Below are 109,321 nucleotides of genomic sequence, written 5' to 3' on the forward strand. Positions count from 1 at the left end.
CGGGGCACCGAGGGACTCCGGCTCAGCCTCCCGGATCGCGTTGTCCGGCAGCTCCTGGGGTTTGACTTTCAGTTTCCCTGTTTATATTTAAAGGGCTCCCTCTGAGCTGTTACAGACCAGATTGGACATTTCAGAGGTAAAGAGAGAGAGACTGGGGAGAAAAGAGATGAGAAACGAGCTGGTTCTGAGCGCCTGAGAACTCCCACAGGACATGTGGCTGTGTTTTAGCAGCTTGAAAATGGGTTTGTGTGGGACAGAGCCTCCTTCCCGGGCACCTGTTTGTGCAGGGCCGGTGCTGTCAGCAGCTGCCTCTCCTGTCTCATTCCACCTTTGGGGTGTGCGGGGACTGGGAGGCACAAACACCCCTGCTACAGGTCAGGCTGCATTTTTGCTGGGGAAGACAAACGTGTGGCTGGGCTGGGGTGGGCCCAGAGCAAACCACAACTATGCTGGAGCATCCAGATTGCAAGGCAGGGACACCCTAATTACCAGAGCTGCCAACAAAGCCATGGCTCATTCCTCACTCCCTCCCTCCCTGCTGGAGCAGCTCCTCCAGCTGCTGCTCTCCCTGTCTGGGACAGCAGCTCAGCCTGCCCAGCTCCTCCAGCACTGATCCCATCTGCACCTGCTCATCCTTCTGTAAAAATGCCAGGTGTAAAGGCTCTGTGTGAGCAGGAAAGGTTCCCCCTGCTCAGTGGCAGTGGCTGTGTGAGTGCTCACCTGTCCCTGAGCAGGAAAATGTTCCCCCTGTTTGGTGACAGTGTGACAGTGGCTGTGTGAGTGCTCACCTGTCCCTGTGCTGGGCGGTGACCTTGAGGTGTTGGTGGTGACAGTCTCTCTTACCTGGCTGTTCTTGAAGGTACAACTGGTTTAAAGCTGCTTCAGAGTCTTTCCTGTGAGTCCTGGAACGGACTCGGGCGTTCTGAAGGACAGCAGGATTGCTTAAACGGAAAAGAAGGAACATAAAGGCACACTCAGAGGTGTTAACGTGACCGAGCAGCGCGGGCTGACTCACGCTTGGGCAGCAGCTCTTGCTTAACCTCGGCCCCGTGGGGCGGCAGCCGCAATGAGCTGATGGGCGACGGTCCCGTCCGTGTGCTGGGTTTGTCCCTGCAGGGGACGGGGGCTCCGTGCCGTGCTGGCAGTGTCGCTGCCAGTGCCACCCGTGTGGCCGGGCTGTCCCTGCTCGCTGGGTGCCACCCTGCCCAAGCAGCTCCCCGAGCGTCCCAAGCCCGGCCCTTTCCCGGCCCAGGGCATTGCCATTGCGGGGCTCTGCGGGAGCTGCTCGGTGCCCGCGCTCCGGCGGGGCGCGGGTGGGTGCGCGCTGCCGCTGGATGTCACTGTCGCCGTGTGGCACCGGGAGCGGCGGGGGTGGCGCTGGGCAGGCTGGGCCGGGGAGCCGCGCATCCCTTGGGCAGCCCCTGGGGCTGAAGAACATTCCCGATGCCAGAGGTCACGCTGCTCGGATTTTTATTTTTTAACCAAACGCTTGCAGGGTCTCCGAGAGCGCAGCAGCCGGATTCCTTTCCCGGAGCGGGACGCGAGGCTGATTTCTGCAGCTTTCAGCCGCCCACAGGAGCCAGGAGAGGGCAGAGGATTCTCGGTTCTGGCTCGAAGTTGAGAATTGGAGCTGGGATTTCCACCGAGTGTAAAAACAGAGCTGGGACCAGAGCTTAAATTCAGATGTGTGTGGCTTTTGAGTTTATTAGTTTTATTACGAAATAATATTAATACCAATTTAAATTTTTAATTAAAAAAGCCTCGAATCCCAAATGTTGAGCAAAGGGGATGGAGATCCCTCATTTTAGTTGACTGATGAGCAAGGCTGGTGGATAGCTGCCCGCTGGCCTCTCTCCTTAACAAAACCCCCAAAATTATCAAATGACCGTGCTGACAACCTCAATCCCTTCAAATTAAATATTGATTCTGCATTTTTCTGTTGACTCATGCGAATCAGGAGGCGTTTCCAAGGCATCTCTTTCTGCTGCTCGGTGCCGGTGCCCCCCGGAGCCTGTTGTTTGTGCTCGAGCAGGGAGCCGAAAATGCTGATTTTTTCTCCCACTTGTCTTGCATAACAAAAGGCATTTGTCACCCGTTACATAACGGCGGGTTTGTCACTGCTCCCGCCCGGCCCAGCCTCGCTGGGGGCTCCTCAGCACCCCCGGGTCCCCACGGGCTGATCCTGGCCCAGCTCCTGGCCCAGCCTTTATTCCCTCTTGTATGGGAAGATGGGGAGCTGTGGGGTTTGCTGGTGGCTTTTTAGGCAGCAAAAGGATTGGGAAGGTGTTTGGAGGATTTTTTTTTTTGCTTTTTAATACTCATTTGAGGGGCAATGATGTTTGTCCTTAGCTGAGGGGCTGTCCCAGGCCTGTAGGAAGGGCTGTGCTGGAATGGAGCTGCATTTCCTCTCTGCAGCCCCCCCAGGTTTCAGGGAGCATCTGTCACCAGCTGCCTCCCCGGGCTGCCAGCTGCTCCTTTAGTGCCTCTCCTCTAATCTCTGCTACCAGCAGGAATTCGGGTTCGGGTTTTTCTTTACAGTAGGTTTGATTCCCTCCTGGATGGAATATCTTCTTGGAGCCTCAGGAAGAAATAAATGGTTTTGTTTCCCCAGGAACTAAAAGCAAAAGCTGGCTGGCTTCCCCTTTGTCTCTAGCTGGAGGAGAGAGCTGTTTACCTGTGGCCTCACACTTTTTTGTGGTCTTATCACTTCCAGCTATCAAATGACCACAGCTCCCTTCTAAACATGAAGCAGGCAAATGTCCCAGTAACCCAACAAAGTAGTCCTTGTTAGTCCCTGTTTTCAGGTTTCCTCAAAACAGTTTCTTGGTTGACACTTTTTTCTTTTTTTTTTTCCTGTGTCTATCTGATTCTAATTATTTTTTAATGAACTCCCTCAAGTCCATGTTTCTTGTGGACCTTTGAACTTCCTGGTGCAGCCAGCCTTTGCTCAGGAGATGTTTATGGTTGGCTCTGAGTTAACCCTTTGGAGTTTGTGTTCTCAGGGAGCTTGATGTCCTTTCCTGCCCTTGTACAGGTGATGCTCAGGCACAGAGACCACAGGCTGTGACTGATCTTGTGACCTGTTTCAAAGTTTAATTCCTATAGAATCAGATAAAGCTATGGATCAGATTGGATCTGTAAAGCTTGACTGGAAGCATGGGATGAGCAAACAGCTCTGAAGACTGTAAACATCACTCAGCCACCCAGAGCAGCAGGGAAAGTACTGCTGATAAACAGATTTCTCAGTAACAGGCTTCTCCTTAGACATGGATCAAGCCACAGATGCTGCAGGTATGGTCATCCCCTTAAATCAGCACAGCAGGAACACCTTTTGGGGATTAAATTTCCCATTTTCTCATCCATTTGCTTGTTCTTGATGTGCTTTTACAGACTGTGCAGTTGCTTTGTGTCCATCTTGAGAAGAGGGAGACAAATTCCCCCCCCAAGAGCAGAAGGCAGGATGTGGATTGTGCATGTGAGTACAAACTTCATCCTCCTCCTCCTCCTTCTGCTGCCCAGGTCTGGCTTGGGAGTGTGACCACTGACAGACCCTTTGCACAAAAATAAACTTTCATTCTGATGGGGAAAAAACCTTTTGTTCTGATGGGGAACAGGGACCTTGGGCTGCACCTTGGGTGTTCTTAGGGAGCTGGCTGGAGCTGAGACCTCAATTCCATCCCAATGTAATGGGAATTCAGGGTTATCTCCTTCACAGGTGATGGTGAAAGCCAACAGCAGTGAGATTTTTCTCCTGCATGACATCTCTCAGTAAACTGTCCTTGCCAGGGAGAAGCCTGGAAAGGCTTGGAGTTGAAGGGATTTTGTTTTGGAAGTTTACTTGCAGGCTTTCACAAAGAGAACTGCCCTGTGCTGCTGCCATGGGCTGACCAGTCAGACAAGTGCAATTGTTGTGTCCCTGGGACAATTGGTGCAATTGCTGCAGCTGTGACTCAGCTGTGCTCCTGTGCCAGGTCGCTTCTGGCACCCTCAGTCATCCCCAGCTGCACAAAGGCCTCTCTCTGTCTCTCTCTCTCTGAGGTCTCTCTGGCCTGGAGCTGCTCCTGGCAGAGTTGGGATGATTTTGCTCAGGAATTCCTCTGGTGGTGCTGAGCTCCAGCTGAGCCCCATGCCCACAGCAGGAATCACCTTGGGAAGGCACCTATGGGTGGGTTTGAAACAAAGGCAGGTTCTTGATCTCAGGCTGTCTTAGGGAAGTTTGGCTTTTACCCATGGCTGGATTCAATAATGACAAAAATCCATGAAGACAAGCCCTCCCCCTTAAGATGTCTGTGGCATTTTGCCTCCTGTGTTTTCTTCCTCCCCCTTGTCTGGATTTTGCTGTCAGCTCTGCATGTAGGAGCCTTTCACAGGCAGGTGCTGAGCAGATGCAAAGGGAATTTCTTGCTAACCTTGCAGTGAGGTTTGCTTGGCCCACCTGAGGAACATTACAATTGTTTGATTCAGATTAGGATTTTAGTGTTAGGTGCTGCTTTACACAAGATAAGCTCTGCAGAGGGAAGCAGAGGTGATAGCTGAGAGTGTAGCTGTGCTGCCTCAGCCTGGCTGTTGTGAGGACTCTGTTAGAAGTGGTTTGGGTGCAGGGGGTGTTGAAAATGCAGCTGGTTTCTCAATGCCTGTTCCCTACCACCCTCTCGCTGTGCCTGCTGCCTGCAGTTGTGTCACCTGTCCCCACTGTGACAGGCAGCTCCTCTCCTCCTCACCTGCAGAGACTGGAGCAAGGAGCAGCCAGCTGATGTCCTCACCTCTCCAGTCAAGGTGCCAAAGGGCAGCAGGCTCCTGGCTGGTCAGAGCCAGGAGAAATGCAGCCTCTCCAGCACAAGCTTTCCTCCTGCATTAGCAGCCAGATTAAAGCCCTTTAGGAGCTCCAGGGACAGGAGCTGGATGTTAGCACAGGCATAACCCATATTTGCATGGCCGTATCTGTGTCCTTGTGAGATTATAGCCCACATGGCATGTGACTGCAGCGTGGAATGGCTCTCCTGGCTTATCATGTGTACACTTGGCTCTGCAGAGGCCTGAGAGGGCCTTGAGTTCCCCTTGCAAACCCAAGGCTTTGTTCTCCCTTTCAGTGCTGGCTGCACTCGGAGCTCAGCCAAAGCCAGGGATGTGCAAGTGGGAGGCACAGATGGACTTCTCTGGCCAGCCTTCATCTGAGGAGCTTGCTGGATTTAGAAGTTGTCCATCACCCTAGTTCACTCCTGAGAGATCAGGCATGAGAGAAGCCTGTGGCTGTGTCCTTCCTCCTCCTCTGGGAGACAACACTGATTTCTCCTGGGAAGCCTCTCTGCTGGAAAGTGGAATAAGACAGACCACATCTCTGGAAATCTATCACATTATCCTGCCTACCTACAACAGGAATGCTTTGAAAGGATGTTCTAATTGGCTGGGGAAAATCAGAGTACAAACAGATTATGTCTCTCCTGTTTCTCCCCATGAAGGAAAGGAGCCCAAGTGCCAGTCAAACACACTGTACTGAAACAGTGCACCTCAGGGAAAACTCATCCCCTGACAGCTCTCCTGTGAATATTAATTTCTCTATTTGAGTGTCTTCATCTTCCAGGAGCTGTGCAAGTGCAAACATTAACCAACTCCTCTGGTGCAGCAGCTCTTGCAGTGCAGAGCAGGCATGGAGCCAAAAAGGAAGCAGTTGTGAAGATGTTGTGTGTCTGCTGCTGGCTGTTATTTGCTGCTTTGGGCAGATTTACCATGATTACCATGTGTGATGTGATGAATCTGGTGTATGTGATATATGCAGGCATTTGATATGGTATTTATGTACTGATAGGTCACAGGAAGGAGAGCTGATAACACAGATAAATGTACAGGTATTCTGCATTGTACTTAAACCAGCTGCCTGTACATGTGGTTTAGTTAAACATCAACCCCAAACACTGCTGCCAGATGCACTGCAGTGCAATGCTAAACAGGAATTGTAATGGGGAATGTTTTCCAGCAATCTGTCCTTACCAGGAGGGTGGTGAATGCTCCATTTGATGGAATGATTAATGATACTCAGCCACTGCTCCGACTGTAGGGGTGGAGGCTTTGCTAATTCCATCTGGAAATTCCTTTCCTGGAGCTGAAGGGTGATGAAGATGATCTTCTCCCTGCAGCTGGGTGCCTATTGGCTCCACTTACCAAATCTTGTGTCAGGGGAAGGGATCTGAAAGAGAATTTGGGCCAGTTTTTGTTTCTGTGTGGCATCATTAGAGGCATCTGAACCGCCAGAGAAGTTCCTTTCTGGTATCTGCAGGGAGTTGCTCATTTAACCACTTGTTTGCAATTAATGTGGTCTAAACACAAGTGGGATTGGTGACCAGTGGTGTGGGGAAACCAGAAACACATCTGCATCTCTTTTCTCCACCTCTGGCAGAATCAGGTGTGTTCCAAGTGTTCCCAGACTGGGAGACACAGGCAGCCCAAAGGGATAAGTGACCAACCTCTGGTGCTGGTACTCCTTCTCAAGAGTTGTATTTTCAGGTATTCCTGCACTATTTTAGTCCTCCAGATGTTTGTCTCCAACTTCTCAGCCAGCTGTTTGTGAGCTGATTGTTGGTGTTTGCCAATGTCCTATCACTTTTATAGCTGCCTGAAGTCCTCAGGAACTGAAAGAGCATTATCAGCTTCCTCCACACTTCTTCAACTTGCAGTCTGTGAGAAACAGGATAGTTAGAGGCTTTTGTTTTTATCATGCTTTGTAAGTTTTTAGGGGTTTATGCAAATTAAAATAGCACCTAAGGGATGGGCTCATTAACATCTCATCTCAAATTATTAATGAGATGTTAATGAGCCCATCCCTTAGGTGCTACTTATAAAATCAAATCTGTAACAAGTTAGGTATCTCTCTGAACTGAAAATAATTTGACTTCTTTTGTTAATCTTTTGGATGATGAAATATGAACTCTCTAGGTGATACTAGTCTTGGTCACTTCCTCTCCCCAGTGACTCAGAGAAGCCTGGAAAATGATGAGCCTGGTACACATCTCCCAGCTGGTGCTGCCTGGGGAATGGGGCAGGGGACAGCATGTCCCCTCTCTGAGCCATGGCACCCCCAGTTTCACAGCCCTTTTGGTGGCAGAGCTCTCAGTTCTGTATCTCCTTTGCAGGATTTTGGTGTCTGTCCCAGCCATGTTCTTTGTTTGTTTTTGGGTTTTGTGCCCTGGGGTTCCAAGGGCAGTGAAGCTCAGGCTGGTGGCAGCATTCAGCTCTTGTTCCTGTGCTGCCACTGCTGCCCTTTGCGTGCTCACCCTGCCTCTCCTCTCACTGCTGTGCTCCCCCCCAGTGCCCCGAGCCTGACCCTCATGCACAAAGGGTGCTCTGCTTGGAGTGCTGCTAAACTCCCACTGAACGCTGACTTCAGTTCATGGGTTTTCCAGAGGAAGTCAAGTTATGGTTTTCCTTGTATTTTGGCTTTATTCAAAGGAAAAAGCAAGGAAGTTCCCCTCCAGTCTGTCAGGAGAAGTGGCTTCATTTCTCTTTCTTAAAGCTTTGAGCAGCCTGTTATTCTTAAAATAAACCAAAAAAAGGGCAGTCTTCTTTATGGTCTCTTGTATGGTGGTGCAGGGGAGTAGCTGTAGTGAAACAGGCTGTGCTGAGATTGGCAGGAGGAAAAAAAAGCAGAGCATGGATTTTATTTCTGTGATGTTCTGATGCCCTCCTACCAGGCTGGAAATGCTGAACGTGAGCCTTTGTCTGGCATATGGGGATTTGGAGAACTGTTGCTAATTACAGCACTTGTGCTATCTTGCTTAAATGGCTTAAATAATATATTAAGTGCCTTTATGATCTCCCACAACATGCTGGAATGCACGGAAGTGCATATTCTGCTGTTTATAGCTTATGGCAGGAGTAACTTAGAGAATATTAATCTGCCCCAAAAATGGGGTTTGACAATTTATTGCTTGTGTAACTCCCCATGGGGTCTCTAGATGCTCAGATTCCGTTGTGCAGGGTGTTATTCATGAATTTCCATCTTGGAAGGTGAAGTTTAATCAAAAGGAAAGGCACTTGGATGGCTGTAGGGATGACAGGGAAGGGTCATGGCACACTGCTGGTCAAGCATTGTGGAGTTAGTTTCATGGCAAAGGTAAAAAGTGTGGAGGAGACCACAGGAAGTCTCATTCTAACTTATTTAAGGGATATTCTCATTATTTTCATTAATATCTAATTTGAAATTAGAAACATGTTACTAAGCATCATATCTAGAAGTGGGAGTGTTCCAGGGCCTAGATTAGCACTTACCCAGAAAAAGAAAGGTATTATGTCTGCTCAGGAATCTTTTTTTTACCCCTTTTCATGTTTTTATTTAGCAAAAATTCTGTTAGTCATCTGTTTCCACCCAGATTCCCGTGTCTCTTGCTTATAAATCTCCAATCTCTATTTCTGCTGTTGTACCTAATGTTTGGAGAAAATGTGAGAAGAGCGTGCTGTGAATGTCTGGTGTGAGGAATAACTGTGGAGCAGCTGAGCAGTGCTAGCCAAGGGCTCCAAGAACCTGGGAGGGCACATGCTGAGGGGGAACACAAATCACAAAGTGACAACAATGAAAAGATTGGCACATTCTGACCCTTAATCTGGTTTAGTTTGATATAGCTCTCTGTAAAATCACAAGTTCTGTTAGAATACGCTACTAATTAGCAATATTTCACCTATCTGAAATTAACAGGCTCTGCAGAATAGGAATAAAGAGGTATTTTTGTCTGGTTTATCTTGCTAGTAGCTTGAAAACAGGGAGGTGAGAAACTTGTGTCAAATCTTGAAGTATAATTTTGCAATTAAAAGACTGAGGAGAAAGTGTGATCTGAAGACCTTCAGTTTCCTCACCGTGCCATAAAATTAACAGCTCTCTTCATTCTCATTCTGTTTAATATTCCTGCAGAGAAGGAAGCAGAAAGAACTCCCTGGGCTGGCTGCAGGGGAATGGAGGAGCTGTTACTTAGGCAATAACAGGGCACAGCTGGGAGGGGTTTGGGCTGGCATTAACTGGGTAATGCCTGCACAATGCTCTGGATGTTAGAATGTGATTTATATCTAAAGCTAAAAACAGAGAGAGGCTCTCTGGGACACAGGAAACTGTTTGCAAGCACCTCCTGATTGGCTTCCCAGAAATTTTCAAGGTCATACATGCACCAGCTTGCAGGGATGCACAGCTGGCACCTCAGCACTAAAGCCAGAGAATCTCAACTCAAAGGCTGTTAGTGAAATGTGTGGGTAAAAAAGAAGGATAAATTGAAACTACCTGAAAGTGGAAGAAACAGCTGGGAAGTGATAAGAGAAAGCAAAATGAGTGAAGAAACTCTTGCCCATCCTTGTGGTGTCCAAGTGCTTTATAAAAACTTCAAATTGCTCCTTCCTTGAATATACCAATTTTCTTTTTCAAACTGTGACAATCTGGCAACCTTCATCTACCCTGAACTTGTCTTCTATTGCTAAGAATCTACTCAAGACTCTGCTCCATACTCCAGGCCTAAATTTTATTCCAATTGCTGGGTCAAAAGCTCTTCTGGGAGTACCTGGACTTTTACCCAGAGGCTGAGTGAGTACCAAAGGCTTTTATGGATCAATTAACCATACATTTTAGAAAATAAATATGCATGCAAATACTTAATAAGGTAGGCAAAATTCTGATTAACCCCTAATGCTTTACCTTGCTGCATGTGCACAATCAGTCCACAAGAGTGGCAAAGCAAAATGTTGTCAGAACTGCATGTCCAGAAGTGATCTCTCATGTTTGGGTTTGGGAATCCTCTGGAACACAGGGACAGGCACCGAGTGTTCAGCTGAAATGACAGGAAAACAACCTGGTTGTCAATGTCCTGCAGGGGCTCTCTGCTGGATTCAGGGGTGGGGTGGCTTGAGCAGATGGCAACTCCTCAGACTGTTTGAGTTGCCTTCTTGGCTTGATCAAACAGTGTTTCATTGGCTCTGATTACAGGCATGATGCCATCTTAGATAATGCCTCTTGATAAAGGACTTTAAGGTCCTTAATTACTATTATTAGCCATTTGACACCATAAAATAGAGGTCTGCTGTTTTAATGCCTGTTTCACCCCTGTCTGCAGGGTGTCTGGAGTCTTTACCAAAAACAGGGAGGTGGAACTTTTAGAACCTGATCAGAGGTAATGTGTGCATGCCAGCAGAAAAATGTGTGTGTGTGCACATTTGGATGTGCCATTGTCCAGAGCTCTTTCACTCTGTGTTGGGAGAGCACTGAACTGAGACATCAGCCTTTGGCAGGGGCACCAAGGCTGGCAGGTTGCTCTGTTTGGGGATGTCCTTTGTTCAATGTTTGAATCGTGTGAAACCTTAATTACCAAATAAGAAGCTTTGGCCTTCCCTTGCAAGTTCTGAAGCAGAATTAAGGCAAGTGCCAGGATGTGCCAAATGACACAACAGCTCTGGCTCCGTGGCTTTTGTTTCGCTCTGCTGCCCTGCTGTTTTGAGATGCGCTTCCCACTGGATCAGCTGCTGGCAAAATGTTCCCCAAGTTGGTCTGTGTTTGATGCTTTGGTGTTGCTTTCTCTGTACACAACAATCAAAGTGCTGCAGTGCTGGGGACGCTGTGAGCAGCAGCCTTTGAGCTGAGAAGAAAGCAGCCCTTTCTTTGCAGGGGAGAGGTGCCCTGTGGTGCATCCCTGACCGCTGTGTGCTGTGCTCTGAGGGCCACACAAACTCCTCCTTCCACCAGGCAATCTGGGCCTTCCCAGAGCAGAGTCAACATGAGTCACTTCTTGCAAAGCCACTCCTTTCATTTGATCTTCTGGTATTAATTATTTGCACTTCCTCCTGTCACAACGCTGGTGTTTTTTACTGCCCTGGATGGAACTGCAGAGAAATCCTTTACCTCCATTCCAACACCACAGTGGTTTCTGTCTACAAGGGAGCACAGAACTGCTTTTACCAAATACATTTCTTCTCCCATTGTTTCCTGATGACAGATACTACTCTTAATCTACACAGAGACAACACTTTGAAATGGGAGATCTCTATTTCCCTCAATTGTTGGTACGTTGATAAATCATAGCATGTCTCATTTTCTGAATGACACGTGTCTGGATTGCAGTCTGCCTCTTTTTTGTCACAGTTTTTCAGTGCTAACAACAGTCTTGCCAAAGCTCATCTGTTCCCTTAGTGTGCACTCCAGCAGGCTGATTAATTCTGTCACACTTTTCCTGTATAAGGCATAATCAAACAGGTTGATAGAAAAGCGGGAAGGACGTGATGTTTTTATCAATATCCAAGGCATTACACTTAACTCCTGACTGCCATTAGCTGTGGCACCCTGTTACTCCTGGGTTGGAGGAGCAGCAGCAAAGTCTGCCAGGAAGGAAGAGTTTGTCACTGTTCTTTGTGGGCCTCAAGTGTGATCGTGCCATCCTTCCACGCACAGGGAAGCCTTGCTTAGGAGAATATCAAGAGTGGAGGGTGCCTTATGGTGTTTTCTTCTCTGTCTCTCAAAGGCAACTGCAGGAAAAGTGGGGGACCACTTACCAACAAACCTTAAAATAGCTGTGAACGTGTGTGACGTGCCTCACTTTCCTGGGCTGTGGAGATCCTACTATTAATAACAGGAGTGAAATTATGGATTGAGCAGTGATGTGAGCAGCGCTTCTGAGCAGCTTTAAACCTGTCACGGGCTCCCTGAACACAAACAGCCAGGGCTCGGTGGCTCAGCAGAAACATTCATTAATTCTCTCCTAAAGGGGTGGCAGAACTAAACAGAGGTAGCCCACAGGTCAGATGAGGTCTGAGGGATGCTCCCACTTCCCTTGCTGCCCTTTCCAGAGCCTGGGCAGTGCCATCCAACCCCTGTTCCTGTACCTGCCACAACCTGATGTACAGGTCTGGCGTTTGGCATGTGTGGGTGTGCAGAGCAGGGCTGTCACTCCCGCCTGTGCAGCAGTGCCTGTCACCCCCACACTGAGCTGTCACCAGAGCTCAGCCCTCTGGGACAGAGGGACGCTGTTCTCTCCCCGTCCCCGCCCTGCTTGGAGCTCACCAGGAAAAAGGAGGGGATGAGATGGCTGAAGCGGAGCTCACCAAGAAAAAGGAGGGGATGAGGCGGCTGCTGCTGCTGCCGGGAACCAGCAGGGGATGATGCCAGGGCAAGGGCCTGGCTGCTGGGACAGGGGGGTGGAGATGGGCAGCTGCTCCAAAAAGTCATGGCAGTACTGGGAAGAGGGGATCTCTAGGGCAGGTGTGAAAAGAGAAGTGCCCTCAAACTGGAAATGAGAGAAAAAATCCCAATCATCTCACTCTGAGAGTCCCCTGGCTACACCACGCTGCAGCCCTGGTGAGCACTGCCCTCATTAGCATGTCCCTTCAACAAGGGGGGGTGGGTGACTTTAATTTCATTTTTAAATACTTTTAATAAATGACATTTTTCATTTTCCCCTGCAGTATTCCACTACAAAGCTCATACTGGCAATAGTGTGGGAGTACAGCCTACATGACAACAGTAGGAGGGACCTGGTAAGAATCTGCTCCTTTTATTTCCCCCTGAGTTCATATAAATCTGTCACCCTCTGCTACCACCCTAAGCCACTTGTTTCCTAGAAAATGTGGGATGTGATAGAAGTTTCACTTTGAATATTGTTCTGTTGTTCTCTGAGGAAGCCTTTTGTATTTCCTCTCTCTCTGATAACATCAGAATCAGGCTGGCAGATGATGATTCGGGGTATTTTTCTCATTCACCAGTTCACTGTAATTAGATATGAAGCCATTTAGCCCTGACCACGGCAGACCTGATTGAATCCTCATATTGCATCTTGATCTCTCTCCCACTTCCTACTCTTCTCAAATATTTGGGATGTGCCCTGCCACACTCCTGTCAGAGCTGTCTGAAGTAGGAAGGGGTAAAATTGTCCTGTGTTTGTCCAGTGCCAGGAAAAGTCCTTACAAAAATAACAATATCCAGGGTGGGGAGACAGGTACTGGGGCAAGAGGCACAGATTGAGAGCCCAGCAACAAAGTTGCATGTTTGGCTTCTGTTTTAGTGAATATGAATCAGGAAATCCTAAGGCCTTACAGTGCTATTCTCAGAAGTGTTTTTGAGCCCCTGCAGCAGTTCCTCTGCTGTTTGGCTCATCCCTTCTGAGTTCAGGCCTTCCCAGTGCAGCTCCAAGCCCCCTCTCCTTGCAGTGCCTGCTGTGGCCTGAGCTGGAGCCAGGGCTGTGGATTTTCCCTGTTCCTCAGCCCTGGACTGCAGCAGCCTGGCAGAGCCCCACAGCTGCTGTGCTGCCAGGCTCCTGCTGCTCCTGTGCAGCTGTAAATACCTGCTTTGCCTCAGATCCTTGACAGCGATGCAGAGACACTTAAAGATATTTGCTAAGTGCTCGTGAATTAGTTTTTGATTAGCGAATAATTAAATAAATTCCAGCAATCCAAAGGACACGTGCCCAGTTCCATTTGCATACGTAGCACTTCTCTGTGACAAGAGAGGAGCTCCATTCATCCAGTGCAAGTCTAAATTCGCTGTATCTTAATTTGATTTACCTTTGACACAGCATTTAAATAGCAGCAGCATTTAATCTTGTGCTCCCCAATACGGCTTCAGCAAAAACTTACTGCCAGATCCAACCCAGGGTTAGCACACACAGCCTTATCTCTGGGTTCTTGCTTCAGTGCCTTTGAGAACATGCTTAATTTAATCTGAACAAAGGCACTGCCATCGGGAGCTCCAGCCTGGCTCTCCAATCCAGGGGATCTTTGTGATTAAATTTGGTGCAGGCCACCGTGTGTACAATGGATCCAGTAAATGATTTTGAAGTGCTCTTCAAACAGAATTCTGCTGGTTCTTGGACACTGTCTGTACCTCTGGGACATGAGGGATGCTGCTGTAGTTGGGTTTTTCCTCAAGTGTCACACCTTTTCTTTGGAAAGGGGTCTGGGTTTTTTGGTCAATAGGAAGTGTTAGCCATTATTAAGAACCATCACTCCATCCCTTTTCCTTCCCACAGTGGAAGGAACCTCTCCCAGAGGGTTCTGCTTCCTCATTGCACCAAATGCCCAGTCAGCTGTTTGTGACTGTAACCTGGTGGCAGGATCTGATTTGTAATTATAATTTCAGTCATTCATTTTTTTCATGATTTAGCTGTCATTAAACCCCCCATACTGCCTGAGAGGGGGGTTTGTGTGAACTGTAAGTAGAGGTTCTGTCTTGACATCACAGATAAAAATGGAATAATTCTGCAAACTGTGGCTGCAGAGGCATTGGGTCAGAGTTGTCCTGGCAGGGTCCCTCAGTGCTCGGTGTAGACAAAACAGGCCTGGCAGTGTCCTGTGATCTCTGGTGAGCCCTGGTGCTCAGGGGCTGGCTGTTGCTCTCTAGTAAGAGCCTGAGGATAAACAGCCATGGAGAAATTGGCCTGAAAAGCAGCAGGAATTGGTGTGGAGCTGCCCTACCCCAGCACTGGAGCTGCTTCCTGCTCTAATTGCTTTCTCTAACTGCTCTGCCAGCTCGGGGCTGGCTGGGTCCCAGTGCTGCTCCTTCCAGGCAAAATGGGACTTGGTCATTATCTTTGTAATTCAGAGGAGAAACCAAAACATTAAAATATTATTACTGGACCTAAGGTCACACAGGAACACGACAGAGAAGTCAGCAATTAAACCCCATCTCCTCAGCTGAGAGTTAATGCTTTAAGAAAGGGATCCATCACAACCAGAGCATGGCTGTAGGGATGCCATGGAATATTTCTTTTAAGCACAAGATAAAACAGATTTCTTCAGCTGTTTCTGGTATTGCCAACTTAGGCTTTTGATTGACATGTTGCCATGTTTGTTGAATTCACTCTCAGATGTTTTAAAGATGTATTTTGTATCTAAACTGAAAGCTGCTCGGTGAGGAACTATGTTGAGAAGAGATATGTAAAGGTAGGGTAGGAATAAGAGGATGTATATATGTATCAAGGCAGCTTATATCCTCTCATTCCTCTGCTGCCTTTACATTTACCTTTGCTCTTTAAAGGATAAATACATAATCAGTGGCTGATGAGTGAAGCATATTTCCACCAATTAAATTTATATTTTTAAAAATCACCTAAGTTCTCTCCCTCATCCTCATGAGAGAGGTAAAAGGTCCCTTTATGGCAGATTTTATGCTTGAAAATGATAAGGTTTTTTTGATATGCCACAAATCTAAGATAAAAAAAGAATTCAGAAAAGATACAAGGAGCCTTTATGGAGCTTATTTCATTTGTAGTGTGTTTGCACTTGGATTACATGAGGAGAAATTTGGCCTTGGAGCCTGTGTCTCTGTAAGCAGCATTCCTGGCTTTGCATATCAGATATGAAATTTGTTTGGAATGTTTGCTATAAAAATACCTACGCATGAACTTACATCAGCGAGAAAGCAACTCCGGCTTGACCTTTCTGCAGCTCGATGTGGCAAGATCACTCCGTGCAGAAACAGTAACTGAGGGAATGACTTGCAACTGGTGTTTTCACAGGCTTTGTTTCAGGGCAGGAACAATCCTTGGAACAAGCTGCCCTTAGAAATCAGTGTTTTCTTTCAAACTCCTTATTTTCTGCTCGGGAGTGACCCAGGGTAGGTTACCAGGCTTAATGTTGTAACAAAGCCATTTGGGAAATCCTCCCATTCTGTGTCAGTCCTGGGCTGAATACTAAAAGCAAACATGCTGGAGAACAGCAAAGGGCAGGGGTGGTTTTGATCCTTTTACAATTCAGCCCGTGTTTCTGTTTCAGACAGTGAAAAGACATTTTAATGGAACAGGAACCTCCTACTGTCACCCCATGCCTGCAGCCCTGCGACTTAGAGGACTTTTTGAGGAGAACCACCGTGCCCTGAGAGGTTTGAGGGGGCTGAGGGGCTGCTCCCCCTGAGAGCTTTGAGGGGCTGATCCCCTATTATTTTTGGGGGGGTTGAGGAGCTGATTCCCTGTGTGGTTTGAGGGCAGTGAGGGGATGATTCCTGTGAGGTTTTGGGGTGCTGAGGGGCTGATCCCCTGTGAGGATCCGAGGGGATTGAGGGGCCGTTCCCTGGCGGTTTGAGAGGGCTGAGGGCTGATCACCTGTGAGGTTTGAGGGGGCTGAGGGCTGATCCCCTGTGAAGCTCCGAGGGGACTGAGGGGGCTGTTCCCTGCGCACTTTGAGGGTGCTGCGACTCTCACCCTCCCACTAGGGCTGTTCCGCCGGCGGCCCCATCGCACCGCAGCCTTTCTCCTCTCGCCGCTTGCACGCTACGGGAAGCGCTGACAGCTTTCGCAAGCGACACCTTCCGAAGCGCCTGTGCCGGGCCACAGCCAAGTCGTTCCTCGTCACACCTCCTTCCTCTGCGGCCGCGGAGCCAACCCGGAGCCGAGGAGGCACCGGCGCGGCCGCAGCGCTGCAGAGCCCCGACCATCGCAGCCGCCGCTGCTGCGGCTCCCCCTCAGCCGCCCCTGAGGGGACGCGCGACGGCGCCGCCGGGCGGGCGGGCGGGAGTGGGGGGCTCGGCGTTGGCCAATCACAGCCCCGCCCCGGCCTCCGCGCGCCCCACGTGACGCGGCGCGCGCGCCCCACGTGACCCGCGATGGAGGCTGCGGCGGCGGCGGCGGGGCGGGCGCGCGGCCGCCACCTCCTCCTCCCCCCGCCCCCCCCGGGCGGCCCCGCCCCCCCTCCCCGTCGGTAGCGGCTCCGGCGGGCGCCGCCGCGGCCATGGACTGAGCGGCACCATGGGCGCCAAGGAGTCCCGCATCGGCTTCCTCGGCTACGACGAGGCCCTGCGGAGGGGTGAGGGAGGCGGCGGCGGGGACGGGAGGCTGGGTGGAGGTTGGCGGGGAGGGGTGCGGGGGCCCCGCGCTGCCCCCCGCCAGCGGGCGGTGAGGCGGCACCTCCATGACGGACCCCGCGCGGAGGCACTCGCGCCGTTCGGGGGCTCTTTCCCCGCTGCCTTCGCCCCTCCGCCCCGCCGTTTATTTATTTATCTCATCTATTTATTTATTTATCTCTCTCCCCTTCTTTAAGGCGGCCCCGGCAGGGCCCGGTGCCGTGCCCTCCCCGCCGCCCCTCGGCCCGGCCTCCGCCTGTGGCCGGCCGGCGTGAGGCGGGCAGCGCCGGGCTCCCGGTGTGGCGGGGCTGTCACCCGGCTCCCGGCCCTCCCGCTCCTCGTGTTTACCTCCCCGTGCTCGGGGATCACGCAGCTGCGGCTCCGCATGGCAAGATGGATGTGGCGTGCGTGGCCCGGGCTCGGTGTCGCCGCTTTAGCCCGGTTTAGGGTCCTCCCGGAGGATTTAAAGAGCAACTAGCGAAGGGAAAACATAAACAAGCTGAACGGGGAACGCTCGCAGCTGCGGGGCTCCAAGGCGACGGCAAGCTACACCCTGGGAGCTCCCTGGCTCTGGAAGCGATAGCCAAGTCCAAGGACAAAGAGGGACAGGAATTGTCAGCAGTAAATGCTGTGCAGGCAGGACAGGTGTCGGTAATTGTTGCCCTGTTGTGCGTTCCCGTGATGCAGCGCAGGTAAAGCAGCTCACCTGTTTGATATTTAAAGCCCTGATAAAATTCATAAGCTCGAGCCAGTCTATGGCTGCCCTTTTTATTCCTGCTCGCATGTGAGAGGCATGTCAGGAGTGATAAGGGAGAACTGGGAGGAACCGCTGGGTGTTAACTGAAAAAGAAACAAATTGACGTGAAATGGGGTTTTTGTTAAATATTTTCTTTTTTTTTTTTTTTTTTTTTTTTTTTCTGGTGGAGCCTCTGAGGGATGCCATGTCAGATAGGAAATGGAGCAACGTAGTGTCAAGCAGGAGAAACAAACGTATGATTCAAAGTCACTTGTTACAGATTTTAAACATAACAGCCCTGAAGGATTTTCACTGCTAGTGAAAGTATGGGAAGTCTTTGAGAGCTCTGGTGCACGTATTTTTGGAAGAGCTGGAGTTATAAATGCAGCTTGGTAGAGGTGTGAAGTTAAATATATCAGGGAGCGTTTGAAATAAGCTGTTTGGTGGAGAATACAGTCATTTGGTCACAATGTATATTCCAGGGTTCCTAAATAAGAAAAAACAAGTGTTTTGAGTTTTAAAGTTAGATTTAAACTCTTACATTGCTTCAAAATCAAGGCAGTTGTTCTTGATGCTTCATAATTAATAAGATTGATTTCTTCTTAATAAGAACTTATTTCTGTGCAGTGAATATAATACTTTTCTTTGTTACTTTTTGGATGTTTTTCTTCTCTATATGAGACCTTCAATACTGTTTTTCTGTAGGAAACCAGGAAGGTTGTTTTAGGCACTCTGTTATAAATTGATGTTTTGCTAAATAACTATGTTGTTTACTTAACCAGTGAATCACTGTATGTATAAAACAGGCCAGTTATCAAAACATTATTTGTTAGACCATTCCTACTTCCACAGAACCTTGCTGGTACTTGTGGCATTTCTGTGGACACAAGCAGAGATAATGGATGAACGTAAATGTTAAAAAAAGAAAATCAAATATATTTATCTCCAGTTAGATCCACCTTCTCTACCACTGTTTCCTGGTTCTTAAATGGTGAGAAAGTTTTGGATTAGGTGGTATTTGTACAGATTTTTCTGCTGGGAATTCGTTATGAGCAATCAGTACTGGTTACCTGTACTTGTGCTAATCATTCAGAATGCTATGATGGTATTTTTGAGTCACCAGTTTGAATTTCAGTTGTTCAGAATATCTGGGAAAAATGCTGCTTCTGTCAGCTTCAGAAAATAAGGCTGACTTTTCAGCAGCTTAATTTATTGCAATTCCATTTTGGTAGTAAGCAAAGGTTGTGAAGGTGAGGGGAGTTGTGGTTAAAGGCTCACAATATAAATAACTGTAGCTAAAATGTAACCTCTGCTCAAGGAGATGAAAGTGCCTGAGCTGCCTGGTGCTGATGGCCTGTTCCACCCTTGAACAGGAGACAGTCCTGCTGTTTTATTTTCCCCTTTTTCCTTGGCACAGGCAGCTGACAGTGCTGTGGTGACGTGGCCCTGAGGATGGGCACGCTGGAGTTGTCCTGTGTCCACCAGTGCAGGTCACAGGAGTGTCACCAGCCTCCCTGAGATCTGTCTGCCTTAGCTGCCTGCAGTGGAAAGCAGGATGCTATTTTAGACGTCTCTTTTTATGAATTTTGCCAATTGTGGTCATCTTATTTATAGTAGCCAGAGGCACAGAGTGGTGTTGCTGTGGAAAAGGTATGAGATGAGAAGTGAGGAGAGCTATTCCTGACCCCTCAGACCTCCTTCTGAGGATGGATTCTTTGTGAGGAGATGAAATCCTTGGGCAGGTCATTAGAGGTGAAGTCAGAAGTGCTTTGTTCCAAACTGAGCATAAAATTGTCAGTTATTTTATCAAACTGAATTTGTGGTGGCATGAACTGTTACTGTGGCTCTTGAGCTTGTTGTTTTTTTCTTAGCCAACAGCAATTTTCTGCTAAGGGCAGTGCTGCAAGTCAGCCAGTTCTTGTTTTGGTGGATTTTCCAATGTTTGTCCCTGATTTCCCACTCCTGTCCTATCGCTGTGTCCATCAGGCTGGCTGGGTGCTGTGGCCTTGCCAGGGAGATGGTGCTCAAAGTCTGCCTTGTCTTTTAGTTCTCCTGCTGCCAGTCTTGATATCCAATTCCTCAAACAGCTGTCTTTATAAAAACTTTATAAAATAAAGAATTTTATCACTCTTGTATTAGCTCCTGTATCAGCACAGCAGCTCCTGCACTGTCCTGTGTTGTACATGCAATATTTTAATAAGAGTTCTAGGAAAGAGATTCCTGTGTGATATTGGTGGCCAGTTTAACTCAGATCCCTATGGACTGTATTTTTCAGTGGCTGTTAATGTGTTTTGCTTCAGTAACTTTGAGAAGATAATTGTAGTCTGAGCATAAATTTATGGAGGTACTTGTGAATTAGGAAAATGTAGAATCTGCAGTCAAAGTTTGTGTGAATGCTGCTTAGAGCAGGTGTAATTCAGGCCATTTCCAGCTAAATTATCTATGCTAAATATTGAGTCAGGGAACCACTTAAAAGAAATGTTGGTGAATAATCATGGATCTGTCAAATTTGGGGCAGAGAGGAAGGCGGAGTTTTCCTTCTGCTCAGAGCAAGGTAAAATTTTTGTTTCATGAATGCACCACATCAGCATGGTCAGTGAGCATAGAATTTGGAGAAATGAGTGACTGCTGATAAATCCATTTAATTGTGTTTGGTCGTGTGCTCAGTGATCTCTGAGAAAAAGAGCAGAACGAAAGCACAGAAGCAGTGCTGGTGTTGGAAAATGTACATGCAGCTGAAATGCCAGCTAACAGCGAGGCAGAACTTGCAGGTGTATCAATTGCACAGGTTTTGCCTCTGGAGAGTTCATGGCATGGTGCTTTTTAGGGCAGTTTTCTTCCCTGGTTGTGTCTCTGAGATGGCATCAACTGGAGAACACCAAAGTAACAAAAACCCCCATAACCCACGAGGAGCTCGGTGAGTGTGTGCAGTAATGAGTAATGTGTGATGGGCAGGGGATAAATCTTGCTAATGACCTTTTGTGTCTTGATTGAATGTGAAAAATAGCTGCATTTGTTTTATTTAAATCAAGGCAAATATATCTGGTGTCTGATCATTAACATCCTCCAGCGTTCAGATGTCATAAATGTGACAGGAGGATGATGGAAAACTTGTGCAAATATATCATCATCTAGTTGAGGCTGTCGGTCTCAGCCTGGTGACAAATCCATGGACTCAGCCCTTCAGCCCATGGAAAACTGCTTTTTATTACTCCAGATGATGAAATTAACTTTTTAAATCCCAGCCATCTTTTAGGAAAAACACTCAGGGAACCATTTTGGTAGTTTATTCTCTTCTTTCTGTATTCCATGAAGGAGAGTGTTCTGCTTTATTTTCTCTCATAGCTGAAAACCAGAGCTTGACCATGATAGGGAGGTGAAGGTTCTTTGGGATATGTTATTTTCTAAGGGTACAAACCCGTGCTTTTCTGAGCCTTCAGTTCCAGAGGCATGTGCTGAAAATGCCTAGAAGTCTCTGAGCCTTTTTTTTTTAGCTATCAGAATGAATAGAATCCACTGTGGAGACAGTCTGGATTCTACAGCAAGGCTTGTTCTGTCAGCCAGTATTTGATGGCTTCAGGGCTCTGTCGTATGATGAAAGCAGGTATGAATGCAGAGCTTCACACTTCCTGTTTATAGAGCTGCAGAGCTGCAAGTGGCTGCTCAAATTCACAGAGCAGTAATTATTTCACAACTCTGGCATTCAGTTGTGGTGCTTGTTTTGGGAGGGCACCTCAGCAGGCTCTGCTGAACATGTATTTCAAAGGCAGGAGTGACTGGGGGAATTCTGCTGAAACTTCCATGAACTGGTGAGAAGATGCTCCTTAGAATCACAGACTGGTTTGGGTTGGAAGGAACCTCAGAGAGCATCTTGTTCCACCCTCCTGCCATGGATGCCTTCCATGAGACCAGGTTGCTCCAACTGGCCTTGGACACTTCTCTGAGGAGCCTGTGCCAGGGCCTCACCACCTCACAGGGAGGAATTTTCCAAATATCCAATCTAACCCACTGTCTGTCAGTGTGAAGCCATTCCCCTTGTCCTGGCACTCCCTTGTGAAAAGTCTCTCCCTGTGTTTCCTGTCAGCTCCTTCAGGTACTGGGGGGCTGCAATTAGGTCACCCCAAATCTCTTCTCCAGGCTGAAGCATCCCAGTTCCCTCACCCTTTCCTCCCAGCAGAGCTGCTCCATCCCTCTGATCATCTGCACTGGCTCCAGCAGCTCCTTCTGGATTGCCCCTCAGGGCTGGGGGCAGCTGTGCAGGTGGGATCCCACCTGAGGGATCAGCATCCCCCATTCCTGCTGCCCACGCTGTGGGGTCAGCCCAGGGCCCAGGGCATGTGCAGCCTCTCACCCACAGCACTCCCAAATCCCTCTCCCTGCAGCTGATCTGTTGGACCAGAGTTGGGTTTTCATCTGTAATTCTGCAGCTGCTGAATTGCAGCCACCACTTTCTCCTTTAGCTCAGGTTCCAAGTTTGGGGAAGTGAGCTCAGGGGGTTTCAGCCTCTTGCTCAGGACTCCCCATGTTATTTCCTACTGGAAATGAGGAACAGTGCTGGAGTGAGCTTCAGTCAGCTAACGGTAAATTTCCTTTCCTGAGGTACCTCTGTGGTCTTTAGAGGCTCTATGAAATACCAGTTGAAAATTTACAAATTAGGGGCAAATATTGCCTCCTGCTTAGGCTGCTGCAAGTGCTGTGGTGCTGTGGGAGCTGATTGCATCCTTTTAGGAGGTTTTCAGTAATTCTTAGATGGTTCCCAAGCACAGCAGAAACTTGGTGATTGCACAAGTGTTGAGTGTGCAGGGAGTGATGCAAGTCTGAGAAAAGAGGATTTAAGAACATAGGTGTTTCATAAATAAGAAAAGGTTGATCATCTTAAAGGAAAAAACCTTCAAAAAGTTGAATTATGATTCAGTAAATGTTGGGAATCCTATGGTTCCTCACTTCTCAGGTGAATCATGTCCCTAAATAGGAGCAGGCTGACAATATTAGCTGCAGTTTTGTCCTGTCAGCGTGTTACTGGAGACTCCAATCAGGGCAGGCAGGAAAGCTGCCAGGGGAGTTTAAATAGATGTCATTCCAGCCACGGGGCTGGAGGTCACAGGATAAGCTGGACAAATCCTCATTTTGGGTGTTAAATATCTTGATATAAGTGAAAAGACCACTATCAGGCTATTCTGTATGTAATACATTTTCTTATCTTGATGTAGACTGAAACTGAGTCCTCAAAACATTTATTTGGATTATAGATTATATGCCTGTGTATCTCCCAGGTCATAAACCTGAGCTTTATTTCTTGGATTTTAATCAATGACATCAGTGGTTTTATAGTTTCTAATCAGTTTCTGGTTTTTTTTTCATGTATATTTAAAAAAACCTCCTGTAACATCAGAGGTTTTTTTAAATATACATGCCCAGAGAAAGTTGTTGAACTTTCATCCTTAGAGATTTCCCAGCCCTGCCTGGACAAAACCCTCTGGAAGCTGGTTTAAGTTCAGCCTTGACCCAGTTTCAAGCACAAGGGTGAACCAAGTGACCTCCTGAGATACTTTCCAACCTGATAGATTCTATAAAATATTTCTGTTCAGCTTGAATTTTGTGAAGTCTTGTTTTGATGAAGTCCTAAATCTACCTGACAGTGTCCTACAGAGGAAAAAAAAACCCAAAAGGACAAAAATAGAAACTAGGAAGTTGTTCAGTGTGAGATGAAGCATCTCTAATGAAATGTGAAAGAAAAAAAAATAAGAGGGGACTACTTTGAATCCTGTTTACTTGACTTGTAACAGTTTCAGGCTTTCTGGCTGCTGGCACTGTGGCAGGAATGAGTGAAACAGCCCTCACCCCTTTGCTCTGCTCAAGGGAACTCAGCCCACTGTCTCCTTTCATAAAATAAGGAAGGCATTCAGTTCTTTAGTACTCAAGAAAATGAAATCAGATTCAAAAATGGGCCTCAGAAGGGATGACAAGGCTGAGAATGAAAAAGAACACAGTAATGTGATGAGGTGAGGCATGAAGTGTCTATTGAATTCTCTAAATTAGGATTATTGTACAACTCCTGCTTTGAGGTAGGACTGAGTAGGGTTTTTCTGTATTTAAAAACCCAGGTGTTACTAATGTCTGTCATTCAAAAAGTGTCACTATCTCCTGAAAAGTGAGTGTGTCCTTGGTTAGCTTGTGAAGTCATACATTGCTATAAATCATTTGCTCTATGGGAGGTCTGATGAGTGCAGAGCTCTCATGACATCTCCATCACTTAGTTATTAATTATTATTACCATAATCCTGCTCTGTTCTGGTCCAGGAAGAAGTTCTGAATACTGTGAGCACACAGAAAGCTGGTGGAGCAGGGGTAGGACAGGTGTGGCGTTTTCAGACAGCAGAGCTGTTTCTGCCCACTGACCTTGGTTATTTCCAGCCTGATGTAAGGCAGACCTGCCCAGCTGGGGTTTTTAGGGCCTCCTTCAGGCTCCTCTTTGCCTGATGCTTTCCTAGTTTGAGTTTCTGTATAGAAAAGAAAGTTCTGTGGGTTAATTCTAATTAAGACTTTCAATTCTTAGTCATTTAAAACCAAGTTATTTCTTAATTTGTTCCATTCCTTGAAGCAGGTGCTTTTTCTATAAGTTGTACTTAGTCTGAATTATTGTGAATGTCCATGTGATATTTGCAGTATTGAAGAACTACAAAAAGCATCTTTAACATTTAATTTTCATATGAAAAGGTCATTTACATAATGAGACAATGAAGCCTTTGGGCAAAGATGAATGTAGAAGAAAAATCCATTAAGGTAGATTCTGCCTAAGAGTTTGAAAGGGCCTAATTCACCAAACTTTGAATGCTGGATTATTGCTAGCACTTACTGGAATAAAATTCCCTGCTTGCCTAAAAAGAGTGGCAAAATCCTAATGCACATTTTCTTTTGTGATTTCTTCAGGGACACCTTACCTTTGTTAGTGATGGCTCCATATCTCATAGGCTGTGTAGCTTTAATGTTTGCAGCAGAGCTGTCTAATAGTAATTTTCATTTCTTTTTTTATATAATGAATTTGAACACCTCTGAGAAATGGGGATTTTTATGGGGTTGTATTTACAGCTGAGCAGGGCTGCCATGGTCCCTGCAGGTGGGGCTTGTGTGGCAAGTGCATCACTTTGAAATGCTGCTTTATTAAACTGATGTGGAATCTCTTCTGCATTTCTGATTTTCAATGGCTGTAAACTGAGTTCAGGTCTTGGTTTGACACTAAATGTGCCTGCATGTGGGTTTTTTGTAGGGGCAGCTCTGCAGGTGGGATCCCTCCTGAGAGATCAGAGTCCCCCTGATTCTGATGTGAGTTATAATCAATCAGAATTTTTCTATGTAGTCTATTAATTGATTCATTAGAATTAAAGGAAATTCCTTAGTTATTTTAGTGTATTCTTGGCACGTGCCTAAGTCCTAGAGATGTGAGACTCTTGGTTTAATAAACTAAAATTTAACAAAACCATTTTTCTTATAAAAATAAGGTAACATTTGCAGCAGGGCCTTTATTTGGTGTTGAATAAAAGGAGCTGGCTGAGAAAGGTTGGGACAAGGGCTAAGCAGGCAGTGTGTAGTGCCCAGGGTTCATTTCCCATATAAATGTTATTTAATGTGGGGTTGGTACAAGCCCTGGGATGGTTCCTCAGTGAGTCATTGCCTCCCCTGTGCTCAGCTCTCACAGCTGGGGTGACCTGGCAGAGGCAGTGACAGCCCTGATCCCCAGGGTGCTTAAATCCTCCTTTAACCTGTCCCAACCCAGGACAGGCCTCTCCCATCCCATGGAAATGTGGTTGTGAGGAGGAGCCAGGCGTTAATGGTGGTGTTAATGGGGTGCCCGGGTTCCTGTGCCCAGCCCCAGCATTCTGTGCCCAGCCCCAGCATTCTGTGCCCGGCCCCAGCAGTTGTGTGCCCAGCCCCAGCATTCTGTGCCCAGCCCCAGCAGTTGTGTGCCCAGCCCCAACAGTTCTGTGCCCAGCCCCAGCATTCTGTGCCCGGCCCCAGCAGTTGTGTGCCCAGCCCCAGCATTCTGTGCCCAGCCCCAGCAGTTGTGTGCCCAGCCCCAACAGTTCTGTGCCCAGCCCCAGCATTCTGTGCCCGGCCCCAGCAGTTGTGTGCCCAGCCCCAGCAGTTGTGTGCCCGGCCCCAGCAGTTGTGTGCCCAGCCCCAGCAGTTGTGTGCCCGGCCCCAGCAGTTGTGTGCCCGGCCCCAGCAGTTGTGTGCCCAGCCCCAGCAGTTGTGTGCCCAGCCCCAGCATTCTGTGCCCAGCCCCAGCATTCTGTGCCCAGCCCCAGCATTCTGTGCCCAGCAGAGTTCCTAGGGCAGGGATGCTCCTGGAAAGCAGCAGGACCAGCCCTCCCTGGTGCTGGAGCACTGGGCAGGCTGAGCTGGGCAGAAAGGACTCTGGCTGTGTCAGACTCTGTGCTTCTGACTTTGGAATGGTTTTAAACAGTCCCTGAGCCAGTGTGTACCTTACAGAGAGCTCTGACTTCCTCTGCTCAGGGCTCCAGGGCAGCTGCTCTGAGCCAGCCACCAGCAGCAGCTACAAAGGCAAAAGGAACCTCTACCATTTATTTTGGTGATTTTTTAAAATGTCCAAACCCTTTGAAGCTGTTTCACTCAGTTTAGAGTCTGAATTGGGCCCACAAGCTATGAGAGGCAATGTCATTAGGCCAAAATAAGAGAGAATTATATTCTGTATAAAAATGTAGGCTTCATCCTTTGCAAATAAAACCTACTACAAGCCCTTTGGAATTCTTCCTCCAAACCAGTGATTTTATTCACATGGTGTCTCTCTTTTTGTCAGCTGGTCTTTCACTTGTCATCCACTCAGTTTAATTTCATGTTAAGTGTTTAATATAGAATGGATGCTTATGTTTCTTTTGTGTTTGAATGGATGTTCCTTATCTCAGATCTGGTGACAATGGCAGTGCTCAGGGTTTGTGACAGATTCCTGAGCTGAAATATTTTAACAGGAATTCCTATCTGATTTAAGCTTGCCTCTTCCAGTTGGAACTCATTGCTACCACCACAGTTCCTGGTGGAGAGTCCTTCCTTCTCCAGCTTCCCTGTGAGCTCCCTTCACATGCTGGAATGGTTTCAGATGATTGATTTTACTCCATTAGTTTGCAAAATTTGTTCTTTTAAAATTCTGAGACCTTGAATGAAATAAAAAAGTGGAAGAAACACAGAGAGCCCTAAACAGAACAGGAAGTACCAGATTGAATAAGTCTGTGGATGTGGGGGAAAAAGAACTGAAAGTATTGGGATAGTAATTATGAGAACTTGAGTTTTGCAGATTGAATTTGTTCTAAAAATGAACTTGAATGTGGCATCATGAATGTATTTTGGGCTGAAGAAGCACTTCTTTTCAATCCCTGTTTCTGGCTGTTAGGTGTTATCCAGAAGCAAAATCTTACCCTGGAAATTTCCTAGTCTTGTCAAGATTTCTAGCACGTTTTCCCTCGTGATGTGGTACAGTTAAATCCCAGATTTCAGTTTAAAAATTGAAAAAGTGGATTTGCACTTTGTACAGCTGAAGCAGGAGTGCTTTGGGATGAATGAGCAGCAGTTGGTGCAGTCAGGGCAGCCTGGTCTGTGTTGTGCCAGGATTTAGGGAGGGTTGTTTTCATTGGAACAGTAATGGCAGAACTTTTTGGTCCCTGTTTTCCGACATGATTTGTCTTTGCCCAAAGAATTATGATTGATCTTTTTGCCATTAACCAATTCCCCCCTTTTTTGTTGCCTGCAATTCAGCGTTGTCTTCTGATCACCTTGGTTAGAGAACTGTGGTGTAAATGTGTTGTGAGAACCGATGTTATTTTTAAAATAGTGAGTAGATTGCAACATTGATAGGGCAGAGCAGGAAGAAACCACACCATGCACTAATTCCAGTGCAGAACACAGGATAAATATCTGCAGAGGCCACAGTGTTACAGGGATGGAGGTTAAAAAGCCGAATAGAAAATATTTGATAAATATAGAATCGTAAAATGTTCATCATTTATTATGCAAACGTACTGCTGCTAACAGAGCCTGTGCTGTCCTTGAGGATATCTTGTGAGTGTCTCCAGGGATGCAGGGAGAGATCCCAGCTGCTGCCTCTCTTCAGGGCTCTTTGGTGGGAACTCATTGTGCCATTTTCTGTTGGTGTGGGACGACGGGCAGGGTGTTCACAGCAATCCCTGCAACTGCAGCCATCCCACCCATGTCGCAGACATTTTTTCACAGAAATCTTTTCTTTCAGATTTCTGCATTTTCTGGGAAGCAGAGGCCCAGAAGAGAATGTAAACAATTGTTATTAGCTGTTGTAGAATACAATAAGATGCACCTGTGATTAGTTCATGTTCTCATGTTTATAATTAAGGGCTAATCACAGGAGCAAGCTGGAGACAGAGTCTCTAGACACAACTTTGTTATAGATTCTTTTCTATTCTTAAGTTAGCTAGCATCTGCAACTTCTTTCTTTATTCTATTTAGTATAGTTATAATGTATTATATATCATATATCAATAAATCCAACCTTCTGATCAAGAAACAAGATTCTCGTCCTTCTCTCACCACCCCAGCGACCCACTCAAGTTGCTGTGATGCACCCATGCAGGTGCTCCCATGCAGCTGTTCCAGGGTGGCTCTGAATGTGCTGTTCCATCCTTCCCACTGGAGAGCAGTGCACAGTGATGCTGAGTGTCTGCACTGTGAAAAATGCCGTGCACTTGGTTTGAAAATGTTAAATGTTTAATAGTAATAAAATGGTCATGCAAATAGTAATGCAATTAGAGTAATAATAATTTGGACAATTTGAATTAGGACAATATGAGACAATAGAAACAAAGAGTTACAGTCTGGGTACCTTTTCTGGGCAAAATAAGCCTGAAAAAGAACCCGCTTTAACAGAGAATTAACCCTTAAAAACAACAGCCTGTTCATATTCATATACCTCATCCATGATGCATAAATTCCATTCAAACACAGGATTCTGTCTGGTCATCCTCAACTTCTTCCTCTCAATCCCAACAGTGCCTTTGAGGCAGGGAGAAGTTCATTTCTTCTGATAATGGGGCAATAAATTCTCTTTCTCTGAAAGATTCAGGTGTCCTGTGGCTGCTATCTCACTGCCAGTCCTTTCTTTAAAAAAAAAAATATCCTACATAGCACAGTTTCTATTTTAACATTTTTATGTTGAACATTTTTAACATTTTAACATTTTTATATTGAACACACTACTTAAGAGAAGTAATACAGCATTACTTTCCAGCACAACACATATAATATTCATTTGAATATTTGTGAAAAGCCAATCATAAAATACACATTTTTCACATGCACTGAGGAATTCTGCATTTTCTTTCTACATTTTCTCTAATGTAAAACTAGCATGGCACCTTCCAGGATAATCCTAAATATGAATCCTGGGATGTTAATTGAGGATTCTCTTAACAGGAGGTGCAGCAGTGGGGATGGAGTTTGGAAATAGTAATGCTAATTGTTTGCTATTGTCTGTTAAAAAATAAAACTCTGATTCAGTTCTTGGTGTTCTACCAACCATGTAATGGGGTCCCAGAACTAAGCACGTGCTCGTTTTTATTTTATTTCTTCACTGCCTAGTGCTGTGGCTGTGTTTGTGGTTGTGCTGGTGTTTTTCACCCTTTCACAGGTTGGATATCAAGCTTGTCATTGTGTGTTTGTAACAGTGGGACAGGAGACAGAAATTTGGGACCTGACACTGAAATATTCCCTTTGCAGCTGAGTTTGAGGTGATATTTTGGACAGATGTGTCCCCAGGAGCTGGGATAGGAAGGCTGGAGGCAGAGAGCCTTTCCTTGGCCATATGAACCCACACGTGTGGGGGGTTTGTGCCAGAGCACCTGACTTGCAAGTGAGTCATATTTTCTCTCTGACTTCAGAAATTAAGATGTAGCAATGTATAAATATTATCTGAATCTTTTATTATTGGTGTCACAGTGTGTAAGTGCTGAGCTTTACCAGAGTTGGCTCTTTCAGGTGCCAGAGGCCAACACTGGAGTGAATATTTGATCAAAACTTTGCCAGCAATCCCAAACTGGAGCTCCTGCCTTGCCCCTCATCCTCCCTGAAGGTGCTGGGGAGCTCTGCCTTCCTGTGCAGAAGTTGTACTTCTGTTTAACTTTCAGGCTTAGACTATAATATTTTATTTAAAAAACAATTCGTATTACAGCTGCATTTAGTATCTTTGGCACTGTTGGGAGACAGGATATGAAATATTTGTTATATTTCATTTTATTTTGTAGCACGGTCCTTATGTGGTGTTTGCATTTACATAGTTGGCACTTGCTTTTCATTTGAGCAGGGTGTTTATTTCTTGGAAATGAGTTTTATATTGTAATTTTGTGAATCTTAACAAGCATAAATGTCTCGATGATTTTCATGGTGGCAATAAAACAGAAGCAGCTTTTTTGAATTGTGACAGAAGCTGCTCTGCTCACCTATAACAACACAAACTTCAGTGTGTTTGCCAGGAAAACTGATGAAGGGACAGCTGAGAAAAGCAGAATTAAATTTCTAATCTAAACATTAATTCAAAATGCTGGAAAGATTGAGAGCTGAAACATTCACCTGGGAAATCATGGACAAACCAGAACTCTGAGGGTGCATCAGAGGAAAACAGCAGAGGAAAGGGAGAGCAAATATTGGGAACTCAGGGGAAGGTGAGCATCCCAGACTCCTGATTCATTTTTAGTCCGTGTTATCTCAGGGTTCTCAGTGCTCTGAGATGATGTGTGCTCTGTTAAAACCATTTTAAACCATTTCAAACTTGTCCCCCTTTTCCCCTTTTCCCAGCCAGCAGAGGACAGGAGCCTGTGGGTGGGGAAGGACATCCTGGGATGATCCAGGGCTGGGAATTGCTCCTGGAGAATGAATTCACCAATTCTTTACTTGATAAAAGGAATCCCTATTTGTCCCTAATATATAATATTGCAATTGATTGTGCCTAAATTTGAGGGTGTAAAAATGCTAAAATAGATTTTTGCTGATCTGGCAAGTTTTGTGAATTTTCAGGTTCTTTCAGGCTTATCCCATGGCTCATATGGATGGACCAGGGAGCTCCTTTAATTCCTGAGGATCTAAAAGATGGCCAATAAGATTTCCATGCTCAGATAGTGGCAGGATTATTTAGTTACTATTATTATTATTATTATTATTTATTATTATTATTATTATTATTATTATTATTATTATTATTATTATTATTATTTCTTCACTGGCTATTATGCCCAGTTGCTCTCCACCCTGGGCTTCCTGGGAGAGTTAATCCAAGCAGCAACGTGCCCTGATGGAGATAGGGAGGGATAAACCAGGCTGGGAATGCTGGCATTCTTTTGGGAATGGGAACTGTGAGGAGGAAGCTCTTTGAAGATTAAAAGCGTCACATAAATGCTCAGTATTCCTGTTACAGAAAATTGGCAAATCCCATTGTAATGACTGAATTCGCCTGCACAGGAGATGTTAAACCTTTGATATGCATCAGGGAAGGTCTGATAGAGCCAGGGAAAGCTTTATCCACAGGGTGAGCCACTGCTACCCAAAACAAAGAGTAGGTGGGAGGAAAAATTACAGCTGGACTGAATAATTCCATTTTTTAAATATCCCCAAACTGTGGTGTTGTTTTCCTTAAATTCCTGTTCCTGGTAGATGTGTGAAGCCTTTGTGGAGGTGCCCTGTGTGCACTGAGCGGTTCCATTTCTGATGTTCCACTCATGAAAGATTCCTCAGGAGTGGGTTCATTTTGCCATTAGGGAAGGCAGGAATTTTTAGTCTGTGTTTTCTCCCAAAATATTCCCAAATGGATTTCTTTTTAGCAAGAGTGTGGGGGTGTGGGGTTGACTTTTTAGTCATAGCTGGTTCATTTATCTCAATTGCGTTTTGCAGTTGGTTCCTCCAATTTGGGGTTGTTCCCAAACACACTTTACTTTCACTTGCACATTTTACCTCTTTGAAGCTTTTTAGTAATTGCTTTGGTTCTTGACAACTTCATAACCACAGCCATTAAGTCACAATAAAGACTAATGAAAAAAGTAATAAAATTTCCATGTATAACTAGGATGAAGATTCCTAAGGGAAATATTGAGTGAGTGATTACAGGGAAGATAATTGTCTGGTTAGAGAATTATATGCCCTGTGAGTTTGATATTGAACCTCAAAAATTGTCACTTAGAAATCAAAACATTGGAATGATGAAAAAACCTGAGCTGGAAGTGAGGAAGAACTTGAGACAGGAGATTTTTTTCTTGCTTTCTGAAGGATGAGCAAGTTGTCAGTTTTATTAGAATTCAGGTTTGGTTATTTTTAGTGAAGAATAAATGCAATGTTATGCTGATGGTTGCAAATTATTGCTTGCTTTGTGTACTTGTGATGTGCAGGGCTGGTGGGATTTTGTTTCTTAAGGCACTGACTTATCAAGCTGCTTTTCACTCAGTAGTGACATTGGAAATTCTGATTTTGGGGTGTGTTTGGAGAGTATTTGGGGCATTTTGATGCTTCCATTTCTGGGGGAAATCACCAGTGCTCCAGTCAGAAGAGCTGGGAAGGTTCCTGACCCTTCCCCTTGCCTGACCTCCTTATCCTGTGTTTTCTCTTGCTGCTTATGCAATGTTTTGTTTCCTGTTGTGACTTTCAGCACTGTCAATACATCGTGGTTTTCTCCCTTGGCTGGGCTGGTTTGGGTTTTGTGCTGGCAGCCTGTGAACCAGAATAAATCCTTTATTTTCCTGTAGTCCAATGAAGTATTTCAGGCTCCTGGGACAAAGATCAGCTTTTGCTGTGGTTACTGCTTTCCTCCTAATGGCACTGATGGTTTGCAGGGAGCTTTTGTCATTCTGGAGCTGTTTCTGTGTCCAATTAGTTCTACCTGATGTTAATTGGTCAGTTTATAGTAGCCAGGACAGATTAATTCCACTTTCCCCTCAGTTAAACACTTGGAGTTCTGCCCTTTTCACTGATTAAATTCAGCTTTTTAGTAGTAGCTTGTGGTGCCTTTACACAATATCTTAGCTCATTTATCACACGTGTGTCTGATGCAGGCTGGAATTTGGATCCATTTCAGAGCTGAGACAAGGCATGGAGAGGTGAAGTGTCTCTTGCCTGCATGGCTCAGGCAGTGCTGGGAGTTCAAATGCTTTTATTGTCACCTTTGCTCCATAGACAAGTGGCTGCTGTGCAAAGCTGTGCTTTGCTCTCAGCCTCTGTTTCTCAGCATTTTAATTTTGCTTTCATTTTGAAAGATATATGGAAAAGTGTTGTAAGGGAAGGTGTTTCTATGGCTGATCTGACTTTGCAAATAAATACTAAATAGGAATTTTAAATACATTTATTGTGCTTGCTCTTGATGCATGTATCACAGGTAAGGTGTATAATATCTTTTTCTAAGCTGTAATAACTCCACTAGGCCTGACCAACCACTCCTTTTAACTTTTAAGCAGGGTGTGTAGCAGTTCTTATATTCCTTATGTTCAATAGTTTCATCATCAAAAATATGTATAATTAAGGAAGATTCCAAGTTCCTTCTCACAGTATTTGAATAAAACACTTTATTGAGGTAATTTTTGCAAAGCTTAGCTCAGATTCAGAGGCCTCTGAGGAAGTATCACAGAATGTGCAGTGTAGGTGCTTTGAGTAGTGAGGAATTGGCTTTGATGGAACCATTTTCTCCTCTCTCTTTTTCCAAAACAGGACGTGAAAAAGCAAAAATATCAATATTACTTGTATTTAGCCATGCAGTTATATTTTTATGATGACTCTTAATAGTTTTCACCAGCAGCCTGATAACAGCAGAGCAGCTTTTGCTGAGCCAGGTATTTGCTGCCCAGTTTTTGTTGTCAAAAATTGTCCTTTCAGTGGGATTTTTGGAGGGGACAGAGGTGCTGCCATACCCCAAACCCTACATTGCTTACAAGGTATTTTAGAACCTTCCCAGAAGGTGGGGGTGGGATTAGAGAAATAAAAAAAAAAGTCTGAAGTGCATAGAGGTTCTAAAATGAACGGAGAATGTGGCAGCAGAACTTGCAGAGCTCCACTGGAAGGGTTGGTTTCCTCCAGCTTGGTTTGAGCAGTTTTATTGGGATGGCAAAACAAGGTTTAAATCTAGAGCTGGACTTGTATAATCTGAGTTTAGATACAGTTTTAGTCCAAAAGGAAAAGCCCAGGATGCCTTGGTGACAAGTATGTGAAAGCAGAGCAGAAGGAGGTGGTTCCCAGCAGGGAAGGTTTGGAAGGCACTGCACATTTCATTACCTGGATAGATGGGAATTAAAACAAAAAATGTGGAATAGCACATCCATATAAACAGCCTGAAGTTTAAGTAACACAGGGAAACTAAAAATACCCTGAGCAGTTGGTGAGCTGAAGGTTTGTTACAATTACTGTGAGCAGGGTGACATTTTTAGCTGAGGTTGCGTGGTTTCATTTAAACTTTATTAAACAAACTGGAGCTGCAATATTCCCTGGAGAGCTGGATGCAGCACTAATCTCCTGCTCAAGTGTCTGCAGCTTGGCTGGAAACCCTCCAGCTGAGGTGGCACAGGAGCTTTGTGTTAGCAGAGTCACCACAGGCACCCTGACAGGCTGGGACTTGCTTGCACTGGTGGCTTTGGAAGTGGGCAGGTGGATTTTTAAGGATTATCGCACAATATCTAGGTATTGAAACTTGGTTTTGTTACCTGGTCATTTCTGTAAGTGGGCAGGTGGATTTTTAAGGATTATCTCACAGTATCTAAGTATTGAAACTTGGTTTTCTTCCCTTGAATCAACCTCACAATCAAAAGGTCACTTGTGTGCTCTGAAGGTGTGAAGAATGAGATGTGCAGGTGGATTTTTAAGGATTATCTCACAATATCTAGGTATTGAAACTTGCTTTTGTTACCTGGTCATTTCTGTAAGTGGGCAGGTGGATTTTTAAGGATTATCATGCAGTATCTAGGTATTGAAACTTGGTTTTGTTACTGGAAGTGGGCAGGTGGATTTTTAAGGATTATCTCACAGTATCTAAGTATTGAAACTTGGTTTTCTTCCCTTGAATCAACCTCACAATCAAAAGGTCACTTGTGTGCTCTGAAGGTGTGAAGAATGAGATGTGCAGGTGGATTTTTAAGGCTTATCTACAGTATCTAAGTATTGAAACTTGGTTTTGTTACCTGGTGATTTTTGGAAGTTGTCAGGTGGGTTTTTAAGGATTATCACACAGTATCTAAGTAGTGAAACTTGGTTTTGTTACCTTGAATTGACCTCACAGTCAGAAGGTCACCTGTGTGCTCTGGAGGTGCAGAATGAGATGTGCAGTTCCATTTGAGTCACTTTCCCTGCAGTGACATTGAGGCAGTGGCACCTGTTGGTGGCAGGTGGGATGTGGAGATGCTTTTTGCTGTGCTCACCACCTCAGACTCCTCCTGGGGAGTTGTCAGGGTCTGTTTTCCCCTGTCAGGCTGTGAATCCAGCACTCATAGTGTGGTGGCTGTCTCCTGTGTCTATGACAGCAGCCTGTGAATGCTCCTCTCAGAGGTGTTTGGAGACAACTGGCTCCTGGAAGCGTTTGGGGAATCTGTGCCTTTGGAAAAAGTGAATATTCCTAATGAAAGGACTTCAGTCAGTGGAGGAAACAGTGCAGGAGACAGGCTGGTGTCTAAAGGCAGCATGAAAAACCCCTCTGTGTTCTCTGGTGCTTCCTGTGTGTTGGGCTCGTGGAACTGAGAGAAAAGGCAGCTTCTGGGGATGGCAGTGTTCTAATTTCTGAAATTATTATAGTTATTATAGTAATAGATGTATTGCTTCTAGAAATGTTCCTTTAATAATTGAAGACTTAGTTTTATTTCCTCTGAAAATGCCATCGTGCTCTATCTCTGTTGAATAATTGGTGCTTTGGTGTTGGGATTTTGAATTCAAATATTTTGCCTTCCAGACTCATAGTAAACATTGATAATATCTTTGATTTATGCTCTGCTCATTTCAGTTGTACTTTCATGTGCGTGGATCTAAATGTATAATGAACTTATCTTTACAAAGCTTTGCAGATGATTTTAAATGGGCAGCATCAGTCACTTGAATGGCTCCTGGGGAAGGGATGGCAGTAATTACCTTGCCTGTTATTCCATGACCTTTTTTGTAGTTTCTGTATGCAAACAATAATACTGAGTGGGCTCTGGCAATAATAATTTGCTTTTGGAATGTAACATGGGCTGGCAGTATCAACTTATCACCCCTATTAAATACACTGATGGTGCAGTTCTTTCTGAAGGTCTTGGGAGCATTGCTGGACAAGTCTTGTTCCCAACCTTCTCCTCACCTTGGCTGGCACTCCAGTCACTCCCATGGATTATGGGAGGAACATTTATATGGGATTTTCCTGCTCCTGAGCACTGCCTGGAGTGCACACTGGGCAGTCAGGGTGCTGTAAGCATCAGCTTAGCAAATGTTTGTGTAGAAACTTCTGCCAAATAACCCCAAACCAGACTGGGTTCAATGGTGGGGAGATCGAAGAATTAAGAGAGGGAGAAGAAACCAGAGCACAGAATTTATTTTTGTTAAAGATATGTGTGTATGAGCAGGCATATAAAAACTGCAAAAAATGAGAATAATTTCATTCCAGAACTGTTGTTGGATTTACTTTAGGATCCAGGTTGTTGGCTTTGCTTTGCCCAAATTACAAAGCCAGGAGCTTCCCCTTTCCATGATCCTGAGCAATCCCAACACTCATTGAATTTGGGGAGTTGTCCCTGGTTGTGCTTACAGGTGATAGGAGGTGAAGCACCTCCATTCATCCCCTCCTGGTTTGGGATGTTAATGTGAAATAAAGGAATTTAAACACCTTGTAAGCCAGGTAACAGAATGAGACCAATATTCCTCTGCCATGTAATTACAGCAGGCTCGTTTCAGTCAAACAAGAGATGTGCTAATGATAATCACCACTGTGCTAATTGATAGCTCTGGTGCTGTGTGGGTCACACTTGAGCTTTGTCTCTCAGATACTTTGATTTTTTTTTCTTTATGGTTAGAAGTACCCAGAATCTGTAATATAATTGTGAGGAAATAGAACCCAATTTCTGTTTTTACACAATTGTTAAGTGGAGCCAACATCTGTTTCAGTGTTGACTCGGATTAAAATGAGGGAGGAATGTTTTAATGTGATTTACTTTTAAGGATTGATTTTTGCTTTTGATGAATGAATTAACTGACAAGTAGAAGTTTTACTGAGTGCTGCATGAAGCCCTCCAGTGCTCTGTTTTATTTTGGCTGACAAAAAGCTCCACAAGCCTTTGGCCATGGCAGTGTTTGTGTCTGGCTGCTGATAGCAGGGTAAGGAAAATGCCTTGCTATAAATACAGTGACACAGCTCCCGTGTGCAGCATCATTTCCCTGGGCTCTGCATGGAAATTCCTTTTTCTGCACCACAGGAACTTCCACAGGTCCTGTGCCATTCCCTGCAGCCTGGCCTGGGACACAGGGCTTGTTTTGTTCCACGAGATCCTCCCCTTCTTAAACGCTTTCTTAGAAAGTTGCTTTGTGCTTGTACAGTCTGAAGGCAGCGCTGCTTTCCAGGAGCTCCCAGGCCAGGGTGAGTGGGATGGCATCTCATTTTCCACCTTTGCAGTTGTGGACAGGTTTGAACAGGTGTAGCTGGCAAGCAGATTTTGGCTGTGCAAGGGGATCTTGGGGCAAGAATTACATGTGGTCCAACATTTTATTCCTGTTAAATCACACCTCACTGCACTGTCTCATGAACTTGTGGTGATGATAAAGTATTTTATTTGTTTTAATACAGCAAGGCAGACTGGTTAATAGATGGAACTGCTTGAAAGATGCTGCTCTTAATAATATTCACCACTGTTGGTTGCAGATAATTTCCCTGGCTTGCGTGCAATGCAGAATTGATCATAAAGCTGCCTCATTTTCCTTTGTGTGACAAGAATGGTGCTGAATTTAGAACAAATTACAATCCACTATTGTAGTCAGAAAACTTAGCAGTGAGCTGTTGTTGCCATTGATGGTAACCACAGGTCTGCTTCCCTTCCCTCTTTTCAAGCAAGATTAGATGATTGGATCTCATTTTCCCACTCTTTAGGGGAAATCATGCATTTAATTTCTTGGTGTCTTTTATTGTAAAGGTAAACGTAAGGAGTGGAGGATTTTGAGATTCCTTGAGCTGTTATCTTTCTGTAACATCTTTACTGACCAATTTTTTTTTGCTTTCCTCTGTTCTCAGTTACAGACATAGAACTGAAGAGGCTCAAAGATGCTTTCAAGAGAACTTGTGGCCTCTCCTATTATATGACCCAGCAGTGCTTCATCAGGGAAGTTCTGGGTGATGGGGTCCCTCCCAAAGTTGCTGAGGTGAGCTGGGAATTGCTGCTTTCCTGGGAGCCAAAGGCAGTGGATAAAGGGCAGCTGGATCTGCTGTGCACACACAAATGTTTAGGAGTTGATGGAATTGTTTCCCATTTTTTATACAACATCACAATGCACCTCTCTGCCTGGAAATGGTGTTCCAGACTTGGATCCTGGCGGTCAGGGACGTGCTCCCAACCCTATTAATACCTGGTAGATGACATGGAATAAACCTAAATATCCAGATGTAAATTTGGGCAATTAAAAGACTGGGAATTTGTAACAAGACCATAATAACATATTTTATTTACTCCAGAGATGCACTTGCTGTTGGTTCCTTTGAGATTCCATTGGCTGTTACTTTGTTTTCTAAAGATGAATCTTTACAAGCTCTTAAAAATAAATTTGCTCTGAAATTTTCTGAAATACAGGGGAAAAAATCAGTGATAACTGCATTGCTCAGGTTCCACCATAATTCAGATGTATGAATGAGCTGAAAAATAGCCAGAATCAAAATTTACAACAAGGATATAAACATATATCTATCTAAAAAATAAAATAGCAATACCATCCTACACATAGTCATGTTTAAAAAGTTAATTTCTTTTATGGAGTTGCCCCTTTCTTGAGAGAGATACCAGAATATTCTTGGTAGAGAGACAAAGATTAGGCAGACCTTTCAGCTGATCTCTTGCTCCATGTCATTCTCAGTCACAGCCTCTATTTTTGGCACCCTCGGAGCTGTTGACCTCAGAGGATGGTGCAAGTCCCCCAGTTTTATTTAGATAATGTGAGTGCTGAAGTGTTGCATTGCTGAGGGTTTTACACTCTGGCAGAGTTCCTTTTCCTCAGCTTCATCTTTCCTCCATTCTTTTCCTCCCCTTTTTTCCCTAAATTTTGGCGAAGAGGATGATACTACTTTACTTCTGTAAACAGTTGGCTTTTTGTGTGGGTGTTCAAGGCTTAGCAGGAGAATTTGCAGTGCAAAAGGAGGGGTCTGATTTGCCCAGAGCTTAAAGCCTGTCTTCAGCATGAATTTTTGAGTTTGAATGTTGGTAACCCCTAAGATTAAACAAAAAATGTATCTTGGTTTGAAATAGTATAAAATATTAAGAATTTTATGTTTTGTGTTACCTTATACCTTTATATCACTTTCATGTATTAAGGATTAATTTACTGATTTGGTCACAAATGGAGGTTCTGGGGTTTCAGATTCTGCTGCCTGGTTTTTATTTTATTTTTTTAGAAATCTGTCCTTAAAGACACAATTTTGGTGATGATTCTCTCTTTTAACACTCATGATGGTTATAGAGCAGTTCTTGGTTTCCAGGTGGTGAAATAAAATTAATGGAAGATTCCTAATTGGTTTTTGATGGCTTCTCATCAGAACTCATCTCAAAATCCGAGTACAAATTATGATGTACTTGTAGCTTTCATACTCAGTATCAAATCTGTGAGATTGAAAACTGTAAATTGGGCCAAAATTGGGATTTGAGTCAAGGGATGCTCTGTAATTCCTGGCTTCAGGATGGGGAGAGGCAGGCAAAGTCATTAGGCAGCTAAAAACCCTGAGTTTTCAGCCTTTCAGTCACTAAAGCTGATCATTTGGAGCCTTGGAGCTGGGCTGTGTGCTCTGCATGCTGAAATCATGGATTTTCATATCTGAGGAGAGAGAGGCCTTCAGGAATTGGTTAAATTAAAAACACAGGAGTTTCAAACTGGACATGAAACAGAGAACTGAAACCAGTGGAACTTTAATCCAACAATCTGGGTGATTGTCCTGCACACAAAACATTTTTAAATGTTCAGGGCAGTAATGTTCTGGGAGGGTCTCTTGGGAGAATGGGGTTGAAGATATTAATAAAAGGAAATTTAGAGATGTGTCTGTGGTGTTAAACTGCAGGAAAGCTGCTCAGGTGGGGGAAGCAGGGGCACAGCTTTGGCTTTTCAATCTTGTTATGCTCTTCAGTTGCCCATGAAACAGAACATGTCAGGCTTAAATTTTATTTTAAAAAGTACTCTGTGCCTTGTGATGACAGTGAATTGTACACTCTGAAATGCAGATTGCTGTCATTCTGCCTGGGTGGGGCTGGTTTAGCAAAGCTGCAACAGCATTAAGTCATTTTGGAAGACACAAAATTGCATCACATTTTGATGGTGCGTGTTATTAGAAGTTTTCCAAATGCCGCACCAACATGAAAAAATGTGGAGAAATGATGTGTTACATGACTAAAACACTATTTTATAAGTGTTTATAAACTCTTCCCAAGGAATGATCGAGCAGCTAAACTCCAAGCAATTCCATATATTGAATCCTGATACACTGGACATTGTCCATGGAATTCCTTTCCTCTGTTTGTCTCATGAGCAATCCTTGTGTTGTGTTGAAACAATGTATAAATGTAATGTTTGCTGCTCGTCTGCTATCACAGCTGGGATGTACAAAGTTCAGCACAAGTGAGTGGATATTTCAGCTGCATATTTAAAAAAAATAATGATTCCAGTGTAAAATGAAGGTAAATTGCTCACATGGGCAATGTAGCCTTGAAGGCATTTGGTGAAGACAGAAGGATTAGACATAAAAAGTGTGAAATTCAAATCCCTTGTAGGCCTTGAAGCCTCTACAATTGTTGTGTCCAAACAAAGCACAAATTCAGTTTCAATAATTCAGCCCTTCAAGCATTTGTGAGTGGATTAAAGTAGAGGAACAGAAGAGGCTGATGTGAGCCCCTGTGGCAGTGAAAGTGTTTGGGTGATGCTGGCTCAGGGTGGGATGGCAGTGAGGCCCAGAATGAGATCCTGCTGTGCATGCACTGACATTGCCATGCCTGCAGACAGATTTTAGAAGTCCAGAGGGATGGATGGACAGACAGACAGACAAAGAGAGGGTTCCTGCAGGTGGCACAGCACTGCTGAGGTGTCTGCAGGAGCAGCAGTAAATCTGGTGCTCCTCTCTGTGTCAGGTGTTCCCTTCCTGCCCCCACAGCACTGGGAGGCTTGGCCAGCTCTGGCCTTGCCAGGCCCAGGACTGGCTTTGTTTGGGCACTCCCAGTCCTGGTTTAACTCTGACTCTACTGGAAATCACCCTGTGGTGGAGCAGGGACTCCCAGGGCTCTGGTGTTCCCCTCTGTGCTGCCAGCCTGCCCTGGGGATTCCTGCTGCATCCCCTCGGTGCCTTGGGGATCGGCAGAGCCCAGCCTGGGGCAGAGTTCAGCCCTGATGAAGAAATCTGGGGAAACACCACCGCGAGCAAGTGAGGAGTGTCATCACTGGAGGTTCTAATGTGGAGTTTTTATATTGCCATTCATGACTTGTACCTGTGTTTCACTAAATAAAGGCTGTTCAGTACCAGAAGAGCTACAAAAGGGTTACACAATTAATAATTCAAGTTCTTTAGCTGAATATGAAGTGATTAGCCCAAAAACCACATAAGGTGGAGCCTCAGTGTAAGCTGCTGGTTTTACTTCTGACATCTCTGTTGATTCTGGTTAACTTCTCTGTTTCATTCTTCCAGGTTATCTACTGTTCATTTGGAGGAATATCCAAAGGGCTGCACTTCAATAACTTGATAGTTGGATTAGTTCTACTCACAAGAGGCAAAGAGGAGGAGAAAACAAAATGTAAGTGGTGTAACTTAGTAACAATGAGACAGAGGATTGTGGTGTAAAGTGTGACCATTTTACAGTGAAGATGGGATTTTTGGAAGCATTTTTAGCTGTATTTTTGGAAATTAAGTGCATTTTTGTTTTCTATATTCATCAAAATGAAATATTTGCCAAGTCATCATGAATGTCAGTGTTGGGATGCTACAGAAAGCCTGATGGTCTCTGTGTGGGCAGAGGAAGGAGGATGGCATTGATATTTTTCAAAAAAATAGAAAACATCTGCCTAATGACTTCTGTTGTTTTGTCTTCTCTGTTAATCTCACTTGATAATACTCATTTTTATTTTGATTAAAATGGTAAAAGGAAGGTCTTGACCTAAACCTTGTGGACCTGTATTGACCTTGGATCAACCCAAGTGTTTAGTCCTTTAGCTGTTGCACAGCCTTTGACATTCTCAGCCAGTTATAGACCTTGCATTTGAAAAATGTCCCTGCCATAGATGTTTACACATATTTCTGTTTCTCCAGATATTTTCAGCCTCTTCTCTAATGAATCTGGGAGTTATGTGGTCCGTGAAGAGATGGAGAAGATGCTGCATGTGGTTGATGGGAAAGTCCCAGAGTCACTCAAGAAATGCTTCTCTGAGGTGTGTCATGGACCTTTCCTCCTGCTGCAGTTACAAAAAAGTCAAGATTCCATTAAGTAGCTTCTTTCTTACTCATGCACCTGTGGGAACAAATTTGCCTTGTTTAAATGGGGTAAAAGCTCATGGGGTTTTGTGTTGTGGTATTCCATGTAATTTGTATTGATGGGAACAGTGTTTGGTGTATAAATTCTGTGTGCTCCTGTACTCACTGTGCTCCTTGGAAAGAGATCATTTCCCAATGGGAATCATGTCATCAGGTGAATTTAAATACTAATATTGCTGGTGGGAACTTTGTCATTAGTGTGAACATTCTATTGCAATCAGGGAAGAAATCTAGAACACAGAGAAATCTGCACCCTGCATTTAAAAATGCCTGACAGCCATGGTTGCTTCAAGATAATAATTTTATATTATTGCTTTTGCTTCATTTTCCTGCCAGGAGCTACAACATTTAATTATGCTTTAAGTTGTTTGAGAGATGCAATCTTTGTGGAGCTTGCTGAAGTCCTCCTCTACAGCAGAGCATTGGTGCTTTCCTATTCATAGATGATTCTTTGTCTCCAGGGATCCTGATGAATTTTCAGGGGTTTTTGCTTGGTTTGTTATCAGATGACTGAGACCAGCAAAATGGAGACATCATTGCACATTCCTCTGGCAAAAGGATTGACCAGATTGACTGGGAGGTTTAATTGTGGCTCTCAGGTTTCTTAATTAGTTCAGATTTGATTGTTCTGTGCTGGAGATAGCTCTGGCTGTGGGCAGTGCCTGGGCCAGACTCTGATCTGGCCCTGTTGGCTCTGGGGGCAGTGATTGCATTCCTGAGCCCTGGCTGCAATGGAAATCCTGACTCCCCTGCCCTGCAGCTTCTGCACTGCCCCTCAGTGCCATTTCCTATTTCTGATTTCCCATCAGTGTGCTGTGATGAATTGCACCCTCCAAGTTAATTGCACACTGTCCAAGAAATCCAGAAATACTTTATGAAGCCTTGCAGGAAGATGAGTATCAACCTGGGCTTTAGAGCATTTTCCTGTTCAAGAAAATGCTGCATATTGATTTTTGTTTTAAAATGAAAATAGTGTAATAATCCACTCAGCAGGATTTACTGGGCTCCTGATCATCCATGGGCATTGCTGGAGAGTGAGAAAGTTTAATGTTCCTGCTGTGGGCCTTCCTGCCTGCCTTCTGGAGGATGCCTTGGATTTCAAGGATGATGTTTATAGGCACTTCTGTTCATCAGAATTATTACATCTACTCAGCTAGAAATAGAAGCTTTAGAATATATCTGAGTTTTCCTTTTGTTTCTGAAATATAGGGGAAAAAATCAGTGATAACTGCATTGCTCAGGTTCCACCATAATTCAGCTGTCACATTGCTTGCTTCAAATGCTTTCTTCCTCCTGTCCAAAGGTTTTCTGTTCCTCTTCATTGTCCTTCCAGGGAAAATTGGAGTTTTAATGACCCAGCTCTTGCTGCCTTTACAAAGAGCAGTGCAAAAACAAGAGGGAAAGGGTGGAACAGAGAGGGAGAAAATGTTCTCTTCTCGTGATCCAAACTGTTGGAGAAATGGAAGAATAAGAAATCAAAGTGAGGGTGGGGAGGGCCTGGCACAGGGTGCCCAATGCCAGGCTGGATAGGGCTGGGAGCAGCCTGGGACAGTGGAAGGTGTCCCTGCCCTGGCAGGGGTGGCACTGGATGGGCTTTAATGTCCCTCCCAACCCAAACCAGTCTGTGATTTGTTGGGTGCAAATATAAAACTCTTCAGTCTAGAAAAAGAGGCATAAAAAGAATGAGTATCTGGAGCTGAAACAACCCCCTGCAATGGGAATAGGAAGCAAATGTTTCAGCAGTGTGGTGATGAGCCACTGGAGCAGCCTGGCAAAGGGAATAGAGTGAATTTTCAATTTTCTGCACTTGGCAGTTGCAGACAGTCCGTGGCCAAATGCAAATTGTTGGATTCTGTAGAGATGTAATTCAGTGAAGTTTAATGGTCTGTGATATGAGGGGAGTTTAAATAATCAATGACTTGAAACCTCTTCCACTTTGCAGACCCCTGTTTATTTCCCCTGGAGATGAGAATCTCCATATAATGAGTTTGTCTACTGATAATGGGTTTGCTTTTATTTGAGGTAGTTTTGTAGGTCCTGTAGAAATTAGTCTGCTGATCCCCATGGTTTCATGGCCACAGCTTGGCAAGGATCCAAATAAATGGTTTAAACAGCACTGGAATTGTGTGAATGTGGAGTTTTCATGTGTTCCTGAACAGGGAGCTGCAGGAGACAGGGAGTGAGGAGATCCTGGGAATGTCATGTTCATTTTTATGCTCCAGTGTGGATTTTGGTCAGTAGAGGCAAAAAATTCAGTGATAAAAAGTTCCTATGTTCCTGCAGTAATTAATCACAGCATCAGTTATTCCCAAATGTGATTTTTCTGTGCTGTTTGTATACCTGCACAGATAGAACAGAATGTTTATGATTTTTACAGCATCTGTTTTTTTGGTGCAGCAGAGCTGGTATCTATAATAATACATTTAAATTCATCCAAATAACCTCTGCTCTTTTGAATTGCAAGTAACCATTTTTCTTTTCATCCCTTTCACCTGAGGTTCAGAGTAAATGAGTTTCCAAAGGCCACATTGAGTAGGTGGCTGAAATGCAGAGAGAACTTAAAGTTAATTTCCCTCCCATTGCTGTTTCAAAAGGAAAGGGAAAAACAGGCATGGCTCCAAGCAGAAAAATTACATTAGCACTTATTTTTCTAGGAGATTGTCCCAATTTTTTGTTCATACAGCTGGATGGTTCCTGTTTACTGGCAGTGAGAAAAACAGCTCCCATTTTCTGGTTTTTCTTGCAGAGTGAGAAGGTGAACTATGAGAAGTTCAGGGTTTGGCTGCTGCACAACAAAGACGCTTTCACCTTCTCGCGGTGGCTGCTCTCAGGAGGGGTCTATGTCACCCTCACTGATGACAGTGACACCCCAACCTTCTACCAGACCCTGGCTGGAGTCACACACTGTGAGTAAAGGTGCTTCTTGTCCTGCACACCCTAAAAAAGAACCCTGCCAGAGTTCACAGGCAGAGTTGTTGTTCATTGAATCTCCCTGCTCCACCACGTTGGGCTCAGTGAGAGAAATTCCTTCTCTGAGCTCATCTCTTCTCTGCTGGCATGTAAAATGTTGTGTGCAAGGACACTGGGTTGTTATTTTTAAGAGATAATAATGCTGAGGCTACAACACTTCTCTAGAAGTTTGCTACCAAGCAAGCTAAAAAAAAAAATAATTTCTGAAGTGGTTGGCTGGTAATACTGGGTTTATTTTTGGTCTTTATATAGTGGGTTGTAAAACTACTGAGAGAGTTGAGAAAATAATATTTGTTTCAAAAATAAGTGTTACCTCTTAATTTGCTTCTCCAGTAAAATAAATCATAATCCTGGCATGTGGTAGAATTAACTAAAGAGAAGCATCCTCAGGAGTTGTCTCCAGAGAAGAAGTGCTTCCTTATGCCTATGTTAATGTAAAAGAAGGAACAGCTGGTTTTTAAATTAAATCCAAAAGCAAAAGGCTGATAAATGACACTTGATGTAGCAGTGTAATGCAAGCATGCATTCCATCCCTGAGGAGGAGGGAGGTGGTTCTGGAGGCGTCAGGGATCTCAGCACTCTGGTTGTGTTTTCTGTGCTCTCGTGGATTTTCCTCACATTTAATCCTCTCATGGTGGGTTAATTGAATAAAGCAACACACCCTTTTTATCCTCTTGGTTTTAAAAGTGGGCATTCAAACTCTTCTGTGACCATCTGAAATGAAAATGCATAATGAAGTCAGGAGTTTATGGACAGGTAATTTATTTGCATTACATGGAAGGGTGAAAGGAGACATTGAGGTTACAGAAAACCACTGAATATTCTGAGGTCTCACAGAAAGGTGGAGAAAGAGGAATGTGAAAAAAAAAACCCAACCCTCTGAGTGTTCTGGAGCTGAGCTCTGGGAGAGATCTTGACCTGTGTCAAACTGAGATCTGCTCTTTTTTGTGCTTTGAAATGGAAACTTTCAGAACAGTTTTTACTGGGCTTTTCACAGAAAGTTTATTTATACTGAAACAGAGGTTTGGAATTAAAAAAAAATTAAATGTAACAGCTACTATTTTAATAGGTTTTATTTACTATTTATTATTGTTCTCAGTTCTGGCTTTGATATCCCTGTCACTGGTACCATCGTGTCAGAGCTGGGATTGAGCTTTTCAGTGAATTCCAGAAATACATGGAGGTGATGCTTCCACAGAATTGGAAAGTTCATGAGACAGTTATGTTTGGACCTCTAGATAAGATTAAATTTTACTGAATTCCATTGTGATTTACAACAGTGTAGGAATCTCATCCAACAGATGCAAAACTAAGGAAAATGTAAGTGCTTGAGCACTTGGAAGTCATTTCAGCCTAATCAGGTCACTCCAAGGAGTAAGAAACTCAGTACACAAGTATTTTTAACACAGCTGAATGTGTCAAACACTGGGAGCTGTTGGAGGCTGGTCCTTAGTGTTTTTCCTGGGGGAATGGTTGCCTTTGGAAGGACCAGGAAATGAGATAACGTTTGGTAAACTGAGGCGACACCATAACACAGAGAAAGGAGGAAAGGTTTCCACTTTGTTCTGTGGTGAAATGCAGAGTAATTTGTGCCACTCCCTGTGCAATCAGGAATTTCTCAGTCCTGCTGCATCTCCTGGCACAAGCCCAGACCCCCTCCCCAGCCTTACCTCACACTCTGCTTCCCATCCAGCTTCTGGGACAATATGTCAGAGCCATGAGGAATGGCAGTGATAACCAGGGGAAGTTATTCCCTGGGATTTAGGAACAGCCCCATTTCATGCAAGGCATCAGTGACTCCATTTCAATTTGCTTAATGAGCCAGGCTAGCAGGGAAACAAAGGAATACTAATTTTTCATTTGTAAATAGCATTTGTTTTGGTGTGCAGATGACTTTAATTACATTTCTCAACACATAATTAGAAATGAAATTTTAAAGTTACAGGAAGTTGCACACACTTGCTGCTTTTAATCAAATTTTGTTCCATTTCACTTAAATCAGAAATATGAATAATTTTATTTGAAAGCTGCTAAAATAAGTGGCCTTTGTTCCTAAAAAAGCAGTTCCAGGGGTATGGATTTGTCTTGCACCTGAGGAGTGACCAAGTAGCAGTAGTTTGGATTTTCTTAGTTCTGTAGTATGATCACATGCATTTGAATTCATTTAATATATATATTTTTTTTTGAAGCCATCACATTGAACAGCACTATGGTGGAGCCTGTAAATCCCACATTTCTGTCACACTGACTCAGGGGACACCTCACTGATTTCCTTCATTTAGCTGGAAATGCTTTTTCTGCTGCAGTATAGGTGCTGGGTGCCTTTTTTATGTGTCATTTTGGTGTGACTCAGTGTCATGCAGTGGGCTTAGACACTCAAGTTTCCAACCCTTTTCCATGGAGAAAGTAATTCTGTTCATCAGGTTGCTGGTTTTGAACTGACAGAATGTTTAATTTGTACCTTTTTGTCACCCAGTCCTTGTGTCACTGAGTTCTGATTAAATAACATCCAAATTCCCCTTTGAATGGAGGAGATTCCCGTGTTGTCAGAAAAATTCACCTTTTCTTTCTGAGAGCTCTCACCCACCCAGGGCAGTTCTGACTGCAATCAGTACAAACAATTCTATTTTAGAATATGCATTTATCACTATTTAATAAAAAAGAGAGCAGTTCTGGGTGAGCAGGCAGGGTGGCTGAAATGGGAGAGGAACTTTTGGAAACAGCACAAAATGCAAGCTGGGATTGTCAGCTCTGGGGAGGATGGGATGGGAGGCTGAAGGCAAAGTGCAGTCAGGGCATTGGAAGGCTGGGGGTTAAATTTAAATCCATGTTCTGCAGTGGGCACCCACTCCACAACTGCCATGTGGGGAAGGCACTGGATAACAATCCTGGAGGTTTTGGCTCTGTGGAATTTGCTTGGCAGGGCTGGTTCCATTCTGTGCTGGGAGAGGAGCTCCTGGCACCTCCCTGCTCCCACCCTGAGGCACTGCTCCCCCTCATCCTGCTCTGTGAGCACCTGGGAGACCACACCTGACACACAGGGATCCCTCCTGGCTGAGGGTTTAACATCCCCTTCCCTGTGAGTTTGTTTTTAATCAGCCAGAGCACAGAGATGAAAGTCTGACAGCAGCCCAGGCCAATAAGTAAAAACCTTGGTGTCACTTAATCTGTATTTTGCCACTTGTTATCCTCTTAGTTCCAGGCTATTTTGTGTCTTGCAAAGCAGCTCTCAGTCCCAGAGTGTTCTGGGGGTTAATTTGGAAGGCACAAGGGAGAGTTTGCAGTGAGCAGCAGTGTTTGGTGTCACTTTGGAGCACCCCAAGGCCTGGTAAAATGTTGGGAATATGGTATGTCTCTGCTGCTGTGAGCCAGACAGGATTGTACCCATAGGTGGGTAAATCTTGAACTTCTCTCATGTGCTGCAATACCTGGGGAATTGTGGTGCTATAAAGAATTGTAATAAGCAGTGGCTGGAATGAAAATATGCTTTTAAATTTGTTTTCTAAGGTAGGAGATTATTCATGGCTTGGTATCTGTGGAATATTTTAGAGGGGCATTTTGTGGGAATGGCATTAAAATGTAACATGGGGGTTTAGTGTTTATCACTGCCAGGCACCTGCCTGTTGATCAACGTTCTAAATTAACTCATTTTTAGTAGTTTTAAAGTTTTAGATGATATTTTGATTGAAAATGTTAATTTGTTCTTCCTTTACAAGAAGAGGACTGTGCTTCAGTTGTTTACTTATTATCCCTCTGATTATATTGGTCTAATTATTAGAGAATTGAACAAAAAAAGTATTCATAGTTTTAGAGTTCTGAAAGCTTTTCATATTTCTAATGGGCAAGTGATGAGGGAGACATAAATCAGCATGTGGTAGTAAACTGCTTAAATTTCTCAGGTGTATCATGTCCATGTGACCTCAAATAATCATCTCATGTATTTAATTACCAAAATGAATAATTACTTGGCCTAGAAAGCCTGTGTGTCCTGAGGTTTTGGCCTATATTGTGTATATAAAATACATCCTTTTAAGTAATCTGAATGAAAGCCCAGTTTACAGTTTGATGTGATATGAACAGACATTAGGGAAAAAAGTATTTACTTTGGAAAGATAAAATCTTTTATCTGTACCAACCCTCAGTGGAATGTGGTGTTTTGTCATGCACACTGCTGTGTTTGGCTATTGAGTGTGGTGTGCCTGTCCCATGCTTCACTGAACTTCAGTAACAAATATGATTATCTGAATAATCATAAACTGCCAGAGACTTCTTTTAGTTTGCCCTCATGGAGGAATAGATGGTGCACTGCATATCCTGAGACTGATTTACAAGATTATGTGAAAAGTTAGTCTGGAGAAATCAAATTATGCAACAGCTGCTGCTCAGCTGCATTTGAACCTCCCTGTGCTGCAATCCAAGAATTGCTGCTCCCTTTACCCACTGAATGCTGCACTGGGTGCAGTTTGTTACAGCTCTGAATGAGAAATTGTCTTTTGTCACATTTTTACTCATGGCTAACCTGATTTGTGAAAGGCTAATCAGTGCTAAGAATGTTATTTACTGCATGGTTTTACTTTCTAAAGTGCTCGTGCAGAAAGTCAGTGCAGTTGGACTGGAATAAAAATGTAACACTTGTGCTAACACTTATCAGCTGTTCTGTTAAAGGTGATATTTGAAAATTCTCTCTCTTTAAGTGACCATGATGTCAGTTTATGTGAACACAAACACAGACAAGATGCTTTCTGATAACCTTTCTTTTCTGAGCTGAAATAACAAAACAATGGAGTTACCACTGTAGAAACATCTGTGAAGTACAAGCAAAAAAAATTTAACTTCTACTGGAGGTATTTGAGAGAGGTTCTCTGGCAAAATACAACATTCTTGCAGTTCTTAATTACTAAAGGTAAATATTGCACCTGCCAGAGAGAGGTTTCTGCAGATTTACTCTTCAGTGTGGACAATTGGAGCTTCCTGCTGGCTTTTGAATATTCTCAGTGTTGCATCACTTGAAAAATGAAGTGCAGCTCGCACATTTGTTATTCTTCCTACTTACAGAGGTGGATTAAAAGGAAGCAAAGTGATTTACATGGTCATGCACAAGAGAACATAAATAATCTTTTGTGTTTGCTAATGAGAGCAGTAACGTGGAAATGGAATTCCCGTAAATGGCAGCACCAGCTCCCCTCTCCCATTGTTTGGGGAGGGGAAGAGCCCTGGGATTCTCCTCACATCTCTGATATTTCAAGAAATAATTCCTCTATTCCTCTTCCTTGATTTCTAGTGGAATAATATTCCTTCATAAATCTGGATTGTTGCTTCCTCATGTACTGAGGCCAGACTTTCAGTAGGTGATGGGACATGGGGAAATGAGTTTGAACTCAGAGTAGATGTGAGGGAGGAAGTTTTTGTGATGAGGTGGTGAATTCCTCATGCAGGAAACCCCAGGCCAGGTGGGATGGAGCAGCCTGATCCAGTGGAAGGTGTCCCTGGAGGAGCTGGGGGTGACCTTTAAAGGCCCCTTCCAGCCCAAATTACTCTGTGATTGCAGCCCAGCCAGGAGCCAGGGCACGGTAACAGATCAGGGGGCGGTCCCTGCGGGAAGGAGGGAGAGGAGAAAGGAAATGAGTTTTTCTCCTGGGTCAGCTCCTCTCTGCCTGTGTGCATGCCCAGGAGCTGGCAGTGATGCCCTGAGGGACTGGGGAGGCAGGGCTGGGGTTGTCACCTCTGCCCCTGCTCTGAAGGCACTCAGGAAAGGGACATTTGGCACTGACATTTGTCACACCTTACAGGGAAATGCAAACCCTTCCACTCCTCCAACTCCAGGTATTTTATTCAGATTTCTCCACTCTTTGTGCTGCTGAGGCTTGTGTAAGTTTTGGTGCATCACATGATGCTCCTGCTGGGCACTTCCAACCCCTTCATACTCACTGCAGGTTACCTAAGTTCCTATTTTAAGTAAATTACTGCCACTAATGACAGAAACGGGCAAAGAAATCAATAAAATTTCAATTTGACACAACTTTTTAGGTGGAGCCTTTCAGGTCTTAAGCCTTACAGGATTATTATTGTTTCTGCGGACTAAACCAGGCCAAATAGCTCAAGTTAAACCTATTAGAAAACTGGCATGGATTTAAGGGCTCAGAACCATCTGGGAATGAGATCACACGTAGTGCTTCTTAATATAGACAGCTTTGTCATTACAGATCTATTTGAGAACCAATTAATTGGCACTGACCTAAAGCACTGTTGTGACACACTTGCATATGTAAAAAGGTTAAAAGTATTGTTGGGCAGAAATTTAATCTTGTTTTATATCTATATATTTATTTAATTTCAAGGCTAAAGCATAAAGAGAGCATTTGTATAGAATGTTTTGAAGGAAAACACAAGTTCTTCCTCTGGCTATTTTTATCCATCTTTGCACCTTGTTTTATTTCTTGGGTTTGGGGTTTTTTCCCTTTTTAAATTGCCTTTTAAGTTCCTCTGCATTGTAGGTTTGTGTGGCCATTCCCCAGTGTTTACTGTATATTAAATAATTATAAATAATTCTATAGTATAAATAATAAAGTGAAGCAAACTATTTTATATTTGGAAAAAAATAATGCTGAGATACAACATTTAAATGCCACATTAAAATTTTGCCTCATTACTGTATAAAAAAGTTAGAAATTTCAAATAGGATTTATTTAAGGGCAGCCAAGTACTGCATAATTCTTTTCCATAAAAGATCTGAGTTGTTTTTTTTTTTAATGCTACTTCACATCTTTTTTGAGGATTTTAATATTGAATATCCTGGGAAAGGAAGCCACTGCACATAAGCTGCCTGCTCAAATCACCAAAGAGAAATAGGTGAAAAATGGGAAAAATTTCTGTGTTTCTACACACGTGTGATGATGTTATTGACAGTAAACTCCTCGGTGGTGAATAGGCGAGAAGGTTCTGTGGTCAAGGAAGGTAATTTATTTATTTATTTCTATTTATTTGATATATTTATTTCTGTTTATTTGGTTCTGCAGTGGAGGAATCCGACATCATCGACCTGGAGAAGCGCTACTGGCTGCTGAAGGCTCAGTCCCGGACCGGACGCTTCGATTTGGAGACTTTTGCCCCCCTGGTGTCCCCCCCAATCCATCAATCCCTGAGTGAAGGTATGGGGAGGGGAGAGCAGGGAGCAGCCTCTGCTGCCTCACAGCTGGGGTGGCTTTGGGGGTGTCTGCTCTGAAATGCCCTTTCAGTTCCAGGACAGAATCACTTCACTGGAAAAGGGGGAAAGAGGGAAAATCTCTATTTAGTGGAAATCTGGGATGCTGAAGGAGGTGTTGCATTGTTATCAGTTGGTAGGAAACATGGCAGATTTGATGTAGAAGTTGCCCTGTAGTTGCTTAAAATTATTTCTTAAGATTCTGTAAAGACAAAATAAACTGCTGGGCCTGACAGAAAACCAAGCTTTTTTCAACTGGCAAATGGGAGTTTCAGCTATTAAATGACACCTCAGTGTGCAAGTCAGCTGTTGTATCATGCAGCCAATGAAACACTCCTCCCTAAAAAGTAAATTAAGGAAGATTTAATTCAGGAGATTTGCAGGTTGTTATTTCTACTGACAACCAAACTGGTCTGTCCTGTTGAAGCCACTCTGGTAATAACTGGAGCTGTCCCATTGCCATTTGCTGCATGATATGGGGACATCCAGGGGCATTCCACTTGCACTCCAGTTCTGCTCTGCAGTCCTGGAGTGACAATTTTATTATTACCAAAAAGTTGGCTTTAAGTGGCAGCAGTAAGTAACAAAGGGGAAATGCAATGGTAAAATGGTAAATGAAATCTGCAATGGTAAAAAATCAGAATTTATGTCCAGTTCTGTAGGGATGTATCCCCACATCCTTTTTTTTCTGAGTGTCTTTTATCTACTTAGTGATTTAAACTTACACAGCTGCTGTGGGGAAACTTGAATGGTTTCTGCTCATTCTTTGCCTTCTGTGGAGTCATTGTTGCTAAAAAAAAAATAAAATTTATGGGATAAATAATGCTGAATGATTTGAACTCTTAAATGCTTTGAAAGCTGGTGGCTACAACTCTTAACTCAGGGCCAAATTTGCAGTGCAGTTCAGTGATTTCCACAGGAATTTCTGTTCAGTGACTTCCACAGGAATTTCTGTTCAGTGATCTCCACAGGAATTTCTGTTCAGTGACTTCCACAGGAATTTCTGTTCAGTGATTTCCACAGGGATTTCTGTTCAGTGATTTCCACAGGGATTTCTGTTCAGTGATTTCCACAGGAATTTCTGCCAGGCACGTGGGAAGGGCTGCCCATACAGGTTCTCTCCATCACTCGTCACAAGGAGGGTGTGAGGAGCAGGCAGCTGCTCAGAATTCTTGATTCCCTCCCCACCCTTGGCTGGATCAGCCATCCCTGAGACATCTAATTCACCTTTAAATGGCCTTAGTAGTGCTTAATTGCCTTTATTACACTTAATGAGAGTAAATGACAAGTGTTTGTCCCTCTCCTTGGCCATGAGCCCCTGGTGGAGGTGCAGGGTGCCTCTCTCAGGTGCAGTAACAGGAGATGCTTTTGTGGTTTGCAGGTTTGTTTAATGCTTTTGATGAAAACCGAGACAATCACATAGATTTTAAAGAAATTTCCTGTGGGCTCTCAGCATGTTGCAGGGGACCCTTGGCAGAGAGACAGAAGTGTAAGTATGCAAAATTTAACTGTTAATTTGGGAGCAGTTTTTCAGTTTGAACAATGAGGTTTAGCTGTTTTCACCTTTTGAGATTCTTTTCCCACTGAACAAGTCTGTGAAAAGTGACTTTAAAAGTAAAAAAAACCAGAGGAATTTTAAATATCAAGGTTTCCTTTTATAAAGGGTGATTAAACCTAATTCCATGTATTTTACAGTGGTTCCATGTAAATTATCTAACTGGGGAAAACTACATTTCAGAAGTTATTTTTTCAGTGTTCTGCATTCTGAGGCAGAAGTGTGTATCTCAATATAGAAAGTACAAACACTTAGCTACTCATTATCTATAATAGAAAACAAATGTCCTATTTGATTGTCTTGTGGTAAATAGCATGTTGTGGCTTTTCACTGCCCAGTCCCAGCTGGCTCCCTGCAAGGTTCCTGTGTTTTGAAACACTTTTTGTTCCCTACTTCTCCAAAACCACATTGTTGCAACTTCCAAGCTGCAATTCCCTGGAAATTTCTGGATGCTCATGTGTTCCCTGCTAGGTCCCCTCAGCCAACACAGCGAGCAGAGCATTGCAGGGGGCTGGGTTTGAGTTTGTGAAACAGCTGCTCCATTTCCTCACCTCCACACGTGCATCCCCCCTTCAGAGCTGTAGCAGCTGCTCTGCAGCCTCAGGGGCTGCAAGGAATAAAGAAACAAGAGTTGTGGAATGGTTCTGACAGCAAAGTCCTTCCCTTTTCCTCAGTTTGCTTCAAGGTGTTTGACGTGGACCGAGATGGGGTCTTGTCCCGCACCGAGCTCAAGGACATGGTGGTGGCACTTTTAGAGGTCTGGAAAGACAACAGGACAGACAAGATACCTGTGAGTGGTGCTGGGGTTGGTGTCCTTCTGTTTCCTGAGGCATCCTGCCCAAGGAGCAATGTGCATCTTGTTTGGGTGGGGGTCACTGAGGTACAGGCTCCCCTCAGCTGGGGAGGGGGACACGTGGCTGTCCCTTGCCTTGCAGAGATGTCACCTGCCCCAAGGACAAGGCTGGGTTAGAATGTGTGTTCTGACCTGCCCAAATCCCAAGGTTGGGTTAAATGTGAGTTCTGACCTGCCCAAATCCCAAGGTTGGGTTAAATGTGAGTTCTGACCTGCCCAAATCCCAAGGTTTGGTTAAATGTGAGTTCTGACCTGCCCAAATCCCAAGGTTGGGTTAAATGTGTGTTCTGACCTCTCCAAATCCCAAGGTTGGGTTAAATGTGAGTTCTGACCTGCCCAAATCCCAAGGTTTGGTTAAATGTGTGTTCTGAGCTGCCCAAAGCTCAGTGGTCTGTCTTTAATGTGTGTTCTTTTATATAAAGAAAGGTACAAAAGCACAGATTTTTTTATCTGGGAGCCCTTGGTTTGAATTACTGAGAGTTTCCAGCATCTCTTACAGTTTTATTTTTATTCTGAGCACATCCTGCTGGGAGACTTTAACTCTGATTTCTAATCCTTTTGTTGAAGGAGTTGGACATGGGTTTGTCTGAAATCGTGGAAGATATTTTACATGTGCATGATAACACAAAGGTAGGAATTTGCTCTTCTTCCCTTGTCATTTTTATACCCCAGCATCTTCAGTTTATTTATAAGGAAGTGCTTTCTTTAGAGCAGAGATGTGTCAATAAAAGAATCTTTTTCAAGAAATGTCAGTTTTCCATTAAAATTTACCAGGTTGTTCTGTGAAGGAAAGGATGTGTTTGAATTTTATAAGCCATTTTAATATTTGAAGCTAAACCCAAAATGCATAATCAGGTGAAATTAATTGGAAGCCTGCACTGTTTGCAAGGCTCTGCTGTGCATAACTAACACCAGTTTTAAATCTGATGCTTGACTTCTGTTCTGGGGAAACTGTTCTTTGTTTCCTGTTAAAATTGATCTTGAGGGAGAGTGCAAAGTTTCTCTTATATTTTATGCTGTGTCAAGTCACATTATCCTCCTATGGAAGCATCTGTCATGACACAGCAGAAAGTCCTGGTGGTTTATATTGTGCTTTAAATGTAGCTGGGTGTAAATCTGTAATTATCTGTAATTCTCCTCCTTGCTCTCTGGAAAAAGGAGATTTGGAGATATCCACCAAAAGATATTGTTGAAGTTGCTTCCATTATTTCATCCTTTGCTTCACTAATTGGGAAGAGTGTCTGGAAACGATAAATAATTTATTAAAAACTATAAAGAATGTCTAGAAATGCTTAATTATGTGTGTGAATAGTTGTCTGTCTTGCCTGCTTGTACTCCAACAAAGTGGTGGGCAAATACTTTATTGTAATTCTTTAATTGCCGAGGCAGTGGAAATTGTGGCTTCTCTCTGTTTCATCCTTTGAGGTTTTTGTTGTTTGGCTTCTTGAAAGAAAGGGCAGTTTATGAGCAAGTGTACAGCAGTCCTGAATCCACAAAGGGTTAAAAAAGAAGATTTCAATCTTCAGGGGATTTTTTTTAGTGGCATCATCAGTGTAGTGCTGGAAAGAGCTGATGGTGCAGTAATTACATAAATTATTTAACCTCTTTTCATGTGTTAGCTTTGACCTGGGTTAACTCTGGAGAAAATGGTCTGGAAGGAGAGGCAGAGTACCTGGCAGAGCTGTAAAATTGGCTCTGAATTCCAGTGCCAGATAAAAACTCAGCCTGATCCCTGCAGTGAACCAGAGACCCCTGTGACATGGGCAGCGCTGCACCTCTGGGACTGCAGGGGATGAGGAATTCCAGGGATTTGTGTTGTTGGGTGAGGTCACAGGGGCTGGGTGACCCAAACTGGTTTTTCCTCCCCTCAGAGGAGGCTGTGGGTGTGTGAGGGGTGCAGGGATGGGCGCTGGGTGGGAGTGAGGAGTGAGGAGAGATTCCACACAGGGCACTGCTCACCTAACAACACAAATCTGCACTCTGAGCTGCTCAGCCCTCTAGGCAGCCTGTGTTATGCTAGAACTGGAATTGTTTTCTTTTACTGGATCAAATTTTATTTAAATAGTGGTACGGCCAATTTTTATCATTCCCTGGTTTTGTCCTGCCCTGAATGAGACAGGTAATGAATATTTTACCAGAACCAGGTTCATGTTTTGATGGTTTTCCCTTCCCTTTCCTTCTCCTCCCTTGCAGCTCGGACACCTCACTCTGGAGGACTACCAGATATGGAGTGTGAAGAGTGCTCTTGCCAATGAATTTTTAAATCTGCTTTTTCAGGTGTGTTTAGGGGAAATCTAAGGTTGTAATTTACAGTAATTAACTGCTGAGCTTTCTGCATGGCCACGAAGTGCAGCATCAGCATTTGTGTGCACAGGAGGGGATGTGGCTCTGCAGCTCTGGGCTGCCTTGGCAGATGATTCTCTCTGATTCTCTCTTTGGTTGTTGTTCTTGCAGTGCATGGAATGCCCAAAGCCTCATCTGTTCTACAGAACCTGGTGCACTGCTCAGAAAATGAAATTTTGAGTGCATCAGCAATTATGTTTTCCATTAGACAAAGGCTGTGTTTGAAATGATTTTTGTGGCAAACCTTTGCCAAGAAAGTAACCCAGGGAATGAGAGAAAAATCTCTAATAGTTTCCTTTTTCATTTTACAACCAGTTTCCCTTTCCATTTTCTGTTAAGGCCCTCTAAGGTGCCTCTCATTGCTTCCCTAATGAAGCAGGCCTGGAAAGCTGGGATATCCTATCACTGCTCACTTGCAGAAGCTGAGGATTAAGTGTGTGCTGAATTGGGTTTTAATTGAGCTTGAATTGGATTTCTCTAAATCCTTGAAAGCCATATTTTAGCTGGCTCACTTTGTGCAGAAAATAACCCTAAAGAGCATTTTCATCCACTGCAGTTTGTTCCTTACCTGTTTTCCTTTGAGGTTGATACTTGGAGTTTGAATTATAATAATAATAATAATAATCCTAATTGGCCTGTGACTAATTTATAAATTGCATTTTGAATGACACTTTCCCAAGAGCTTCAGGGTGACTGAGTGAGGGTATCCTGAGGCCACCAGCTACACCACAGCTGGAAAGAATAACACCAGAAAGTTCCTCAAATTCATTTTATCTCTAATTACACCAAGTTTGCTGAAGTTGCAACCTTCTCCAGAAGGGCTGTCTTTATTTTTGGCCTGTCTGGCATCAAACATCCCCTCATAACTAAATATTGATGAACTAACAAATATCCCTGCAATCTTGACAAAGAATGAATGAAGATGTAATAAATCTGTCCTAATGCTGATTACACATCACCAATGTTGCACATTGCTCATTGGAAGTCTCATTTACAATGTTTTTTTTTCTCTTGGCATAGCTGCTGTGTTTTCATTTTAGATTTTAATTTCAATTTTTTTTTTTGATAACTTTATCCCGTAAAGCACAGGGCAGAGCCTGCCATTGATTTATCTGGGCATTTATTTGAGATGTCATGTGCCTCATCTGCATACAGAAAAGCCAAATATTCTGAGTGGAAAGCTTGTCAACAAATGGGGTTGTTTGCAGAGGGCTTGGTTTATCTGAGGAATCTCATTTTAGCTACACAAATTTAAAAAGAAACACCAGGCCCAGCTGTGTTGTGTGTGCTGGAAAATCTGTTGCTACCCCCTGGCTAATGGCCTTTGTTTCATTCAGAATGTGAAATGGTCTCTCTCACTGTAATATAAATTTAAATAAGACATCTTAGCAGTGATTAGAAATCTCCAGCTGAGATACAAATTGATAGCCTCAAAAGAGACATGAGGAGAAGCTGTAAATCATGGGGGGAGCAGCAAAACCATCTGGGAGGGTTGAGAGCTGCCCCTGCTCCCTGGCAGCCTCCTGAGGAGCCCTTCCCTCCTCTCCTCCTGCCCAGCTCTACTGGGAAGGGGTGAAATAGGAGCCATCTGACACTGGTTTGTACTGGGAATGAAACCCCTCCCAGCTGCCCAGGAGATGGGGCCTTTCCTTTGAGTCCAGTTCAAAACTGAGTTAAAAAAAGAGAAAGAAAAATAGCCCCAGACATCCAGAGCATGCCCTGCACTTTGCAGAGTGGTTCTGGCTGTGCTTTGGGTTGGTTGCTTGCTCTGAAGTTCTCCCTCAGCCTCTCCAGTGCTTGTTTCCCTTTCAATCCCATATAGAACCTCTCATTCCCACTTTCTTCCCTTTCAGTTCCTTTTAAACTTTTAGTTCTCTCCCAACCACTTGCACTGTCCCAGTTCCTCATTCCCTGTCCCCAGCACACCCAGACATCCTGATTTGTGTGTCTGATCCACTGCAGCCCTGGGATCTGGCACAGCCTGAAATGATGAGAACTTTTGCTTTTCTCTTCACCTCGGCATTGGTCTTGGGGCATTTCACATTCTTGGTGCCTTTCTCTTAACAAGGTGGGCAGCTCACAGCTCAAAAGACATTTTTATCAGTGATTTATTCAATTTTAAGTAAAATTAAATCTTGCTCCATTATAAAATTATGGAAAAGTCTCATCTGAGTTGTTTATTTGCTTTTATTTCCCTGTTAATAAGAATTTCTTTCTTTTTCCAGGTGTGTCACATCGTTCTGGGCCTGCGACCTGCCACCCCAGAGGAGGAAGGACAGATTATTAGGTGTGTGCTTTGCTCAGAGGCTTAAATGCCTTTCAGATCCACCTTTGGGTATTTTCAAAAGATCTGGAAATTCCCTGTTTGTGCTAAAAATTCCCATTCTCTCTGTGCAGAGGCTGGTTGGAAAGGGAGAGCAGGTATGGCCTCCAGCCAGGGCACAACTGGTTTCTCATTGCCATGCCCTGGTGGCACCAGTGGAAAGAATATGTCAAATATGTAAGTAAAATAATAATAATAATAATAATCTATACTGAAGAAGTGATTTCTTATCTTTCTGAATGTGTTGATGGAAAAAACAATGTGGAGGAAATGTCTGCTGAAGCAATAATGCTCAGAATTGAACATCTCCTGTCTCTTGGTGGAAAATAATTGTTCTGCTGAATCATTGTTATGTGGAGAGCTTTGCACTGTAATTTCATTAAATCCTCATCTCTTTCATCATTCCTGCATCTTAAGATTATTTTGGAATAAAAACCATGCTCACAGGAGCATTTATTTCACATTTTCTGATCCATTTGATAATGAAGCTGCCCACTTTGGGTTTGACTTGGCTTGGGCCACAGATCCACTCTGAATTTTCTGGACAAAGGAGGAAATTGCTATAATTAGCTTAAGAGGCAATGACAAAAAATAGCCTAATACCCAATGAAAGAAGTCCCACTAAAACTTTTTAGATACAGGGTGCTCTTTAATAACCTTTAATTAGAATATTTAAGCTAAAGCACCACTGAATTGTACAAAATATTTAATAAAATGTAATTGGAGGTAAATATTATTTGCAGGCTAAACAAGTGAAATAAACCTCTCAAAAGAGTTTTTATGCACTCATAAGTAATCAAATAAGTACTTGATTTATTTTATAAAAACAAATAGCTGAAAGTACTCAGAAAACTGCAATGTGTGCATCAGCTACCCTTGTAAAGACTATTATACTTTGTGCACAATGAATTGGCCAAATGAGGGTTGAGATGCCAGAAATGCCAGGTAATTTGATCCTTAGCCTGGTGTGAGTGCTCAGATGTGCTCAGGATTTTCTCCCTAATCCTTTGCATAATGGCACAAGGCCATTACTCACTGCCCTTCTCAAAAACCATCAGAATTTCTGTGAAATGCTGCAGGTTTGAGGGGAAAAAGTGGTTTTTGTTGTTGTGCTTGCTGGTCTCATGTAACCACATGAACTTCAAGTCTTCAAATATTTACAGTCTGTAATTACAGCTGTTTAAAATCAGGTATATTTTTATGTATCTAGGTAGGGAAGATAATTTTGGAATTCTGGCTCTGTGCAGGATGGTTTATTTGATTGTTTTAACAATTTTGGGAGTTGTTTTCTGCTGATTTTTTTTTATTTGTACATATAGAAAGCATTTTTCCATCAGCAAATCTTGTGATGTGCAGAAGCAGTCACAGAACTGTGAATTTTAGGTGGCTGCTTTGACTGACACATCTTTGATCTTGGCTCTTAATTAACTTTTGTGTTTTTTCCCACCTCTAGGATGCAAACCCAGTTGTGATAGAGCCTTCATCTGTCTTGAGTGGAGGTAAGAATCCCCTGGTAGCTGCTGCAGCCAATACCCCAGAACAGGGAGAAGACAAAATGGGAGGTCTTAATGACTTCAGTGCTCCAGAAGAAAAGTTTTCAGATAATATTTCCACTGCCTCAGAAGCCTCAGAGTCCACCAGCAGCAGTAAGCATCTTATTTCCTTGGAGGTTTAATGTAGAACAGCTTTTGGGAAAACTGCACACTGCATGGACCCCTCCAGGAGAGACATAGCACAGCTTGCATTGCAGGGGGTTTAGGATTTTTTTAGCATTTTTTTAGGACTTTTAAGGATTTTTTTTAGGATTTTTTAAGGATTTTTTAGTTTGTGGTGGCTAAACACAAAGTCTTGTTTAACAGCAGTTCATCTGTTATGCTGGGATTCATTTCCAGAATTATTTTCAAGGTATTTTTTTGTCCTATGGTTTATTTTCTCAGTGGATTTTCCCCCCCACTTTCACATTAAGTTGTTTTAAGCTGGTTGATCCTATTCTCTGCAAAAAGGGAAGAAACAGCAAACAACCATGAGGAAAAGCACAGTTGTACTTTTACAGGGCATGTGATTTAAATGTGAATGAGTTTGTGCAGATCCTAAGAGCCATCTTTGTGAAAGAACAGATTTTAGTCCAGATTTTCAAGGAGTTCTTGTGAGAATTGGAGATTTTTTTCTTGTAAGGTTGCATCTGACATTTTAAAATCATCACTTCAGTTGAAATTAGGTAAATTACTGTGATGTTTTTGGGTATAGGGGTTGGGGGAAACAAAGGGTACAGAGACAAAGGATCTTTCTTTTTATTTTTATTTTTACTGAAATTTCCATTTAGTTCTGCATGACCAAAGCAGCTTCTATAAGAATCATTTGCCTTTTCAAGGAAAAACAAACCAAGGCATTATTGGATTTATCTTCAGTTCTGTATGTGAGTTTTTTAGGAGTTTGATATCCAAACATCCAGATAACAAAATTCTCACCACATTTGCTCATGCAAAGAGCTGTGTTTGTGTAATCATGATGTAAAATATATAAAATACAATATAAAATCATAAATCCCTTTCTGAGAGATAGCAGATTTATCCCTCTGGAGGTGGAAGAGTTGCATGTTTCACTGCAGGAGGAAGGGCAGCAAACTTGATCTTTTTTAAAACAAGGATGTAACTCATTCCTTTGTGGTTTATGGGATCACAAGTGAATTATTTCTAATTATTTCTGTTTCTTCTCCTGCTTTGTGCTCAGATACTCTGTACCCTGGCAGCCCAGGCTCTGAGGTGAGCTTTGCAAGGCAGCACAACACTTCAGACAACAACAACCAGTCTTTCCTGGGCTCCAATGGGAATGCTCTGCTCCAGCTGAACCCCCAGAAACCAGGAGCTATTGATAACCAGCCCCTGGTGACCCAGGAGCCAGTCAAGGTAAAGGCACCCAAGGCATGGCAATAGAGGAAAAGCACATTTTAGCTCTCTTTTATCACTGCTTTTTTATGTTGGGTTTTTTCAGCTTAATTCTGGATCAATGCTGCTCTGTCCCACAGCAAAATTGAGGTTTCTTACTCTTATTTTAAGAGGGAAAACTTGTGTTCTGCTTCTACAGCTACTCTTGTGTTTTGTGAGAAAAGAAACATTCAAAACATTCTTACAATTGGGAAGGTATTTATGAAAAGGCAGCTTGCAGCATTAAATGTAAAATACTTTGATAATCAAACACTTCAGCATTTCCATCTAAATATGAATTTGCTGCTGCTGTATAACAAGACAGTAAAACAGAGCTGTCAGTTTGTGCAGTATGGGTGCAAACAGAACATGAAACACAGCAGCAGCATCAGTGCTGAGCAGAGCTGGGACTTCTCTGTCCAGAATTGTTGGAGTAGGTGACACAAGAGCAAAAGACATGAATTTTATACTGCACAAGCTTTTAGAGAACCAGTAAACAATGAGACTTGAACGTTAATTACTGTTACATTTAACCACCATCTCTCAGTGTGAATAGCAGCTGCTAATTGTTACTTAGAAGCCTTTTAATAATTAAAGAGTGTTCAGTGTTCATGAACTAAAATCACTGTGGCCATGTACTCATTTCTTCCCTTGAGATGTGACCAAAAACCCTTTTTTTTTAAAGGCTGCATCATTAACCATGGAGGGTGGAAGGCTGAAGAGATCCCCACAGCTGGTGGAAGGAAAGGACTATGTCATGGTGCCAGAGCCAGTGTGGAGAGCACTTTACCACTGGTATGGAGCAAACCTGTCCTTGCCCAGGCCGGTGAGTTGTGATTTTTGACACTTTTTGATTTGATTTGTCCAGAGGTAACCTCCTGCAATCATCTCCCACTTCATCCTGTGTCTGGCAGAGCAAACTGGGGAAAAGCAGCCTCCAGGCTGGTCCTGGATGGAAAGTTGTGCTGTTTAGGAGGAGTTTTAGCTTGCAGCACAATCCCAGAGCTCAGGCAGCAGGGCAGAGGTGCTGCTCAGCTGCTCTGTTTGCTGAAGCGCACAAAACTAACCCTGAGCTCAGGTTAAAAGGCTTGGCATCAAAACTCCCATCTTTAAGGCTGGGATAGAGTTAAAAAGCTATAAAATGGAAAGTGGGACACCTGCAGCTCTGAAAACCTGTTCCTTCTCTCTGACAATTTCATCAAGTGGGGGGAAAACAACAATTGCTGCTTCAGGTTCAGCATCACAAACACAACGTGCAGGGTTTGGGGAAGAGCTCAAAAGCAGCTTGGCAATAGGTGAGGCCAGGACTCTCCTCTGCCAGAATGGCTGCTCAAGAACACCTGGGAGCTGGAGCTGCAGGAGTCTGCTCTCTTGGAAATGTTGGAAACTTTTTCTTCAATTTCTCTTGAGCGTATTTATTCCACAGACTGGTTGTTTTGTTCTGTGTCAGGTAGTCCCTTGTAGGAGATGCACTTAAAAAATGGATATGAAGGGGTTTTTGTGCTGGTAGCAATAGGTTTTTGGTGGTTGATGTCACAAACATTCAGTGTCACAGATGGGAGAGGATTATCTCTATATTTTTGACAATTTGGTCTGTTGGCTCTAGTGCCGACAATTATTTTAGAGGGAAAAATCACTGGCTTCTTACCTCCTCCCACACATTCTCCATGGAAACAAACACCTTTCATGATCCAGAAAAGGCCACATCACTTTATACACAAAGCAATGTGCTTTTTTTCTCCTCAGAAAATGTCATCACCATTGTTTTTGTTGTAGCTGAAGTTGAATACTGTGGCACTTGAGTGTGGTACCTTCCTTCTCACAGCTTGAGCTGCTCTCTTCTGCTTCACGTGGTCACACAAAGACTGAACATTCCTTCCATTTCTGATTGTGTATTTGGACAGATCTAAGTGGCAAGATCTTCGTAGAAATGGTGGCTGAAAAGCTGCAAAATCTGTTTTGGGGTAATTTCAGCTTTTCCTGTAAAGACAGCAAAATGCAACAAAAGGAGGTTGCAGCCTGTTTGTACAATATGAAGGCTTTAAGTCAATGCTGTGGTTCACAAAGTTCAAACCAAATGTCTTATCCTGCATTTGTCAGTTCTTTCAACAGCTGTGAAACTTTTATGTGCAAGTATTATACACTGAGTGGAATTAATGAGGTTCATTGTGGATTCACATATATTCCAGGAGTTATAAAAATATTCTTTCCATGGTGTGGTGCAGAGAGTGATGCTGCACTAAATAAGGTGTTTGCTTTTGACAACCTGCAGCTAATAAGCTCCAAAAAGTGCTTAGGAATCAGGAAATTGTCATTCCTGGGGATATTTGCCTAAAACCCCACGAGAAGTTTGGATTTTTTGTCTCCTCATTAAAGAGTTTGGCTTTTTAATAATTTAACCACTTTTTAATGAACGAATCACTCCTGTTGCTATTGCTATTCTCTCCACACTTGCAAGGTGAGTCTCTGCAATGTTCCTCCCATGTTCTGCAGGTGATCAAGAACAGCAAGACCAACGTGCCAGAGCTGGAGCTGTTCCCTCGGTACCTGCTGTTCCTGCGGCAGCAGCCGGCCACGCGCACCCAGCAGTCCAACGTCTGGGTCAATATGGGTATGATGAGCCTCAGAATGTTCCCTCAGCATTTGCCCAGAGGTAACTTAAGAATGCAGCAAGAACCACCATCCCCTGTGCAGTTTCTAGGCCAGCCCAGGAGCTTCCTGTGCTGTGCTTGTGCTCCAGCTCGATCGCCCTGCGGCACCATCGGCGCTCGGGAGCATCCAGGGCTGCCCTCGAGGGAAGAGGGTCCAGGGCTCTCCCTGCCCTCTCCTTGGGGGAAAAGGCTCCAGGGCTCTCCCTGCCCTCTCCTTGGGGGAAAAGGCTCCAGGGCTTTCCCTGCCCTCTCCTTGGGGGAAAAGGCTCCAGGGCTTTCCCCTGCCCTCTTCTTGGGGGAAAAGGCTCCAGAGCTTTCCCCTGCCCTCTCCTTGGGGGAAAAGGCTCCAGGGCTCTCCCTGCACTCTCCTTGGAGGAAAAGGCTCCAGGGCTCTCCCTGCCCTCTCCTTGGGGGAAAAGGCTCCAGAGCTTTCCCCTGCCCTCTCCTCGAGGGAAAAGGCAGCAGGGAGCATCCAGGGCTGCCCTGCCTCGAGGGAAAAGGCTCCAGGGCTTTCCCTGCCCTCTCATCGAGGGAAAAGGCTCCAGGGAGCACTTGCAGGGCTTTCCCCTGCCCTCTTCTCAAGGGAAAAGGCTCCAGGGAACATCCAGGGCTCCCCTGTCCTCTTCTCAAGGGAAAAGGTTCCAGGGAGTATTTGCAGGGAAATCTGTTGATTCCCATGTTTATGGATGAGTTGAAGGTGAGAAATGAGCACTGCAGAAGCTGAACTGATCAGAGAGCCAGAGCTGGGCATTCCCATTTTGGGAGTGATTGCTGTAGCCATGCAATAGGTGCCTCTGTGCCTCTCTGATATTGCAGTGGCACAATAAATTCAATTAATGCTCAGCCAAATGCTTCTGAGTTACTTGAGCAGCTGGGCTTTGATGCCCAAAATTATTTAATGCTCTTTAGAGAGCAATGAAATGAATGGAATATGAAGGCTATTGTTTGGTGTAGTTCAAAAAGACAATTACATACAAAGCATAAACACCCAGCTAAAATCTATTTGTCATAATTGTGCTGGTAATGCTCACCAAAAGATTGTACAAGTGTAATCTTTAGGTTGTGGCTTCACATTTCAGCTGAGGTGTTGCAGGAATTGTCTCCAGTTCCCAGTTTGCCTCACACAGAGGCTGGAAGGAATCCCTGCACTCACATTTGGACATCCACAGTAAAGTGTCCAAAAATGGGCTCACCTGGCTGCTGAAAAGTCAATCAATCCTTCAGCCTTGCCAGAGTCAGGGTGTGGGTAGAACCTGGTGCAGATGCTCAGTTTTTCACTGCTTTGGGAGGATCTCAGCCCTGCCTGTGCCATCGAGCTGTGCTGCACAAACTGCTCTGCCCAAACTCAGCTTTCCTGCCTGACCTAATCCAATGGAAACTGCTTTGTTTGGACATCCTAAAATGCCCAAATTCCAATGAACAGAATCTTCTCATGTGCCAAATTTGATCTTGATTTGAAATTACTTTGCACTGCGCTAATTTGATTGTCCAATCTGTTATTAATCTTGTGGAGTTCTCAAATGTGCTTTCTTGCTGTAATCTTACAACTAATCCTCTGATCCCTAATCTCAGAAAATGTTGTTTTCTTTTAAAAAAACTGTGTACTTTGCTTGGTACACTGAAGCCAGATTGATGCTTTGCTGATTTATAAGGTATCATTTACTCTCTTGTCAAATTGCATGTGATAAATATAATACTGCACCTTTTCATGTTGTACTTTTTATTTTATTGTAATCTTTTAACAGTGAAAATAGAATTGTGTCACTTCTCAGGCTACTTAAGTATTGCAGTTGCCCAGTTTGGTTTGGGCTGGATAAAAATGCTTGTCATGTTTGTAAGGAATGGGGAACTTCTGAATTTTAAACAAAAAAAGCTCAAAAGAAATTCCCCTCTTTAAAGTTGGTCTCATCTCTAGTGCAAATCTTTTATTTAAAGATGAGCTCCCATTAGAAAGAGCAACAATCTCGACCAATTAATCTGTTGTTGCAAGTGTGAACTTGTTGAGAAATTTTGGTGGAAATCCCAGGTGTCTTCACAGAATATTTTGAGGAATTGAGTTTTTAAGAAATTTAGTTATTAAGTGTGTTTCTGTTTTGAGCTGCCAGGCTGATTTCATGTCCCCAGATCAGCATTCATCCCCACAGAAGAGCTGAAGCAAAGTTGTGCTACTCCCAAAAATAGTCAAACTGGTTTTTGTACTTTATATTTTACTTCTCTCAAAAAGGAAATCCTAATGAAATTTTGAAGTCCTTTATTTTGAAAATTCTCTTTGCCTCTCCTACTGTGTCTTTGAGAGACAAAAAGAATTGTGGAAACTTGTAAAACACCATTGAATTTTTAAATTTCCTATGAGAATCTCAGAGAAGCAACTTTCTAATAGGTTTTGCTAAGAAGGGAGGTATTTTACCTGCTTTGTGACAGCAAATTTGTTGTCCCAAGGGGTCAGTAACAACTACTCTTACACCTAGCTGCTAAACACTACAGGTGTAGAACACTTTTTGCAGAGTGTACATTCAGTGTACAGTTGTTGATGTGACCTGTGGGTAAATGCAGTTGTGTTTGAAATGTTTTCCTGCTGTCCCACTGTGAATGCAGGCAATGTGCCCTCCCCAAATGCCCCTCTGAAGAGGGTTCTGGCTTACACTGGCTGCTTCAGCCGCATGCAGACCATCAAGGAGATCCACGAGTACCTGTCGCAGCGGCTGCGCATCAAGGAGGAGGACATGCGCCTCTGGCTCTACAACAGCGAGGTAACCCTGCTGCTCTGCCTGCCCCCGTGCTTTGTTTTTCATTTTATGTGCTCTTATTCCTCTCCAGAATCTACTAACTGCACATGCACAGGGGAATGAGGGCACCCATAAAAATCCTTTACAGTTAAAGGCTCTTGCTGTTTGTTTGTCAGAGGGTTTTGTGATTTAATTCCCATTGGAGGGGAGAGGATCCTCAGAGTGTAGAGGATCCTTTCAGTACATGCAGAGGATCCTTTCAGTTCCTGTGGAGGATCCTCAGAGTGTAGAGGATCCTTTCATTAGATGTGTAGAATCCTGAGAGTGTAGAGGATTCTCAGTACATGGAGAGGATCCTCAGAGTGTAGAGGATCTTTTCAGTAGATGTGGAAGATCCTCAGAGTGTACAGGATCCTTTCAGGTCCTGTAGAGGATCCTCAGAGTGTACAGGATCCTTTCAGGACCTGTAGAGGATCCTCAGAGTGTACAGGATCCTTTCAGGTCCTGTAGAGGATCCTCAGAGTGTACAGGATCCTTTCAGGACCCGTAGAGGATCCTCAGTTCATGCAGAGGATCCTCAGTTCATGTACAACTCTAATTCTATGATGTGTTTTTTTCCTCCTGAAGAACTATCTCACTTTGCTGGATGATGAAGATCACAGACTGGAATACCTTAAAATCCAAGATGAGCAGCATTTAGTAATAGAAGGTATTAAAAGGATAATATACTATTCTAAAAATAGAGGTTTGCAGAAGGAACCTGTGGGGAGGTGGTGGCAAAGCTAATTTAGGAAAGTTCACATGTATTTTTGTCCCTGTTTTGAAATACATTTGGATCTTTTGTTGGTTTGCAACAACATAAAATAATAATGGTGGCTCATGAACTGATTTGTTCAGAGCTGGTGGATCTTTATTGAGAATAAGAATAAGCACTGAAAAATTTGCAATTCAAGAGCAAAAGCAATCCCAAGGCTGCTTCCTAAAGATGTGACTGGTGTGGTTGGAGGGATGCCAGTGTTAGAATGAGTTCCAATAATGATTAGAAACATTGACATGAAAACTAGCAAAAATAATAGGTAGAAGTAAGCACATTTCTAATCCCAAATATTAGAAAATTTTAATTAAACCTCTTCAGCTGTGTAAGCTCTCTGGAGTAAGTAACAATTTTTAAAAGCCCCTTTTCATGTCCTTTTCTAGTTCGAAACAAAGACATGAGCTGGCCAGAAGAGATGTCTTTTATAGCAAACAGCAGCAAAATAGACAGACACAAAGGTGAGTCTCTCACAGAGTCACTGGATTATGATGAGAAGAAAAATCCCAAAAAACACTGAAATGTTGAAACAATCCTTTTAAACACAAGTCCTGTTAACATTGAGTGAAGTCTTGGCCTTTGCATGAACTTAAGTGCTGGAAACGTGGGAGGGTGGGATTTTTTGTTTATTCCCTTGGATTTTGTTAAAGCAAGGAATAATTAAGATTTTAACAAACAAATCCAGAATTTTCAGTACCATAATTACCTGTAAACATTCTGTGTGGGTTGCACTGCTGTCTGTGGTGGATCAGATCAACAAAATACTCAATTTCTGGGAGGCAGAGTTGAGAGAGCAGATATTTTAAGCATTTTTTTTTACATCCATGGAGTGTCATAATTGGGAGCAGGTTCCATTAAACTGCTTACTGAGAAGATGCTGCTACAACATTCTGAATTTTCTCATTAGCCCAACTGCTAAAATGATGATTTTTTTGCTCAGTTCCTACTGAGAAGGGTGCTACAGGCCTGAGCAACCTGGGGAACACGTGCTTCATGAACTCCAGCATCCAGTGTGTCAGCAACACTCAGCCCCTGACCCGGTACTTCATCTCAGGGAGGCATCTCTACGAGCTGAACAGGTAATCCTGGGGCAGAGCAGTGGAGTTTGGGTGCTGGAACATTTATTCAGGGCTGTCTGCTTCTGCAAGCTGCAATTCAGGGGGAAGGAATGATTTAAATTCAGTGTTAGCAGCCCTGCAGCAGATACTGCTTCAGAGGCATGGAAACACAACCTCCTGTTGCTTGAAGCTTTTCTGCTTCCTTCAGCTCCATTCTTGAGCTGCGGTTACATTTGAGTCTGGTATTAATTCCTTTGTGATTTCCAGGACAAATCCCATAGGAATGAAAGGACACATGGCCAAGTGCTATGGCGATTTGGTGCAGGAGCTGTGGAGTGGCACCCAGAAGAACATAGCCCCCTTAAAGCTGAGGGTGAGTTATTCTGGGGTGGAAAACAAGGATTTCATGGAAAAGCAGAAATTCAGTGCACTTTTTCCTGGTGTTACCTGTATTTGTAGCAGTTTGGACACTCAGAGTTTTCCCTGGAAGGAGCCAGTGTTCATCAGACCTGGTGGAATTTGTGGTTATAAAGGAGTTATGTGGTATGACACAAGTTGTGCCATGGGAAGTGGCTTTTGTAGCCCTTTTTAGGTACAAAATGTGGTGCATTTACCTGTAAATGAGCTTTTATTCTGCAAGCAAAGGGGCTCCCTTCAGCTCTTGGCAATTGAATTTGTGTTCGTTGACATATCTCATCTACAATATTTTGATGCTTTTTTACATTTTTTACATGATATTAAGTTTCTGCTGTTTTGTGTTGTTTTTTTATAGTGGACAATAGCAAAATATGCTCCAAGATTTAATGGCTTTCAACAGCAAGACTCCCAGGAGCTTCTGGCTTTTCTCCTGGATGGGCTCCATGAGGACTTGAACAGAGTTCATGATAAGCCATATGTGGAGCTGAAGGACAGTGATGGGCGGCCAGACTGGGAGGTGGCAGCAGAGGTGGGGCTTCAATCTTTGGGGGTTTTTGTGTGTTTCTTCTTTTCCTCACAGTACTAAGCTGAGAAATTGTTCATGAGGCTGCCTATGGCAACATTTTGGGACTCTAGCACCTTTTGGATCTTGTCAGATCTGTGATTTACAGAGATAATTTCACCTTTGAGCTGAAAATTAATTGTTGTAATAAAATTATGAAGATGAGACAACAATTTTGAACAACTCAAAATTAAGGAGTATCAAAATATTTCAAGATGCCTGATTATCCCCTCAGAAATTTTAAATTGTGTCATACTTTGATTATAGTGTTGAGAACTTTACTTGTTCTGTAACTAAATTTATTAGAAATTAGGAAGTAACTTTTGTGGAAATACTTGGACTCCCATAGGCCAATGAAACTTTGGAGACCAATGAAGTAGTGTCCAGTTTCTGACTTGGTATTCTATTTTTTTGTGCTTCATTTCAGGCCTGGGAAAACCATCTGAGAAGAAACAGATCCATTGTTGTAGATTTATTTCACGGGCAGCTGAAGTCACAAGTGAAATGTAAAACTTGTGGGCATATAAGTGTTAGGTTTGACCCTTTTAATTTTTTATCCTTGCCTTTGCCAATGGACAGCTACATGCACCTAGAAATTACAGGTGAGTGGTGTAAATGTGCTATTCCTCAGATAAAATCTGTAACAGTGGAACAGCTATAAAACATCAAATTTTGTTTGTGATACTACTTATTTACAATAATACAGTAATTTTAATATAACAGTGCAAGAATTTTCATTGGAATACAGTTAAAACAAGATAAAACCTTTAGAAACAGAAAAGGATGGCCCATTTTTAGTCTTGATTGAAGGACTTAATATAAAATCTTTTTAAAATTGAAATTTTGAAAACTTCCCTCTCTTGTGGAGGTTGTCCTAAATCTGTCCAGAGGAAAAACAGGGGCTGGGGGTAAAACACAATATGGGTCATGAACTGTGCTCTGAAGGAGCTGTGGATTGCTGGAAAAGGGGCAAAAGGAAAGATGACAAAAAAGTGAAACAAATTTTGAAACCATTTTTTACTGCCTATGCAGCAAGAGATTTTTCTGACATTGTGACATTGCCTGCAGACATTAAAAATTGACTGGGAAAATGAAATAAATCATCTGTTCAAGTTGGGGAAAAATATTTTCCAATAAGTGGAGAGCTGTAATTTATTATTGTCATTAAAACCTGCCTGGGTTGCTGACCAGGGTGTTTCTTTTCCCCTTTAAAGTAATTAAATTAGATGGTACCACTCCTGTTCGATATGGACTGAGACTGAACATGGATGAGAAGTACACAGGCTTGAAAAAGCAGCTGAGTGAACTCTGTGGCCTCAAACCAGAGCAGATTCTGCTTGCAGAGGTGCACAGCTCCAATATAAAGGTAAAAAGAAAAAAAGGTTAATTATTGCTGCAACATGCTGTGGGTGATTTTGTTGCTTCTTTGTTATTTTTAACATTTAAACTTTGCTGACAAGAGCTGTGAAATAATTTAACTAAAAGTATGGTAAAAAATCAGCTTAGTTATGTCTCTAGATGAGCTTTTATTTCATTCTTAAACAGTAATTTAGCTTGTTGTAAATAGATTAAAATTGATTGCTGATGATATTTTTAGGGGGAAAAAATCATCTTGAGGTGATAAATCTCAAGTTAAGGTGCTGTGATGAGACAAAGACATCAGGACCATAAGTAATGACTGGCTTACAGTGTGTGGGGATATTTCCAGGGGGATTTTTTTGCTGTAGATTAAAAGTGCTTGAAATGAGGTGCTGTGGGTGTGATTAGAGAGCACTGATAGCTCCTGCAGAGGGCTTGGGCTCCTTTACTCTCCTGGAAAGGTGTGAGGAGGCAGATGGGAGGGAGGGAGGAGCTGATAAACACAGCTTGCAGAAGAACAGAAGACATTTTGGTCCCAGATGAAGGTGTCCAAGTGCCTGAGCAGCTTTCCCTCTCTCCTGAAGAACTTCCCCCAGGACAACCAGAAGGTCCGTCTGTCCGTCAGCGGCTTCCTGTGCGCGTTTGAGATCCCCATCCCAGGCTCCCCCACCTCAGCATCCAGCCCTGTGCAAACAGGTGAGACCAAACTCTGCTTTTCCTCTCCTTTGAGCTGCACACTGTGAGAAGCTCAGCACCAAAGTTTCTCATTGAGTGAGGATTACAGAAAGGAACGTGCGGGTTGTGCTCGGTGTCCGCACGGAATGGAAGGGATGAAAACCCTGCTCAGCTGTGGCTGCTGTGATAATTGGTAATTGATTTGTCTGCCTGCAGAGACCTCCACTGGGCCATCAGCCAACGGAGCCCCCACCATCCTGATGAACGGGGACATCCCCAAGCCAAGCCTCATTCCCAACGGGATGCCAAACACTGTGGTGCCATGTGGGACAGAGCGCAGCTGGACCCTCAATGGCCACGTGCCCTCGCTGTGTGACAGCCCCTGCACAGGCTACATCATTGCAGTGCACAGGAAAATGGTCAGTGCCCTTGCACACTTGGCAAGAAATTGATAAAAGCAGATTGTTTTTCATGTCCGCACAATAATTACACACATTTATGTGAGATGTGGCCAGATAACCCCATCATCATGTCATAAAATAGAAACGTTTTTCAATACAGTATTTAATATTGGAATTAAGAGTATTTTTAATACAATTGTTGACTAATTTTAATTGCCAAGGTCTGAAATAAGTCACAAGGCCAGCAATCCAGGTGATTATTGCACTGTGAGTTAATGCACCTTCACATCTGACTTCTCCTTTTGCTCCCACAGATGAGGACAGAGCTGTATTTTCTCTCATCTCAGAAGAACAGGCCCAGTCTCTTTGGGATGCCCCTGATTGTTCCCTGCACAGTTCACACCCGGAAAAGGGACCTCTATGATGCTGTGTGGATCCAGGTTTCCAGGCTGGCCAGCCCCCTCCCTCCTCAGGAAGCCAGTAACCATGCACAGGACTGGTGAGTTGGGCACCTCAGCCTTGCATCTGAGTTACACTGCAGTGCCTTACACTTGCTTGCAAGATTGAAAATTGTGTTCATTTAGTTTCTCACAATAATGGCAGTAATTAAAATTAAATTCTTTTTAGTACAGTTAAATGTAGCTGCACTTAAATGTTGGCTGTGTTCTTATCCAGTGATTGATAATTATTTATATCTGATGAATTTAAGCCGTGGAAAGGCAGCTTTTAATAGTAAATTGTAACCAAAATTATAATTTTGAGGGTTTTCTTTAAGTAATCATAACAAGGCCAGTGAAGGGAGGTAATTGCAGTGAGTGCTGCTGTTTGATGTTGTGTTCTCCTCTGTTGCAGTGATGACAGCATGGGGTATCAGTACCCCTTCACCCTCAGGGTAGTTCAGAAGGATGGAAATTCTTGTGCTTGGTGTCCATGGTACAGGTAAATTGTCCTTTTTTCCATTTACAGCAGGGAATCACTCCAGCAGAAAGGTAATTTATGGTAATGGGGCTGTGGTACATTTCAGACTTCAGAGGTAATATCAAACAATAAGAATCTGGAATGTAATTTCACCAGAGCTCTCTCCAGGCAGGCTTGCTCTGCAGCACAGCTTTTATGACTTGCAGAGCTGAAAGTTCTGCTGCCACAGAAACTTTAAATTAGGAGACAGAAATGAGATTATCCAGAACCTGTTAACCCCTTACAGTATTCTGTGTCTGTGTGCAGCCTTGGATGTCCACAGACCTGCATGGTCTGGGGGGATTCACACAAACCCACATTTTTAGATGTAATTCATCTGCCCCTGTGAGTTCCTTGCCATTTGAAGGGTAAGATCTAAAATGGGCAATGAGAAACTCACCCTGGAAGGATGCTTGGAATTTCCCATAAACAGAGACTTGCTAATGAAAATTCCAGACCTTTGCTGCAAGGTATTCAGGCCACAAACTAATTTTTTAGAAAGTGTTTTATAGCTCTTAAAATTAGTTATCATGGTGAAAATGACCTGTGGAGACAGAGCAGTGGAGTTTTTGGGGGTGTAGCTGGGTTTGGTCAGCACTGGATCATAATGGAAGGGACCTTAAAGATCATCCCATGCCAACCCCTCCATGGGCAGGGACACCTTCCAGTGGATCATGTGCAGGCAATGGTGGAGCTCACCCAGCTGCTTCCCTTTCTCACTGTGGTAAAGTTTTGCATTAAAAACACAAATAACCCTGAGCATTGCTGCATGAAAATGTCTCACACTGAAGGTGAGGCCTGGAGCTTGGAGGGTGCAGAGGAGCCAAAACAGGAGCAGAACTGCAATGTAGAAATGATTGGAGCCTGCGCTGACCACAGCCAATTTCTGCCCCAGGTTCTGCCGTGGCTGCAGGATCGAGTGCTCAGAGGACAGGGCCTGTGTGGGCAATGCCTACATTGCTGTGGACTGGGACCCCACCGCGCTGCACCTGCGCTACCAGACCTCGCAGGAACGGGTAAATGGCAGCAGGAACCTTTGTTCTCTGCTAGCACCTGAACACCACCCCCTGCAGCCTTTTGGGTTCTGTGATGCTGCTTTTGTCCCCTCCTGTCAAACCAAAGGCAGCAATCGTGGGACAATATATTCTGGATAAATCAATGTCTTGATGTTAGGCCTCTTATGTGCTCTAATGCTGTGGAAGGGAAGCTTTTAAAGAACCACAGCAGTGCATTTGCTGTCTGTTGTGAATTTCTTTTAAGCTAGTCAAGATATATAATAATATATTACATAATATATTACAGAATATCTTAATTTGATAAATTTTCTGTAACTATAAACAGTTATGCATGTGAGTAAACCTATTTCCTCATTATGCCAACAAAACTCATCTGAAGGGGAGCCTGTAGCTGGGTGAATCTGGAATAACTGTTCCAGTTTGTGAGTTTTATCTATAAAGTCGTGCTTTATGGATAATTTATAAGCAGAGCCCAAGTATAAGAACAGTGAATTATTTTTATCTGCCTCTCCATAACTGAAATGAAATTCCTGCTAAAACTTAACCACATCTCATTTTTATCTTTAATTCTGAACAACCCAGTGAAGTTATTTGTGATACTGTGAGGAGAGCCCTCCTCTGAGCAGTGTGTGTTACATTTCCAAGTCAGAGAGAGTTTTCTCTCCCTTTCAGATTGTGGAAGAACATGAAAGTGTTGAGCAAAGCCGCCGAGCCCAGGCAGAGCCCATCAACCTGGACAGCTGCCTGAGAGCCTTCACCAGCGAGGAGGAGCTGGGCGAGGATGAGATGTACTACTGCTCCAAGTGCAAGACCCACTGTCTGGCCACCAAGAAACTGGATCTCTGGAGACTTCCCCCTATTTTGGTAGGATCTTGTGTCATTTTCCTCCTCAGCAGCAAACCCAGAGCACATTGTCCCCAGATCTACCAAGTCGCCTTGCTGTGAATAAGATGATTTGCTTTGTTCGCACTCTGAGGTGGGACACTGACTGAGTTTGCAGGCAAATAAAGCAAACCTCAAATACTTTAGAATGTTTTTAGCTGCTGCCTTGCAGGAAATGGTGGTGGTTTGTGTTCAGTGTCAGCTGCTCTGACACAGCTCATGCTCAGATGGTGACAAGATCTCCTCTCTGGTTGTGGGACACCTGCAGTTCTTATTTTTCACATTTGGTAGTTTATTCAAAACAGAGAGTGCTGATCACTGAATTGAAGCAACCTTTGCCATCATTTCCATCTAATATGAAAATATTAGTTTCATATTTTACCAGCTCGATCCCAAAATCCACACTGCCACACAGAGCATGATTTTTACTAGCTTAGATAAAATGTGTATGTTTTGGGAAAAACTCTCTTTGAACAATAAAATTACTCACTGGGATGTCATTGCCCCCCTTTAATAATTTTCTCTACCATGTTTCCCCTTAGATCATCCACCTGAAAAGATTCCAGTTCGTTAACGGCCGCTGGATAAAATCCCAGAAAATTGTTAAATTTCCCAGAGAAAACTTTGACCCAAGTGCCTTTTTGGTACAAAGGGATCCGAGTCATTTCCAAAGGAAGCAGCTCACCCTGCAGGTTGAGAGCCTTCCTGAAGCACGGCCTGGCCAGGGGGACAGCAGGAAAGCAGATGTGCAGAGCACTGGCACAGCAGGAGAAGGGGACACACTGAACAGGAGTCCATCCTCCCTAAACACTTCAGTCCTCAATAATGTCAAAGGTAGGGAATGACTGGGGAAAATTCCACTCTGTGCTGGTGTTTGGAGGGGAAAAATGTTATGTACAAAATGTTAATGTTTGGGGTTTTTTTTGCCGAAGCACTACACTCGGAAATGGTCCTTAGTGAAGCTTTAGCATAAAAAATGAAAGAAAATTTAAGAAGTTGCTCAGTGACAACAGATATTGGTACTTGTGTAAGTGGGCTGGAATTAGTGAGGCATGTGCTTCTGCATAAAGTAATATAATTTCAGTTTTTAGGTGTGCACAAAGATGAGGTTTTATTTCTATATATTACTCATGAGCTGCAGTGACACACTGGGGTTTAATGTTTGGTTATTCAAAAATATCACTTTAAAAAGAAAACTAGGCTGTGTTTGTACTCATCTTAGTCATCTCTGTGCTTTCTGTCCCAGCATCTCCATCCTTGGGGAGGAAAAGTGGAACCAGCTGCCCCTCAAGTAAAAACAGCAGCCCCAACAGCAGCCCAAGGACTTTGGGGAGAGGCAAAGGGCGCCTGCGGCTGCCCCAGCTGGGGAAAAACAAACTGTCCAGCAGCAAGGAAAACCTGGCTGCAAGCAGGGAGAACGGTGCTGAGCACGAGCAGGGGGATGGCCTGACTAAAGGACAGGCCCTGGGGGGCAGCCAGAGCGAGCTGTACCCCGGGCAGGACAGCGAGGGGGCTCTGGCCAACGGGTACCTGTGGGAGCAGAGCTCGCTCAGCAACGGGCAGGGCGAGAACCACAGCGAGGACGACACCGCCGACGACCAAAGAGACAGAGACGACGTCTGGGTCAGCCCCATCTACAACCTATATGCAATCTCGGTAGGTGCTGCTCCTCCTTGGCACACTGCTCTGACCAAATGCCTTCCTTGGGTTTGTGCCAGCACAGGCATCTGTAGGGAAGGAGGGCAAAAGTCAGCGCCGTAAAGTCGCTGTAAAACTGGGGGTGAATTATGTGTCTGCTAATTTGCATGTGTGTGAAAAGTTAGTCAGCTCCAGCTGATGTCATGATGGCTCGTTCACAGATAATGAACTTGGGAATCATTTATTGGATGTTTGATCCAGCATTTCTTTTCTTCTTCCTTTTCCTCAGTGCCATTCAGGAATTATGGGAGGGGGTCATTACGTCACTTATGCCAAAAACCCGAACAACAAGTGGTACTGCTACAATGACAGCAGCTGCAAGGTAAAGCACTTCTTTTCCTCATTATTTCACATCATTTTTCTAACTATCTCAAATAATTTTTGCTTTGGTTACCCAGAGCTGAATAAATTTAGAATCGGAAATCCAACTAAAGAAATTTTAGAATCACAGAGTGGTTTGGATTGGAAGGAACCTTAAAGTTCATCCCATTCCACCCCTCTGCCATGGGCAAGGACACCTTCCACTAACTCAAACATTTGTGGAGAGCTGCTGTTTGAAATCAGGAACATCTCCAAAGCTGCACCAGATAAATATTAAAATTATTAGCTGAAATTGTACGTGAGGTTTTTTCCAAGGTAACATCTGTTCATCAGCTGCTCCCACAGTTAAGGGAAGATGCTTGTTTTGTACAAAGATGTAAAAATGACTAAGGATGGAAAGCCAGGAATACATTTCCATGATGGCAGCAGTTTGTATTCAGTTGGTGAATAACTCAGCTCTGACACTTCTAAGTATTTGCATTCATCACCATAAAATTGTCAGAGTTCCCAAGTAATTCCATGGAGCGAGATAACAAAGAGGGGAGACAGAACATGGGATTCCTTATGTGGCACCCAGTTAAAAACACCCTTTTAGGGGCAGCAGTGTGTGTCTGAAGTGCAGCAGTTGTCCCATGGGGTTTTTGTGGGTGTTTTCCCTGTGTCAGGAGTTGCACCCGGACGAGATCGACACGGACTCTGCCTACATTCTGTTCTACGAGCAGCAGGGGGTGGACTATGCCCAGTTCCTGCCCAAGATCGATGGCAAGAAGATGGCAGACACGAGCAGCATGGACGAGGACTTCGAGTCCGACTACAAGAAGTACTGTGTGCTGCAGTGAGCCTGAGCTCCTGGGCTGGGCTGGGGGAGAAACCCTGGGATGTGCCCCTGGGGAGGCCCTGACTGAGCCAGAGAGCAGCTTGTGGTTGTCATTGTCCCCTGTGAGCTGAAAGCACAAAAAGAGCCCCTGGTTAAGCAGTTAATATCCAGTAGTATTGTTTTGTTCTGTTTTCTCACTACATGCTCGAAACGTTTCTGATGTTGGACATCTGAGACTGCCACTGGCCTTTAAATCCAATGGTTTGAGAAAAGCCAACTAGGACCAAATAAGAGCTAAATTAAACATCCAAATAAGAGCTAAACAGAGTAGTGTAGAGTTTACCAACTGTTCTAACACCCCCCGAGGCTCTGGTTAGGTTTAAGGTAACGGGGAAAAACAATTTCTAGTGTTGTCTTTGGACAACATGATATTGCTACCTCCTTTTTCCTGCAGTTTTATTGCATTTTATTGGCAAAACAGGGAAGGCAAGAGAAGGAAAACTGCACAAATGGAAACAAATTATTGCCATGGGGAAGAAAAGTTTCCAGTTTTGCCACCACTAATGTGTGTCAGTTGCTTTCTTTCTGTATGTTGGGAGCACAACCAAATCATCATTTGAGAGGAGATTAATTTCTACACTTGAATGGTTTTATTATACTTGTGTTTTCTCCACGTGTTGGCTGTGCAGATCAACATGTTTCAGGAATGGCTTTTCTGCCTGAAGAGTGCTGGCTCAAAGTTTTTTGAGCTGCCTCAAGAAGAAACTTCAGGTTGGAGAGAGTAGTTGTGATTACACTCACGGTGTCTTAAAATGTGCACATTGCACAGAACGTTCCCAGCTTTTGGAAGGAGAGATGCTTGAGCTTATGTTTCATGACTGGTGTTGCTTTTGAAATTGCACTTTTGAAAATGCATCTGATTCAATTGAAAGCCACGTTTGTTTGGTTTTGTTGTTGTTGTTGTAAGGGCTCTGGAGTGAATGGCTGTGAGTATCCACTGTGTATTTCCAAGGAAGAAGCTGTGGCTGTCAGGTAGCTGTCGTAGCATTCATGGATGGAGGTTTTTTTTTATTGGTTTCCTAACTCAGTTTCTTGTTTTCAAAAAATTTGATTGCCTTTTGAAATTATCTTCTTTTTGTTTGTTTGTTACACCAGGTTATGCAAATACTTGCAATTAAACCAGACTTGCTTTCCATGCCCTTGCAACATGCTCTGTAATTCAAGGGGCTTCTTGCATGAAGGGAAGTGTGACTGAGTCTTAGCAGAGACTGGAAAAAAAGAGAGTTGGTTTTTTTTGAGCAGGCATTTCTTTAAACATTTTCAGTGTTAAATTGTTTGCATATCTGAATGAAGATAAAATTTTCACTCTTTTGGCCTTTTGTTCTTCAGCTGAGCTTAAGCAGCTTATTAATTTTGTCATGCATCATCTTCCCAGTTCTCTAGATTTTTGTACCTTCACTAACAAAACTGTTACTCACATGGTTCTCTGCCATTAATGTTTGGATTCATTTTGGGGTGTTTGACAAGAATGCCAGACCTTCAGCAGTTTATCATTTCCAGGAGGATCTGGGGTTTATCCATGGAGGAAATGCTATCAGCTGGTGTGGCTGTCTGCTCAGGCAGAGCCCTGCCAGCCCGTGGAGGCTGTGCCTCTTTGGGGACAGCAGATCTGTTCCAAAATGAGTCTTGTCTTACCTGTCAGGTGTTGCTCCTTATCCTCTATGGTCTTTTATCTTTAAAGTGGTCTGAACATTGAGCCTAAAGAGAGGCAGACATGACTAGTGAATTTCTAGGTTAGAAGCTTTTTCAACACCCACTTGTCTACTCCTCCCTCCGCAAACTCCATGAAAAGTGAAAGATTTTCAACTGATTTACTTTAAAATGTTTTATTTAAGCAGGTAGCACAATCTACTAATGTTATTTGATCTTCTGTGTTTGTTACATTGGTTGTAATTAATTTTTTAAATTAAATTAATTCAAGAATTAGTAGTAAATTTATTAAGTTAACTATTAACTACATTCACTTTGTAAATTATTGTATAAAACTTATTGACAATGCACTGACTTTAGAAAGATGTTAATGTACATAAATGCCTTGTAAATAAAATAGTGTTGATGTACTGGAATATGAGCTGTATTAAAACAAAGGTATTGGTAATTGTATATGGAGTGAACCTGTTTATCTGTAACTATATTATTCAAACAAATTAAATACTGTGGATGCAGATGAAGTGTCACTTCTTGTCAGATAATTTTTAATAACTGTTTTCCTGCTTTGAAGTGTCTGTGCTGCTTCTATGAAGCTTAAATACCTTTGTCAATCCAAAAGCTGAAGCACGGGCGGGCATCCAGCAATTCTTTACAGCTTCTTCATTGTTTATGAAAGGTAAGTTGGGTATTTTGTTGATGATAATAACACTTATTACTTGAAAACAATCCTTGTCAGCAGTGAAGTGATCCCTCAGGTACAGGAAGGCTTTGCTCTGTCTTTGGACAGGATCTGCAGGTACCTGACGTGCAGTCCTGGTGCCTGAGGTGTCCCTGGGCAGGCAGGGGTGGGAGAGCCCGGCTGCCCTCCCGGCCCTGCTGCCCTGCCAGCCCTGCTGCCCTCCTGGTCCTGCTGCCCTCCCGGCCCTGCTGCCCTGCCAGCCCTGCTGCCCTCCTGGTCCTGCTGCCCTGCCAGCCCTGCTGCCCTCCTGGTCCTGCTGCCCTCCCGGCCCTGCTGCCCTGCCAGCCCTGCTGCCCTGCCAGCCCTGCTGCCCTCCCGGCCCTGCTGCCCTCCTGGTCCTGCTGCCCTCCTGGTCCTGCTGCCCTCCTGGCCCTGCTGCCCTCCCGGCCCTGCTGCCCTCCCGGCCCTGCTGCCCTGCCAGCCCTGCTGCCCTGCTGGCCCTGCTGCCCTCCCGGCCCTGCTGCCCTCCCGGCCCTGCTGCCCTGCCAGCCCTGCTGCCCTCCTGGTCCTGCTGGTCTCCCAGCCCTGCTTTTCCCCTAGCAGGAAGTGGCTCTGGTTGAGCTGGCAACCAGACCAAAGTCTGCATAGGGCTGATGTCAGGAGCACGCATCACCTGCCTTCTTTAGCTGGAAATGAACCATTGTTCTTTTTTTACAGCCCCTGAAGATGCTCAGTGGGTATTTACCCAAGGATTAGCACGCAGCAGCATCCCCAGAGTGTGTCTGGAAGTGAAGCCATCTGTGGCTGGGATGGGAGGTTGGTGCCACTTTCCTGGTGATAACTCTCAGAGCACTGGTCATCCTTGGTCATTCTTACCGGGTGTGGTCACCTCATGGCTCCACTGGGGTCACTTGGGCATTTTCAAGGTTGAAAATTTCGTTTCAGTATAACGAAGTTCCTGTCATGAATTTCCCTCTGTTACTTTGAGGTATTGAAAGGGGAATTTAAAAGGATGAAACACTAATTACTAAGGATGTTGATACATGCTGCTGTCAGTGGTAAAGTTTTATTGATTTAGTGCAGCAGGGGACATTGGAGAGATGAAGGTGTCACATCCCTGCCCAAGCTGCAGCCATGTGCTGCTGCTGAATCCCTCTGATTCCCAGATCAGAACTGTGCAGGTCTTGCAGGAGGGTTCAGAAGTGAGCAGAGCCCCTTTTGTGAGGTGGGAGCAGTGGGAAATGGGCTCTGCTGGGTTTTCCCTGCTCCCTTTGTGTGTGGGGAGTTCTGGAAGCACCTGTCCTGTTTTGGGCTGGATCAGCCCAACTTCTGCAAACCTGGGGGGGCTTTTGGAGCTTCTGCTGGGAGGGAGGGGAAGGGACAGCAGGGACAGCACCTCTTGTGCCAAACCCTCTGATTCCCTCCAGAGAGAGGGGAGGGATGGGTGCACCAACCCTGCAGGGCCCTGCTGCCCACAGGAGTGACCACAGGAGTGACCGCTGTCCCTTCCCTTCCCTGAACCCCAAACCCAAAGGCATTTTCCATCCTGATCCAAGTGTTGGATCCGTTCTGGAGCTGCTGTTCCAGCCCTGCTCCCTGTCCTCCCCTGGGCTGCCACAGGAGGCTCTATCCGTGCTTTTCCCTGTATCTAAATATCAAAATATCCCAGATTTATCTGTGATCATGTCCTGAGAACGTGCTGGGCTCCAGGCACAGCCTCTGGCCCGGGGCCCGGAGCATCCACGTAGATATTAATTATATTAATTATGCCTTTTGTTACTCTTTTTCCCCTCAGGTCCTGTAAATTGAAGCCAGAAGTGAGTAAAATGCAGTCATCCATGCTTGCTGATTTATCGTTTCAGGAAAATAAAAACCTGTCAGGAGCTGGGGAGATTGTGCCTTTTGTTTGGGACAAGGCTCTGGCTTCCTCGATCGTGTGTAAAAGATTTCCTGTTTGTGAAAATGAAAAGCAATGTTTGATAAGGTCCCTTCAGCAAAATGAGTCACAAAGGAGAAAATAGATTAAGGATGCTTCTAGATTTGATAGAAATTAAATTTCACTGGGAGTTGTGAACATAGAAAACCAATAAGAAAATCTTGTGGCAAAATCCAGGTTTTATTTATGTTTGGGGTCATTTCAGACACACCTGAAGACTGAACCTCACCCAACTTTTATCAGTGCATTTAAAACTCATGATGAGAGCACAGAGATGTCCCCAGGTGGGTCACAAGCTGCTTTGGGTGGTCAGAGTTCATGCACTTCCCTGCCCTGCAAAAAAAATAAACAGCAGCAGATGCTTCAGAGCCTTTGTCAGAGTGTTTGTGAGAGCTGGCCATGCAGCACTCTCTGTACTCTGATATTTTTTTTATCTCAGTGCTGCTGAAATTTTTTTCACCGTTAGGTTTTTATTGGGTGCAAAGTCCAAATGAAGTGGCTGAGAGAGCTGTGGTGTGTGATGACTTCTTTTGGATTTTGAAAATAGTGTCTGTGAACGGCTGTGAACATTCTCAGTGTTGTTTCTCAGCTCTGTGTGAGGTTAAAATCCTCTGCTTTTCCCTGACCTGAACAGGGGAAGCACAGGCAGCTCCTGGGGCCCTTACCAAGGTATTATTTTGCATAGAGCTATTAAATCCCAAGTGTTTTCTGACTCTTCTCCAGCTTCTTATTCCCTCAAAGTACCTTGCAAATTAAATTGTCTTTACACCGTGAATTTGAGAGGTTTTGGTCAAACTGAGGTTGAAGGAAGGAACCAAACCAACAAATAGGTGGTGGATTATATACTATGTTTGGAGTCAATGAAAAGGTTTGAGGCAACAGGTTTGGCTCAGTTTTTACATCCCACAGAAGTTTGTCCATGAATTGCTGCATCTCTGGGTAATCTGGTTTAAATTTTGCTGAAATGTGATATAGAAAGCAGAGTTTTAGATTAAATCCCCTGTGTGTTTAGCATGTAATGAAATTGTGCCTTCACCTAACGCAGCATTTTGTTGGGGAAAATATTTATGTGTCTTATAAATAAACCTTGGTATCCCAAGGAGAAGCTGCAGGAAAGCTGGAGCGTGGGTGTTGCTTGGGAGCTGGAGAAAACAAAGGGAAGCTGCTGCTGCTGCTGGGCCAGAAAAGGATCCAACACCAGCACAGGCAAATCAAAACCCTTACAAATGGTGTTTGTGCTGTGATGTTTGGAGTAGGGAGACAATGCAAGGAACAGGGTGATTACAGAGCTCAGCCCGGACATTGTGAGGCAGATCCCTCCCTCCAGAGCTCGGTGACAGGGTGACAGCTGTCCCCTGCTGCCTGGGGAGGGCACAGCACATCAGGGGCTTGTCCAGAGCAGCTGGGGCTGCCCCTGGATCCCTGGAGGTGCCCAAAGCCAGGCTGGACAGGGCTTGGAGCAGCCTGGGATGGTGAGAGGTGTCCCTGCCATGGCAGGGGTGGCATGAGGATGTTTCATGTCCCTTCCAACCCAAACCATCCTGGCATTCCACCCAGGAAGGCCCTGGAGCTGCACACTGGCTGTGAGCTCGTGTTTGGGACCTTGCTTAGGAGTTAACATGTTGGAAATGTTTGCTTGCCATGTGGCTGTGCCTTTTTATCTGCAGGTTTGATTATATAAATGTTCCTGTTTAAGAGACACACGCCAGGGAATAAACCTCCGGGCCCACAGACTCTTTGAGCACAGGCAGCCCCAGCATTTAACTGGTAACAAAGAGTTGGAGTGGAAGCTTTTTGATGAAGGGTTGGCAGCATATCAGAGGAGCAGCTTGGCCACGAGATGTGAGCAAGGATGTCACACTGGGTGTTTAAACTTCTTACCTTTCCTTCCAATTCCTTTTTATTTTTTTTTCTCTAAGTGATTATGAATGAATTATAGGAGGGATGGTGATTGTTTTCAGTGTGTGTGTGTGTTCAGATACTGGCTCAATTAAAAAAGACATTAACTTTGGATTTTAACATAATCCAGAGATCTGGCTGCTCTAACTGCACTTCAAGTAGTAAGAATTAAGAGTGACCTGAAGAATGATCAGCTTTTAGCACGAAATCTCTTGTTTAACTGATTTAACTGGGCCCAAACCTCTGGCTGTAATTTGAGGTTTGCTTCCATGAGGGTGGCAGGTGCTGCCACACAGCAAAAGACAAGTGGAGTGTGAGGAAGGGTAGAGTTCAAATAAACAAAATGCACTAAGGGATGACTAAAGGCAGGTGGGGGATAGAACACAGAAGTGAATTTCCCTTCTGAGTATCCTCCCCTGCCTTTGGCTGCTGGGCTTTGATGTGGCAGAGCACAAAGAGGCTCCTCCTGTACCTGAGCTCTGTGTTCCAGGCAGAGCCCAGCCAGGTTATAAATCTGTAACGTTGCACTTCACCTTTTGTGTCTTGCTTAATGACCTTTTAAAAATAAATGCAGGATGGCTGAGGGGAACAGGATCAGTGGTGGAAAAGCTGACACGTCCGCAACCTGAGCTCTGATCCCTCTGATTGCTGCAGCCCGTTAAACAAAACTTCTTTTGCTTTGTGCTTTAAAAAAAATGAAAGAGGGAAAAGAGGGACAGGGAAGGGTTTTCTTAGCTGGGTTCTCTGTCTTAAAATGAAGCTGGAAAGTGCTTTGCTGGGGAAATGCTGCATGGAGTTACCTGCCTAAAGAACAAGGGTGCAGTCACCCAAATATCAAAATATATTCTATCTGCTATTTCATTTTCATGGAAAGCTGCTGTTTTAAGGTGCTTCTGCCCCTTTGGAATTGTCATCCTTCATTTCTCTTGCATAAAAATGACCATTTAAGATCCTCATCAGGCTCTTATTCTGTTTCCCACAGTACTAAATTTAATACGCACAGCCATAATATGAATAATGTCTGATAACGCTTACTCAAATCCTTGAAAATGTCAGTTATCCCTGAGGAATATCTTTCCATAAAATGTCCTCCACTTGAATGAAAGGAAAACTGCAGTTTCCCACCATTCCAGACCGGGACAATAATTTATTTTGGTGATGATTATAGTGGATATTTTTGATTCATGTGTACAATAGTAAAACTGACACTATTTTCTTTTGTTTGTGTATTTTGCTTAAAATAAAAGATTACTCCAAAGGAAGGCATTTGAGGAAGACTGCTTGCAGAGAGGGGCCAGATTTATTTTGGCTGGCTGTGCTGTCCTGTCAGCCGGACACCAACCTGCACCATTCCCAGTCTTTCACCCCTCTCAGCTGCCTTTGGCACAATAATTTCCCTGCTGGAGCTCAGCTGACTGATGCTGACAATCCTTTGCAAGCTGTACCAAAAACTTCCCAGCAATTTTACTGCTTAGGATTCCCCAAATCCTTTTGGAACACCAAAATCCCAGTGTGTTGTGGGCAGGTCCCTTGTATTACCTTTAATTTCTGCAGTTGTGCTGTGCCCTGTCTGGGATTTTATTTCTTTTGGTAGGGCCCTAATTAAATTTTTCTTTCAGAATATTGCTGTTTCCACCTAATCTTTGCAGTTCCCTCCTGTGCCTGGTTTTTCCCTGGCTGTGCGTTCCAGCCTGTGCTGCAGCCCTGGTTTGCTCCTATGAGCAGCTGAGATTTTGCAGTCATTGCTGGAGATTCTTTTTTAAACAAAAGAGGAAAAAGGAGTAAAGGATGGGAGGAGAGGAAATGAATTTCATTTTTATATCTTGCTGGTTTTCTTCTGTAAAGGACTGAAATCTGTGAGGGGGTGCTGAATCCCTGCGTCCCTGAGGGAACAACTCCTGTGCTTTCACCTCTGTCCCAAGGCTGAATCCTTGCCGAGCTCTGCTCAGGAGCACATAGGCAGGATTTTGGTGTGTGATAAACTTTACCTGAGGCATTTGAAAACTTTACCTGAGGCATTTGGGAACTTTTTACCTCAGGCATTTGGAAATCGCGGCCTGGGCACTGCCCGCGGTGCCACCGGGCCTTCACTGCCACAGCCCCGCGGCTGCCGCGGGAATTGCAGCGGACTTCAAAGGGTGATCGGAGTGTTTGTGCTTTAAGAGCTTTATTAAGAGCTTTATTGGCCTTTTTTTTTTTTTTTTCAGAATAAATCCATCGGGTTCCTTCACGTGTGCGCTCCTATCTGTGGGATCATAAACCCCAACATCCCGTTTATGGCCTGGCACTGCCACACGAACAAAGGGACAGCAGGAACCCGCCCAGGGGGGTGAGGTGACACCAGAGCCCTTTTGCAGTGCTTGATAAGACACTGGGCTCCTGCCAATCAAAAAAAAAAAAAATTGTTTAAAAATAGGGTTATAAAACCCTTGGAGGAAATGGAACCTTGGCAATTTTTCTGTGGGCTGAGGTCTCTCCACATTGCTGGGGCTGTCCCAGCTCCCAGTGCCCAAAATGTCTGAGCTGTACCAAAGGTTGGGAGCCCTGAATTGCCTGAGGAGATGGAAATGAGAGGTGAATCCTCCTCTCCTCAGATGTGTTTGGCAGAAAGGGAATATGGGGCACCATCAGTCACAAAGGGTCTCAGCTTCACAGAGAAGCTTCAGCACCTCCACAGTCAATTTTTTGTCTTTATCCTGATCTTTTTAAGACTTAAATTCCTTTTCCTCAGGGAGGTCACTGCTCTGTACCATGATTATTCTTATGTTTCCCAGTGGCTGCTGGGCTCCGGGACACGAGCCATTGTGTTTTACTGCCTGTAAGAAAAGCATTTTGTGTAAAGCTGGGAGCTTTGTGTACCACAAACTCCAATGACTGGAGGCTTACAAAGATACTGCGCTCTTGATAGGGATTGTCTATGATTTATCTGGAGTTTAATCTCGACATCAGCACAATCAGCAAAATGTAAAAGTTCTCTGCCTTCTTTCTCTCTCATAAATTCTTCATAACCACCCCCAATCTGCAAACTCATCCATCAAGATCTCTCAGTGCTGGGAACAAGGAGCAGCCCTGGTGGGGAGGGGAAGGGTGGTGACCTTCTAAAGGTGATTCCATTTGATGGAAACCAATGTATTTTTGTGAAGCAATAAAAAGGAAGGGCAGGGAAAAGTTTAGATGGCTTGGAGTGGATTATGGGGAAACAATAATCATTAAAACAGTGCTGGATGTCTAAATCGCTTCAGAAGATATTCATAGGTAAAAGGTAATAAAATAACCCAAATTGATTACCATCTTATACCCTTTATGATATAACTTTAAATGCAAATTGCACTCAACTGCAAGAAGGGAAATAATGTGCCAAAGGCATTTCAATTAATTGCTGTAGTTAATTACACTCATAATTTTACTTGTGTGACTAATTATAATCAGCTTTTAGTGGTGTATATGGATTTATTTCTGATACTGAAAGCCCCAAACAGCAGGTTATTTTTAGGAAATGCATTTAAACCTTGTAATGAAAACTGCATGTCCTCATTCTCAGCAGTTGTCTTGAAGGAGCTGTGTCTGTTCAGGAGGAGTTTGGAGGAGATCAGGAAGGAAAAATGTCCTGGCTGGGGTCACTGTGGCCCTGCTGTGCCTCCAGCTGGGGTTTCATTGCCTTTTCCACAGGTACACATCATTTACCAGCAAATCCTACATTTCCTTTCTTTAAAAATCCAATTTACATATGAATTTCTCCCACACAAAGCATTTTCCACAGCCACCTCAGTTCCCAGGTAATTTGTTTTTCTGTCATTGCAGAGTTTTTAAATTCCATCTCATTTTGGTGCTTTGTGGAAGAAAATCACCAAGTCCACTTTTAACTCTATCAAAAAGAGCCTCCTATCTCCAAAAGTAATGATTTTTCATGGAATCATTTATAGAATAATAGAACCATTTAGGTTGGAAGAGACCTTTAATATCATTGAGTCCAGCTGTGATTTTGGGGTGTTGCTCCTGTGCAATGGATCCCTGTCCCTGGAGGAGAGGGTGTTGATGTTACACCTGGTATTTATGAAACTCCACATTTCTAAACTCTAAAACCAGCCAGGAAAGTTTAATAGGCTTCCCTGTATGCTTTTTTTCTTCCTTTTTTTTTTTTTTTTTTTTTTTTTTTTTGACTACAGGTGGATGAAGGGTTTTTTTTACATGGATTTGCTGTGTGACATCTTTTTAATGGGGAGGGTGCTGGCAAGTGCTGTTTTCCCTGTGGAATCCATATCTGGCTGCGCAAAGAAGGAAAGGATGGAGGAAAAACCTTTGTCCTTCTCTCCCAGCAGCCACAGAAAACTAATTTTATCCAGACAAGTTCATTCTGAGCTGCTGTTTTGTCACAGGAGGAGCTGACTGTAAGTGGAGTTGCCAAATTCGTCAGAATTCTTTGTGGATAATGTAAATACATTTCTAGTGAGTAATGGTTTGGTTTCCTTGTCTCTCTGTGCTTCCTGAGAGAAATGTTTTGCTGAAAACACATTGTATTAGGGTTTTTTTTGAGCCTGCCCCTGCTGTCACCCCCTGTCCCTCTGATGACTGGGAAGGAGCAGTGCCTTCACCTCTCACACCTCTGGAGCTGCTCTCCAACCAAGGTGCAGCCCAAACCTGGGAAAGGATTGCTTGTGGATGGGTTGTACAAACCCCTGTTTGTTTTATTTGTTTTAACCCCAATTTTAATTGCCAGTGTTGTTTCATTTTCCCTGGGACTGCAGCTTTCAGCCCCACAGCCTTCAGCTCTGCCTCCAACATATGTGAAATGTATCAGTGCAGCTCTGTGCTAGCCCCAATGGACATGGGAAAATAATGTTCCTGCTGGATCCTTCCAAATGCCTCTGTTCCTCCCCCCACCCTTTCCTGTATCATGCCTTGGCTATTTGTCCTTCAGGAGTGACTGTCATTTCCTGGTGTCTTCACAATAAAAGAATTTCATGCCAAAGGCAGCCGAGACAAAATTCCTGAAAACCGGCACCTCGGGCTACCTGTGGAACAGCAAATTGCTTTTCCATAACCATCCTCACAAAGCAAATCTGATGTCCCACTCAAAGCCTTCTTGTCTTTTCCTGGGAACAGCTTTTGCTGGGGTTTTTGTTTATTCCCTGCATTATTGCTGCTCCTGTCCTTGTCCCCTCCTGCCCCAGAGCAGAACCTGGGTGCCATGGCAGAGCACAGATCTCAATCCCTGTGACAGCAGCAGAGCGAGAATTTCCCTGTCCCTTTCTGCCACAGCACTGAGCCATTCAGTAAAAACACTGATCCTTGCCCAGGGAGATTTTATTCCCATGGAGTTGGTGCTGAAGGGCTCTTAGAGGGACTCACCCTCTTTTCAGCAGAATTTTTTTTTCCTTGTAGTTCTGTTTTAATCTGGTTCATTGAGGCTGTGCCCTGTGATTTATCATTGATTATTAGCAATACATGACAGCTGAGCCATTTATTCCAATTGGCCCTTGGAGAGCTGCCTGTGAAATGAGAATTGAGGAAATAACCTGAAGGAGAGGGATGGTGGCTCTTGCACACCTTGGCCAGTGCAAAAGGCATTTCTCAGGTATCCCAAGGAGTGTTCCCATCTCTGCCTTTAAAGCAGGAGTTCCCTGTCCCGGGGGCTGGGTGGGGTTGGCACACCTGGGCAAGGTGCCAGAGCCAGGAATCTGCTGAGTGCAGAGAACACGCTGTGAGACAGAGCCCCCGACCCTGCTGACACTGCAAACATCCCAAGGCACTGCACATCCCTGTCCCAGAACTGCAAACCCAGCCCTAAACCCAACCCCAAATATTGTGAAGAAAACAGGGGGGGAAAGTCACTTTCCTCTTCTGAAAGGGTTTGTGCATTCCCCTTCAGCAAGGACAAAAGAAACAAAAACGCAGAACAATTCAAATATAGGTCTGTTGTTCGCCTTTAATAGTTCATTTCTGTTTGCTCCTCCAAAGATTTTCAGTTACATAAAAACATAGTTAAAGTATTAATCTTTCCTTTAAACTTAAATAGGTTCATTTGCTTTCCCATGTGTTTTTTGGGGTTTTTTTTAAAGCTTTACTGATTAATTAATATGAAAATAATTTCCCTGCTTTTGGTGAGCTGAGGTTGCTCTCACTGCCAGAATTTTCCTGAAAATATATAAAGTCATCTCTGCAAACATTGCCCTTAAAGGAAAAAAAATATAAATCTGCTAATATGAAATCCTATTTTGGTGTGGCCAAAATCTAAAACCCTAAAAGAAGCTGTAACATGTTATATGGCACTAGCCAAAGAGAAATGTTATGTCCCTCTTCAGAGGGAGAACTAGAATGATGCAAGGAAACCCCCATTTCCCAACGTATTTTCTAGAAGTAATTGGGTAAGATCTGAAGGAAGTGGTTCAAACCACAATCTTCTTGGAAAAAACTATGAATCTTGACCATATTGTGAATATTGCAGGTATGCTACTATAAAAATTATATTTATAAAAGAAATATATATATATTTATATTTATATGTAAGAAAGAGCCATTTCTTGAGCTGTCCTATTTTATTAGGCAAATAACAACTACAAAGGATGATTAGAGTCTCCTGCTTCAGAAGCAGCCCTCCAAAGAGAGGGAATTTCCACAGATGTGCCTCTGGTGGTGGGGACGAGCCTCCCTGCTGCTCCCCAGCACATCACATTGGCCATGGCATCCCAGAGAGGGATGAATAAATAACAGAGGAACCTGACAGCCCCAGCAGCAGGTGGGGTGGAAGGAATCCAGTGTCCTTATCTGAAATTAGCTGAGATGTTCTGAAGGAAGGAGGGGGATTTGTGTGTTGGGTGAGGGGATGATCCAGGTGCTGCTCTTGTGTGTGAGCATTTGATCTTTGCTCTGTGTTGTACCTTCAGGTAGGACAGTGTGGGCTTGTAGGAATTACTCCCCATTTCACTGCCAGATTTGCAGTGTTGGATGTAAACGTGCTCCAAACCAACCCTTCACAGGCACTTAGGAACAGATTCCTCTCCAAGATTCTCTGTGCAGCTCCTTCCAGTGCTGCCTTAAAACTACAGCATAATCCAGACTAAGCTTTCTCTGAGTCTATTGGCTTTTCAAATTGAATTTTCATTGCTTTATCTCCCAGTTCCTTTGAGTTCTGGTGGTTTGGGTTTCCCCAGAGCAGCACAGAAGCCCTTGGTTAATGTCTGGAGGAGGACAAGGCTATTCTGTGTTGGGACACAATTCATGAGAGGCTGAGGCAAAGAACAGCAAAAATAAGGCTGAAAAGCAAGAAATTAAGGCCCAGGAGGTTGAGTGAGGTGGGAAGGGCTCAGTGGGACAGAGAGCTGAGGGTGCAGGCCAGAGCCAGGGCCAGCAGCAGCAGCTGTGCCCTGGGCAGGGCCATGCTGGTCCCCGACCAGAGCACCTCGCGCCCGTTCAGGGGCTGTGCAGGTCGGAAATTCTCCATCATGGGAGTGGAGTTCCTCCCATCAAAGTGCAGTGCTGCGAACTGGGACAGCTGCAAAACACAACAGCTTGTTAAATCTGCTCTAGCAACTCTGGGAGCTGCGCTGCCAACCCAACCCCGTGCTGCCACGCTCTGGTTTGGAACCTGAGGGTTTAATGGGCGCCTTGAACCTCACAGGAAAGGCCCTGGCAGAGGTCACTGAGGGATGGCTCCTTCCAGCCTTGGCAATCACGGGCATTTCCTCTGAGAGGGAGCCAAATGCTGTGTGCAGCCCCAGGACTGGCTGCCCCAGAGCTCCTGATGCCAGCCCCGGCCCCGGCCCCCACGGCAGGGTGACACCAGGCAGGAACAGCAGGAATTCTGTCCTTGCTCAGGTTCCTGGCTGACACCAGGCAGGAACAGCAGGAATTCTGTCCTTGCTCAGGTTCTTGGCTGACACCAGGCAGGAACAGCAGGAATTCTGTCCTTGCTCAGGTTCCTGGCTGCTCTGAGTGCCCCTGGGCAGTGCTGGGGGCACTGTGACAGCGCTCAGGGCACGCTGTGACTGAGGAGCTGAACGGGCTCTGGGCCAGGCTGTGTGATCTCTGCACAGCCTGTGTTTCCCGAGCATTCTTAATTCCATCCCCTCTTCCTGCCTGCAGGTCAAAAATGGGCTGCTTGATGCTGATGGGCCCAAGGTTTGGGTTTGGAATTATTGTGTTCTGCTGCCCTGACAACGGGAGAAAAGCTGTGGAGGGAGCAGGTGGCAGCAGTGGAAGTGCTGCTGACGGAGCCCTGATCTTGGGGGGGTTTTTGGCTCTCTCCTCACGCCGTCATTTCCCCTTCCTGCCCCTTTCCTGCCATTTTCTGAGGGATGATTTAACAGGGTCAATCAGCTGGCAGCAGGGAGCTCCTTGAGGCTGCTGCCAAGCGGGGGTGTGTGGGGAACAAGGCCCTGAGGTGTCACCCTGGCCAGGAACACAGCACTGAGGTGTCACCCTGCCCAGGAACAAGGCACTGAGGTGTCACCCTGCCCAAGGACACGGCACAGAACCTCCAGGCTGTGCCTGTGCCACCCACCTGTTTCAGGCTGAGCTGAACTGGTGTCTCAAAGATGGTCCAGATGACGCCCTGGTAGCAGTCAGGGGTGGTGAGGGACCCCCGGTAGCGGTAGAACCTCTCAAGGTCTTCCTCAGGTGGGAGGAGAGAGCTCAGTGGCAAAGGATCCACCTTTGCTGATCCCCCTGGAAAAACCACAGGGGAAAATCCCTCGTAGTGCTTGTGGCTGCAGGTTTTGCCCACATTTATCCTCGCCCCACGCAGCTTGTGAAATCCCTTACCTTTGGATTCAATGTTCTTTAATTTACTCAACAGAGTTTCATAGTTTTTATTTTCTTTGCCAGCCTGAAAGGGAAATATTTTCATTCCATGTTGTGTATTTCTCTACAAGTGGTTGCTTTTAATCAGTGGTGAATAAAACAGAAAAGGGCCACAAGAAGAGATAACAGCAAGCAGGATGTAGAAAAGGGGAGAGTGAACTCAGTGCTGGCAGAATGCCTGCACAAGATAGGGAGGTTAAACCTTGGGCTACTGTAATATTGACATAAACATAAATTACTGACATAAACAATCCCTCAGCCAAACTGCTGGTTGAGATTTGAGAGGGGCAGTTGAAAATTTCCCTGCCTACCTCTACAAAGAAGGCCAACACAGCCAAACCATCCGGACTTTTCTTGGCTTCTGACACATCTGAAGCATCTTCCCTGATGTGGACGATGTGAAACTGGAACACAACAGCCAAGGACAATGATTTCCACCCTCAGAGCTCCCGTGGGGAGCTAGCCAAGAGTTTTTCTGAGCAGGATCTCAGAGTTCCAGAGTTCTGGGGGGAAACCTGTGCTCCACACGCAGTCCCACCTACCTCCATGGGGTATTTCTCTCCATCTATGCTGTGCTCTGAGCCAGGACTCAGCACTTGTTGCTCAGCCAGGACTCCCCAGTGAAAATGGAATTCTACTGCCTTGTATTTTCTCTCCAGGCCTCCTCCTCCGATTCTAGGGGATGAGTCTAGTGCCACTTTAACTGGGGAAAAAGCATGAATTGTTTTACAGGAGAAGAGCAGGTCCTACATGAACAGAAGGTGAGAGCAGAGATGTTCTTGAGATTCAAATTTATCTTCAAGTTCTCGCTTGGCTTTTCAGACCGAGTGTTCCAGAAATTCTGTTCTGCAGAAACTGAACTCTTACAAAATCATCCCTGAGTTTAATTTGAGATTAATTCTAACCATTATGACCTCTGGAGTCAGAGCTTCTTATACCTCTCAGAAGACCCTATATTCCTTCAGATTTTTTCCTAAAAAAAAACCCTCTATCAAACTAAATTGGATCCCAGTTTATTTGGGTTTTAACCATCATTTTAACCTCCAGTTTTCTGCACTGTAACATTTCCTTTGGGCAGGGTTTAAAGATATCCTGTTTTAATTTAGGGTAGTGCTGCAATTTAAGCCTCAATCATGCATATTTGAGATATACTTTAATTTTTTTCTTTTTGCGACCCCCACGTTAAGCTCAGCACTTCTCTTTGCATAGGAAAATTCTGGATTGCAGCCCCAGAGGAAAATTCTGGATTGCAGCCCCAGAGATTTCATTTCTGTTCTGAATTCCAAATGAACTTGGAGAGTGCATGAGTCATTTAGCTCCTTTGCTTTTTAATCTGTAAATGGATGAGTCAGATGTCTTTGTGGGCTTTGTTTGTTTAGGTTAAGACCGTTTAGACAGCGACCTTTGCTATGTGTCCATCACGGAACATAATGAGGGTCTAATCTCACCTGCAGCCTCTAACTGCAGCTGTAATTTAAGCAATAACCTCCTCATTTAGCACAGGAATCGGTTGCTCTCAGAAGGAAGAGGTTTTAAAAGCCCAGATTGAGCCCCTAATCCTTATGCATGGCTGGGGAAGATGAGGAGCAGTCCTTCTAAATATTAATTTTGATGTTAAAGGGACTGTAATTGGACATTCTGGAGTATCAATCACCCTGTAATGGGAAAGTCATTAATCCATATATTAATGAAAAGTCAAAACATTCTTTTTTCTTGTGGTCTGCCACGACATGAGAATTTCTGGCTGTTAAAATCTCCCCAGCTGCCTTCCCACCTTTCCCTCTTAAATCAGAAAATATTTGCCACTTGCTGCTTTCTGCTTTGAGGATTTGGCCATTAAAACAACCCATCCAAGACTCTAAAAAGCCCTACATAACAAATTAAAAAAAAGAAAAAAATTAGACTACAGGTTGATTTTTAAAGTCGAAGTAATCGAACATCATTTTTTTGGAGCAGCATCCTCAGTATTGTGAAGGAAGGTGGAGGAAGTGGAACAGTTCTAAATTACTGTTAATTGATTCAAGGTTTACTGATTCACTAAGTAGCTGATCAACATCAGATAACTTCTGTGTGCAGAGAAAACAGGTCTGAATCTGAGAAGAATATAGCTCATTATTTAAAGAACTAATAACAGCCAGCACTGAGAGTGGCTTTCCCACGCCAGGCTTTTCTCCAGCAGAATGCTTTGTGCAGAGGCAAGACTTGGAAAGGGCCAGCCCAGAAATGAAGTGGCTTCAGCAGAAAATGATAAAATTCTGCCCAAATAGTTGTCCTGCCCACCTGCCCCCAGCCACGGACTCTGTTTGGGTAGGGGGGTTTTGCTTTAGAGCTCCTGTACAGAAATTCCTGCACAGAAATTTCTGCTGAGATATTCACGAACCCCAAACCTTCATCATTCCCACAAACCTCCCAAGAAAATATTGATGCAAAAAGGCCCTGGGAGCTTCATTTCTGGAGCAGAGGGGTGGGATCCATCAGTGCCCAACGCCCAACCCACCCCAGGGGCAGGCTGGGCAGCACTTGCCTGTGTGCCCGTTGTTCTGCACGTCCCACTGGGCAGAGCCCTTCACATCGTACCCCTCGAAGCTCAGGGCCTTCAGGCTCTTCTCATACACCACATTTCGGGTGACAATGTTGACAGGGGACTGCTTGTCCCCCTTGCAATCCTTGTATGACTGGTGCCATTGGGCAGGACCTGCTCAGGGATGAAGAAAATGGGTTTATTATTTATTTTTTCCTCTGTAGGCAGCAAATTCTCGAGGAAGCCAAACCACCCAACCAAAACGGGGCATCTGAGGCATCACCCCAACTTCTGGGGTGAGTTTTACATTTATGTATTTGATTTTTACACTTGTCTTTTTTATTTTTACACTTGTGTATTTACATTTTTACGTTTATTTCTACATTTCTACATTATCCTTGGTCATCACAAAACGAGCAGTTACCACAAACACCAAGGGCATCAAAATACCCTGTTTGGCACTGAAATGGTGACAAATAATGTGAACACGAGGCATTAAAGGCTGAGTGCTGTGAATTTTTTGCATTATTTCTCTCAGCAGCCCCTTTGCAGAGCAGAAGGATCACCAATGCGATTGGAAAAAGAAATTGCTTGGCAGTACCTTCACACTGTGGCTGCTCACACTTCTGGGACTGATAGCACCAGTGGCCCACTAAAAAACAATAAATAAAACAGGTGAATGAAAATCTGTACAAATGATGCCCCAAAAAGCAGCAGGGGAATGAATTGGCAGCTCTGCCTCTCTAGATCTCCTCCTGATCTCTCATAAATCACTTTATAGCCATTAAATCACCCCAAACCTGTGCTGGCAGCAATCTTTAGGACATCAGAATTCTGAATGGGTTGCAGTCCTGAAGAATTTGATTTTCAAACCTTGGCCTCCTCAACTTCTTGAGGCAAAAGTTCCACATTTGAATATATGCAGTGTTAAAGTAAATTTCCTTTTATCAGCTCTGCACTTGCCAGCCTCTCACAGACTTGTAAATTCACTTGTGCAAGAGGACTTATCTCAGCCTGTTCCAGGAACTCCTTTGAAGGTTACCTGGGGATGAATTCTGAGAAATGAAGGATCTCACTTCCTGCAGGAGCTTTGGGCTAACTCAGCTGGGTCCATCCCACAGGGATGGATGCAAAATTCTTCAGCAGAACATCTGAATGTTGCTTTTCCATTGTCAAAAGAAATACAAAATTCAGAGGACAAGAGCTGATTTAACTTTATGTGTTTTCCAAGTTAGGACAGCAGGATTGTCTTGTTTATCCCAAGTGGCTTCAGTGGCTCTTTATTTATTCTAAACTTTAAATTGACTTTGACAGGGGTAGTTCTCTTTGGCTATTTAACTTCAATCCAAAACAATTCAAACCCTCTTGTAATGATGATTAATACCATACCTTCTGTTTGCTTGTGATAAGTAAATTATAGACATTTTAATAAATGGCTAATCAATTTTAAGGATAATTATGGAGGAGCCCTGTCACTTGACTGGTAATTACCTTAATTTGTAATTTATAACACACCTGCTGGAAGGCTTTTAACACCTTTATCTTGATATCAGTGGCATAACAATGCATCCATCTATTAAGGATTTAGAAGTTATAAATAGAGAATTGTTGTGGAACCTGAGCAGCTGTGACACAGAGGGAGACCTTGTGGCAATTAATATAACCTTTAAAAAAATGACAGTTTCGGTTTTTCTTTCACAAAAACGAAATTTCTGCTGAAAACTACAAACAATGTTGCCTCACTTTGTAGCTTAGCAAGACTGGGAAGAAAAGCAAACTTTGCTTTTTCTGTGTGGTAAGAACTGCGGGGATTTCTATGTTGTTACTCAAAAACTGAATTTGATGAGGTTTTATCCTTTTAGCAGATTTTTAACACACACAAAACTTCACTTTCCAGCCCTCACTGTTGCTTTTTTTTATTTTTCCAGGACAGTGGCACCGAGTTCTTCCTCATCCCCACTGGGAAGTGCAGAAGTTCCAAGCACAGGGTGTCACTGAGTGCCTTAATCGATATTTTAATCAATGACTTAAAATGATTAATTTGAATTTAGCGCAGAGTGCCAGCTGAGCTGCTCTCCACCCTTCCTCCAGGTGGGTTTTTACACGGATCAAAGGCTCCAGGTGTGGTTCTGGCAGCTCCCTGGGGTCGCTGTGAACTTCTAACAATCCCAGCCTGGGACTGGGAGTCTCTTGGCCATTTACACACCGAGGAACCTTCAGGTGTGAAAACAGCAGCAGGAATAACCTGGAGGGATTTGCTGCCAAATCCTTGGGATGGAAAGCAGAGGGGGAAGGGGAGAGCCCCAGGCTGGGCAGTTCCAGGAGGTTTCACAGTGGAGAAGGAGCATGGCCTGGACATCAAAGCATTTCTGCACTGAAAATCCGATTTTCCAGGCGCTCTGAGCACAGCTGGGAGCCAGGGCAGCAGGTTCAGGGCTCTGGAGATTTTAAATCTCTACAGTGGAACCACCAAATTCAAACAGAGCCACAGGGGGAAGGGGAATTATCCCCATATTGTGCTCAGCAGGGTCTGTGTGCCAGGGGGATGGAAATGGGTTTTGTCCCTTCTCAAACACTGAAATCACTGGGATTTTACCCCTGAACAGGTGTCTGGCAAATTGTGACAAATAAATTGTGTGTTTCAATCACCTCTCAGCAAACTGACACTTGAGCACACCACAGATCTTCCAGCCTGGGCATCAAAATGATGGGGAGGAAAAGTTGAATAAAATAAAATTTAATTTTGAGAATCCAGCCCTCAGTGGCTACAGCTGCTTCACATCCAGCACTCAGGATATTTAATAATTATTGTCTGATTTTTACATCTTTCCAACAAATTCCCAGTGTCTCTGAACAAGGTAAGGATTGTGTTTTCTACCAAGCCCTTGCCACACTTGTGGCTGGATGATATCAGTGAAATAGAACAGCACATAAACGCAGCATTTCATAAGAAAAGTGTCCTTGAAGCTGTTAAACTCTAAAGCATGAGGTAATTAAACATTACAGAATGCCTGAGCAAACAGTGGGTTCGTGTTTAGTGTGAATTAGGGCTGGTTTTTTTGGTTTGTTTGGTTTGTTTTTTCTTTTTTGACTGGCAGCAGTGGAACACTGGGGATCAGGAGCCTTTGTGTGGGTGCTGCTCAGGAGGAACCAGGGTGTCCTTGAGGAGGAGAATGTGCCTCTGGATGTGCTGTGAGTGGGATGGGAGCCTCCCTCCCTGCAGGAACCCCTCCTCACAATGGCTCCTTCTTCCCCTGAGCTTTGGGGCTTTCTTTCCATGCCCAAAGGGAAGGTCCCTGTCACATCCAGGCAGCCCTCCCTGCTTTGGGCAGGATGATGCCCTCAGGCACGTTGTCCAGGCCACTTTTAATTGTCCAGAGAGGCTCCTGCCACTTCCCTTGGAGGACTTTTGCACAGTGCATTAGCCCACGCTGGCAGGAAATGTTTCCTATTTAATAGCTTACATTTTCCACTTCCTTATCTGCGTCCCATCACTCCTAGAAATATCACCGAACCACCCTAAACAATTCCTTTCCCTGCCTGGTGTTTACAGCATCCAAACAGTTCCCTCTTCATCTGCAATTCCTGTCCTGGCTTCATTCATCTTTTGTCCCATCTGACAAGGCTTCACCTTTTCCCTGTTCCCTCTTCAAAATCTCCCTCTGATCCCCCTTTTTTATGGGGTCTGGGGCTCCTCAGATCACCCCTGCTCAGCTCCCACACTCTCTTCCCTGTAGCTCATTTTATTGCTGGAAAAACACAGCAGAAAATTGGGTTTTCAGTGCTTTAGGGAGGGTTTTTTTGGGTTTGTTTTTGTGGTTGAGGTGCTGAAATCATTGCTATATAGATATATAGATATATAGATATATAGATATATAGATATAGATATATACAGATATAGATATGTATTTTTAAAATATAGAGATATGCACACCTGGACTTACTTATCAATTATATACTTCTCCTCAATTTTATTATGGATTTATCCTTGATTTCAGTGGTTCTGTCCCATCCCACACGTGTCACCTTGACTTTATTTGGTTTAATTTAGAGTGGGGTTGGACAGGGCTGGCTCTTCCTCCACAGAGTTCAGGACAGTTAAATTTAGGGAGTCTCTCTTGGCACGTGAGCAGTCCCACTTATCTCTGCCTCTTCCTCCTGGAATTTACAACTGCTTCCTGCCCAAGCTGCTTCTTGGCACGGGGCTGGCCGAAGAAACAATACAAATTACGTATTGTTTTCATTTTATTGCAAGCCTCTTCAATTGTTTTAGCTATCGAGCCTCGTTTGGAACTCGAGGCAAAAAAAAAAAAAAAAAAAAAAAAAAAAAAAAAAAAAATATTGCAGAGACCTCCCTCTGCTGCCCAGGGAGGCAGGAGGTGCTGCTGGCCAAGGGCCAGGCTGGAGCAGCCCTGCCAAGGTGCTATTGTGGGATCTGGGAAAGGACCCTTCGGCTCTTTGGACCACGCTCAGATTGTCTGAATTCCATAAAAGCTCCCAAATCTGCTCTGTCCCACTGTGCTCTGCTTGCTGCCCTACTTGGAGCTGCTTGGTGTGCTGGAAATGCCATTTAACCTGTGCACTCAGAGTCACTGAAACACTGAACTGCCTCAGTTCCTGCTTCTGACACAGTGGCTGTGCTTTAGTCAGCTTCCAGTTTGCCATCTTTATTTTTATTATTGCATTTTTAATATTATTTTTGAATTTTTATTATTATTTTTGCTGGGTTTATGCTGTTTTCATTAACAATATTGAGCCTCTGAGAGTGTCCATGACCTTTTTGCCCAGGACACCAGGAATGTCCTGTGTTGATTTTTAATTCAAATCCTTTCTCTCTTTCACCTGAGTCCTCTGTTTGTCCCTTTAGCCTCCTGTCCCCCTTCCAGCCACCCTGCCTGGCCATTCCCTGTTCTCCCAGTGCTCTCCCTGCTCTGCCATCCTCATCCTCAAACCCATCCCCAAAATCTGCTCTCACCTCTGCATCCTTTTCCACCAAAATGCCAAAATCTGGGTTTGCATGGGGTTTATTTTTAGGTTTGGCTTGTGTTGGGCTCATCCTATTTTTAGCTGTCTTTGTGAAACTTTCTATTTTTAGTGCAAAAGGCAAAACAAAAGCAATTGTTATCTAAGCCTGTCTTTCTAATTAATGGGATTGCTGAGCATATAGGCATGAGAATATTTATCCCTCCTGGAGCATTACACATCCTCAGGAAGCCCCAGTCACCCCTTGGACAGACAGAAACAGTTCCAAAAGTTCAAATTTGTGTGTCCCCACAAACGTTCCTGGCCATTCATTGCTCTTCGCTTTTAACCTTAATTTGATTTTCCCCAGGGAAAATACACATCTTTATGCAGGAGAGGATGGGGAGTTAGCCCTGAAAATCAGCTTTACTGTGGTGCTGAGGCCCTGCAAGGCAGCACACCTGATGTTTATCATCTGCACACATAAATCACAGGCTGGATGAGGCCCTTGGAACAGACACAAACTGCAGGGAAAGCCCAAAGGGGCTCAGGGGTTCTGGGTCTGCCCTGTTAACATCTGCAAACGGCTTCCTCTGTGTCAGGGTTCCAGCTGTGACCTGTGGGGCTCTGCTGCAGATAATGTGCCCTCAGAAATGTCCCGTACCAAAGGCAGCGGCTGTGACAAAAAATGAGCATCCAGGGCTAAGGTGATTTCCTCCTGAGAGAGGTTTTGCCTTGCTTTCTGTCATAAAAATGCAATTCAGAATTATTTATTTTAAAGCACTTTTAAAATTAAATTCAAACAAATCACTTGGTAGCTGTGCTGGCCTTTTGCAGCCTTTTATGCTGAGCTTTTGATGGCTGATCCTGTGGCTAAAAATATGACTAAAAATCTAATAACAGGCCATTGGATAGATGCTGGAGCACAGCAAAGCATCTCCTGCAACGCCACAAGCAGGGAAAAGAGCCTGCCCAGAGACAGACCGTGGACTTGGCAGCTTTTCTAGGAGACCTCAAGGTTTGTGCTGGTTTTTTCCAAGTGCCAAAGGCTTTTCTGCTTCCAACATCCCTGTTGGGCTTGGGAGAGCCAGGAGGATCCGTGGGGACATGATAGATAAAACTGAGCAGGATCATCCTCGTCCCTGGGGAAGGGGCAGCTTGGATCTCGACCTGATGGAGACTCCAGAGGTGCCCTAAACCCCTCACAGGGGTAATTCCACAATTCCTGTGGCTCTCTGCCTTTTCTCTGCATTCCAGGTCTGACATTGCATTTATTATCCTTTCTTTAATCAGCTGAAAATGCAGCTTTTCCCCCCAGAGTGTGTCCAAGTGCTCCAGCATCCCAACTTTGCCAGCCCCAGAATGGATTTGGAGCCCAACCATAAATCTGTGTGCAGTCCACACCATTGGAACTGGAAAGGCAAGAAGTCCCAGCATCCTTTATTTTTATTATTTTTAAGCTGCTGATGGAGCTCTCAGGGGTGTTTTGTACCTGAATGGCCCTGAGGAAACCCCAGAGTGAGAACTGATGCCAATGTCCGCATGGTTATGTAAATGTAATGTTTGTGACATAAAAGCATGTGAGCAGAAATATAGAGAATTAGGGGCATCTAATCTCATCTAAATTAGAGGAATGTCCTATCAGGCATCAATCTTTAGGAGCAGCAGAGCATGGACTGTGGGAGATTTGTCTCCTCATGGCTGAGTCCTGCTCTTTGATAAAGCAAAAGGTTAAAACGTGCTGGGGTTCATTCCATTCCCCCTGAAGAAAATTAATTTTCAGTGACTTTGCTGTAACACCACCCCAGAGCTGCTGGAAGGAAGGATGGATGGATGGATTGGATGGATGGATGGATGGATGGATGGATGGATGGATGGATGGATGGATGGATGGATGGACATCCCTCCTGCTGGAAATTGCAGACAGTTTTTGTCTCTTTTCCCCCAAAACAGCACCAGAGGGTCCCTGAGCTCTCAAAGGAACCAGACAAGAAACCTGAGGGGGATCAGAGCAGCTGTAAATGGAACACACTGAGGCCTGGATGAGGATGAGGGGCTGGGGGTGATGGTTCCATCCCTGGGCAGGTGCCTGCACCAGCGTGCCTCAGTTTCCCACTCCTACAGCAGGGATAATGCCCCTTCCTTCCTTCCCTAAGGATTAACAGTGGTTTTACACCACAGGTGCTGTGCTGCTCTGACAAGGCTGGCAGCAATTCCAGATTAGCAATCAGTATTTGGCTGTTTCAGGGTGGTGAGTTCTCAGCTGCCCAGCTGGAGCTGGGCTCAATGAGCTGCTCAGAGCCAGGCTGGTTCTGACAAGTGGCAAGACAAGAAGGAAAGGTTTATTTGTTAAAAAAAAAAAAAAAAAAAAAAAAAAAAAAAGATAACAGGAAGGAATACAACAAGAAGGAATTTCAGCTGATTCTGAAAAGTGGAGTTTCTGAAATGCATAGCCTTTAATTTAATAAATTGTATCCTGAGGAGCTGCTGCCTGAGGAAAGTTTGGAGAAGAAGGAGCAGAGAGCAAGGTTATGGTGTATTAATTGCTGTAATTTGGTCCACACCACATGATTGACTTTGTAATTTGGTCAAGGAAAAACGTGCAAATTATTAGGGGGGGCAAAAAACACCTACAAATTATCAAATTATTATTTATGTATTCCCTATGTTACTTCCTTCTGATAGAGAGGTAAACCCTAATTATTGGCACCAATCTAATCAAGTCACAAGGGTTTTCTAGATTGTGTTTAGGTTTGCCCAATGGAGCCCCTAATGGGGCAGTAAATGCAGCACGGTGTTGATAGGCAGGGATCAATCAGAGGCAAACACGAGGGGCAGACTCTGGAAAAGCAAAAGTTTTTGTGTGTGTTTGTGTTTGTGTTTGTGTTTGTTTGTGTTTGTGTTTCCCTGGCCCAGGTGTGGCAGGCACAGGGAAGGGTTTGGAATGGCAGCTGAGGGGAACCCGGGAAAGCCAAGCGCTGAGGGACAGGGAATGCATTGGGAACAGGGAAATAAACACAGGGAAACCCTGCGGGAATTTCTGAGCAGCTCTGAACCTTGATCTGCTCTAACACCATCTCCCTTCAGCAGCTCTCAGGGCAGCACTTCCCCTGATAAAGCTGGGTCCCTTCTCCCTGCACTCTGCTCTATTTCATGCAAACAATGGACCCTCGGCACTCTAGAGCTGCAGTGTTTAATTTGGAGCCTCCGTGCTGGTATTTGCATAGGAAAAGGGATTTATTCACTGCTGCTGGTTGAACAGAAGCAGGGGGGAAAATACCTCCTGCATTCATCAACACTAATTATAGATCACTCTTTAATTGAGCCATCCTAAGTGCACAGTGTACTTATAGTGCCCAGGCAGCAAAAATAGATGGGGCTGATGCAGCAAAGACATATTGTTCTTTCTCCCTCAGCACAATTTCATCTTGGATCATACACAGCAAAGCAAAGGCAGGAGAAATTTCAAACAAACAATTTTCTTTCAAGTTTAAAAAGATAAAAAAATTAAGTTTTGGTATTTTAAATGCACGTACATAATAAAATACAGAGATCAAGTCAAAGCTCATTGATTTTTCTTGGAGGAGGAAGGCAGATAGAATCTCTAAAGGTGAAAAGAAACCCCCAAAGCACTCATTCATTCATGAGAAAAGCCTGTCCTTGATATTTTAACACTAATAATAAAAGGCCGAGAAATAAATAAATCAATCAACATTTACCAGAGAGAAGAATCAGAGAGCCTGCAGTGCATGTCCTGGTAGTAATAAACAGATCAGAAATCAGAGTAACCTTAAGGTGGGGTGAGAAAGAGCAGGCAAGGACTTACCTACTGCCTCTGTCTTGAGAATGTGCAGGCAGAGCACAGCAAGGAACAGCAATTCCATTCTCTAGCTTAAATAGGCTGAGTGTTGAAACCAGAATTGATTAGACTCCTCAGGATGTGATCATATTTCTGCTCTCAGTTTTATACTGGAGTAAGTAGTCCAGGACAGACCTGAAAGCCATAGCAGGAAGGTGAACTCCTCCCCTTTGTAATTTCTCCAGATTTGACCTGCTCCTGATTTGCCTGAATTTATTCATTCTCCAAAGTGGATGGCAAAAGGAGAGAGGCTTTCTGGCACTGAGCAAGGAGCCTTCAGTGAATTACTGAGGTTTTGCAGCCTGCACAGGTCCAGCAGCCCAAATAAAATGCTGCATTTTTATTTACTGGGAGTTTTTCTCCTGGCAGCCCCGTGACATTCAATTAATACGTGTGTTAATGTTTCCTTTAGAAAAAAACCCCAGGGGGACAAATCAAACCTCAGCTCCCCCTCACTTCTACCCCACAGCTCTCCAAACAGGATTGGAGTTGATTTGGGACTGGAAAATGGGAATTCCATGTGCAGCAACAGGAAATGTTAATTAGGTGACATACAACACCTTACGTAGGTAATTAAGCAACAATACATTTTTTAATAATCCTTTTTCTCAGCTTTCTGCTTCTGCTACTGTAGAATGATAAATACACAGATTTTTTTTGTTTTGATCTCCTTTGTTTTCCCATCTAAATTTTTTTTTTGGAATTAAATATGATTCAGGGGCAACTCAGACTTTACATTCAGCAAAGGAAAGCGACACAGCTTTATTACAGACACAGCATCATCTCTGGGATTTTTGGGGCTGGGCTGAGGAATCCAAATGAAGCAAACTCCTTCCCCAAACGTCCCTGGGGGTGCAGAGCTGGGCTGGGAGGACGAGGAGGATGCCCGTGAGGGATGGGCAGAGTGAAGTGATGCTATCCCAGCCCAGCTGAGCTTGCAGAGTCATCCAGCAGAGGCTGCATCCCACAAAAACGAGCTCAGAAACCCCTGCCTGCCCTGCTGCTCCACCAGAGGGGTCTCAGGGGCTGCAGGCACACCCAGAGCAGCTCCTTTATTGATAAAAACGCTGAAAATAACATTCCCACAGTGCAGGTCTGCCGGGGAGGGTGATGAGGTAAATAATTCCTGCAGGGAGAACAATGAGGGGTTGGTGGAGTGGTGTCCCTGCGGGGCCGGGGGGATGCTGAGCACGCAGAGCAGCTCCAAGGGCATCCAGGAGAATTCCCCCTGGGAGCTGAACCAGCACCTCGGGAGTGTTGTCCTGCTCTATTTCTTCAAAGTCCTCTGTTCAGGACTGAAAAGCAGAGGGTCAGAAATTCTGGGCTTGAAAATCAGGATCCTTAATTTATTTATTTATTGAGTTTTTTCTTCCTTTCTTATTTTTCTTGTTTGTTTGTTTATTTGTTTTTGTTTTATTTTGTTCTTTTGGGTTCCCCCCCCCCCCCCCCCCTCTTCTTTTTGTTTCTAAGCCTCCCAGCCTGTCATTACCAAAGTGGTAATAAACTGCACTGCAGTCACGTTAATTAAGCCTTCATTTGAGCTCAGAAGTGAAGGCACGCTCAGGCAAAGGCATTCCCTTTCCTTCCAAAGCCTGGCATCTAAATAAGCAGGGCTGGCATAATTTGATCTCCTCATTTTTATATATTTTTTTTCCTAAGGAAACTCCGCTGACAGGTGCTTGGATATCAGTTCTTGATGGCATTGCTGCACTTCAGGGCAGCTCTGATTCCTTCTCAAAGCCACAACTGAGATGCCAGGATGCCATGGAGAACTGGGAGCATTTTACACAAAGATTTTCGGATACTGAACCTGAAGATGTGAGAGCATCTTTGTCAGAGGAGATGACACAAAGTTAAGCAGCTCTCTGAATTCCAGGCTTGTTTTTCCTGGTACAGGGAAGGGAAGGACAGCTGGGAATATCAAATACAGTAAAAGCTGCACTTATTTCGTGGCCTGGAGAGCCACAGCAGCAAGGGCTGAGAGGGGGAGACTGGCTGGAGGCCAAACCCTGGTCAGAGCTGAGCTGACCCAGCAGGGATTGCCCACGGATTTAAACCCCAGATGGGTTCCAGGATTAGCGAGTGGGTGATTGGGAATCCCACCCTGCAGGGTGAGAAAACGCAGAGTGTTCTTCATGGCTGTCGTTTTATTGCTGAGGAGGAAATCTGGAATTTCAGAGCTCTGGGTGAAGCAGAAACATTGCAGCTTCACCTTCCATGTGCAAACGTGGGCTGGCTCTGGCTGTGCTGGGAATGCTGTCCCAGCACAAGGTGGGACACTGGGATGGGTTCTGCTTTATTCACCCACAGCTGACCCTGGACAGGCTTTGTTTGCCTCTTACCTGTTCCAGGTGTTTGTCTCCCATCACTCCAAACCTGGGAGGCAAAAATTCCTCCAAGAGAGAGAGGCTGGATGGGGGGGAGGAGCAGAGCTTTGTGTTTTCAAAACAGCTCCAAAAAATCTTGGACGGAGATCACACACCCTGTTTGTGTCTCCCTCTCCAGAAAGGAAGGCTTTAATCTGCATTAATTGAAACATAAATTGGATAAATAGGCTCCTTATTTGTATCACTCCCTTTCCTGAGTGTTTCTTCCTTGCAGGCCTCGTGATGGAGAGCAGGGCAGGGGGACACTGTGATCCCACAGCCCTGCTGAGGGCCCTGCCACTGAAACTGGGACCCATGGCATGATCCTGCTGAGCTGCTCAGGACTCTTGGCAAGTTTTGGCCCAGGTTTGGTGTCTGCAGCATGGTGACAGTGCAGGGCTGAGTGCAGGGACAAGGGGGAGAGAGCAGAACCATGCCAATCCCCAGGATTTGGTGTCAGGAATGGAGAATGTGACAGGACACTGAAACCCCTCATCCTTTTGGACTGTCCTGCGTGCACACTGAAATAGAGATGTTTGGAGCTCACTTGAGTTAGCAATGTGAATTAAGCATTTAAAGTCTCCTCCCTGAGCTGTGGCACTCCTGTTTCATCACAAGGATGCAGTTTTTCCCTGGAATTCCTGGCACAGTTCCAGTTCCAGCTCAGAGGACACAGGCTGCAGTGCCTCGCCCCAGGGTGAGGGTGGGAGCTGTCCAAGGGCTCCTGGGCAGGGCTGGGCTCAGCTCCTGCATGAATTCCTGTTTTGGGATCGATTTTGGTGTGTTCCAGCTGGGCCCTGTCCTTCTGAGCCCTTGTGGGTCCCACTGGAGGCTGAGAGCTGCAGCTGGGGGCAGTTCTGAGCCTGTGAGCTCAACTGGGTGAACTTGGATTTTCCACACCTGAGCCATCACTAAAAATTCAGCCTGAAGCCTCTCCAGTGTGGTCAGTGGTTATTGTCTTTCCCACAGGCACAATCAACAGATAATTCCACAAAATGAGGCCATTTCTTACACATACATCAAAATAAATTGGGCATCCAGATAAAGACGTGTCAATACAATCACAGAACTCAAACAAAAGCAATCACAGAACTAAAAACAAAGTGTTACAGAAGGTGAAATCTGGGTAAATATAAACCCAAGGCTGCCCACAGCAAGGTGCAGTCAGTGTCTGAGGTGTCAGCCCGAGATCCTGGAGATTAGATTGAGTTGCCTGGAATCCTGTGTCACCTTAAACAAACAATGGGATTGTTCTTTCCCCATTTATAGGATGCAGATAACAATTCCTCACAAGGGTCTGGTGAGGTAAGCACGGGGAATGCTGCACAGTTCCTGGAATACAGGAGTACAAAAACGTCCTTGGATTGAGGTAGTTCCATGAAAAGGTTGGGCTTTAGATTTAAAGTGTTTTTCATCTGGTTTTGGGGGCTCCAGCTGCATCACAGAGGGCTGGAATGTACAAATCTGGGGGTTTCTGTGTGTTAAACCCACTAAAAAGCAGCTTCCACACTATTGTCTCCCTTAATCCAGCAACATGATGGTAATTTGTATGCAATTCTATTAGGGAAATCAGATTACAGATCTTTTGTGGAGAGCTATTTATACCACTTGATATTGCTTTAATTACATTCTGATCTCACAACGTTTAGCATTTTGTGCTCGAGCACCAAATTTTCAAATTAGAGCAACTTCAAGCAGCATTTTCAGGAATATCTAGAGCCCTTTGGAGCCCAAATTCACAGATAAATTATTTTTAGCCACCAGGGTATTTTCTAAACCGTTTTGCTCTGTGGATGTTGTGCTCATCACAGGTGTCCTGTGCCCACATGG

At 44.3% G+C, this 109,321-nt stretch overlaps 2 protein-coding genes and 1 long non-coding RNA gene across 4 annotated transcripts; 2 read left to right on the forward strand and 1 right to left on the reverse strand.

Moving 5' to 3' along the window:
• The first annotated feature begins 2,927 nt into the window (after nt 1-2,927).
• Nucleotides 2,928-12,495, forward strand: LOC128944298 (uncharacterized). Its single transcript, XR_008483787.1, has 4 exons — nt 2,928-3,291; nt 3,391-3,475; nt 10,083-10,139; nt 12,421-12,495. It is a non-coding gene; the product is annotated as an uncharacterized LOC128944298 (long non-coding RNA).
• Nucleotides 12,496-16,646: 4,151 nt separating this feature from the next.
• USP32 (ubiquitin specific peptidase 32) lies at nt 16,647-80,982 on the forward strand. Of its 2 annotated transcripts, none has more exons than XM_054287498.1 (34): nt 16,647-16,749; nt 37,765-37,892; nt 41,401-41,506; nt 42,019-42,137; nt 44,987-45,146; nt 52,227-52,358; nt 53,793-53,900; nt 54,641-54,756; nt 55,387-55,449; nt 57,013-57,096; nt 59,388-59,449; nt 59,560-59,662; nt 60,939-61,131; nt 62,216-62,391; nt 63,095-63,235; nt 64,903-65,020; nt 67,656-67,810; nt 68,414-68,495; nt 68,984-69,058; nt 69,538-69,676; nt 69,923-70,028; nt 70,428-70,601; nt 71,062-71,236; nt 71,849-72,000; nt 72,578-72,689; nt 72,885-73,087; nt 73,384-73,568; nt 73,922-74,008; nt 74,922-75,042; nt 75,715-75,906; nt 76,467-76,758; nt 77,171-77,580; nt 77,852-77,944; nt 78,609-80,982. In XM_054287498.1, exons 1-34 carry the CDS (start codon nt 16,692-16,694, stop codon nt 78,780-78,782), a joined length of 4,794 nt encoding a protein of 1,597 aa, XP_054143473.1. In that variant the 5' UTR covers nt 16,647-16,691; the 3' UTR covers nt 78,783-80,982. The 2 variants fall into 2 exon arrangements, with proteins under 2 accessions (XP_054143473.1, XP_054143474.1); XM_054287499.1 differs by having other exon boundaries at nt 60,939-60,984.
• Nucleotides 80,983-91,040: 10,058 nt separating this feature from the next.
• On the reverse strand, nt 91,041-105,213 carry CA4 (carbonic anhydrase 4). Its single transcript, XM_054287201.1, has 8 exons — nt 105,093-105,213; nt 96,906-96,956; nt 96,308-96,478; nt 94,326-94,486; nt 94,095-94,187; nt 93,745-93,808; nt 93,485-93,648; nt 91,041-92,476 (listed from the first exon to the last, which is right to left on the reverse strand). The coding sequence occupies exons 1-8, from the start codon at nt 105,148-105,150 to the stop codon at nt 92,288-92,290; spliced, it is 951 nt and encodes a 316-aa protein (XP_054143176.1). The 5' UTR covers nt 105,151-105,213; the 3' UTR covers nt 91,041-92,287.
• Between the last annotated feature and the right edge of the window lie 4,108 nt (nt 105,214-109,321).

This window comes from Melozone crissalis, unplaced genomic scaffold (assembly GCF_028551555.1).
Source record: "Melozone crissalis strain CALT ecotype California unplaced genomic scaffold, PUWL_Pcris_2 ptg000057l_1, whole genome shotgun sequence".
In the NCBI taxonomy this organism is placed as follows: Eukaryota; Metazoa; Chordata; class Aves; order Passeriformes; family Passerellidae; genus Melozone; species Melozone crissalis.

Coding starts and splice junctions, on each gene's coding strand:
- USP32 (XM_054287498.1), top strand. CDS start 16,692: ATGGGCGCCAAGGAGTCCCGCATCGGCTTCCTCGGCTACGACGAGGCC. Junction 69,677..69,922: donor CATCTCTACGAGCTGAACAG/GTAATCCTGGGG, acceptor TGTGATTTCCAG/GACAAATCCCATAGGAATGA. Junction 75,043..75,714: donor ACCAGACCTCGCAGGAACGG/GTAAATGGCAGC, acceptor TCTCCCTTTCAG/ATTGTGGAAGAACATGAAAG.
- CA4 (XM_054287201.1), bottom strand. CDS start 105,150: ATGGAATTGCTGTTCCTTGCTGTGCTCTGCCTGCACATTCTCAAGACA. Junction 96,479..96,905: donor TGAGCAGCCACAGTGTGAAG/GTACTGCCAAGC, acceptor ATCCCTGAGCAG/GTCCTGCCCAATGGCACCAG. Junction 93,649..93,744: donor AAAGAACATTGAATCCAAAG/GTAAGGGATTTC, acceptor TGGTTTTTCCAG/GGGGATCAGCAAAGGTGGAT.